The sequence below is a fragment of the Pimephales promelas genome, chromosome 19 (genome assembly GCF_988280905.1).
Source record: "Pimephales promelas chromosome 19, fPimPro1.hap1.1, whole genome shotgun sequence".
NCBI classification, from domain to species: domain Eukaryota; kingdom Metazoa; phylum Chordata; class Actinopteri; order Cypriniformes; family Leuciscidae; genus Pimephales; species Pimephales promelas.
Genome location: NC_142787.1, coordinates 4345751 through 4489929, shown reverse-complemented (window position 1 = coordinate 4489929; position 144179 = coordinate 4345751). Strand labels below are relative to the sequence as shown.

Below are 144179 nucleotides of genomic sequence, written 5' to 3'. Positions count from 1 at the left end.
TTGCACAACGCATTCTCATCCCAAGGCATATATAACATGCTTCGGTTATGGGTAGGTTTAGGTCTGGGGTAGTGTTAGGGTTAGACCACTAGGAGGCGCCTTCTGGCCCATATATATCTGCGTCTCATATTGACGCTGAAGGATGCCATGTGCGTTGGATGTACAGTATACGCATTGGCAAAAGCGGCAGTATATGACGCCTTGGGGATGAGAACGGGCTGAATTGCAAGATTAAAACTCGCAAAAGAGAGAAAAAAAGTCATTATTGAATGTTTGTATCGCGCATTCGTCACAGTCAGGTTCAAATGAGGATGATTAAAAAGGTTCAAACAAGTTTCCACAAACAAAAGTGATATACACACATAACTAGACAACAACTGAATAAAAAGGAGGAACTTAAATACACTGGGTGTTTGAAGAAAGAAGATCTTTTATGATCTTTTATTATAAAAATTTGACTTGTTCTTAGATCAGTAGATTTGCTTCGATGTTTAAGTGGATTTGATTCCCCTTCAAAGATGGATCCGTGTCCTGTTTGCAGAAAGGAATAATCAGGTACAAAGACATCTAATCTATTTGTTTACGAATGGATAAAGAACCGAGACACAATTAAGGTCTCTTCCAACACAGTGTTCATTACGGTCTGTTTATGTGCCGTGATAAGACGAGCACCACGAAGCCATTTGTGATGGTTTAGTAAGCAAACCTCACAAATCGTTTCTTATATAGCCTAGCGCTCTTTAATCGGCATCTAACTTTAACCTTGTTTGTCAGTCAACATTACATTTTGATGGTTTTCCATGTTTCGCCACAGCTCTTTAGGTCTGCTTTCTTCAGAAAAGCTAAATAGAGCCTTTCCAGAACAGGCTCCAAACACTTTCCTATTGCCTGTCCGCCATGCGTGAAGAAGTTCATGCGTAAACAACAATGGAACCGCGAGTTCTTGAGGTGGAAACACTTCTTTATGGGCTTATTTCAGACCACAAATGTAATTTAAAAAAAGAGCCATTTAGTTGTAATCACATTTGGTGTAAATTTTGTTTATACTGCTTACCTCAATGTAAATTGCGTGTTTATGTGGCATCGGTGCCGTTATTGGAACAAAGCTTGGAAATCAAAGATATGGCAAAATGATTAATACCGTGGTCATGTCAGAGCTGTAATTAAGTCAATTGTCTGTGATGAAAGCGATGGGCTCTTATGTAATTGGGAGAGGCCCTCTTGTTTGGAGTCTATCAGTAATGTGGATCCGGAGACGCGACCACAGAGGGACAGGCAAGAGTTTTCAGGAAAGAGAAAGCCTTTTAGACTACAACACGGAGAAATGAGAGCGGAGTTCAAAGATATATGTGTGGATCTCAGGAAAACATGTCCGGGTCATACACTGTAAAAATGAATACGCTATATATAATCAATATAATTGTGACAACAGATTACAAGCAATATTATAGAACTGAGTAATAATGAATCTAATCAATTCCTTAAAAGTTAACAATTTAAAATTAGTCAAATTTACTCAAAAAAATAAACAAAAAAATCTGAATAACAGATAGACGTCAAAGATGAATGAAGAACTCTTTATTTTATATTGCCAATATTGAAGACACCTGATGTTAACAAGTTGAATCTCTGAAGGAGAAAAACATAATTGTAAGTCACCATTATGGTGATCAGTGTTCGTTTTAGTTGGGCTCTTGACCCTTAAGTCATTCATTTTAAGGTTTGTTTGGCCGATATACCTGAGTTATAACAGTCAGATGAACAAATAGAAAAGGGTGTATGATGATGTTGGTTATGTTTTAACGTAATAACTTTTTCACAATCATTTGACTGGTTAACTCATTACTGGTTAACTTTGAAGGAATTCATTTGAGTAATTATTAATCAATTCTAATTTGTTAACAATTTTATAGCATATTCATTTGTACTTGTCATAAAGAAAACGTAACTTGCTGTGGATTTTAGCATTACTTCCATGACGGTTATGCACATGGCCGACATAATTTGACGTTTATCTCTAACAAGATATGATAAGTGTCGATTTTCATCTCGGCATGAGAATCCAAGCAATCATTCCTAATTATATTCTCATTATATCTATCAACACCGTGACAGCGATGTGTACACCTAGATCAAATATCAAAATGGAAGGACTCCAAGATGTCGATCTCATCTATGTCGTAAAAGAAGGGAACTGCCAGCGGAGCGGTTTCATTCACGAATCGCCATCCAAACGTCTCTCATTAGAATCTCTCATTATTCCTGAAGTCATAACTGCTCTTCTCAGTTTCAAAAGGACCAGTTTTGTGCTTTTGTGTGGCTGTCACCTAACCTCATTGCCCGTCTCCATTAGGGATCTCTCTTACGGCAATAGAGGGACTTTTAAATTCAAGACTGCTATTATTTTCATTGTGTTCCGCTTCAGCCCGAGGAAACACCTGATTGTGTAAATAGTTCTCGAGCACATCATCGTTGGGTCGGCTGTATGGTGTGCTGACAGGCCTGCTTATGAGCCTTTGAAAGGGGAGGGCCTTTAAAAACCTTTTTTTGACCTTCAATGGCTTGACTTAATCTGCGCTCTTCATATCCTGACAGATGTTCCAGATCATTCGAGGCGCACATTGTATATGATCACAAATGAGCTTAAGATAGAGTATGTTGAGTTGGAATTCCCATATATAAATAAATGGGGGGTAAAAGCAGTTGGTTAATCCTACAGATGAGTATTGTTGGGATTTCATCCCAGCTTCTGTCGAAAGAAAGATTGTGTGTGTAGTGTCCTCAATAAAGTTGGAAAATAGCTCCCTCTAGTGCACCACCTATCAAAGAACAGGATAGCTTTAAGGAGTCAGAAGCATTCTCCTGTTATTTTGGGTGTTTGCCATTGAGAAAGCAATCATCACTATTAATATTACTCATACTTCAGTTTATGGCACATAACTCGTCCCGCATTGCTTGTGATTCACCAACATGAATGATACCACAAATCATGCAGCTATGATTGTCTTCAGACGTTTGCTGGACAGATGATAAATCAGAAGAGACCCGATACATATCTATGGGTGGGTGTTGCTCCCAGTGAGACACAAATGGTGTCCACCTTTATACTTGATGCCGTACGCTGGCCACATACACATAAACGATATATTAAATGTACTGTGTGTGTCCATACACTCTGCTCAGTGCTGACAACACTACTAGGCCTCCACTTTGTGTATCTGTAGCGACTCGAGTGGTTAATGTACTTTTCTTTCAGCATGTGGCCAATAAAATTATCAGAGATAAACAGTTGGAAAGGTTTTGCCCACAGTAAAGATGCACTCTCAGTTCAATACACTTTCATTAAACCAGCCAGTCATCATCAAATTCAAATTTAAATTGATTTTGTAATTTCCAGAGCCGGACCAACGCATTCTCATCCTTTAGCGTCATATAGAACGCTATATGACAAAACGGCGCTATACTACGCACATGGCACCGTTATCGTTAATATAACACGCGCTGTGATGGTTAGGTTTAGGTGTGGGGTAGGATAGGGTAGTCTCATATTACGCTAAAGGATTTCTGACACCTTGGGTTCGCGTGAATATTAACGATAAAGGGTGCTATGTGTGTTTTGTCATATAGCGTTCTATGTGACGCTAAAGGATGAGAACGGGCTGGCCGGACAGTAACGGAGTACATTTACTTGAGTACAGTACTTAAGTAAAAATTTGAGGGATCTGTACTTTACTTGAGTATTATTTTTGGGGAGTACTCATGACTTTACTCAAGTACATTCGAGAAGGAAATATTGTACTCTTTACTCCACTACATTTCTATCTATAACCATGCGTAGCCGTTACTACATCTAAAAAAATAAAATAAAAAATCTCGGAAACCCTTAATTTGTTGTTTCCCTCTCAAACGGGATTGGATTGTGCAGGCGCCACTGATTGGCCTATCAGCCTATCAGCAATCACCTTCAGCTTTCCCCCAAAGTCAACTCCATGGTCAGTTTTAGATAAGAGATGAAACCATGGATGCAGGTCCATCCCGTAAATATACCAAACCGTGGCCCCACCTCGCCAGACTATTGAAATTGAATTATTGAATTAAAATTTTCTTAAATGTTAAATAATGCAACATGTTAAAAAGATGAAAATGACTTGATTTTACTTTCAATCAATTCCTTTTACATTCTCCAAGGTATTAACATTAACATTTTTTATAACTCCATATAGGACGTTTCTGTCCATAAATGTAAGCACTGTGGCAGTAATGCAATATTTAGAAAATGTACTCTTGTACTCTTGATACTCAAGTACTTTTAAAAACAAGTACTTCAGTACTTTTACTCAAGTAAACATCTGACTATAGTACTTGTACTTCAGTAAAATTTACTCTGTCTGCAGTGTGTGATCTACTGACGACGCACATATCAAAGAATACATTTCCATAATCTACCAATTAGCATCTGGTAGCATCTTAAAGGGATAGTTCACTTTGAAATTAATTTTTGATATGTTTTATCTTACCTCAAGGGCATCCAAGATGTAGGTGTCTTTGTTTCCACAGTATTTTCAATTTTGACATTTTTCAGTCAAACCGTTGTTGTCTATCAGTCATACACTGGAGGCTAAGGGGGTCCACCAAAAAGCATGCACTTTAATGACTCGTAAATGTAAGTACACATTGATGGCCTAAGGCACGAAACGAGCGGTTTGTGTGAGAAAACGAACAGTATTAATATAGTTTTTATCTCGTGTAATCATAGCCATGACAAAATGATTTGACGGCACGGACGCTTTGGTGTGCGCATGCGCCGGAAGTGATCGCTTGTGCGCCTACGTCACTCTTGGTTTATACAGAGATTTCGGAAGTTTTACCTTTCACTAAACATATTTAGATATACGGGAAACTGCAATGGAAGATGATTTCGGTATATTTATATATGTTTAGTAAAAGGTAAAACTTTCGAAATCTCTGTGTAAATATTGAGTGACGTCACACGCAAGCCATCGCTTCCGGCGTAACATTGAACTGATTCAGTTCGGTTCAGTTGGACATTGCACAACTGATTCAGATCACTGTGATTACAAGGTACGAGGTAAAAACTATATAAATACTGTTCGTTTTCTCACACAAACCGCTCGTTTCGTGTCTTAGGCCATCAATGTGTTCTTACATTTACGAGTCATTAAATCATGTTTAATTTTGACTTCTCTGTGCATGCTTTTTGGTGGACCCCCTTAGCCTCCAGTGTATGACTGATAGACAACAACGGTTTGACTGAAAAATGTCAAAATTGAAAATACTGTGGAAACAAAGACACCTACATCTTGGATGCCCTTGAGGTAAGCTAAAACATATCAAAAATTAATTTTAAAGTGAACTATCCCTTTAAGACATGCTTTTTTGTGAGGTAAATAATGGCACAAAGACCAGTAAATTGGGTAACACTTTGCGATAAGGTTAATTTGTTAACATTAGTTAATGTATTAATTAACATGAACTAACCACAATCAATACATTTGTTATTGTATTTATAAATCTTTGGTAACGTTAGTTAATAACACTGTTTATGTTAGTTTACAGTCCATTACCTAAAGTTAACTATAATTTTTGATTTTAATAATGTATTAGTAAATGTTGAAATTAGCCTTAATATTTACAGGTTAATACATGTTGTGTAAGAGCAATTCATTATTGAGCTTTCTCTCAAATTTTGGACACTCTTGGCAGTCAATGCTTTCTCCGACTTGCTGTCAATCCCACAATCCATTGTGTGGCCGTGAAGCTCAGCTCGAAGAGGAATTAATTAATGCTCAGTTAAATGCTCTGCTCTGTGCCAATGGACAAGCCGGTGCGTGTCAAATTCATTCATTTATTGTTTTTTGTTTTTTTGTGGGTGGAATTAGTCTTTGGGTTAGTCATTCCAATAGGAATCCGCATTATCAGGAGTTACGCTTGAGGGTGAGAAAGTTTCCCACACAGATTTCACTCATTTTAATTCATTAGTCTCTTGAATAAAAAATCATTTAAAAAACCTGCTTGGTTTAAAACTAAAGTGAGTTCTGTATATGAGCTGTGCTTTACACTTTGCTACACTATTGACAAGAGAGTTTATGGACTTTTGTTTACCTGCAAATTTTGCAGAGACCACAAAATTACCAATTTCAAAGCCAATTTCAAGTCACCTTTATTTATATAGCGCTTTTTACAATACAGAATGTATCAACGCAGCTTCACAGTGATAACATGAAAATAATACAACAAGTTTGTTTCTAGAAGAGAATTGTGTCATCGTCCACCTGAAGTAAGACAGATTAATGATATTGATGAATATGTCCCCAACTAAGCAAGCCAAAAGCCAAGGCAACACAGTGAAGGAACCCAAAATTCATCAGTGACAGAATGGAGAATGAAACCTTGGGAGAAACCTGACTTAGTCGGGGGCCAGTTCTCCTCTAGCCAATGAGCGAACAGTGTCAGGCAACATTACAGGTCAGAAGTCTGATTGGATCTGAACATTCTGAATATTTATTCGGTTCCATCTGGTTGTCATCACGCCGGTATGGAGACGAGTTTGTTGAGGTGTCCATGAGGCCTTCACAGGACTGATGAGGCTGGCACTTCAGGGATGCGTTGTGGCCGTGTCTAGGCTCAGGTCCACCGTCTGATCTGGATACGGCCCAGATCCGGCTGACTTCAGTAAACCTCGGAATAAATTGAAAGACTAACATTAGCGGAGATGCCATTCTTCTTATGATGTAACGGGTGTTTTAGGAAGTGTCCCTCGTTCCGACTGACCTAATCTATGCAGCCTAATAATCATTTAACTGATTTGAATTTCAATTCCTAATTTCAAAAGGAGTCTGTGCACTCAAAGGTTTTGAGTAAGGGCAAAAAAGTTCCCCTCACAGATTTAGCTCATGTTCAGGTTGGTCAAGCAAATTTCAGCATTGGCCAACAGAAATCTGCTTGGTAGATGTGTGAAGGCTACTTCATACACCGCCACTGTTGCTCACGTTAAACTAAAGGGTTAGTTCACCCAAATGAAAATTCTATCAGTATTTTCTCACCCTCATGTTGTTCCAAACCTCTACTGTATGTGTTTATTTGTTCTGCTATACACAAAGGAAGATATTTGGAAGAATGTTTTAATCAAACAGATCTCAATCCCCATTGACTAGTAGGAAAAAATACATACTATGGTAGTCAATGGGGAATGAGATCTGTTTGATTAAAACATTCTTCCAAATACCTTCCTTTGTGTTCAGCAGAACAAAAAAACACATAGATGTTTGGAACAACATGAGGGTGAGTAAATACTGACTTTTACTCACAAAAATTTTCATTTTTGGGTGAACTAACCCTTCAAGATAAAAAGAGCTAAAGCATGGAATATGTCATATTAGCATTCTGTCTGTAAGCCCTTTACATCTGTTGAGCATCAGTAAATTAGTCCCAAGGACAGATTCAAAAGCATTTCTGCTATTTTTGTGTCCTAAAGATTTCCCTAAAAATTATTTTAGGATTAAAAAAAAAAGAAGAAGAAAAGAGTTGAAACTGGATGTCATGGGGGTTAGACTTGATTTCAATCAGAATTGATTAAATCTTAAAAAAAATGCTGTCCAATACCAGAATGAAGCCAGGTGTTTGGATGAGAAGTGTGAAATAAAAGATGAAAATGAAGGTTGTTTTAGAGCATGTTATTGCATTTTAATACAAAATTAAGTCCAACATTTTTTACAGCTGAATTATCAATAAAATTGTTCACATGTTTATATTTTTTTCCATTGCTGTTTTCAGTAAACGTAACGAATAGGAAAAAAGGTAACAATAAAACTTTATAGGCCTATCCATATTGTTTCTGAGCAACTATAAAAATAGTAAAGTGAACACTTTGAGTTAATCTAGTAAACATGACTTTGGAAGCAAAAGCTGAGTTAATCAGCTTTTGCTTCCAAGCTATATTAAAATCCTCTCAACCGTTTACATGACACCGGTTTCAACTAAACACGGAAAACCATTTATGTTTTTTAGCCGTTCATTTACACAGCATGGTGTTTTGGGGGCTAAAAAACGGGTTTCAAACTGCTGTTTTTTGAAAATGATAAAGTGATTGTGTTTGTGTAAACTAACACAAATTTGTGGATTGATGTGCATGCGTATGAATCTTTTTTCCCCAAATGTGCCACTACCACAAACAGCAAATGCCCTAAAATTGCAATACATATTTACCCACGAATCAGGAGAATACTGAATTAAACAGATATTCAAATATTTTTTTCTTAATATAATTGTTGTTCTTAATAAGTATTTATTATTTTTATTTCTTAAAATTATCTTAAGTACCATCAATCAGGATTAATCTAATCTAAAACTTTTTTATTAGAGAATATATTCTGAATTTCATTCTTATTTTCTTTACCTTATTAGGATTTTATTTATTTATCTGACAATTTTAAAAAAGTATTTCTTCATTGGTTGTATTTTATCTTCAACCTCCAATTTCCTGATTCAGTCAATTCCCGAGGATGAAATCAAATCCCGTACTACATTTCTTTTTTCTCATTCCAAAAGCCTTTTCACTCAGATATATACGTCACAACAGGGAAGACAAAACTGTTGCACCTTATGTTTCATGCTGACTTTTAACAATCCTGAGATATTTTGCAATGAACAATAGTATAAAGAGATTGTTCACCAAAAATGTCCTTCATTAAAACACTATATTTGAAAGAACATAAGGTTTGAATAAAATTAGACATCACTGACTTTAATAGCATGGCGGAAGAACACTTCCAAAAGATCTCTTTGAGTTTGTTCATTAAATGAACCCTAACACAAAGCAGGCCTATGCATTTCTGTTCATTTTTAATTTGTCATTCATTGCAGTTCCCATCATATCCAGCAGATGTTGCTCTCGTTTTCCTTTTCATTTGGTCTTTGTCGTAACATCCCATATCTTTTATCCACATCAGATGACACTGCATTAAAGATCAGAAAAACACTGTGTACTGAAGGTAGCCAGTAAGGTTTCAGCGTATGTGAATATGTCATTGGTCTACCAAATGTTACACTGAGTGAATCAGGTTTTTCCACCACATTTCCAAAGCATTTTCTTTTACTGAAAAAGCAATATACCATACGACAAACTCTCTCACAACCACACGCTGAAAACATCTTTATAAAGTCCAGTCATTCATCTTTTTCTTCAAATTTGCCGTCATCTCCTTCACCCCACAAGCTCTCCAGCCATATACACACAGCTATCATACTCAATAAACCCATTTTAAACACATTGTTCAAGAACCAAGCTCCACATTAGTATTCAAAGGTTATTGATCCTGACATCCTCAGGCTTGAGGATGCAAAGACAGCTTATAAAAGTACCTGACATTTCGCCCTAACACAAGGAAAGAATTGTGTATATAGGGGGTTAACATTTCACATTAATATTTATCTTGGTACTCTTGCATGAAATGATATCAACGATATTGTTCCATCCGTTTGAATAGCGCAGTGTTATTTCCAACACAAACACATTATGCCTAAGCCTTCTTCTTGATCAGCCAGACCATGCAGAAACAAAGATCCATTTGCATTTTAATTGAATAAATCCTTTTATTATGATACAGTTTTGATTAAATTTTGGCTAAGATTAATAGGATTCGTTGCTGTGGAAAATGTCATTAGTTTTCAGACAGTATGGGACACATTGGTCAGGTAGAATTGTGTCCAACTTAAGTGAAGCAGATGCCTAATCAATTAGTATGTGTCGTTTAATCAATACTTTTAACCATTAATACGCAGGCACAAAAATATACAAACAACAATGTAAAACCACTGTAGCTGCTTAAAAATCACATTTTATGCCTTTTATTAGGCCTACCTCTGTTTCCTCAATACCTCATTTATAAAGCAAAAATGTGGCAAATCTCTGGCATTAGACAGACATTATCATAAAATGCCACCAAGTCAAATTTAATTTATCCTTTTACTTGACATGTGTTTGAAAATCGTCCTCTGTAACCAAAACTACCTTGATTCTAATGCACACATTTTTCAAATACATGGTCATATACCTACACAAAAATCACCATGCGGTTTAATCCCTCAAAATGGTACCAATCAACTCTCTGTCTCACGGCCTACCTTGCCAACGTGATCTCATGAGAATACGTATTTGTACGTAAAGTGTCGTTCTATCATATGTATATATAGGCTAATTACGTTTTATATGTGCAGAAACGTATAATACTGACGTATTTACAGTACTAAAACGTAAAATATTTACGTATTGACTGCACAAAAACGTAATTTATTCACGTATGAACAAATCCGTACCAACCCTGTATCACACGAAATACGTTCTGAGGAAACTATTTTGCAAATCGCAATTACGTTACATGCCAACATAAGCAGTGCTATTACGTTGGTCCTTAACGTAATATGTCTCATTGTTAATACGTAGATTTAATACGTTATTTTCAAAGATATGTAACGTACGTTTTTGTACGTTTGGATAGATGCTAAAACGTATAATATGGACGTATTTGCAACATTTAAACGTAACCTTATTACGTTTTTACAGCTACAAAACATTAACTATTTACATATGTTTCATATCATAACGATATCTGTATACTTTTACTTTTAAAGATAAATGTAACAAGACCCCTTAATCCTACTCCAAAAAACATATTTATTTTATACAGAATATAAAAAGGATAAAACGTAATGGACAGAGATGTGTAGTTAAATGAGTTTTAGCATTAAAATATATTTTGAGCCACTAATCCCACTCCTATCCCTAAACCTAACCATAACCATTCCTTAAAACTACGTAGGTAACACAATTAAGAAAAAAAACATAACAGACAGATACATTTCACAATAATTTATTTATTTATTATTAACATTACCAAAAGTCGTTCACATGATGATGCGTTGCAGTCGCAGTCCTCTGGCAGTATTATAGTAGTTGTGTATGAGGTACAGATCAGAATTAAAGTTATTAACGTTAATCCAAAATGTTAATCTGATTTCGGTTCGCTCTCTGTCTGAAGGCGCGCGCTCTTCTCCATTTCAAATGTGAAGGTACTACACCGACTGAAACACGGCATGTCGCAATCTGTGACGAAGCAGGCGAGAGCCAATGAGCGTTTGATATCACTGACGTAAAACATGTCGTAACGCTTCTTGAAGGCGCATTATTTGAATTTGAATTAATCACCAGCGCGGATTTGACGTTTGCGGTCGCTGCTGAGAAATGAAGATGAAGATCACTGGATAAAAGGCTGGATTTGGATCTGTTTCTTGCAAACAACGTATGGATTCTAGGATTTGGTTTACATCAAGCTAATAAAATGTATGTCTTTTGTGAATGTATCAGTATGTTGTGTTTTATTGGAGAAAATGCTTTTTATATATTTATGAGTAACGTTGGTCTATTATATTAGGGTGATTCTTCAATTAGGGGAACTTTTATGTCCCCAGGTTATACATTCATGTTAAAAATACAATATTATAAAATAAACAGTTTAGTTATTTAAAATTATATTTATTGTACCACGAAAAAATGTTATACACTAAAATCAGTATGATTTCCATTTTTAAAATTATTTTTATCACTAATATTTGGCTATTCAGGCCTTGTCCCCAACCCAGACTTCAAAACTTGTCTGCTCTGAAAATGTGATAAAATGTAATCAGTTCATTAAACAATAACAATATATGTTTAAACAGTAACTTTAAAAGGCACTTGATGCATAATTCGGGTTAATATCTGTGCAATTTGTGAATATTTTTAACAATTTAGTATTGTCCACAACAATACTGTCATTACCGCAACAGTCTATAATTACAACAAGGATATTTCTGAGGGTGAGACTTGTTTATGCCGTAACCATGGAAATGAAGACTAGAAGTGGAGCACATGTCAGCCATGAAAGAACAGTGAAATTTGATGTCTGAAAAAGTAAGTTATTTAATCTTGAATTCTTTCTGATCATGGAGTAGACTTATTCAGCGTCATTACCATAAATGTTGTAGCAGCAATATTTTGATACATTTATATATACATTCACGTGATTTATGTGTATTTAAAGTTTTTTGTACTAGCTGTTGAGTAATGTTAGCAAAACCATGACCTAGCATCTTTTTTTCCTGAAAAAAATTAAAAATATCATTACCGCAACACGTCATTACCAACACACAACTTGTTGTGATGGTAATGACAAGTGATGGTGGTAATGACATGTTCCGTGTCACTATCTATATCATATTGTGTGTTTATTAATTAAGTTAAAGAAGCATAATACTGTGGTTTTACAGTGAAACTTAAGTGATAGGTCTTACTTCATAAAACAATTTTTTCTTATTTTTTTAACCAGAATGGCTTCCAAGAAATCAACAGAAAGGTCTAAAAATATAGAAAAAAATTGAAGGGAGATCCTGTAAAATATCAGCAGTATGTTTACAGAGAAAAAGAAAGATACAAAAGAAGAAAAGAAACAGGAAAGCTTAAAGTAATCTCACACTTTAAGGCATTTTTCCACTACACAGTACCAGCTCGACGGTGTTAGGCCTACCACTCATAAGCAGTGTGGAACCTGTGTTAGGCTGGGTCCATACGTTGCGGTCCCTACAGTGACGGGAGTGTGTGATGCAAATCACGCACGCCAATTACATTGGCTCGTTCAATAGTACTCGAAGAACATAGGCTCCCTGGCGCGATCCCCATTCAGTCAACAGTCGACAACGTCCTCCGTTCCCTCCTTCAGGGAACGGTGGGTTGCATACGCAACCAGGGCGATTTCTTTTAACAACACTCACCAAAAGTCATTATTTTAAGCCTTTAAATTTGCTTTACGTATCAGTGCACTTTTCATTTATGTCATTACCAAAACACTATGTCATTACCAGAACAGTATGTCATTACCGCCACGTTGCTTAATTTACAGCAAATGTACCTTTAAAAATGTTTTATGTTCAATCCTGAGATGCTACATGAAAAGCCTAATAAAATACTCATTCACCTATTCAAAGAAAAAACATCTAAAATTAATTTTCCAGAAATTAAACAAAAGTGTGCTTTGACGAACACAGAAAAATACGTTTTTATGGTAAGAACAAGAAAATATCCGTAATTCGCTGAGTGGAAACATTTTGTTTTTTATACGCATTGTTAAAGGTTAAAACTATTTGCAAGATAAATGAGTTTAAATGATCTCCTTGATACATTCTGTGCATTATAAGACTTTTTGATGTTGTGATGGGAATGACATTTTGAAGTGCCAGTTGACAAATAGATATAAAATACTCAAATAATATTTAAGCTCAGTTGCGGCCATTATTATATCTTTACATCAAATCATGTAAACATTGTCTTGACATAATTCTAACAAAATTTAACCAAATTTCATTAATCAAAATCTAAGATGGCAAAATAGCCCCCAATTGAAGAATCACCCATTAATAAATGCGAAGGAAAACTTAATTGATATGACAGTTGAATGCAAAAGAGTCAAAATTGTAATGCCACGATTATGCATAAATAGTAAAGAAACCTGCTTGGATGTATTATGTTCAGGAAAAACGTAATAGCACTGCAATAGTATTACGTTAAGGACCAACGTAATAGCACTGCTTATATGTTGGCATGTAACGTAATTACGATTTGCAAAATAGTTTCCTCAGAACGTATTTCGTGTGATACACAGTTGTCCGTACGTATACGTATCACAATTTATGCATATTAATATCGTATTATGTTTTGACTCTATTGCATTCCACTGTCTTATTAATGAAGTTTTCAGTCGCATTTATTGATATAATACTCATAAATATTAACATTTTGCTTGTTTCGCCTGCATGGTGTTAAACAATACACTAAAACCTTAAAAATACATGCTTTAACGTTACTTGTTCAACCATTTTGTAATAGTTTATTTACCTTGAGACACATAAAGCGTTTTCTCCTATAAAACACAACAAAAATTCACAAAAGACATCAATTTTATTAGTTTGATGTAATCCAAATCTTTAGAATCCATAGTTGTTTGCAAGAAACAACTCCTAATTCAGCCTCTTATCCAGTCGTGATCTCTCCATTCTCAGCAGCGACCGTACATGTCAGACCCCGCGCTGGTGATGAATTCAAATTAAAAAATTCAAATTCAAAAAAAGCGATACGTCATCTTTTACGGCAGTGATATCAAACGTTCATTGGCTCTTCCCTGCTTCGTCACAGTTTGTGACATGAAGGACTGTGGCGGTTGGTTAGTTTAGTTCATTTGAAATGGAGAAGCGCGAAACGAAGCCGGATTAACATTTTCATTAGTAAGTTAATTTCTGCTCTGTACTTCGTTCATACAAAACTTTTACAATACTGCCAGAGAGAAGACTGGGACTGCAACGCTTCATCATGTGAACAGCTGTTTGACATTTTCGCAATAAATAAATTATTGTGATTTTACTTGTCTGTTATGTTTTTCTTCCTAATAATTTCTTCCAAAATATATTTTAATGCTAGCCTATATTGTTAATAAAACTGCCCTTTCACAACATATCTGTCCATTACGTTTTATCCTTTTTTTATAAAATGGGTATGTTTAGGTTTGGGATTAGGGTTACGGGATCTTACATTTATCTATAAAATAGTAAAAAGGGAAATTATACAGATATCTTTATGATATAGAATATACGTACACAGTTTACGTTTTGTAGCTGTAAAAACGTAACAATGTTACGTTTAAATGTTGCAGATACGTCTATATTATACGTTTCAGCATCTATCCAAACGTACTAAAGAGTTTGTTTTCTATTTTTGCAAAAACGTAAAATACCTACAGGTACGTATTAATAATGAGACCAGGCTGACCTTGCATGACATGGGTTCGAACTAGGGATGCTCATTTCGGTTAATTTTCCCAACTGATAACTGCCACTCGTTATCCAATGTCTATGGCCCGTTAAAAATACAAACAATATTTTTTCACAGGTTTATTTTAACGTGCAAACAGCAGAACCTGGATTCACATACAATTTTCATGCACTTGACCGTGACAACAGAGAAAAACAGAATAAAATCATGTAAATAAAAAAAACATAAATTTTAATAGGCCTACACTAAATATTTTTTTTGTTTTAACTTAAATAATTAACAAATTAAGACTGCAATTTTTTCTCCTAAGTTTTTTCGTCAAATAAAAATAGCAGGTCTGACTCAATCCACACATTGTCTATATATTTCTTTTTTTCTTTAAAGTAACATGTCTACATGATGTGGGGTTATTCTGGAGTGCAGCCAATTGAGTTCGACCCGTGGCAGAAAACGCCCTCTCCGATGGCACAGATGTCCCGGGAACACAGAGATAACGTCTCGCTCGAGTGGCCAGCTTCGGGAAGCGACTTTCATTTGCTTGTGGATGTTTGCTTCGCAAGTGATATTGCATTGTACATGTTCTGCTGCTGTATTTTAATTCCGCATAGCATATTTCTGTTGAAAATGGTCCCACACAGTACTTCTTTTTGCTCGCTTCATTTTGCTTGCTCAGTGAAATTTGTCTGTAGGCACGTGTGGTTGCGCGTCGACCCGCCCCTTGAGTTAATAATTATACAGTAGGCTATATAGTATTTTTTGTATTTTTTTAACCAACTGTTAAACCGTTAAACTGATATTAATCGGTCAAACTTTTAACTTTCGGTTAACGGTTAAACGGTCAATATGAGCATCCCTATTTTGAACTGTTTGTCCAGGCACCAGCTGGAAAACACTGACCATTTAGAAGCATACAAGCGCCTGCTAGAAGGGGCCATGGCTTCATTGATTGTGCTTAGGACCTTTCAGGAAGGTCCCCAGGTACCAGTTGAGGGGCCACACATAGAGAGCCCATTAATCGGGTGGGTCATGGATGCCATATTGTCCCTTCCGCCTGCGTGAGGAGATCTTTCCTTAACGGGACAGGCCAAGGGACTCCGTCAACCACCTGAACCAGCTCGGGAACCCCCGGTCTGGATTTCCAGGAGGACTGGGCATCTGCTCTCCCTGACCCGTTCAATAACCTCGGGTATCATTGAGACGGGGGGAAATGCATAGATGAGGAGGTTGGGTCAATGATGAACCAACATATCCCTTTCCTTTGAGAAGAACACTGCTGGTTGAGAAAGCTGGTTTTAGAACACGTAAAAATGAAGTTTATCAAAATACATTCACTAGACTGTTAGGAAATAGTCTAGTCTATTAAATACAGATACTTCAATTGCTGTGGTAAACATTAACATCACATCACGCCATACCTAAATTATTAAATGCAGAAAAGCACTCTCAAGAAGACAAGCAAATTGTTCATTCGAAAAGCGAGTTGTTGTCTGTTTCCAGACCCATCTTCTCATCTCACGTCCATGTTGAGAACCTGACGACTGCTCACACGTGCACACTGACCTTCCATCAAACCCTGACCTGAGTTACAAGAATTCATTATACACTACCTTCATTAAATGTATATGGAGTCAGGTGAGCATGCATTTTCATTTTCAAATATTAGATTTTTGTTCTTTTTTTCTTTCTGGAATATTAAGAGTTTGTTTCACCAAAGATGGATGATTCATTATTTAGTTGGGAGAGAGAATTTTTAAAAGCTCACTCAATCATAAAAAAAAATGATTAGGTTTTCTCAGTAAACAGGTCTTTCTGGAACCGTTTGGGTGCAGTTTTCCAGGAAGCACCATTATTAGTTCTGTGAGAAAGAGAGATGTCTTTAGATATAAATCTGCTTTAAGTAGTCTTCCACCCTGTTTCTGTGACAAAGAGTTTCTTTTTGCAGCATCAGGGCATTGTGGGAACCAATAAAAATGCATTACCTGACCTTTTAAAATGGTTAATAAAAATGACATGGCATTAAAAACTCGTAACATCATAAGAGCAATTCTGGTGACTTTTAAGAAACCCTATTTTTCCATTTCTTAACGGTGATGTGAATATTGTCTCCTTATTTAAGTTAAAATTCTATAATAATGTCCTAACTACTATGTTAAAATGATACTTTACCCAAAATGGAAATTGTGTCATCACGAATGCCATTTCTCGTGCCATTTATACGCCAAAACTAGTTTTTGCGTGTATCTGGTACGCGTTTTTCGCGTACATATGATACGCACTTTTTGGCGTATAACAAGTACAAACTCCCCACCCCTCTTCCCCCTAAACCTACCCAGGGGGTTTTCAGTATGCACGCAAAAACCAATTTTGACATATAAATGCCATGAGAAATGACAATCGTGGTATAGATACGCACTTTCATGAGACTGTGTTGCATCATTTACTCACCCTCATGTTTTTCTAATCCTGATTTTCTTTTTTTCTGCAGAACACAATTGTTTATATACAATTATTACGTTTTGCAATTATATATTTATTAATTATATGTTTAAAAAAATGTGATTAAAAGTCTAAATTCCATCAGTTCAGTTCATTATATAAAGTGATGTCTCTTCAGAAAATTTGTTCTAAACCATTCAATTCATGGATTAGTTTTACAATCTATTTATGAACTTTTTTAAAGACAAAAGACAGGAGTTCGATCGCCTACCCAATGGACCTCATACAGTCCTGTCTCCGTACATTAAGTAAAGAAAATAATGTTTAAACTTAAACCTTCCTTTTGTATGTATGACACTTTACCCCCTCGCTATCTGTGGAAATTATTTGATACTGTCGACCCCTTCTAAATAAATCTTTGTATGAAGGAGCTATACCCTCGAGTTTAAAAATGTTACACCTTTTACACCGGTTCTAAAAAAAACATCAATTGATGCCTTTATCTTATCTAACTATCGTCCTATATCCATTGTACCCTTTATTTCAAAGGTATTAGAGAAAAATGTATTTTTACAGTTTTCTTAGCTGTACAGACTTTCTTAAACGACAATTATATATTAAAGTTTCATGGTTTAAAGCACTGCATAGTCTTCTGATTTTGATACCGTTGACCAAACGATTCTCATTTCTCGACTTGAGTCTTATGTGGGACTAGGGGGCATGGTCCTGAGCTGGTTCAAATCTTTTTTTCTTTAACTAATAGACGTTTCTCTGTAAAAATTGGAGGTTTTTCCTCCTCACTCCGAAATCTATCTTGCGGTGTGCCTCAGGGCTCTATTTTAGCTCCCGTCTTATTCTCACTATATCTCCTTCCTCTGGGCTCTATTTTTAGGAAATACAATATCTCATTTCACTGTTATGCAGATTTATATGCCTTTGTCTAAGAAAAATACGAGTACTCTTGACAGTCTGACAACATGTCTTGAGGAGGTAAAAACATGGCTTGCTGGAAATTTCCTGTTCTTGAACTCAGACAAAACAGAAGTTATTGTTTTTTTAACCCCTCAGAAACTAGGCAAATCTATGATTTTGACCTGGGATCTTTAGATCGATCTATTGATGCCCAGGTACAGAACTTAGGTGTTATTTTAGATAGCTCCCTTAAATTTGATAAACAGTTTGATTCTTTGATTAGAAATTTGATTAGTGCTGTCGCCATATCTAGTTTTTTTTTTTTTATCTTCGTTCTATACCAAAAATTCTCCCTAAACAATCACTGAAATTGGCAATCCATGCTCTTATCAACTCGTGCCTGGACTATTGTCACCTTCTATATTTCAGTGCATCAAAGTCCCAAACGGCCCGCCAACAGATTGTTCAAAATGCTGCGGTGAGATTCCTTATGGGAAAAAGGAAATTTGACCATGTCACCCCCCTGCTAAGATCCCTTCACTGGCTACCGATACATTTTAAAATTGAATATAAAATTTTAATACTGGTATATAACTCTTTAAGTCATTTATCACCTGCTTATCTATCTGATTTACTTCACTACCACTCCCCCACAAGAAGTCTTAGATCTGAAACTAAACTTCTTCTTCAGATACCTAAAACCCAGCTAAAATCAAAGGGAGACCGTGCCTTTGAAGTGGCTGGTCCCACACTCTGGAACAAGCTCCCACTTTATATTAGAACAATTTCCTCTCTGTCTGAGTTCAAGTCTTATCTTAAAACCTATTTATTTTCTCTCGCTTTTAGCTTAGATTGAGTATTCTGCTCTGAACTGCTTTAACCCTTTACAAGATTTCCATCTCTATTCAAACACTGACGCAGTCTTATTCCTAAATTACAGCTGTTCTCCTGTGTCTGAACCGCACCGGAACATTTAAATCTGTGTTTGCGCTGCCGCTGCCCAGAGATTTTGGCCCACATACCGCATGGAATTACAGTCCAAGGTTGGCCCAAGTGCTGTTTGCCGAAAGTCAACCAGATCAATGCCGGAAGCAGACCAAACCTCGCCCAGAGCAATGGTACATAGATTACAATGTACACCAGCCCATTCTCACTCCCAAGGCGTCACCTAACTGACGCCTTGGGAAGCATTTGACCATGCTTCAATATCTGACGCTTTAGGCGCCCTTTAGCGTCAGTTAGATGACGCCCTAGGATCGCGTGTACCCTACCCCCACCCCACACCTAAACCTATACCGCGTCCTCTAACAGACGCTTTCCTTTAGCGTCAGTTAGATGACGCCGTAGGATCGCGTCATGTAAGTGACGCTAAAGGGCGCCTAAAACGTCAAATATTGAAGCATGGTCAAAGGTGACGCCTTGGGGTGAGAATGCGTTGTGTACACAGATATTGTCCAGAACTAGCCCAAAACAACGCCAAAATTCCCAGATGTCAGCCAGACAAGAGCCAACCTGCCACCACCTTTACCTGTATAAATTGTGCAAGGAATAATAATAGAATGATACTACATAAATGCAAAGTACAGTATTTTATTAAGAGGGGAAGAAAATCTCAGCCAGATAAAAGGAAAAATAAAAACAATAGAAAAAAATAGCCAATACTAGAATAAGGCAAAACAAAAGCAACAAATAGTCAGAATACAAGAATTATTAAAAGACAAATGTTCCAAAAAACAATTCAAATTATGCAATTTTAAAGGCACACCGTGGAACTTTTGGCCAGTAGAGGCGCTCAACCTGTAACTTTCACGTCCAGCGTCCCTAGAGGCCACAAGCTCCGCAGCACTGTCGCAAATTAAAGTCAACAAACAGTCAACCGGTCATCACGGGAGTCTTTAGATGTGTGTGCTTGCAGTGTTTGAGGTTCCCTTATAGTAGTCTGCTGAGAGCGAGTGGGGCAAGCCCCGTGGGGCTTATCGTGTCTGTGAGTGAATATGGAAGCGGGACAGCAGGCACATTCACTGCACTGAAAACACCGTCGGCCTGAGCTGACTGTATGTGTGTTGGTTTATTTTTACAGAAACCGTGGGACATGTGGTATGTAGTGTTTGTGGGTACTCAGCCGTGGGCACGTTCACTAAATTTAATTCATCATTGACATGAGTCAATTTTATTTGTGCGAGCCCTGCACTGTGGCGTGCTGTGTTTGTGTGTAGAAATGAACACTGGGCTGTGGACATTTTTATTACAGTCATAACACCATCGGCTGTGAATACCAGAAAATACACTGCTACATTTATCTGGGTCACCGTGGAAACGGCATTTGTGTGCAGCTTCGGTCGGGCAACCCTCCTCCTCCTTTAGCTCACGCCAGTGAGCTGGACCTCGTCCTGGCTTTTAATTTGCCACGCTCCCTTTTTCTTTTTTTAGTGTCCTCTGACAAAACCATTGCCTTCTTCCTTGTAGCTGTTGGTTCGGCCATGACGAAAACATACAGAAGGCAATCAAACGCGAATTGAACACTCACGTCAGAATCTGTGGAAGTTTGGGGTGGTGGGGGAAGTGACGTATGCCGTAAAGCGGTCAAATTTTGTAGTTCTTTTTGTGCCCAGGTTCCTACCCGAAACCCGAAGTTACATAGTGCTAGTAAGAACGATACAGATACTGTCAGGCTATGGCAGACGTGTCATTCAATCTAGTGTCATTCAACTTAGTCGATGTTTTGGTAGATCTCAAGGGTTTTGGTAATATATTATAAAGGTTAAAAATATACATACTTTTGTTTTTTTTAAAAGTGTATGTTGCATCCTTAAATAATGAGATACAGAAATGAACCAAAATACGGTGGTCGAGAGATCTCAACGCATTGAAACAGAAGAAAACATGCAAACAGTAAAAAACACTATCTGGGTAGTTATTATGTATAGACCACAAGATGTAAACAACACTGGTCCAGAAGCACTTCCTGTTTCAGTTTTTTAACACTACATAAAAGCTGGGATAAAATACAACCAACAGAACATTTAAAACTGAATCAAAAAGTTAAAAAAACATCTTTAAGATGTTTTCTTTACATGTGAAATAAAGAAAACAGTTACAAACTGAAACAGGAAGTGTTTCTGGACCAGTCCCAGATAGGAAACTGACATATCAACGTGGAAATATGACATTGAAACAACGTTGATCTGACATTGTTTTGCTCATCGAATTAACGTTGAACCAACGTCAGACGCGTCATTCTTTCAAAACTAACGGAAAATCAACTTGAAATCAACGCGTTGTTTCAACGTTATGAAAGCAAACCAATTTTCGATTTTCATTTAGCTTTGAAGAATGCCGCGTCTGACGTTGGTTCAACGTTAATTCGATGAGCAAAATCAACGTTGTTTCAATGTCATGAGAGACGTCGTTTCCACGTTGATTCAATGTCAGTTTGCTGTCTGGGGTGTTGTTTACATCTTGTGAAATGGTCTGTACGAAACACCACAGTCTCGTTATTTCTGTTACAAATATTCACTCCATCACAAAAGTAAGATAAAAGTTGACACTAATGTCTATGGTAGGTATTAAAATAGAGCAATTCACCATTTGAAAGTAATTGGTGCTCCAAAAAACAATTGCATCACATTGTTTCACCAGGGTGGAGACAACTGATTGTTAAAAAAATGTAATTGTCAATTAATCCATTCAAGAGATTTGTTCTTCCAGTAATGAAACAAGTATTTATGAATAAATATATGAATCATACATTTGAATCTATTTAAAAAAATAATAATAATTCATTCACATGAATCAAAGTTTTTTTTAAGCAGACTGCAGCAACGTTTTGTCAAAATCTCTAGTAAATGACTCATTTTGTTTTCTGTTCAGAATCGTGGGGGTAATTGTAATCTCTATTTGAAAGACAAAAAAAGTTATTCTACGGTCTACAAAGTTTGCAAGCACCACAAAAGCATCACCATGGGAAGCAAAGTGTCTGACTTGACAGCTCTGTTTTCAATTCCTCTCCCTCTTGCAAGCGGCAGATCTCGCCAATCAATTCAATTCAGTCAACATGTCCTACCGAGTCTGCTGTGCTATCAAAAGATTTCTCTATTTGTTCTCAACTTCAACTGGCATGACATAGCAACATTGGCTCAACCAATACCATGAGTTTAGGACAGAAATATCTGTTTTGATTGACCAATGGCAGACCAGGGGAGTTTTGGGAAACCTGTATGATAACAGTTCCCCGTAGTGACAGTACTGGTGCAGAAAATGCTTCAGCCTTGAAGATAGCAGACAGAGACATTTAGTTAATGCATAGCACGCAAATAAAAACCATACAGTTGTAAGATGCCATTTAGCTATGGGACCCACAATTGTCCATAGTCATTAAACCACAACCAATTTTTATTTTTTTTTTTTTTGGGGGGGGGGGGGTTAAAACTGCATCTTTGACTACAGTACACACTCAAATGATCCTGTGGCCCACCGGTTGAGAAACACGGCCACATAGTATCTAAAAGCATGAATCTTTTGCTATACTTGTGCAGATGGATTCAATCTGTGATAAAAGTGCTTACTGAGAACATTGGTTTTCTTTGCCCGGCAGCCATGAGACGAATCTTGTCAGCTTTTATAACAACCGACGAGCGAGTTGACCTTAATATCGGCTCTGCTCAGGGCTTTGATAACTGTCCATCTATTCAGAGGATAGAAGATTGACATCTTTCCCTAGATCAGCATAGATTCCTCTTTTTACATTCTCTCTCTCCACTGTCTGGCTGTGCTCGAACGCGAGTGTGTGTGCGCATCTGTTGCATGGAGGAGAAGATAAGGACAGCAGCAGCTCTTGTTATTAGATTAGAGTATTGGTATATATGGCTAGAGTAGTCTACGGTGGAAAATGAATAAGACTAGAATTTGTATGTACACCATGCTAGAAAAAAAAAAAACATTGAATCAGTTTGCAATCTGCAAAATTTTGCACAATACATAGATGTGTTATGGTGGATCTTAGATTTTCTTGATTTGTACTGGGTTTGACTCGGAGCTGAATAATTATGGTGACCATGGCAACCAATGGCCACCAGCTGGAGTGCTCTTGAGAGCCACCAGAGGGCACTGCCCATCAGACTATTGTCATCCCCTCACAAACTACATCTCCCATAACTCACTGCCTGGACTCATCATCCATTATCACATTCACCTGTCTCATTATCTTGTTTAGCTCATCCCATATAAGCCTGGTTTTCTCATTCATTATCTGCGAAGTCTTGTTTAGTGTTAAGCCTATTTCACACTAGATGATTTTAAGCCAGATTTGCAAATCGCTGAGCTCGCCGACAGGTCAGGGTGTTGTATCGTGTGCAAATCGCAGGGGATTAGCGGGCGATGAACGCTCGCCAGTCTGTTAGAATGGAAGGGCCAACAATGCATCAAAGATGCTCGCAGATGCCTCCCAGACGTGTCACCGAGCCCGGAAAAATATCTAGCATGCTAGATATCCAGAGCTGTCGCACGACTCAACCTCATGTGATGTCATGAGCTACAGCCAATCAGAGCACGTCATGGGTTGAGGTAAGCGGTTAAATCTTGTTTTTTTTTTTCTTGTTTTTTTTTTGCATTTTTTCTCAGAGCAAATCATCGGCCAAACAGTTTGCAGCACTAGTTTCTGTCTGACGTCCATATCCGTGTGTTGTGTTCTTCATCTTCTTTGCTGGGTATTGGCGCGTGTGCTGTTTCGCGTAATTTCTGGTTCATTTTATATCGCTTGTTTTTTGTGACAGAATGTGGTTTGTAGACTAGATAGAATCGTTGTAGTGCGTTACCTCCTGTTGCGAATCAATCACGTTGTGTCGTGTGATGTGAACAGCTCAACAACTTTAACACTCCTGATTTGACGGAGAGCAAGTCGTGTAGTGTGAACCGCACAGTTCAGCCTGACGTTTTAAAATCATGTAGTGTGAACTAGACTTTACCCTGCAATTGCGAGCATTCTTCCTGGTTTCTTGTCTCTTGGTTTTTGGATTTCTTGCCATCCGTAGTGATGGCAATTTCAAAACACTTCTTCATGAAGCTTCGAAGCCTTTACAAATCGTTTGTTCCGGATCAATGGTTCTGAGCGTGCATCAAACTGCCAGAGACCCGTGATTTCCGTAAACGAGGCTTCGTTACGTCATAACGGCTTCAAAACACTTCGGAACATCAATGGTCCACCATTGATGATCTCTGTCAACCCATGAATCATGAAGATTCACTGAGAACCATTGAACAAGTGTCTGTGGGTTTTACTTGATCTCTGATCAGTTTTATACATTTGTAGACTATTTAATTAGACATTAGTATAATTTAGGGCTGTGCAAAAGTTAATTGCGATTAATCGCATCCAAAATAAAAGTCCGTTTTACATAATATATTTGAGTGTGCTGTATATAATTATTTTGTATATATAAATACCTATGCATGCATGCATATATTTAAGAATTATTTGCTCTTAAATTCTGTATATATATATATATAAATACATAATCTATATTATATAAATATAAATATTTTATATAGGAATAACACATTTTCTTAAACATATACATGTATGTGTGTTTATTTATATATACAAAATAATTATATACAGCACACACAAATATATATGTAAACACAGACTTTTATTTTGGATGCGATTAATCGCAATTAACTTTTGCACGGCCCTAGTATAATTCAAATTAGGGATGCACCGATATGACATTTTGGCCGATACCGATAACCGGTAATTCTTTATATTTGAAAGCCGATAACCGATATATCGGCCGATAAATCTAAATCCAATTTTTATATAATTTTTGAAAGCCTGATTGCAAAAACAAAAGTCTCAGAATTAAAATCCGTCCCCTAACACAATTGTAATGTTCTCATTATAATTTCATGTATAGGTGATATGACAGCACATTTTTGCACTTAACTATATTTTCCTTTTTGATTCCAATCATATTTCAAGCAATTAAGATCAATCATGTTGAGCAGTGCGCATCTTAAGTGTCTCAGTTGTCAAATCATTATTTATCAGCTTTTATATATCAGCCAAATTTTATTATCGGGCCGATAACGATAACATAAAAATGAGCAAATATCGGCCGATACCAATATGGTGGCCGATATATCGTGCACCCCTAATTCAAATGAATAATGCTTGCCAAGTCAATAGTCTTGGCACTACAAAAAACAAACCCTGACAATTGATAAAAGTGCATGCACTTGATAATCTTATTAGATAATTACATTTAAAAGATTTTACTTTCAATAAAACATTTGCAATAGATTTGTAAAAGGGTTTTTTATGCATGTTTGGCCCGGGTTTTTGTTGCATTTACAGTGTTCTGACCACTAGGGGTCACCATGGAGACAGGTGTCGGATTGTTTTGACGCCTTGACGCAATATGGCACATGTGTTTCACAAAGCCTCAATCTGACCACCACCTCTACTGTTCCGTGTATTACTCTTTTACCGGTGTTCCCTGCCTCGTTGTGATTGTTTGTTTGTGTATGACCTTGCCTGGATTTGGATTACAATTGTGGATAACCCTTTAAATAAATACTGCATTTGAATCCTCAACCTTCGTGACAGAGATATTGGGGTGCGAACTCTTGCACAAAACAAACTTATAAAGCAGAACTGATGCATCCATTGGACAAAAGATGATAAAGACCTCATGGATAGATTTGCAAAATTAAGATAAACAAGCTTCCGCGAGAGATTAGATTGTCTGCAGTTACAGAAAATAGCAATGCAGTGTCTCCATGGTTCACTGATCCGATGGTAATGGCATGGTATTTTGATATATACAGTAGTACTGTTTATTTTCCATATTTATATGGAATATTAGACATCATTGGTGACCCAACACAACACAGGTTTACCATAAAAAAGTAAAGAAGTAAAGAAAAAAAAAATTAGAAGTGTAATTTACCCATCAAACACATGGAACAAACCCTGGGCTAATCCTGTATTAGTTTTAAGCAATATTACCAAGTAACAGGTGAATTGGATTCAAAATACCATAAAGGTTGAAGCATGGCCTTTAACGTTAACCACAAAAGAGAAGCATTTTCTCCTCTCTTTTAAATGTCATTGAGCCTATTTATTTTTTTCTCTCCTATCTCTTACCCAGATAGCAAACTGACATTGAATCAACGTGGAAACATGACATCGAAACAACGTTGATCTGACGTTGTTTTGCTCATCGAATTAACGTTGAACCAACGTCAGACGCGTCATTCTTTCAAAACTAACGGAAAATCAACTTGAAATCAACGCGTTGTTTTAACGTTATGAAAGCAAACCAATTTTCGATTTTCATTTAGCTTTGAAGAATGCCGCGTCTGACGTTGGTTCAACGTTAATTCGATGAGCAAAATCAACGTTGTTTCAATGTCATGAGAGACGTCGTTTCCACGTTGATTCAATGTCAGTTTGCTGTCTGGGTAATGATTATATGGCTAGATGCTTTTTAAAAATTGTGCATTAGCACTTTCCAAGGCAAAGACAAAGTGAGGCATAGATGCAAATACTAGAAGTCATTTTATTTACAACCAAAAAATGAACTCTGGAGAAACACTGTAACCAAAACTTCTAAAACACACAATGAATAAACAATCACTGACAAACTAGAATGAAACTCAGGGAAATGTATTCACTGGGGAACAATGAACTAAACATATAAAACACGTATACACAACCATGAGTTAGAAACTATGGAAACATAATTAGTAACTACGTAAACAAATACAAACACAGGAAAATAAAACAGAAGCAATGGAATAGAACTAGCCTATCTATCAAAATAAGAGTATTTCAACACGAACAGGATGTGATTTGTTCATATACTGGTTTATATAAGCTTACAAATGGGAAAAAAAAATAATCCACAATAATTTGTGATCAATCTCCCATCTACCAATATGGTCAATCTCCCATCTGCACTGGTTAGTGAAACCGATATCACAACCGCAAACATCAGTTTAGTCAGAGGTGCCAAGGTCCAGAGGTTCAAGGTCCAAATGAGAGTTTCAGTGCAGCTTCAAAGGGCTTTAAACGACACCAGACGATGAATAATAGTCTTATCTAGTGAAATGAGCAGTCTTTTCAAAAATAAATTAAAAAGTTAAGGTTTTATAAGCACAAATGCTCGTCTTGCCCTGTTCTGTGATGAGCGTTCGTGACTCTCCTGTTCAAACTCGTTCATCAAAATGAACAAATCTTTTTTCGAGTCATGACTCGAAGGGTCCTTGATAAGACCCTTATTCATCATCTGGTGTTGTTTAAAGCCCTTTGAAGCTGCACTAAAACTCTTATTTGGACCTTAAACCGTTTGGTTCCCAATGAAGTCCATTATATGGAGAAAAGAATGTTTTCATCAAAAACCTTAATTTCTTTTTTACTGAAGAAAGAAAGACATGGACACCTTGGATGACATGGGGGTGAGTAAATTATCAGCAAAAGTTGTTTTTTTTTAAAAGTGAACTAGTCCTTTAAGCTTTCCGCAACTGCACAACTGGGGTATAGTGGCCAGGTTGAGATGACAAACGGGTTGAAAATTGTATATGGTGTGTGGATTGTGTGAATATGTGACCCATCACAGAAACCATTGACAAAAGTCGTTAGCACGACTTACGAGCAAAATGAGAAAGCGTTTTTTTTTTTTTTTCAAAATTCCGAAAAAGTTTCAAAGATCAAAGTGGACGATAAATGTCTTCTACAAGAAATAAACGATTGAGCAATTCCAGTCATACTGTAAAAAATTGCATAAATTTTATAATCGGCATCTACATTTTGACCCATCCTCAAACACTGTAGTTGTAGCTGAGACCTGGAATAGTTTGGTTCGCATTGTCGACATGTTGAGAAGACGCTGTTTTCTGTGCTTCGAAAGCAAATCTACTTTGCATGCACTTCCAAAGGATGAGGACTTGGACTTTGGCTCAAATTGATATGGTAAACCTGATGCAATTGTTACCATTCGTATATGTGTACAGAAGCACTGAGTAAGACCCCGTTTACACCTGGTATTAAAATGCGATCTGTATCCAGATAAGTTATCCGGATAATAAAAAACGCATGTTAATGCAAGGTGTAAACGCATTGTGATCGGATCGTGATCGGATCTGCCTGACCACATCTGGAGGTAGTCTGGCTCGCATTGTGTCCGGATCTTTACTAGGTGTAAACGCAATCTGGTTGTTGAAACCACATATGTATATGTTACTCCTCCCAAAAATGCTAAAAAATAAACGAGTGAGAGCGTGTTATATAGGCTATATGTCATGTTATAGCCTAGTCAGATGCGACACGCATCACCGCAGATGAGCAGCTGAGCGTCTATTCAACGTGCAAACATCGCAAATAAAAGTGAAAGTAAGTCACAGACGCAGTTAACACATCTTCAAGTAAAGAAACGAAATTATCTTACCAGGCCTGTTGCCACTCTCTCTTATTGATGTCTCTGATTTGGAAATTAGCTGATGATCAATAAAATGCCGCTCAGATCTGTTGCTTTTGGTGGCGTGCAATCCAATAAATCTGCATATAACGCAGGAGGTGAAGATCGGATTTATATCCGTTTTGCAAAAACACATTTATGTGGCCAGGTGTAAATGGAATCAGTACTTATTATCCGGATAACTTATCTGGATACAGATCGCATTTTAATACCAGGTGTAAACGGGGTCTAAGAGCCTAAACTCAGACAGGGTAACAGGAGTTTTGTTTTCAACACATGCTTTAATAAGTAGACTGGTAATCTGACCAATCAGGGCTCTCAGAAAGGAGGGGTTTAGAGAGACCAAATCCTTGATCCAACCGTTTCAGACACTGTGAGCAAAGAGCTGATGCTGCAATGTATATTATGAGAAAAATGAAAGAGTATTTCACGTGGAATGCAAGTGAACGTATTTTAGGAAACCACCGAATCAAAATTAGGAACCTTTAAAACAGCAAAATATGGGCACTATTATGCTATTTAATGATTTTAGAAATCAGAATGACAAAGTGACTGTGGAAAACTACTAATCTGACATGTTTATGTTCCTCTGGAACATGTCAGATGCATTTTGGGGAGTGAACAGGGTCTTTGAGGAGAACTTGACAAGCGTATCTTGTCATGCTAGCTGTCAAATGTTTGTTAAAAAAAAACAAGATGTACTGTACCAGTACACCAACGAGGAGCCGAACGATGCGTGCAGTCTGTGCACCTATGCTTATTTGTGTGTGTGTGTGTGTGCGTTGTGAATCTTACTCACCTGTGATTACCTCCTAGACAGGAAATGTCACAAGAAGCAAAACCGCATATGAAATGAACTAGTGCATCAGCAAGGGATACGATGACACGGCATTAGTAAAATGCCAAATATCATAAGTCACCTATCTGCACACCCGCCACAAATTACTTTGGGGAATACACCGAACTTGATTCTCTTAAGCATGACAAGGGTAAATTAGGCGAATTGTAGTTGGTTGGCCTCCACTCTCAGTTGCCTAGCAGCATACTCTGATGCAAATTCAAAGTCAATTTGTTTCCCATTGTTAAGAGGCTCTGGGAAAAAATCCCTTCAAATCTTTCCATGAATACAAACAGAGGAGTGCAATACTCTGTCCTCCTACACAAATTGGGCTTTTAGATTTACATTTTGTATTGTAATCACAGACGGGTTTTTGAAATGGAGCGTACTGTAAGTGCCGTGTTTATCAGTAGGTGCACACACACACATGTGGAAGAGTGGGTGGATTAACATCACTATAGTGATCACATTATGACTGGTTTTTGCAGACCACACATCTTCAGAACAGGTGCTGCCATAAGAAGTGTTTTCTTTTGCTATTTCGTATCACTTGAGCACCTAGCTTTGTCGTTTGTGCATCATTACACATCACTGAACAATATGACAAAAGTTTTTCCCACATTTTGGCAAACTAAAGTCTGTTCAAGAGCCAAAGTTCAAATTCAGATCATGTGCTTAAAGGTACAATGTGTAGGATTTTTGCAGTGAAATATCCAAAAACCACTAGGCCAATGTTATATATTTTGTTTAGTTGATTACTTACAATATCGCAAATGTTTCCAACTATTTGACAATCGTGAGAAAATTGCGATTTTAACCAAGGAAACGGGACGTGTCAGCTGAAGTGACATCAGTCAATGACGTCAATGACGTTCGTTCAAACATAATGGACCTTAGCAGACTTTAAGACAAAAAGAGGACTAGAACAAAGATCAACATCTTTCGAGATGCCGAGAGGTCCGCGACTAACTTGACTTGACAGAGACACGAGGGTTGCATGTACTTTATTAGCAGGTGAGCAAATGTACATGAAACTAATCAATGTTATTTAGTTCAATATGATGAATTGTTAGAATATGATCTAAATGTTATTCTAATGTTGATCTAGTTTACTTAGTCTCATACAGCCGACAAACAACCTAACTAACAACATTCAACACACTCAAATGCCGTTTAGTGTGATATTGTAACTATTAAAGTAAGTGAAACAGCGCTGCGTAACCTCAAGTTTCATTCGTCTAATAAACTGCCCTGTGTGAGTATTAATTCAGCACATGCATGTAGTTCGGTAGAACTAAATGTCCTTATTCCTATATATCCACGGGACTCGAGTTGCGTGTGGCGCTGAAATCTGTCTCTCATTAGCACTCGCATCCTGCTTCATCACAGTCATGTTAAAAAAATCACATGTATTCACTCATACATAAAAGATCCAACAGCTTGACAATAAGATCCATAATTCCGCTTAATGCTTTGCATCAACAAAATACGCCTTTGTTATTGTAAGAGGTTAGCGACCCCAGGTGGCGAAAAATCCTACATATTGTACCATTAACATAGGCTGACTATGTCAGACTTCCTACTTCCGCTAATTTCATTTCGCTCCTGTAGTCAGTCTGAAATAGCAGCCTATCTTACAGTTTTCCCAGCGGCCTTCGGACAGCCGGCCAATCAACGCACAGAGGACGGGCTGAGAGCCGTGACGTAGACGCTAAGCGCCGAGTTTTAAATTGTAGGTTAGAGAAATCGAATGGGAAACAAGACACGGGATGCAATTCGCTCTGTTATGGAGAACATTCTGGCCGTTTTCAAACTGAAGCCAGAACAAGAAGAGTGTTTGATATACCTTTTAAATGGAGGTGATGTTGTGGCCGCACTCCTGACTGGTTTTGGGAAGTTTATTTTATCAATTGTTACCGTTAGTTACGTCTGTGTACGAAGCAAAGTGAAGTAACAGAGTCTGGTATTACCAGGCTAGAGGAACAAAGAGCTGTGTTTCAAAGATCTGTGTCGGCGCATAACGTACATCATAAATAATCTTATCTGATTGGCTTACAGGTAACCAATGATTTTGAACTTCAGACAAGCGCCCCCTAGGGAGAGAGAAAACAAGCAAAGTTAAGTAGCAGAGTCTGGTATTACCAGGTTACCTTTAACATACATTTGTTTAAAAATAGAAAACAACATTTCACTGCCTCTTTTCTTATGAGCTCTTATTATTTTATTTACCAAATGACACCCTGATTCTTTAAATTGACTTCCATAGTATTGACAAAAGGTCATGCAGGTTTAGAACAACATGACGGTGAGCAAATAAAGGCAATTTCCATTTTTGGGTGAATTGCTCTTTCAACAGTCCAATTTTGTATGGAAATAAATGGCATTAACATCCTCAAAATATCTCCTTTTGGTTAGAACAACATGGTAAGTAAATGATGACAGCATTTTCAAATTCGAGTGAACTCTCCTTTTTGCCTCATTTCTCTGTGAATTCTGTCATCAACACTTTTCCAAGCCATGAGGGAAGCCTGCACTTTGCAGGGATGTTGTTTGGCAATCTCCTGCTAAAGCTCAACGGTATCCCTTCTCCACTTTCCCACAGCTCTATGTGTCTCGGATCTGTCAAAGTGATGGGAATTAGTGACAGCGCTTATTCGTCTTGGATTATGTCATGCTAATGATGATAGTCTCTGTTCTTTCTCATTTCAGATCTGGTAGCATTATACGTAATTGTCCGTAAAATTCCTCAGGACTGGCAGGCTAATTACTATAAACAGAGAGGGGTCAGCAAATAGAGGTATTATTGTGGATTATGCGTTTGCCATGCAGATGAAATGAAAGTATTTTTACTGTGACAACTAAGGGTATTATTTTTGAAGAGACAGAACACTTTATGTTTTCATCTCCACTTTCTTCTCTGCTAAGATGCATAAGCCATGGTCCATTAACATGGTATTGAATGGGATTTTCGAGATTCTTCTCGCTTTGTGTGCAGTTCCACTTTTCTGCTTGGGGCGTTTGCGTGATTCTGAAATTGGACCATAAATTGTGGCGTATGCACACAGGAATCACATGGTTGAAGATTTGTTCTCACTTCTTGTTAAACAGCCAATAGAAAACAGTAAGAGTAATCGCAAGTTAAGGTTTAACATATTAGATTCAAATAATGTTAGCCATTTATCTAGCTATTTTAGTATGCCGTTAACTGACTAGCCTATCATATTAAATACTCAGGTTACTACACTATAATGTTTTGCCTATATATGCATGTGGTAAACATGACACCTTTTTTGAATGTCAATGAAGGAGAGTCTTCACTATTCTGAAGGAAATAGCTTATAAATTGACAGCCCATAGTCTAATCTTCAACATGTTTTCTCTTAAACATTCGTTTTGGATCGTTTTTGCAATGACGCCAAGGCTTTAAAGGGTTAGTTCACCCAAAAATGAAAATTATGTCATTAATGACTCCCCCTCATGTCGCCCCAAGCACCTAAAACCTCCATTCATCTGTAGAACACAAGATATTTTAGATTTAGTCTGAGAGCTTTCTGTCCCTCCATTGAAAATGTATGTACGGTATAGTGTCCTTGTCCAGAAAGGAAATAAAGACATCATCAAAGTAGTCCATGTGACATCAGTTAGTTAGTTACAATCTTTTGAAGCATCAAAAATACATTTTGGTCCAAAAATAACAAAAGCTACGACTTTATTCAGCATTGTATTGTCTTCCAGTTCTGTTGTGGATCCGCATTCATGGGTCCGCAGTGGCGATAACTAACCCGCTGATGTCACATGGACTACTTTGATGATGTCTTTATTTCCTTTCTGGAAAAGGACAGTATACCGTACATTTTCAATGGACGGACAGAAAGCTCTCAGACTAAATCTAAAATAACTTAAACTGTGTTCCGAAGATGAACGGAGGTCTTACGGGCTTGGAACGACATGAGGCTAAGTCAGACATCATTTTAATTTTTGGGTGAACTAACCCTTTAATATGATTGGTTACCAAGGCGCACATGATCCAAGTTACCCTCGTATCTCCCAATAATAACATCCATCTCTGACTGAACATATTGTAACATCCTCATCTGGGACTTTTCCTCCGAATCACAAGAGTGCGCCTTTTCCAGAATATTGAACTTTTGCCCATGTTCATGTTACATGCCCTGACTTCCTATTTATGCCACTTCATTCCTTTTGTACTTTTCAAAGTATTGTTTGCCCTTTCTGCAATTTCTGGGTTGCCCCATGATGCCAACATAATGATGTAGTTGTTAATATGTTTAGCTTCATTGTAAGTGTATGCCATTTGGTATAGAAATAAACAATGGTAATTAAGTGCTTTTCCTAAAAATGAGAAACAAAATAGAGGGTATTACAACAGAACTACAAATGAAATCACTATGTGAGGCTATATAGATGTGTTTTAGTCCGAATTAGGTAAATATGTGCTTCCCTTTTAGTTTCCACAAATCCCTTCCTTCACTAGATTGGGATGTTCTCTTGTGTTCTGGGCAGCAAGTGCAGTTACTGTAACATCAGGCATATTTTGTAGTATTAAACACATATTTATGCCGAAAATTCTTCACAAAGAACACAAAAAAATGGCCTTCTCAGCTGCCATATTTGCAACTCTTGCGTCATCAGAACAGTGCGTTCAATGCGTCACAGTTTCTGTTTAAAAAACGTTGTGCGGTATTTGATTGAATCAAATCTTGTGGTGGCAGGGATAGGGATTGCGATGCCAGTCTCGCTCACCAATGTCCATTGGCTTGTTTTGTTGACACTCGAAGGTGATTGACCTCTCAGGCGAGATCCCTATTCGGCAGTTCAGTTCTGACCTAACGTCTCCGTTCCCTCCTTCACTGAACAGGGGTTACATTAGTAACCTAGATGTTTCCCAATTATTGGCCATTTTCAAATGGGGATAGGTGTTTTCAACCTCTTTTTGATTTGCTCAAATCATGTAGTATCTTTTCCCCCATTAACCCCAAGATCTGTCGTGTAAAAATTAAGAAAATAGAAAGCTTTTGATTTTAATATTACATGAATATTAAATGTTGAAATTAACATTTAAATAAGATTAATAAATGCTTTAGAAGTACAGTATTTTCCAATGTTTTACTGTTTGTATAAAGGTTAATTATATGGTATAGTGCAGTGTTCAGTCAGGGAGATGGAAACTGTTGGGGGGGGGGGGTGGTAATTTTCACAAATCACCGATGGAGGTATGACAGACAGGGTGAATGGGCTGGCAGATGTGTAATGAGTCTGGAAGACTGGCTGACACCTGGAAAATAGAGGTCAATTTGTCAATCTCTGGCGAAAAGCTGATAGTCTTCTTATATCTAGCAGACACTTAGTTGAAAGATGAATGTAATATCCTTTCAGAGATCAGAGATTTTATTTGACTCAGTATAAGGGAAGCAGTGGGTGTCTCCAGGAGTAGCATACAATAACTCATTCACAAAGTGTGCGTATAATTTGATGTAGGCCTGCTAAACTGTAATAAGTGGATGATCAGTCATTAGGAAAACATTTTTAATAGTAGTTTGATATAGTAACTGCTAGACTGACAGGTGAAAAATGTTGAAAGACTTGAGTAATTCACCTAAAAAAATGTGAAAAAGGTGCATCTCATTCCAAACCTGTAAGCAGTTACTTTTGTGTGAAAACTGCATAAAGATTAATCAAAGTGTCTCCATTTGTGTTCCATGGAAACATAGCAACTACAGATTTTGAAAAATGACAATTTTATTTTTTTAAATGTTCAGGTATTCCTTTACAGACTGACTTCTGTAGCTATTTTCTTTTTGTTTTTATCATTATTTGGCAGGAAAAAACTATCCACTGAAATGTGGGTTTAAAAAACTGTAAAGACATATCAATGAAGAATGATGGCCTTCTCTATGTTGTTCATTCTCCAGAGATTTGATGGTTGTGGCCTCCCTGGTTCTTGGGAGCTGTGAGGTTGACAAATGATACCTTCACAAATCTGTCTCAGAGGATAATATTGGCTCATAAAGTCAAAACTGAGATCAGCTAAAAATATGAGTGCTTCACATTTTGAGTATATGTGCTTTTTGAAAATTTGAAAAGCTTTAGTTTGAAGTTAAAGGCTTTTTCAGAGTCCAACACTAATTAAGTTTAATTAACAATATCTGGGGAATAATGTTGAATACCACAGGGGGGGTTTTAGTTTCTTTGTTTTTTTTTATGTAACCTTTTAAAGTAATTATTTACTATCACTCTCTGCTAAAAATGGTATACAACATAAAATTAAAAGTCTTTTATACATTCACAACTAATGAGGGGTTGTGTCTTGACTATTGAGCAACAGAGAAAAAAATCCATTCCAGTAGAATAATTCTACAAGACATCTTCTTGAGTCCTTTCCCAGAAAAGCTGCTGTCATTTTTCCCACAACCAAATCATTTAATTGTGCCTTTAAATCACAGGTCTCAAGCTACACAAGCTTGGGGGTTGAATAAGCATGTGATTGGCTCAGCACCTCTCTATGAATAGAGACATTGCTAATTGGATCACAGAGTGAAAGAGAACAGTCTCGAGTCTTGAATATCGCCAGTTATTTAGCATTTTGGGCGAATTGGTCAGTAGCACCTCATTGCAGTACACGAGATCCAGGGGGCGGAGTTGGATCCAGATCTAAGGGGTGGAGATGGGTAGGATTAGGGGTGGGGTTAGGGATCAGTGGGTGGAGATGGTATTAGGGTGGGATTAGGGATCAGGGGGTGGAGATGGGTATTAGGGGTGGGGTTTGGGATCAGGGGGCGGACATGGGTAGGTTTAGGGGTGGGGTTAGGGATCAGGGGGTGGAGATGTGTATTAGGGGTGGGGTTTTGGATCAGGGGGCAGAGATGGGTAGGTTTAGGGGTGGGGTTAGGGGTAGGGTTAGGGATCAGCAGGTGGAGATGGGTAGGATAAGGAGTGGGGTTAGGGATCAGGGGGCGTAGATGGTATTAGGGGTGGGGTTTGGGATCAGGGGGTGGAGATGGGTAGGATAAGGGGTGGGGTTAGGGATCAGGGGGCGTAGATGGTATTAGGGGTGGGGTTTGGGATCAGGGGGTGGAGATGGGTATTAGGGGTGGGGTTAGGGATCAGGGGGCAGCCGGATTTCTCGGTTTCCAGCAGCCAATAGGGTATCTAGTCTCAATATGATATCTATGGTTTAAATGCCACGGCCTACCTGACCATGTCCATCCCTTTATGGCCACCATGTACCCATCCTCTGATGGCTACTTCCAGTAGGATAATGCACCATGTCACAAAGCACAAATCATTTCAAATTCATTTAATTGGTTTCTTGAAAATGACAATGAGTTCACTGAACTAAAATGGCCCCCAGAGTCACCAGATCTCAACCCAATAGAGCATCTTTGGGATGTGGTGGAATGGGAGCTTCGTGCCCTGGATGTGCATCCCACAAATCTCCATCAACTGCAAGATGCTATCCTATCAATATGGGCCAACATTTCTAAAGAATGCTTTCAGCATCTTGTTGAATCAATGCCACGTAGAATTAAGGCAGTTCTGAAGGCGAAAGGGTGTTCCTAATAATCCTTCCTAAAAAAAGGTGAGTGTAAGTGTAGTATGCTATACCTTTCACTCACACTTTACCATGTTTAAATTCATTCTGAAGATTCAAAATCAGAGTGGAAAGTTCATACTCTGTCTTGGCCTGCTAATAAATGAACTAATACAGGTCTATGGAGCAATATTAATATCCAAATTGTACTGTGACAGGTCAGTGTGCTCCAGAGGTAATCGATAAAAAAAGTCAATGTGCTGCATTGCCAACAAGTCTTTCAAAATGTGCCTTGGAAAGAGTTTTTTTGTCTTTAGAAGGGTAAAGACAGAAAATCTATGTGTGTCTTTGTTGGGTCTACAAAGATTTTTTTTTTCTTCATGAAAGGAGTACACGGTTTTGGATTTATGGCAGGGAGTTTGTCTTATTTCATTATAAACAAACTTGAGAACTTTTTATTTTAAGAGCTGATGTTATGTAACACCTGTAATGTTTTAGTCCAATGATGTTCCAAAATGGTTTAAATAACAAAATTATTTATTTACATTTAGCTGACGCTTTTATCCAAAGTGACTTGATGTTAGAGGAGCAACTAGGGGCTAAGTGTCTTGCTCAGGGACACATTGGTGTCACACAGTGGATTCGAACCCAGGTCTCTCACACCAAAGGCATGTGTCTTGTCCACTGCGCCATCTCCACCCCAGAATGGAGTTGTGTCAGAATGGGAAAGAAAGGTGATTTAAGCAATTGTCAGCGTGGCATGGTTGTTGGTGCCAGACGGGCCGGTCTGAGTATTTCACAATCTGCTCAGTTACTGGGATTTTCACACTCAACCATTTCTAGGGTTTACAAAGAATGGTGTGAAAAGGGAAAAACATCCAGTATGCGGCAGTCCTGTGGGCGAACGAGACTGCATGCATAACTCAACACATGAACAGTGAACAATAAACTGCCTTTCTTTCTTCAGTTGAAAATAAATTATGGTTTTTGATGAAAACAAGGATTTTTCTCCATAATGGACTTCACTGGGCACCAAACGGTTCAAGGTCCAAATGAGAGTTTCAGTGCAGCTTCAAAGGGCTTTAAATGACATCAGACGATGAATAAGGGTCCTATCTAGCAACACGATCGGTCATTTAAAAATTAAATAAAAACGTGTTATAAGCACAAATGCTCTCCTTGCTCTGTTCTGTGATGGGCATTCGCAGTGTTGGGGAAGCTACTCTGAAACTGTAGTTTGACAAGCTACAATCTACTCATAAGTTAAAGTAGTTAAACTACAGTCAAGCTACCCTTTTGGAAAAGTAGTTAGCTACACTACAAGTTACTATCAAATAGTAGCTAGCTACATTGAAACTACTTTTGTTTTTTGAACAACGTATATTATAAATAACTGAGTAAGTGTCTGAGGAATGTTTTAAGTAAAATATTTAGTGTTTAAAATAATGCAATACAATTATAATTTCAAAGAGTTTTATTTCACACAACACTCAAATATCTCAGACTGTTTGTCAAAAGTACAAAATTGCAACAAATAGCCTACAACATTGCAAGAACAAAATATACATCCAACGTAAATTGCATGTAGAACATTTTCTCAAAAATACCAATTGAACTTGGACAAATAAGGCCATGGGTAATTAAAGTTAGTTGTTTCTCCATCCTCCAAATCTGCCGTCACGTCTTGCTCCATCATGTATAATCATAATATGGGTGTGTCAACACACTTCTGTACGTCAGTGAACCGTTAGCCGCAAGACGCGTGATTAAACAACAGGAGGTGGTAATGGCAAAAAATTAGTTTGTAATCTAAAAAGAAGAAGAATATCCTTGTATCGCGCTGATTCACGCAGGCTCGAGAAACGCAATGTAGCTTTTGCTCGAGCTACACCGCTACTTGATGCAAAAAGTAGTTAGCTACTGGAAAAGCTACACTGTTTAAAAAGCAACTGAGCTACTGCCAAGCTACTTAAAAATGTAGTTAAGTTAGTAGTGTCGCTACTTGTAGTTAACTACTCCCCAACACTGGGCATTCGTAAGTCTCCTGTTCGAACTCGTTCATCAAAATGAACAAATCTTTTTTCGAAAAAGATTTGTCCATTTTGATTGAAGATTCATTCAAGTGATCTACTTCTTTAATGAATGTCCATGTCAACTAATGTCTTGTGGGGAAACTATAACAAAGGAAACAGGTAACTGATGAAAGACAAAAACAGAAGTTCATGAAAATCAAACTAAACAGAGCATAACCGTGACAGAACGCCTCCTTCGGGAAGGCACAGGCTCATGCCATAAAGTTCAGGAGGCGGATGAGGGGCTGGTGAAGGGCTGAAGACTGGGGGCTCGAGGGACTGTCTGGATCAGGGTGAGAAAGCACCCTTCTTCACAAATAAAGTACATACTTTTAGAGTGGAGTATTAGTAGGCCCGTTGATGATGAGGTATTTTTAGTGACTCTTTATGCAAGTTACATTGAAACACCAGTTTATTTTGAGTGTCTAGCAACAGCTTCGGGACATACTGTCACGTCATACAATTGAGCCTATAACGGTTGCTCTCTGTCACATCCTGTCACAGTAAACTGCCCTGTCAATCATCCTGTCACAGTTAAAATCCTCCACATTTTATTGAATTTAATTTCCTATCGTATCGGAGACAAATGTAGTGACACATTGATCTGCAGTCGGCGGGTCTGTCATGCAGAGACTCTCCTCATATTAATGCATAATGATGCATTTAAAAGTTAATGGCCAAACAGATCTTTATAAAAGTGTACATTGTCACTGCAGATGAAATATATCAGGATAAACTTTGATTAGTCGCTCAAATCTTTATTTAAACCTCTCACCGTCGGTCACGGAAATCTGCCATGTTTTGTAGTTTTTTACAAGTGTTTGTATAGTTCCGAACCGAATCCTCCTCCAAGGCTCAATGGGTGGTGGGAAATACGAGCCTTTATAGTGTGTATGGATCCAGACTTTGAAAATTTCCTGGAAATAGTAGACCATCGGGGGACTTTTGGCATCTTTAACATATGCTCTGGGACACTCATTGTAATCTCACACACTATTTAGGATCCTGACAACATGTTTATGAAACATTTTCAGTTCAACAGCAATGCAAGCAACTCCCTTCACTTTATAACTGAAGCCCAACATTAAGCTGTATTCACCGAAAGGTTTCATTTTCAAATTTACAGGGTTTGAGAACACGAGTAAAAAAGGAGAGCTGTTCCTTTTGTTCCACAGAGAGGCTTAATGCAATCTTTATGAGTCAAACCCATTATGAGGAGCCTCGCTGAGGCTCTGAGGTAATTATGGCCACCTCTCCTTCTTATTTTCACTTTGTCTTTCCCTCAGTCGGTAAATGGCTCTGCTAGCATGTATCCCACTGTGTATGTCATTTACAGCTTTGAAAGCAGCTTCCTGCTGAAATCTCTGGCGAACCAATCTTTGGAGAGCGTGCGTTCAATGCAAAGCATTGTAATTCACACGCATGCTCTGCTAAACAAAAGACAAAATTCCCATTCAATACATCTCATATCCAAAGCCTGAGGCATCCATCTAAGTGTCTGCCATCATTTCAGTCTTTTCTCTATTATCAAAGAGGTGCCATTCATCCTCTTGTCATTCACCGCATATCAGTGGGTATAGAGCTATATCATACTGACAGCAGAAGAGTATGAGTCCTACTCCAGATATTCTGTCCTGATGGGAACTTGTTATTATTAAATAAAGTGGAAGTGTTTGTAGAAGGTGATGTTCCCTATTATGGAAATGATGGATGTTCTTCATCTATGTTCATCTATTTACACCCTTCATCGCAGGGTTCCCCTCAATAACGGTTAATGGTTTACATATTCGGATGAACTATAACTCCTTTAATATTGCTTGCATTGCTTTTTATTGATTCTGTTATTTTTGGACATTTTAATGCCAATATTGCATGTAAAATACTGTATTATAAGTGTAGATTTTTATCCAAGAGAATTTGTCCAAGAGAATTTGAGAATTTATCCAAGAGAATTTGTATAAAATGCACATCTAATTCAGCTTGCAAATGAAGAAATGCATTAAGTGAAAACTGAGAAAATGTCAAGTGAATGGGATTCAAGATACAGTCTAAAAAAAAACTTGATTTCCATTTAGAATCACCTCTTGTCTCCAACAAGTATCATTGAAATGGGCCTTAAAGTAACACTAAAGAACTTTTCCTCTGTGGTCACCCTACAGGTTGGAAGCGGAATTGTCTATTACCGCTGTTGTAAATAACTTAGCCTACTGCGGCTAATAACTTGTTACCTGATTATTGGTTTATTTATGTCACCTATCCTTCCTCATTACCTACTTTGTTTGCTCTCCAGTTTATCCTCATTGTGTTTGTTGTCTTGTGCCAGTTCATCATCCAATGTTCCCGTTGTGCCCTGCCAGTCATGTTTTCCCACACAGGGTAGTTTTGTTAAATAAAGGCCATAACTCATAACTGCGTCTTGAGTCCTCACCTCATCCTTCATGAAACCTGATAGACTTGTGTATCACAGGACTCCAGCCCATTCTCACCCCCAAGGCGTCACTTAACTGACGCCTTGGGAAGCATTTGGACATGCTTCAATATCTGACGCTTTAGGCGCCCTTTAGCGTCAGTAAGATGACGCCCTAGGATCGCGTGTACCCTTCCCCCACCCCACACCTAAACCTAACCGTGTCCTCTAACAGACGCTTTCCTTTAGCGTCAGTTAGATGACGCCGTAGGATCGCGTCATGTAAGTGACGCTAAAGGGCGCCTAAAACGTCAAATATTGAAGCATGGTCAAAGGTGACGCCTTGGGGTGAGAATGCGTTGAGGACTCGCACCTAAGCACATCATAAGTGAAATGCTATATCAGGTGAGCTTCTGAGAAAGTTTACTATATCAGAAAAGCCACATGGAGCTGGCTATGTTATAAAAACAGCAAAATGTATTAGTTTACAAATCACGCTGTATGGTGGTAAAAGTGTTTTGAGGCATTGCATCGTATCGCACAAAAATAGTGTTTATTATTTTCGCTAATCTGCCCCTGTAATCATAATTTGAATAGAAAAGAATACAAAAGAAGATTTTTTAAAAGTCAGTGGGTTCCAAACAACATTGGACACCATTGACTTTCATTGAATGGACAAAACACTAAGAAATTAAAAAAAATTAATCATGCTAGTCTTTTTGTCATGATGTCGTGAGCATCAAAGACGCGACGTAGGTTGTCGCCCACTATGACACACTATACGAGATGATATGATCGAATCTTGTGTCCAGACGCCCGTTGTCGTTTACGAATCCCCACGACACACTACGTCAAACGGATTGTGCCAAAATCGGGCTAAAATCGTGTAATCTGAACCAGGCATTATTCTTCCGTATATAGGTAAAAAAAAACTGTATGCAAAAGACCTCAGGTTACCTACCGTACTACTTCTGGGCCCCTGTGAACTCAAACTCTGTTACAAGCTCTGACGTCACATAGCACACGAAACCATACAAAACAACAATGGTTTGTTTACATCTAGCTACCACAATTCCTTGCACCCAGGTAGCATCAAAATGAACAAATGAAGAGTTCAGATGCAAAAGCCTCTAAATGCCATTTGAAATTTTCTTCTAAAATGACCATTTTTATCAATCTTGTATATTTAAGTTCAGTAATTTCACTTAAATGACAATTAATAGGTAATCTTCATTGCCATTTAAGTGAAATTACTGAACTTAAATATACAAGCTTGATAAAAATGATCATTTTAGAAGAAAATTTCAAATGGCACTTAGAGGCTTTTGCATCTGAACTCTTCAAATCTTTTTTCTGAGTCAATTCATTCGTTTCGATCGTTGAATGAACCAAATGACTCGGAAAAAGATTAGTTTATTTTGATGAACGAGTTCGAACAGGAGAGTCACAAATGTGCGTCACAGGACAGAGTAAGGCGAGCATTTGAGCTTATAAAACATAAACTTCGCTTGATAAGACCCTTATTCATCGTCTGGAATCGTTTAAAGCCCTTTGAACAGTTTGCAGTTTGTACTGAAAGTGTCTTTTGGACCTTGAACTGTTTGGTTCCCGTTGAAGTGCATTATATGGAGAAAAAACCTGGAATGTTTTCATCAAAAACCTTAATTTCTTTTCGACTGAAGAAAGAATGACATGGGTGACATGGGTGTGAGTAAATTATCAGCAAAAGTTTTTTTAAAGTGAACTACTCCTTTAAAGACCGCTACCCGCAAAAGAGCGCCATCCGTGCAAGGAAAGTTGAATAGCTGAGATCTGAGTTGAACACCCAGCAATCACTTTTTACAAAATCTTCTGATCAAAATAAGGCAGCTACTGAAGCATCGTTTTGTGTAAGTCACTTTCTGGCTAAAGTTTCTGGCCACTCCTTTTACAGATGGCGGATTATTCAAGGATCCAATGGCCATTACTGCAGAGACTATTTTCAAGGATTTCAAAAACAAAGACGACATAAAACAGCCCATTCTCACTCCCAAGGCGTCACCTAACTGACGCCTTGGGAAGCATTTGACCATGCTTCAATATCTGACGCTTTAGGCGCCCTTTAGCGTCAATTCGATGACGCCCTAGGATCGCGTGCACCCTACCACCCTATACCTAAACCTAACCGCGTCCTCTAACTGACGCTTTCCTTTAGCGTCAGTAAGATGACGCCGTAGGATCGCGTCATGTAAGTGACGCTTAAGGGCACCTAAAACGTCAAATATTGAAGCATGGTCAAAGGTGACGCCTTGGGGTGAGAATGCGTTGCATAAAAGCCTCACTCCATGCTGTTGCTCTTGGCCCTGCATCAGTGACAATGAGGGTCGAGTCACTGTCAGAAGACGTGGATCAGGTGTTAAAGGACTTATCACTCTGTGAATATTTTTAAATGGAGGGACAGAAATCTCTCGGACTAAATCTAAAATATCTTAAACTGTGTTCTGGAGATTAACAGAGGTCTTACGGGCTTGGAACGTCATGAGAGTGAGTCATTAATGACATAACGGCATTTTTGGGTGAACTAACCCTTTAAAGGAGACAACGCGAGGTGAGGATATTTACTATGAGTTTAAAAAATATGTAAGAGAAAATGATGCGTGATGTGCGCCTTAGCACTGTGCCGTACATGCCCCTGATTTTCCCGACTTCAACGATCATTGTGTCATTCATCAGCAGGCCTTGGCAGGGAAAGTCGTGGACTTTTCTTACGTAATGTCATTGGTGGTTAAACTGATGAACTCGATACGAGCAAAAACACTTCAGTGTCGCTTATTCAAGGCATTACTGGATGAGCTCGACGTCGCGTACTGATGTGCGGTGGTTGAGCCGTGGGAAAGTGCTGCAGTGGTTTGTTGACTTAAAGACATTTCTGTCTGCAAGAAACGAGGAGCACAAGGAACTGTCAAATGATGTGTGGCTGTGTGACGTGGGGTTTCTGAAAGACTTGACCACAAAACTGAATACACTCAACAACGAGCTCTAGGGAAAAGACCGACTCCTGCCCCACATGATCAGTGAAGAAAATGCTTTTATGTCTAAGCTCTGTGTTTGGATCATACATCTTAAAAACAGGAGGCGAACAAACTTTCCCAACCTGGAAAAAATGTCACGAGCATTAGACAAGGATGTTTTTCACCCTGTGCTCACCTGGACAAAGTTGCAATATGCAATATGAGTTCAATATGCGTTTTGGTGAGTTAAACGAAATGGAATGGATTGCTGCATTTGTCTCAAACCCATTCATACTCATTGATATAAAACAGGTTGCAGCCAAATTCCAGAAAGCATTTTCTTTGTCAAGTGGATTTGACATGGAGATGTTTGATTTGCAAAATGACATTGAGCTGAAAGCCAGATCAAGGGACAGTGACTTTTGGGGACTTGTCAAGGGGTTGTTGGGGGTGCACAGTACCAGAAAAAAAAAAAAAAACATTTCTGGACTTAATAAGATAAATACATAAAAATTAATAGAAATACATAAATAAACAAATAATCTGGCACCATAGGGTCATCATGTCCACCAAGCCATGTTTTATCAGCCTTCAAAAATCTGTATGGTTTTAAACCCAATACATATTCATATTTGATATAATATTCATATTCCCATTCGTAAAATCAACGTTTGGGGGTTTGCGTCGTGCGCGTGCAAACTCTCTGTCATCATGCGCGTGCTGCATCTATAATTCTATTATAGGCTATATATATATTAACTGTTGGCAAACTAAGATTGTTTGTAGAATTTGTAAAATTCTTATTTTTACCTGGGTGCGCTTTCCCATACTGTTTCCTTGTGTAAGCAGCTGGAACATTTATTAAACATGTAGAATACTTTCCAGAGCATTACATATAGTATTATAAATTCAGACGTTTGTGATATATAAAAAAAATAAAAAATAAGATTATCTTTTTTAAATTAGATTGAACACGGAACAGTTTTTTTTTCCTGTGAGTGAGACTGGAAACCCGGTAGTGGATTAGAGCGGGGTGATAACAGAACGTGTAAGGATGATAAAATTGATGTAGTAATGATACATTGAATGGATTGATGCAAGTTAAAAGATAATTAATATTGTTTATAAAAAGGTGCAAGTTAAAAATCTTTATTTTATATCTTAAGGTTAAAAAGTTAAAATGTTTGGGTCATTGCATTGTTGCACTATATTTAATTAATTTCTTTATAAAACGAGAGGGAAAGTACATATGATCGGTAGATCAGTGATCCATTGCTTTGTGAGTCAAGGAGCTAAATAGGATAAAAAAAGACAATATGTGTTTAAAATGCTTATTTAAGTTCTATAACATTTTTGGGTAGTGTACTTTAATTCACAATATGCTGTGTTTGCTTGTTTATACGTTTCACTTTCTTTTGCTGTAAGTTTAAGTTCCGGTTTGTGATCAGAGGATCTGTGAACAATTGCTTATGCCTTGTTCAGCCTGTGTACGGAACGCGCGGCTACATTCATTCATCCATTACAACATTGGACTTGACTGAAGCCACATCGTGTCCGTGTCATATCTTTCTATTTCCCTTTTAACAGGTAAGAAAGTGGGCTGTAATATGTTTGAACGATTTATATAAGTGTCTAATACCATAGGGAACATGTAGGGAGTACATTTATAGTTTATAGTAATTGATATATGCACATTTAGCAGGCTAACCGTGAAGTGTTGATCCAGTGTTGCCTGTATGCTAACTATGTCACATGGCCCGAGATTAAAAGCTTGGTGCTAATGTAAAAGTGCAGGCGCCGCCATTTTCTCTGTGTATTTGTTTTATATTGTAGAAAAAAGGTAAAAGTATTATTGTTAAAGTTTATACAAAAATAGTGTTTAATGTGAAGAGGCAATATACTTTCTGTGTTAAGTGCAACGTTACTACTGATGTTAAAGTGTGTATTCTGAATGAATGACTATAAAACAGTAGTATTTAGCATTACAGAATATTCTATTGTGCTCTTTGTATTTTCCAAGTAATTTACAGGGTTAAGTTAAATCTCTTGTTTAAACAGTCTGTTTTATTAATGTACTTTTTCAAGGTAATTTGCCAATGTTGTTTTAAGATGCTGTAAAGATGCTTTGAGATATTTTTGGGTAACTAACTTTAAAGATTGACTCAGATATTTTGTAATAAGGAGTCATTACTGACCAGCTGATGTTTTTCTTTATTGTGTAATTCTTAGAGGGACATTATTATGTCGTGTAAAGAGAAAATTACATGGTTAAATGTGATACTGAGTGAATATATATTATGCTATTCATGGTAAATGCATTACAACATTGGACTTGACTGAAGCCACATCGTGTCCGTGTCATATCTTTCTATTTCCCTTTTAACAGGGGCACAACAAACGCTTAGAGTGCAGAGAGGAACGGGCTTTTGCTCCAGTCCTGGCTTTGCGTCCGCGCCGTTAGGAGCTAAGCTCTAGATTAGTGTATTTTTTAACTAATTTGCGGTAAAACTAGTCGATCACGAGTGGCTCATCAGGTAGATCTATAGATAAACTCATCTTTCAGGGATTTGACCGGCCGGGTTCACACTTCAGCGTGAGAAATCGGGTGTGTGTGTGACGTGAGAGCGTGAGAATTGGCTCAATTTTGCGTGAAACTCGCGCTCAATGCATGAGAGTTGGCAACCCTGGATTCAATCATGTGTTTGACTAGAGATCTTACGGCATTAGACGCTATGCTGCTGCGTCTCAATAAAGATTCTAGAGCGTTTTTTTTTTTTGTGTGTGGCCGATTCAGATAAACTCCAAAAAGGAGGACAGAATGAGTGTGCGGCTTGAGGCTACGCCGGACGCCAGACACGGAGCTTAAAATGCGGACTGTCCGGCCAAAATCCGGACGTATGGCCACCCTACATCCAGCTGCAGTTAGCTTATTTGAGATTGTTGAAAATTTTGTTAGTTCATTTACCTTCAGAAACTTCAGTGAATAAACATTTTTTTGCTGACAATGGAAATGTTTTTAGTTCGATGCCACTTCATCTGATCATTTGATGTTTTCATCCAGTTTAAAGTATTAAAAGAAAGAGAGAGAGAGAAGAACATTTAATGAATATGAAATTCAAATCCAATTAAAATACTAAATAAAAGACAAGTTGGAAGTACAATCTGGGATGTCTTTCTCTGTCTATTCATCGATAGGTAGATCTTGTCTTTCTTTAAAGGAGTAGTTCACTTTTAAAAAAAAAAAACTTTGCTGATAATTGACTCACCCCCATGTCATTCAAGATGTCCATGTCTTTCTTTCTTCAGTCGAAAAGAAATTAAGGTTTTTGATGAAAACATTACAGGATTTTTCTCCATATAATGGACTTAACTGTTCAAGGTCCAAAAGACCGTTTCAGTGCAAACTGCAAACTGTTCAAAGGGCTTTAAATGAAAATACAAAATACATTAACATTCATTTTACAAGGAAAGTAATACAAATAATAAATAATACATTTCTACATACTATCAAAATAAACACAATAAAACAATTAAACAATAACCCGCTGCTCACACTGGGAAATGGACTATGCCTAGACTATCCAGAATTCCTTGGGAGGGAATAAAATGAGGAATGAGGAACAGGGTGAGGAAAATGAGGAACAGGATGCTGATGACATGAACCTCTAATTTACATTTTATTTATTTATTTGTTTTATTTGAGCTGTAACCATTCAGCTCAAAAGGAGAGAGCCGAAGCAACAGAGCTTATTAGCGCCCCCCTCCCAAATTTCATACAAGACAATTTCACATTTCACAATCGTTCAAAGGAACAAAGTGCAAAACAACAACAAAAAGACAACAAATATCTGGTCATGATTAAACAACAAAGCGACAACAAGAATCTGGTCATTGTAAAAGTACCCCTACTGACAACATTTCTTCGTCTCTATACTTTGCAAAGATCTTTTGTTTATATTTGTATTTAAAAAGATTGATGTTTGAACTTCTTTTTATAACTATCTCCAAATTATTCCATAATTGTACCCCCTTGACTGTAAGGCTAAAACTTTTCAAAGTTGTACAATGTTTCTGCGTCCTAAAGTTTAGTTCATCACGTAATTCATAACAACCAGTACGTTCATGGAACCTTTTTTGTATTTGGCTTGGTAATAATTTGTGCCTTGCTTTGAATAACATCTGTACTGATTGGAACTCAACAATGTCATAAAACTTCATGATCTTAGATTTTAAAAATAGTGGGTTTGTGTGGGCCAAAAACCCCACTTTATGGATTAAGCGAATAACTCTTTTTTGCAACATTACTATTGGTCTTAGTGTGCTTTTATAAGTGTTTCCCCATATCATAGAACAATAATATAAATAAGGCAAGATCAAAGAATTATATAACGTATGCAGTGGTTTAATATTTAAAATGTGCTTTACTTTTGCAATTACAGAAATACTTCTTGATATTTTAGTAGCAAATAGCAATATATTTAATGTGAGAGTTCCAAGAAATTCTATCATCTATAATAACTCCAAGAAATTTGATTTCATGCACCCGCTCTATAACAACACCCTCTATCTGGATTGCTTCCTGAGCCTCAGTGTTACTGTTGCCAAATATCATCATTTTACTTTTACTCAAATTTAGTGATAATTTGTTTTGTTTAAACCACATATTAACATGTTTAGGTTCCAAGGTAACTATTTGACACAGTTGTTGTAAATCATTACCCGATGCAAAAATATTTGTATCGTCTGCAAACAAGATAAATCTCAGTATTTTTGATGTTTTACAAATATCGTTTATATACATATTAAATAATTTTGGACCCAGAATGGAACCTTGAGGTAAGCCACACACAATTTCTTGACAACTTGACTGATGATCTCCTATTGTCACACATTGTTTTCTATTTTTTTAATAACTGGTAACCCACTGTAATGCTACCCCTCTAATCCCATACTTTTCCAATTTATTAATCAATATGTCATAATTTATTGTGTCGAATGCTTTACTTAGGTCAATAAATAACCCTATTGCATATTTCTTGTTATCAACCGCATTCGTTATTTCATCAATTACATCAAGGAGAGCATATGAAGTTGAACAATTTTTCCTAAAACCAAACTGATTGTCTGAGAGTAAATTATTTTTTTCAATAAAACTATCAAGTCTAGAATTAAAAACCTCCTCTAAAATTTTTGAAAATTGTGATAAAAGGGAAACAGGCCTGTAATTAGTAAAGAGATACTTTTCTCCTGCCTTAAACATAGGAATCACTTTTGCTACTTTCATACTCTCAGGAAATTGGCCAGTTTGCAACGACAAGTTACAGATGTACACTGTAAACCCTAATGTTGTCTTTACTTAAACAATCAAGTGTACTTGACTAAACATTACTTAAAATGTTGCATTTTGGCTCTGTCACTCAAAAATATAAGTTCAAATAACTTATTTACCTTCAAAATACGAAAACTTAAGATTTCAAGTGCTGTGAACTCAAAATAATGATTAAACCTTACAAAAGGTCATTTTCAAAAATGTCTTAACTGTGAAATGATGATACATTCATTCATGCTTTCTTTCAAGTGCAAGGTGTCATTCTATTTTACCAGTAAACAAATGGCTTTCATTTTACAATTATTGATCGTAATGGAAATAAACTGATGTTTATTTAAAAAAAGAACTGATACTTTAAACTTGACAAATAAACTTTATTACCCATATTCAAGTGCTTTTGTAATACTGGGGGTTGCACAATTTTCATACATTTCACGTGCACATATTTGCCACGTGCCAAAATGCATGAAAGAGTTCCTCACATCAGCCAACAACCAAGTCTCAATAAAAAAAATAATAAAAAAAATAACAGAAATACAGCGACGACACATTATGTTGAACGTTAAATCAAATTCATTTCAAAGGTTTAAAGATGAACTGAACTGAAATTTGAAAAAAGGTGACATAACAGATGTATTTTATTAATTATCATTGGTACAATTTTTAAAATGGCATAATTTGTTAAAAGGGATAAAATGGTACATTGAAAGTGTTGTTTTCGTTACACGGGCGCCGCCATGTTGGATTTCAACGTTCGATTACGTCACTGGCATGGTAAGCCACTCCGCTGCCTACCCGCACCAGCAGAACAGCCGTAGCTTGTAAACAGTCTGAGGCTAGCTGACATGGCTGAAGAAACAGAATTTTTAGCGACACACTATCTAGAGATATGTACTTTCGTCAATGAGTACATGAAACGTCTGACAATGTCTGCATTAAATGTTTTATTTACACAAGTTACAAGTTCAACATATCACGTTAACGTTACACGAATCCTTGATATTCGGCTGAGGGGAAAAGATCCCTGATGTATAGTTCACTGTAAAGGATGGGAAAATGCACCCTCGCCCATAGAGTGAACTGCCAGTACACTGTTAATCTAATGTTAATCTAGTACACTGTTAATCGCTGTTTTCTCAGTCTGAAAAAAGTATAACAAGTTAGCCCAGCCTAGTCGCCTATTCGTAAAATACCCTGCTACTGATGGGGCGCTCGCGTCTCAGCTCGGACATCCATAGACAGCGTAGCCTCCTCCAACACGTTTCTCTCACCGAACAGCATCCGAAATGAACGGTGCATGGTGATGCATTTTTCGCCGATCAATAAATGTTCCAGGTTGACCTCTCTGCAACAGATCGACTCCTGTGCAGTATGCATACTCCACAGCGCTCGCGCCCACAATCACTTCTCCCCAAACGATCCTGTACAGTAAGTGAAGCCTAAAACTGATCGTCCTCCATGTGGTGGTAGTCAGACACCACCGGCATGTCCCTCGCGGGCTCAAATGCGTAATCCATGCCGTTAAAAGTGCTCATTTTCGTCCGTGTATATAGGACCTGCAGCTGTTGTTTATGGTGCTCCGCGGGTCCTACCATGCCAGTGACGTCATCGAAATTGCCAGCGCTAACAAGCGCAATTTTGCGTTGCTTATAAAAAGCTATATTAATATTTTTTATTAAAATGTTTAGTGTAATTTACTTTTAATTGTCATAAACAACACGTTTTCATCGTCGATTTTTTTCAGTTCAGTTCATCTTTAAAACGTCTCTCTCTGATCTTCCTCTGATGCGATTTGTCACGCAAGCAGTTCTGCATGGCAACAAGAGAACTAATGCGCTGATTGGTGGATTACAAAATTGGTGATTTTCGCATCGTCTCGTCAGTTGCTGACACCAGTTCAAATGTGAAGACGGGACGGGAGTTATTCTTTGTGTAACATTCTCGGTAAGTACAATTATTAAGATATAAAGTTATTTTGTATGACTTTTTAACTCAGAAATATGTTTATTTAAATCCTTGCACGGTTAATAAAAGAGAACGCAGCCATAACGTTAATTAGTTCCTGGTCAAACGTTTCCAACACGTTTTATGTGATGATATGATAACTGCGATATCAAACGATTCTTTAATTTATTAGTTTAATTGTGTAATCGTGTATTTCTCGGAAAAAGAACATAGTTAACTAACGTTAACGTTATTTGAGACCAGTCAACTTTGTGATGTTTTTTTCTGGTCAATCTTTTGACAATCTCGACATTAATTAACAGTATTTTTTTTTGTGTTCACTTTGTGATAGTATGCTTATTGAAATGTCAACTGCTTATTTTCTTATTTTACTAGTGAGATAGCTACATATTCGACGATCTTTTTTTCTGTGCAAGAAAGAACATGGCAGCTATGCACAGACCATGTGGGTTATTTTTCCCGGGCAAAGGTCAGTTTTACCAGTAACTTGCAAATATTTTCATGATACATTTCTGATTTTGACTTGTAAAACGTAAAGTATCTATCACAAGTTGTAAGAACATTTGTTACTATAGCAACGAGTCTAGAACGAATAGTTCGTAGATTGTAAAATTAACGTCACGCTTGTCACCAATAATTACAGCGATTTAGTCATATGGAAAATACTATAGAAATCAATGCGAACTAGCAACTTTTGGTTACAAACATTAAAAATTTTACTTTTCGTTTTCAGCAGAACAAAGAAAGCCGTGCACACAACTGTTTGAGCATGAGTAGGCTATGATCATTTTTACTTTTGAGTGGTCTATTCCTTTAACGTGTTAAAAATATTTCTTAGCCTCTACATTTGTTTCCTAATTATTATTTCAATGTGCACGCTAATGTGATTATGTGATCTGCTCTTATCTCCCCAGTTCAACAGAATTGCTGGCAAAAAACCTAAAGCAGGATTTCTACGAGAACCTTGATAGACATAGTCCACGGTTCATGGACCTTTTTTGAGCCAAAAGGGGGACTCCTGGTCAGTAACGGTTACTTGGCTAACTTTTTGAATCAAATAAAGGTTAGTAATGGTTAATAATAATAAACAAGGTTTTGTCTTATTTAAGATAACTTAAAGGATAACTTTTACTCACCCTCAAGTTGTTCCAAACCTGTATACATTTCTTTGTTAACGCTGAACACAAAGGAAGATATTTTGAAGAATGTTTGTAATTGAACAATTTTGGGTACAATTGGTATTGTTATTTTTGCAATGTTGGCCCAAAACTGCTTGGTTACAAACATTCTTCAAAATGTATTCTTCCTTTGTATTCAACTGAGCAAAGAAATGTACAGGTTTGGAATAACTTGAGGGCGACTAAATGATGACAGAAATTTCATTTTGGGGGAACTATATCTATATATTTAAGAGCATTCATTTAATCGTATATTCTTACAAAAGTTCTTCAAATATATTGATTAGTTGTTGGCATTAATGGAATTTTGTGTTTTCCTCCAAAGTTAGCCCAGCCAACGGAGGTCCTAACCCTTGTGATTCAAGGACTACCTATCATGCTTGGAGATGATGGTGACTCTTTCTTCAAGTCATGTTTAGTAAGTGCATCTGTTCTTCACGTGTTAACATTAAAACAACCACATGTGCTCCCATTAGTCTAAGCATTTGTCAAGCATTTGAAAATCATGTTGATTTTAAAGCAATAGTTTCCCGAAAAAATTAAATTTGCAGGAAATGTTCTCACCTTCAGATTATTCAAGATGAAGAAGAGTTTGTTTCTTCATCTGAAAAGATTTGGAGAACTTCAGCATTACATCACCAGCTCACAAATTGATCCTCTTTAGCAAACAGATGCTCAAACTTGTTCAAACAGCTGATAAAAACATCACAATAATCCACAATTAATCCACACGTTTGCTCTTTCGACTCTTACTTACAACACCCATTCGCTACAGAGGATCAATTTGGGAGCAAGTGATGTGATGCTACAGTTCTCCAAATCTTTTCAGATGAAAAAACAAAACAACAACTCTATGGCCTGAGATTGAGTGCATTATCATGTTTGGGTGAACTATTAATTTAAAATACAAAGTAGCCAGTTCTATTCCTTTAAAATACAAATGTAGCCAGTTCTTCAAATTAATAAATGTAATTTATACTGCATACTTAAAAAAAAAAAGTATTGTCTTTGCTGGAAACATGTACATTTTCATAAAGTCAAATGCGTACTTGTCCATATAATTTGGGATTAAGGTTAGTGCTATGTGTGTTTTTAATAAATCTAGTGCACGTTCTGATAAACATCAATTTATAAACATTTGATTCCTGATCGTAATACTCTATTTATGTCTGTTTTTACACTAGGTGTCTGATCATCGCAACTCCATCCTTAATGTGCCAGTGGGCATCTTATTTGAGGACACTGACCTTCAGCCCCCCAATTCCTTGTATTTAACTTCTACAATTGGAATAATAAAATGCAGGACCTCCCACAGGCTATGTGTCTCCTCTTCGGTCTGATCTACGAACTTGAACTGAATTACCCCAAATCACTTGGCAACACGTTTGATTTCATCCAGCGTGTGTTAATGTCAATGGGACAATATTCTCTCAAGCCTAAATTGCAGTCTCTGGCAAACCAGCTTTTTGTAAAAAAAAAAACAAAAAAACTTCACTTTGAGACTTTAACACCACTCTGAGAATAATCTACAAATGATTTGCAGGATATATGTATTGGTACCATTTTTACTACCTCTTCAGTTTTGTGACCCAGAAAATATTTGTTTAAAAAAAAAATGCCACTTTGAGACTTTAATATTTCTGACAATGTTTTGTGAGGGAAAATGGTTTAAATTGTGAAATGCTCTATAATTAATGTGCATTAGTCAGTTTAGTACAGTACCATTGTTGGTAACAATACCTCTACAGTGTGTTCAATTACAGTATAGTTTGTACTGTAATATTGTGCAAATATTTAGTCAAATACAGTGACTATGGTCAGTATGCTTTACTTATTTTGCTGTGATTGCATAAAGCTTAAACCAGTAAAATGTTAAAAGAATGTACATTACGTGTAAATGTTCAGTACATTTACAAAAATCTGAGACTTAAGTGTATTTTGTAAGTGATCAGAGTTGTACAATTGATATTGCACTACTTAATGTTAGATACTGTTGCCACATTTAAAGTTATGTACAGTGTGAGACTCATTTCCATTTGAAATTTTGGTCAATAAAGACTCAAAAGATCAATATGTTGTTCATTGTTTTATGTAAGTGCAGTGTGCATACAGCTTACAGTCAAAAATAATAGCTTTAATATTTTAAAATAATATTACAGTAACATTTTCATGTTGAGTTTACTTAAATATACAAGTACAATTGATATTAACACTAAGTTAAGTGAACTTTATTGTTTAAGTGTATTAAATAATCGTCAAGTTTGGTGAACTAAACAATTTAAGTCAAGTCTACATAACTACCAAGTTAAGTAAACTTAAATATGCAAGTTTTGGGAGACCCCATTACTCAATTAAATTGAGGGAACGAGTTTACTCAAATCAATTGAGTTAAATCAACTTATTAGGTTTTTCAGTGTATGTTAACGGCTTACAGATACTTTCAATAACACCTTTTAAGGTCTTCATATCCATATCATAGAGGTCTGTCGAGATTTTATTTTTACACCTTCCAACAATGTCCAATATCTCATTTTCCTCAACAGGATTAAGAAACAATGTCTTGGGATTTGTGTCTATTAGCTCACAATTATAGGACTCAACATTTGCAATTTTTGCAGCAAGATTCGGGCCAACATCTACAAAGAATTTATTAAATTTATTGACTATTGTGTTCTTATTATTGATAATGTCATCCTCTTCTCTAAAATATTGTGGATAGTTGTTTATTCTAGATTTGTTTGTTATTAAACTATATAAAATGTTCCATAAACCTTTAGTATTATTCTTATTACTATCTAACAATTTATTGTAATAATCCTGTTTACATTTTCTAATAATGCCTGTCAATTTGTTTTTATATTTCTTATATTTAACCTCCGCTTCTTTTGTTCGATACTTTAAAAAAATGTGTAAAGTGAATTTTTTTTCTTGCATGCATTCAGCAATCCTTTTGACATCCATGGGTTTTCTCTGCCCTTTCTATTTTTACAATATTTTTTTTATTGGACAATTTTTATCATATACTTTTTGAAATACTCGTACAAACTCATCATATGCCTTATTAGTGTCATTCTCTCTGTATATAAAACTCCAATCTTGCATTAATAGTTCCTTTCTAAATGCTTCAATTTACCCTTCTAGACCAATACATGGTTTCCTCTTCATTTTTTTGATGAGCATTTTTATGTAACACAAAAACTGGAAGGTGATCACTAATATCATTTATCATTAGTCCGCTGACTGTATTACTTTCGAGTTCATTGGAAAAAATATTATCTATTAAAGTAGCACTATGGTTTGTAATTCTATGTTACATTTTGAAAAATGGGCATATAAACTAATATAGTTGCTGTAAATTCTGAATAAAGAAAATAAAGAAATACAAATAGGCCTAATGTGCACCATAGAGTAGAAAAAGTTACCAAACTCATATTTAACCAAACATTGAAAAACAAAACATTTATGCAAAAAACATTAACCAAACAAACACAAAGCATACACCACAATCAGGGGTCACAGTGCTTTTTTTGTAAGGCTTTCTCAAAAGTAATCGCAGATAACTATGTATTCAACCCGAGCATGTTTTCGAATTCAAAGTTGACTTCAGACTTAATACAGAAAATTGCACCAATAGCCTAACATTTACTGAGCTGAACAGGCTTCTGTTTAATAGATTGCAAAGGTCAGCTGTGGTTGTGTTATATCAAACACACTGAGCTGCTCTGCTGATACGGCATGAAAAGTGCAACTGCTCCGACTGCATCAACAATAGCCTTAATCCCACACCATGTGCCATGGCGAAAGGATTTGTTAAGCCTGACCTCAATATTACAGGGTTATACAGGGTGCAAAAGACTTTTCATAGTATTTTTTTTTTTTTTTTGTATTGGATTGTCATGCAGTCAAATCAGGTAAAATGTTGTACTACTCATTGCTACTATACACTCACCTAAAGGATTATTAGGAACACCATACTAATACTGTTTGACCCCCTTTCGCCTTCAGAACTGCCTTAATTCTTTGTGGCATTGATTCACCAAGGTGCTGAAAGCATTCTTTAGAAATGTTGGGCCATATTGATAGGATAGTATCTTGCAGTTGATGGAGATTTGTGGGATGCACTATTGGGTTGAGATCTGGTGACTGTGGGGGCCATTTTAGTACAGTGAGCTCATTGTCATGTTCAAGAAACCAATTTGAAATTATTCAAGCTTTATGACATGATGCATTATCCTGCTGGAAGTAGCCATCAGAGGATGGGTAAAGGTGGCCATAAAGGGATGGGCATGGTCAGAAACAATGCTCAGGTAGGCCGTGGCATTTAACCGATGCCCAATTGGCACTAAGGGGCCTAAAGTGTGCCAAGAAAACATCCCCCACACCATTACACCACCACCACCAGCCTGCACAGTGGTAACAAGGCATGATGGATCCATGCTCTCATTCTGTTTACGCCAAATTCTGACTCTACCATCTGAATGTCTCAACAGAAATCGAGACTCATCAGACCAGGCGACATTTTTCCAGTCTTCAACTGTCCAATTTTGGTGAGCTCTTGTAAATTGTAGCCTCTTTTTCCTATTTGTAGTGTAGATGAGTGGTACCCGGTGAGGTCTTCTGCTGTTGTAGCCCATCCGCCTCAAGGTTGAGCATGTTGTGGCTTCACGAATGCTTTGCTGCATACCTCGGTTGTAACAAGTGGTTATTTCAGTCAAAGTTGCTCTTCTATCAGCTTGAATCAGTCGGCCCATTTTCCTCTGACCTCTAGCATCAACAAGGCATTTTCGCCCACAGGACTGCCACATACTGGATGTTTTTCCCTTTTCACACCATTCTTTGTAAACCCTAGAAATGGTTGAGTGTGAAAATCCCAGTAACTGAGCAGATTGTGAAATACTCAGACCGGCCCGTCTGGCACCAACAACCATGCCACGCTCAAAATTGCTCAAATCACCTTTCTTTCCCATCCTGACATTCAGTTTGGAGTTCAGGAGATTGTCTTGACCAGGACCACACCCCTAAATGCATTGAAGAAACTGTCATGTGATTGGTTGATTAGAAATTTACATTAATGAGAAATTGAACAGGTGTTCCTAATCATCCTTTAGGAGAATGTATATTATATGTACATTTCTTTCTACATGTTTGGAGGCCCAGACTTCACCATTAACACATTTAATTTGTCAATCACTCCTATGTTGCTCTGAAATCATACAGCTATCATTTATAACATCCAATAATTCCCTGTTAGACAGGTGAACAAATGAGAGAGATGTCTCATGAACTCTTCGCTTGTTCAGGCCAAGGATCTTCTGGCCTGCGTTAGTTACACAAGGCTGACATTTTGCCAAGGTCTAACTGTTGACCTTTTCATGAGGCGGGAGCTCTTACCATTTTAATGTCCTCTAATTGAGTTCTCTTGCATAGCCAAGAAAACATTGCCCTGGGACTTGCTTCCCTGAAGAGGATGCTATTCACTTCACTTCACATTCATCAAAAGCTACCTGCAATAAATAGAGGCCAGAGCAACACTGTATTTCATAAAACAATATATTTATATATTAAAAGGAGTAAAGGCTCAATAACTTAGGCCAGACACTTAGTTTACGCAGTGCATGTTGCTAGCACATACCCTTACACATACAGTGCTTGTGTTTCTCTGGATTTTAGATAACTTATATTATGACATATCTGGTAAATGCGGGGTCTTCTGTACATTGTGTACACAAGCACACAGAGAAAGGTCTTGACGTCAAATAAATTAGTACAGAAGGAGAGTATTTCAAACCCATGCCCATGTTTTTTTTTACTGTATATCCATAAAATATCCAAAATAATCAAAGACTTGATTTGACATCTGATAACATCAGCAGGTTACATCAACAACGCACAAGGAAACATGGCAAACATCAGGGTTTAAATACATGGACAAGGGGAAACACACACTAACAGCAACTGATGACAAAGTGGAACTGATGAGCATGAACCAATAAAAAGACTGAACTAATAATAAGATAAGACAATGAACCATTGAGAAAAATAACACAAACTAAGGAATCACATGAGGGGCTTGGTAATCACATTTCATGGAACCAAGAAACATGACTATGACAAAATTCAAAATAAAAGAAGAAAACATGAAACCAAAGGAAGGACCCAAAATGACATACTTTTGTCTTTTGATACAAATGTGTACTTATCTTAAAAACTATTGATTATAGAGAGAGGACAGCATTGCTTAGAAAATTTTAAACATTCCTAAGAAAAACGCCTGGGACTATTTGTAAATAAAGTTAGATTTTTCATTGTTATTCGTCAGGGTCATCGTCTGTCAAGCAAAGGCATTGAAAAATATAGTTTTTGTTCAAAAACTGTTCACTATTGTTGTGTGATTTCAAAATTTCCGTTTTTGAAATTCTCTATTAAATTGTAAATTTGTCTTTCATACTTCGTTTAAAAACACATTACATGCATGCTTATGTTAGCTTAGGGTCTTCTGAATCCATGGATACCAAACATAGTCTTCCATCTCCATTATGTATAGTTTATAAGCCCAAATGTAAAAATGGAGAAAACGGACCAAAAAGGGCTTAGTCCCCAAAGGGTTAAAGAAAAAACAAAAAAAAAAACAAATGTGATGATTATCTAAAGTCATTTTTTCTTATTTGTATAGACACAAACATTGGTTGATAAAATGAGATTAAATACATAAAGTATATTTGTGTATACTTTACATTAAAGAGGCTATATGCAGCTTTTTCCCCAAAATAAACGTAACAATACCCTTTTTATTTTACCATTTATGACTAAAACATCTCCTGATGAGCATACTGACAGCTTAACCACTCACAGTGGGTGCACTTATAAGCCTGTATCCTATTTTTCCTATTTTCTGTCGGGTCGGACTTTTCCCGCGCTGTCTGCGGATGTGACGTCAAGCGCGTTCATGTTAAACGTTTCAGATCACTCTGCCACCACCGCTAGTCAGCAAGTAGCCTACACTCGCACACAGAACACTTTATCTCAAACAATGTTCTTACCTCTGTAAACATAATGTTGACCTCCTTGCAGCAGATGACTAGTGAAGTGTGCACGTAAAAGCGCGTGTTGCGAGAGCAGTTCTGTTTTTTGGCCACAGGTGTCAGTCGCGAGTTTAAATTTCAGGAAACGCATGTAGCCTCTTTAATGCAAATTTGCTAAGTATTCTGAGTTTGTATTTCACTGTTGCATTCATTTTGAGGAATTCTGAATCTATTTGGTGCAGTAAATGCATGTTCACATTTAGTCTAGAACTGCAATGACCATCAGGTTCACACACACAACGCCTCTGCTCTTACCCATGATTCTCTCAACATGGGGAGAGGAGAGCTGTCAGTCAATCAAGAGTAAAGTAAAAACAAAGTAACTTGCATTAGTTGTTTGAAAAATGCAACTCCGATATTTTGTAGTAAATGTAAAAGTAATGCGTTACTTTCCTAGTTACTTTAGAAAAACAAATCTGATTAAGTAACTTACGTTACTTGTAATGCGTTCCCACTGATCATGAAACTAGATGGCACAGATTGGTCGGTCATTTACATAGTTAATATGCAAGCTTCATTGGCGACTCGTGAACACTTTGAGATGCGAATTTGTACGATCTGTCTAAACCCATGTGATGGGTAGGTTTAGGGGCGGGGTCAGGGGTAGGTCATTTGTACGAATTGGGCAACTCGTAAAATATGTATAGTTTAGCAAAAATCTTACTAATTCGAACGAATCTTACTGAGTCTCCTCGTAAAATTCCTACGGATTGCCGTGAGATCGGGTTGGAATGACACTTGACATAAACATGCAAACAAGGTGTCATGACAGTCTGATGCACACCCCTTCAAGTAAAGTGTTACCAATTTTCTTTTTTATTACCATCTTACTGTTCGTATAACCGTGTATCAAGTGCCGAGGAAGCTACTGAGCTGAAATTTAGATATGGATGTTTGGTTTCTGACGTGCAACAAAACAACTGACCAGTTAGAGCTCATTAGACTCGTAAAAAGGTGGGTTTAGACAGACTTAATCTTCAAACAAACCATTTTCAGACTCTTTCATTGATAAGGTGCAATGTATATTATGAGAAAATGAAAGTGTTTTTGGCCTCTGATGCGTGTACATTTATTGTAGGAGACCTCCAAAACAAAGTTAGGAACCTTGAGCACATTAGAGGCACGTTAAGATGCTGACATGTGAGTTGTCAGAAATAAACTATATGGATACAATTATTTTCTATTTTAAATATCAACATCTAAATTTTTGATTAGTCAAGCAAGCCCATTAACAACAATAGACAGAACACACGGATAAAATTAATCTCAACATCATTGCGCCGAACAGAAGGCAGGAATCCAGAGCCGTCTGACTCTTCTTCCCCAGCGTCGGTGGGATATATAAAGACTGCAGTGTGAGTGTGTGAAGTACACATGGAGGTGAGATGCACTGCTGAAGAGTGTTAGGTGATGAGCAGTAGGTGACAACTTGTGATGAGGTTTTGTTCATGAATAGCTGCAGATTTCACAGTATGCATATACATTTACACGTGGTTTTATTGTATCATGCTCATCGCAGGTACACAGACTTGCAGAAACCAATTAGATACTATACACAAGTTCATCTTTATAAATCTTAGATATAATGAGCGCTTTTTTGAATGCATGTGACACTGCGCGGATGAGATAAAAGTAGGTGTAGACTTCAGCCGGGTTTAACAGTCGAGGAGGAGATGACAAGAAGACGTGAAGTCGGACACTTCTGCTTACTGTAGCGAAGCTAATGCTGTGTGTGTGTGTGTGTGGGTGCTTTATCACAGGTAAACCAGATTAGATTAACTATTTTAAAATAGAAATAGAAACGCTATTCATTCAATACTTAATATTGCTTAATACAATGCATCATGGTCAACGTAAGCCTATACTATACTAGAACCAGTATTTTCTTTTTTTTAGGGCAGAAGCTGAAGGTCAAATTCTCCTTGATCTGAGAAATGAATATGAAGAATTAAATAAAAAATGTTTAATAATAATAATAAATGTCTAAATTAAAATGTCTACAAAAAATAGGCTACACTCTAAACAATACTGGGTTGTTTTAACCCAATTTTGGGTCAAATATAGACAAACCCAGCCATTGGGTTAATTTTTTTGATTACATTTTTAAATCAAATTTTGGGTTTGTCTATGGGTTAAAACAACCAAGCATTTTTAGAGTGTATATATAAACTGAAAAATAGCAAAACTCGGGGGGGAAAAAAACAAAACAATATTGCTTAATACAATGCCTCATGGTCAACATAACCCTATACTATACTGGAACCAGTATTTTCTTCTTTTTTTTTTAGGGCATAGAAGCTGAAGGTCAAATTCTCCTTTAACAAAGAAATGAATATGAAAAATTTAATTAAAAATGTATAATAATAATAATAATAAATGTTTCATTAAAATGTCTACAAAAATACACTCTAAACAATGCTGGGTTGTTGCTGGGTTGTTTTAACCCAACTTTGGGTAAAATATAGACAAACCCAGCCATTGGGTTAATTTTTTTATTAGCCTACAATTTTTAACCCAAATTTTGGGTTTGTCCATATTTGACCCAAAGTTGGGTTAAAACAACCCAGCATTTTTAGAGTGTATATATAAACTGAAAAATAGCAAAACTCAGAAAAAAGTAACAACAGAAAAATGTTCCCAAGTGAACATACAGTTAAATTAAGATAATTGATATTCATAACATTCTTAAAGATTAACATTACTTATTAAAGGTGCACTACGTAATTTTTGGCCATCTATCAGTGAAAGGTGAGTTATTCGCTGAGGAAAATTGGTAAATACGTGTTGGTTTGGCTTCTGCTCAGTTCAGCGGAGATGAATATAATGCGTTAATACCTGTGTAATAATGAATATAATACCTGTGTATGTATGCTCACATGCAATTATATTATCATCGCACATGTCATGTCTGAGAAGCCTAAATCCGAATTCGGAAAGGTACAGAAAATGAGTAATGCATTCTGTGGCAATCCGATTACACTAAATGCGTCTTTATAGCACGCATGTGTATTGTCATGTAATTTATCCGCTAAAGTAAGTTTTTACGTGCATATGATATGCATTGGTTGGTTAGGGTAGGTTTAGGTGTGGTGTGGGGAGCGTGTGTATTATATGTTTGGGTAGAATTAGTGGTGTGGGGTGCGTGTGTATTACACACAAATGAACTGCATATCAAATAAACGCGGAAAAACTGCGTCTCATATGCACGTAAAAACTCATTTTCGCGTATAAATTAGACGACAATACACAATGCGTGTTATAGAGACACATTTCCGTGAGAACAGGCTGTCTGCGGAGTCCCTAAAGGAACATGGTTAGGCTAGCTGTATTAGTTTGCTACATTACAGTACATTATGATTTCACTTATCACATGGAGGTGGGGAGATGGAGAGATGACTGACAGGACGATGGCATATGGTTTGGTGGGCAACAGATCCTCATTATGTGTCCATTATGCACATTTTGGGATATCGCATCATATCCTTTCTGAACATAGTATTGCAACGCGTTCTCATCCTAGGGTGTCATATAGTGACGCTTTTGACATTGCGTCTAAATCCAACACACATGGCACCCTTTAGCGTCAATATAACACGCTTCGGTTATGGGTAGATTTAGGTCTGGGGTAGGGTTAGGGTTAGACCACTAGGATGCGCCTTCTGGCCCATATATATCTGCGTCTCATATTGATGCTAAAGGGCGCCCGAAGAAACATAAAAGCTTGCCTCTTCCAAAAGAAAGTCAACGGGAAAAAAAAGACTAATATTTGTAAATAATAACTTTTGAGCGGGGGACTGTCTTCCACTGTTAATATATAATATTTAGGCAAAACTAACATCTGTCAGGCCATTGGTTTTTGATACTTTGTTGCCATCTCTACAAAAGCATGCCTGATGTTGGTACGACGCTGATATTATGGGCTCTCACGCTTTCCCTTATAATTGTAAACTGAACAAAGTTTCCCATTAATGTAGCTTGTTAGTTATAATTACAAAATGTCAGATGTATTCAGACACCTCGCAGTGCATCATAAATGCCCTAATAGCTGGATCTTCTTCTCTTCATTAATGGATGTGATGTAACCACACAAAGATGAATGACCTGAACTAAGATCTGCCCTGATACCTCAAATTATATATCATTCATTTAAGCATTGTGAAACAGTTTTGAGCACATTTCTTTTTCATGTACTTACTCAAAAAAAAAAAAAAAGATTTGTATTAACAAATCTTCCACAGTGCCCTTTTAAATTATCAGTAGGTATTTATAATAAATAAGATCATATGTGTTCAGCTGCTATGCAGTATGGCAACCATTGTTAATTAGTATTAACAACCTTTATCATATTCAAGGCCTCTTGAATGACTCCTTTTTCCACATGCTCTTCCAGCCATGTCTTCTTTCCTCCGCGTTAGATAAAAGTGACAGACATGCCAGATGTTCCTGTGCTGGAGAAGAAAAAGGTGTTAAAAGAGAATTCGTGCATAAGTGAATGTTTGAGGACTTGACGTGTCACAGAAGACTAAAGAAACAGGAAGAAATCGAGACATAAAAGTGTTTTCTTTAATTCTAATACTCACGCCGGAGGAACAACATTAACAGATGGACAAGGGAGAGTGTTGTTCCTCAAGCTCATTAACCCTGCTGGATCAGTGACACTTCTTAACCAATCCATCAGCCGGAAGTTGAAGCCTCGCGGGAGCCGTCATTGTAGCAGAACTTCACCTGCTGTTAGCACTCCATTGACTCCCATTCATTTTGGCGTCACTTTGACAGCGAATAACTTTATATCCGAGGCGTCCAAAGACTTAATTTATCCATTATTTATTTCTAAAGAAACATGAGTTTCATTTTATATAGCATATATAAGCATATATAGCACACCGAGGACAGTGTGTCTGTTCGTGTGTCTGTTAAGAGTGAGCGCTCGTGAGCGGGCACGTGATTTACAAACATAACCTGATTTATACAAGGTTGAACTGACCGTGTGACAAACTTGTAACCACGTCCAAGTGATCTGAGGGCGCGGGCGCTTCGTGGCTGTGGTAACAAGAGGTAAAAATGAAATAAATACTGTTCTTTTTCTCATACAAACCGCTCGTTTCGTGTCTCAGGCCATACTTACATTTACGAGTCATTAAATCATGTTTAATTTGGACTTCTCTGTGCATGCTCTTTGAGGTGGTGACCAAAGACCTGCATTATATGACTGACAGACAAGAACGGTTTGACCTAAAAATATCAAAATTGAAACTACTGCGGAAACAAAGACACTTACATCTTGGATGCCCTTGAGGTAAGCTAAAAGATACCAAAAATTAATTTAAAAATGAACTATCCCTTTAAAGAGCGTCAAAACGTATTTTGTGAAAATGTAAAAAACGTGAAATCTGAGATTTTGTTTTCTTCATATTAAAGGTAACAAAGCACAAAGCTTATTGCGATTTACTGGACAAACATTTACGATGAATCCGGAAAAGTGACCCACAGTCTCTGTTCAACTTTCTCTTCATAAATACCGTATTGTTCCGAATATATGACGACACCCCCTTTTCAAGATGTACCTTTTGGGGAAAAAGGCTTTTTGAAGACCAAATCGTGTCTTTTAAAGAAAATACTTTTTATATAGCATATTCTTCATATTTGAATTTAGATTTTTTTGTAGTTAAAATATGGTAGGCCTAAATACTGGTACCAACAACAATCACATTCAAAAATAAACAAATTATGGCATATAGCTACCACATAACAGGTTATAGCTACCGAATAACCTAACACGGTCTCATCCCAAGAAGTCATATACCTGACGTCTCGGGACGTCTTTTGACCATACGTCAACATCCGCCTTTTTAGGGTTCCCTTAAACGTCGGTTACATGACGATCACAGGCCGTCATACAACTGTCGCTTTACCTTTAACGTCAGTTAGGTGACGGGGTAGGTTTAGGTCTGGGGTAGGGTTAGGATCTGATAACGTCATCTAACCGATGTTTAAGGGTACCCTAAAAAGGCGGATGTTGGCGTATGGCCAAAAGACGTCCCAAGACGTCAGTTACATGACGTCTTGGGATGAGACTGCGCTAAGTTTTTTTTTAGTAGATTTCACTATGACTGATAACTCACTTTTTTATGTAGTGACAAATGGTGGCAGGTCAAAAAACACAGCTGTTTGATTCGCATTGTCTAATCCGCTTTGATTAGTGTGTCCGTAAGTGGCCGAAATAAGCAATGGCCTCGGTGAGTAAGTTCAGGTCATTGGCGATCTCCCCTTCAGCGGGAGGATGGCTATGGTTATGGGCAGGGCAGCGCTCATTTCTTTTTTCGGCTAGACTGACACACTAGCTTGACTGTGTCTTTGAAGCGGGCCGCTATAAGCTTTTCTTTGACTGTTAAGACGGTCTTTTTGGGCTAGCCATCTTCTAACATTACAGAACACTCGTTTTACACGTATTTGCCACTCCCTATTGTTGCGGGTGTTTTATTGACGTAAAAGTCTAGAATATAAGACGACCCCATCTTTGCAGAATTATTTGCAAGAAAAAAAAAACACTGTCTTATAAATGGAAAAATGCATAATCTATCTAGCGTACATCCTAGGTTCATGAATAAATCTGAAAATGAAAACAGAGGATAATAAATGGCTTATTATCATTAAAATGACAGGTAATAATAGAAATTTTAGTCAACTTTAAGTCTAACACAACCTCTGATATACATATTAATCTCTCATTGACATTGAGATTTCAAATTTAAAAGTGTGCACTATATAACACTGACTCATACCTTGCCAGTTTCCATTATTAAATCAGCTCTTTGATCACATCTCATTGAAAGTCTTCAATAGCTCACTCTCCACCATCTCTATTGAATTTGTCAGGAGTGTTGAACAGTTCTCCCAACTCTTGAAGTGCCCATGGGAGAAAAGGAGAAGGGTTCATTAGCAGCCGTTTTAATTGCTAATTGACTATGCTAATTAATGAGAGTGGAGCAGGACTATGAAGAGCTGACACAAAGACAACTGCTGCAGTTCAGACACTAAAATAAACCGGTGTCTCAGAGTGTAAAGAGCTGTACTGGTGATTGTTCTCCCACTAGATTTGGTATAACAGCTCCTAGGCTCTGATAAAGCAATAGAGGTTGGAAAAGTACAAAGTCTAATGAGCTGCATTGGCGTCTGTTGTCTACATAAGCCACTTTCACACATTAAACCTACTAAATTTCAATAATATGCACTTTTCTAGTATTTACATATGCAGTGGCTTTCTGTTTTTGAACAATAAATTCACAAAGGTTTATCTGCAGCGTTGATGGAGACACATGAATGTGCAGTTGTTTAAAGGTACAATGTGTAAAAAATGTGAGTATCCATTAACACAAATGCAAAATGACATCCAATTGTTCATGACATCCAACATCCAACACCGCCCTGTTTTCAGTGGTGTATAAAGAACATGCTTAATAAACCATACTGTTTTTATTACCTTAGAATGATACATTTATATCTACATAACCACACTATGAAGGTCGACATATTGCGACGTCATGTTTCTACCGTAGCCGAACGCGAGCAAACAGCGTTACAGAACGTATTTCGTCACTACCTTGAAAGAGAAGCAGCAGAAAGCTGGAAGCCATAAACACCGTGAGTAGTGACTTTTTCCCTTCTGAGTGATGTAAAATATATAGTTGGTTTGTTTAATGTAACTTAGTTCTTCTCCCTCGCTGTGTTATGGCTGGATAAATGTGCTGTTACGTTTGTGAGAAAGCTAATTAGTATTCTTGTCACCATAAAACAGTAACGTTACAGGAATCACCAACCCTTCGATCACGGTCGACAAGTCGATCTTGGAAGCATTTTAAGTCGATCGCGAAGAGTTGAGAGAGATGGTGTCTAGGGGATGCGTAGGCATGCGTGCTGTCAAAATCATGTAATTTTTGCCGCGCGCACCTTTGGGCTCATGCGGACGCGTCGAGTTTAAACAAGCCTTTACGCTTTAACCAGCTCAGCCACAGTAACAGCTCATGTTTAGCCAGCTAAACTTTTACTACCCTGTTAGAAAAAATATAGAGCTGCATAGTTTCATGTGGTTCTTCTCCCTCGCTGTATTATGGGTTTCCTACGTGGAAAGAAATGTGCTGGTTATGTTTGTGAGTCAATCAGCTGATTACTATTATCATATTGTATATTAAGACCCTTGATCCGCATCGGACTATGGCTTTGTATACTTTATCCATGATGTGATTTATGTGATTTATAATGGACTGGGGTACAGAAACAATGACAATGTAACACACTCTTGGCTTACACTGGCTATTCTCTGCTGTCTCAGACGACGAGATGTTTGTCCCGTCTTAGGCACCGTAGCTTCTTCGAAAGGGAGGGGTGAGCAGTGGGCTGAACCGAACCGCTAGATGTCGCTAAAAATCGCACACTGCACCTTTAATAAAATTAAACCGTTTAATTATAGACTGTAAATAAATATAGTCACCCGTAGGTTCTGAAGAGCACCGTTTAGGCCCAAAGTGGGCGGAGCCGGCCATCGCCATCTTGGCCGAGTGTCACTCATAGACAACTGAATCAGCGCAGTCTCATCCCAAGACGTCATATGACTGACGTTTTGGGACGTCTTTTGACCATACGTCAATATCCGCCTTTTTAGGGCCCCCTTAAACGTCGGTAAATGAGGTTATCGGATCCTAACTCTACCCCTGACCTAAACCTACCCCGTCACCTAACTGACGTTAAAGGTAAAGCGTCAGTTGTATGACGGCCCGGGATCGCCATCTACCAACGTTTAAGGGAGCCCTAAAAAGGCGGATATTGGCGTGTGGTCAAAAGACGTCCCAAAAAGTCAGTTATATGACGACTTGGGATGAGACTGTGTTGACTGAAAATGTGCAAAGATTAGCTAAGATGATGTGATGCTAACAGACAGCAGACAAACGGCTAGTAGTGACGATCGACGGCAATCCAGCTGTCGCTCAAATGGCCACGCCCTAAATTATGCAGAACGTTAAGGTTTAATATAATTGAAATGGATGAGTTATTAAAAAAAAAGCTATAAAAGGCTATTAAAAAAAAAAAAAACACTTTTTGTACCATGCTGTAATTTTTAGTTTCTGCTGTAAAGTTGGGCATTTTAACATGGGTATCGATGGGATTGACTCTCTTTTGGAGCCTATTTCTAGTGGCCAGTCGATGAATTGCTGTTTAAGTCTCAAGGTTGTGCCTTGAGTTTAATATAATTTTTTTTATTTTCATCAAATAATGCTCTTGCCAGAGCTCCACAAGTTTGTCTTCCATTGCACATGTCCAAACACAGAGAACTGGCCCTATTCTGCCTTGTAGACATTGTATGTTGAACTTTACCGGCTTTATAGTTTACTTTATAGTTAAAGCTGCAGTCCGCAGATTTTCCTCTTTGTCGCCATCTCTGTTCAAAATCTGCAATTGCAGTTATTTGTGGAATTAGCAACTTTACATGAGTTGTGCCTCGGCACGGCACAGCGTGGATGAACACAATGTTTGAAGAGAGTGTGTGTCTGTCAGTCGCCGCCGGTGTGGATACTGGCATTCAGAATGACAGATTATTATTTTTGGAAGTATGACCAACATAATAATTTCTGGAAAATGTGATCTGAACAAGTAAATAACAACCACTTTTGTTCTGGTTCTGACATTGCAGTAAACATCGCGACTTTGCCCTGATTAAATCTGAAAATCTCTTTTCATATCACGCAAAACCGTGCAAATTATACTTTGTTCTCAAATTGTTAATGTTGACAATGTCAGCATTGCATGACTACATGTAATGTCCTTCTGACATATCCTTGTTTTTTGCATGGGTCCGGTTGCAGTCTCTTTGAACCCTCGGTTTAAACAGGCCTTTAGACTGCTTAGAAACTACATGAGATATTTTTTTTTAAATAATGCAGTTCTTTTATTTAGCCGTATTTAACAAACAAACCTTAAAACCTTTTACATTTGAAACACTGCCCCTTTTCAAAAGAACTCAATTCAGACTTCAGGCCTTAAAAACAACCCATTCTAAAAAAGCAAGCATAAGTATATATCCTCTGATTCTGAATAATGCATGCATGAAAACTAAATGATAGTTCCAAATGCTACCGGTGAATACAATGCCTATGGGGAAGAAGGCGGACAGACGAGCAATTAAACATCCCTAGAAAAGTAGGGCATGCCGAAATTACACACAAGCCATGAGTGTGCCCTGCTGGGATCCCTAAAGGCAAAACAGGGAACCAAGAATTACTCAAAAGGTGGGAGGAACCAGGCACATTTGAAAATTCTGTCTAGGGCAAGTACTGTGAGATGAATCTCAGCTAGTGTGTTTTAATATTAACCAAAAGTTTATAAAGCTTTATTAGTGTGTATAATTGGCAGACCTTAATAAGTAATTGATGAAGATTTGCGGGATGCACATCCAGGGCACGAAGCTCCCGTTCCACCACATCCCAAAGATGCTCTATTGGGTTGAAATCTGGTAACTGTGGGGGCCATTTTAGTACAGTGAACTCGTTGTCATGTTCAAGAAACCAATTTGAAATTATTGGAGCTTTGTGACATGGTGCATTATCCTGCTGGAAGTAGCTATCAGAGGATGGGTACATGGTGGCCATTAAGGGATGGACATGGTCAGAAACAATGCTCAGGTAGGCCATGGCATTTAAACGATGCCCAATTGGCACTAAGGGGACTAAAGTGTGCCAAAAAAACATCCCCCACACCATTACACCACCACCACCAGCCTGCACAGTGGTAACAAGGCATGATGGATCCATGTTCTCATTCTGTTTACGCCAAATTCTGACTCTACCATCTGAATGTCTCAGAAATCGAGACTCATCAGACCAGGCAACATTTTTCCAGTCTTCAACTGTCCAATTTTGGTGAGCTCTTGCAAATTGTAGCCTCTTTTTATCAAAATTAAATCACCTTTCTTTCCCATTCTGACATTCAGTTTGGAGTTCAGGAGATTGTCTTGACCAGGACCACACCCCTAAATGCATTGAAGCAACTGCCATGTGATTGGTTGATTAGATAATTGCATTAATGAGAAATTCCTAATAATCCTTTAGGTGAGTGTAGTTCTTCATTGCATAATATTAGCATATTATTTGCCTATCTTGCATAAAATGTATTACTTATTTTATATACTATTCGTCATTACTCAAGTAGGACTTATTGTATTGTCTTTAAAATACAATTAAAGTGTACTGTCCAGTGGAATTAGCAGGTATGCTTAAACTAAATTTTACTTTAATTTAATTTCTATTGAAAGTTACTCAAGACATTGGCTTAACCATAGGCTTTGGTTAAGGTTAGTTGCATGTAAAAATGCACAAGTTTTTAGTAATTACATGGATTTACAATTGGCATGTGTAACAAGGACACTGTGAAATGTGTTAATGTGTTAATGTATATAAATATATTTGTAACTACACATTTGTAATCAGTGTTGGTGGTAACACTTTACAAGTAACACTAGTTAAGTAATAAGTAATAAGTCTCGATAAGTCGGTTCCCGAACGCCGTTCATACAGTTCAGATCACTCAGCACGACGTTCGTGGTTCGACTTGTCGAGACTGTTTTCCAAAGATGGCGCTGCCTGTATACAAAAAGTGAACTGTCTTCATAAAATATCTTATTATTAAACAGTCTGTACACTTACAAAGTTCTCAATTCTTCGTTTTGCATGTAGGGACCCTCATTATGTTACTGTGTTAGTGTGGGGCTAGCGACGTGCGATTATTTTTACTTAGTTAATGCCCCCAGTACTAGCATTATAAGCTAAACAGTTTTTAGAGATAAAACTCTTTACATTCGATTATCATGAACACAAATCTCAGAGAACGGTTGACTAGATACCGAAGTTTTATTAGACCAAAGGTTCATTTTGCGCGGAGTTCTCCTTTAAGAAACAGTCATAAAAGTGTACTCTCTATCAGTACTCTTAAATGGCCTTTTATTCCATTATTATTACATTATTGAGTGCAGTTTCAAAAAAATTTAATATATATACAATACTATTAAGGTTTAAATACACATCAAGTGCACTCAATTCAATTAAGTCTGCCACATTTTTTTCCTCATTGAATTCCTCATCAATTGTAATGTGTGTCATCTCCTGTAGACTTTAATTACTGTAGCATTTGTCAAGTTTTGGCTATATAAAATGAAACATCTCGTGCTACATCTAAACAGCTAACTACAGTCTCGCCTAAAATGAGTTGACAGATGTCACAATCAGAAATCTGTTGGGACCCTGTTGGAGGGGGTCTGCATCGGCACAGTGCGGGCGCTTCCTGTAGAGATGAGTCATCTGTGTAAAAACTAAACGTTTTGGCACTTCGCTTTCAGTAAGTTTGTGGTGTTCTGTGATTTTGTTTGACCTTGCTTACTTTAGTTAGTCGTGACAGGTGACCTGCCGTCCACCTTGTGGCCAAGCAACAGCTTTTGGGTGACAGGAGCACAGCAGGACACATACGCACACACACACACACACACACAAATTTGCTGTAACCTCATGATTGCCAATCCGTTTCTAAAGCCATGGGCTCTGCCAACATAAAAAAGTTAGATTCATCTTCTTATGCAGATGAAAAAAACATTTATCATGACATGCATGTTTGTAAGGCTCAATCTGACTAGAAGATTGAATAGATCCAACAGGATTTGTCACAGTACTTAAGTATGCATGAAAACGAGAGATACAAACATTACTCCCATTTCTTGACACTAAAAATGACAAGCACCACTGTGAAATATTTAACCTACAGTTATTATTATAATAACTGGTGAGAATCTATCAGTGATAACGATCCAATCACCGCTTTTAAATCCATTAGACTGATTTACACCGAGGCACTTTGATTACATTCGTGTTCGTCACTTAGAGTTCAAACAAATACTGACGTGTTGTTTTCCACTGTGCTTTTCAGCACATGCGTCACGAGTGCACTGCTACAGGTTGTGGTGAGACACGAACGCGTGATGCTTCAGCTGCCACCATAGCAACAGTAAAACATCACAATTTGCTAAACCTTAATTTAACAAGACCTGCTTCTCCCAGGCAATGTCATGCTCTTGTGTTTTCTCCGAATGTGATTATTGTGTTCTGTTGAAGGGTTTTGAATGCTGTAGACTGCAAATGTTTACACTTTTCCAACACAAAATATGTGTTTTGAACCTTTTGAAAATGTACAATACAAATGTGCATATATTTTATGATTTATTGTTATTAAAAGTTTATTTCTACTATGTATGTTACTGAAGACCTATGTGCTAGTAAATCTGCGTTGTTGTTTTTTATGAAAATGATGCCTACACCGAAAGCCAGCTTCAACCAGCCTATCGGTTTAGCTAAGCTAAACTAGCCAACCACCCAACCCAATCCAACACAGTCTCATCCCAAAAAGTCATATAACTGACGTCTTGGGGCGTATTTTGACCATACGTCAATATCCGCCTTTTTAGGGCCCCCTTAAACGTCGGTAGATGGCGATCCCGGGCCGTCATACAACTGACGCTTTACCTTTAACGTCAGTTAGGTGACGGGTTAGGTTTAGGGTTAGGTTTAGGTATGGGGTAGAGTTAGGATCCCATAACCTCATCTTCCGATGTTTAAGGGGGCCCTAAAAAGGCGAATATTGACGTATGGTCAAAAGACGTCCCAAAACGTCAGTTATATGACGTCTTGGGATGAGACCGGGTTGCCCAATCACACTAAATGCGTCTTTATAGCACGCATGTGTATTGTTGTGTAATTTATTCGCTAAAGTGAGTTTTTACGTGCATATCAGTGATGCGCGGGTCAATGTATAAACAACCCGTAACCGACCGACGTTTTCAGCTACCCGCCCGCAACTCGGACCGCAAAAAAAAGTAAAAAAATATTGTACCCGACCCGCTTCCTGACCGCATTTTTTTAAAGTAGTAAATGCTCATCGGAGCGTTATTGGGCCATAGACTTGTAACAACACAGCATCGCAAGAAGACGTAGGCCTACACATAACAAAGGCAAAGCCAGCACTTTGGTCATCATCTTTCATTATTTCAGCAAATGTCTCCCACACTTTTACTCTTTCTATTTGTGTATTTGCGGAGCTTCCACTCCCCAGTCTTCACCTTTTCTCTTGCCGCCTCCATCTCTCTGCAGACTGTAGCGATCATAGACATGGCCAGTTCGTGAACGAATCGTTCTTTTGAACCGGTTCTTTTTAGTGAACCGGTCGAACCAGTACACTAAATCGAAATGAATCGTTCGAAACAGTGCTGATCCACAAGTTACTAAAGTTACTTACTTTCAGACATGCCTGAGAGTCGCCTACGAATCGAAATAAATCAATATCCTGAATTATATTTTACTCCAGTAACTCCAACAGTTCGCTGAACCGAGACATGTTGGTGCCACTGCTGAGAGAAGAGATGAGCACGAGCAGCTGATACTGCGTATACCGAACACACAGGGACAGCGGTTCTCGAATCACCAGTATAGAACCGAGAACTGTTAGACTGAGCTTGTGTGTTACCTTCGTGCCAGTTATTCAGCCAATAATGTGTAGGGCTGTATATTATTTAATCAAAAATTGTGTCTAGTACTATATACAAATGTTTAATTGGCATCTTTTTTCAAACGACCCGACCGACCGCGGCCAGAATATCATTAAAAACATTTTTGGATGACCCGTAACTGCGGGTAACCGCGGGTGACCGCAGGCACCCGCTAATTTCGGATCAACCCGCGCATCACTGGTGCATACGATACGCATTGGTTGGTTAGGGTAGGTTTAGGTGTGATGTGGGGAGCATGTGTATTATACGTTTGGGTAGAATTAGTGGTGTGGGGTGCGTGTGTATTACAAGCAAATGAACTGCGTATCGAATGCAAGCGAAAAACTGTCTCATATGCACGTAAAAACTCATTTTCGCATACAAATTAAAATTACACAACAATATTACGTGAGAACAGGCTGAACCACCTCAGGCTGTTTCTAGACAGGGTGTGTGATCCCATAATCCCATTGCTCTTTGTGGGGTTTTTGTCTCTTGGACTGATTTTTTTCCCACTAGCCCAGATGTGGCTTGATCTACCTTATACTCAGAGAAAATCCTCTTAAATCTAAAACCTCATAAGCATTTGCAAATATCCTTAAGTCCCATTGTACTGGCCACAAGTTGAGCTAAATAGGTAATCCAACAGACGATGGATAGCCAATGGCAATATAGTGACTTGGAGATGGCGATGCCTCTGGCTCATCTTTTATAGCTGGCTCAGGCTCTTCCGCTACAGGCATGGCTGAAGGTTGACTGGGCTCTGGGTCTGGACGGAGTGGGGCTAGATGACAAAATGGTCGCACTGCACCAGCACCCACTCCAAATACTCAGCAAAGCTCCCTCGAGGGCTTTCCATGGGCAGGTGTGCCTTCGACCACTCGTTGAGGTCAGTGTTGTAGGAGACACATAGCGAGTGGTCGGGATAGTGGGTTAGGCACGCCAGATTTTGAAGACTCTCATGTGATTGGAGCGATGCCCCTGCTCCAGCATGAGACAAACAGCAGTAATGTCCATTTTTCCTTTTGCTGTGTCTTGTTCCAACATGACATCATGACTTTTGCATAAACATACACGCCAGTTTCAAGTCAAGTGGCGTGTTATCTATACGCCTTTTGAGCTATCGTCTGCGCCGTTAAATGTCAGAGTGATTCCGCGTGTATATACACGCCGTTAAATGTCCAAGCGAAATGTAGATCTACATCTGGGGATCGATATTTTTTTCCTCGGATGGTAGGGGAAGACTCATAAATGGTATTAACCCCAGTGACGGGTAGGTTTAGGGACGGGGTTAGGGTAGGTCATATATTTATACAGTAATGTAACGTTAAGTCAAAAGCGTTCATAAACACGCTGAAAAGCGATTATGCGTGTTGATAGCACTGCAAAAATGGAAATACGAATTGGCGTGTCATATGCCATTTCATGAGATCAGTATGCTTGTTCCTGTAAAAGTTGAGCTGTATTGATGATCCAACAGATCCATGCGTGCCACAGAATGAATAACCAAGAATAACTTGGCCGTTTCTGTTTTGAAGTCCAAAAAAGAGCATCTAGCCATCAAAAAAGTGCCCCACACGGCTCCGGAGCGAGGGTTAATATACTGTAGGCCTTCTGAAGTGAAGCAATGTATTTGTCTAAGAAACATATCCATATTTAAAAACATTATAAAGTAAAATAACTAGCATCCGGCCAAACAAACTTATGGATTCACCACAAGTCTAAGGGGCTGTTTACACCTGGCCACTTCATGCGTTTTCTGTGATCAGATAGCTATCCGATCGTGTGTAAATGCCCTCCGAAACGTATTTGAGACGGACTTGAATCCGATCGCTCAAACCACTTCAGGAGGTGGTCTGGGCCGCATTCCAGAAGAAACTGGACAAGTGTAAATGCATCTGGTTGTTAAAACCACATATGTAAATTTTACTACTCCCAAAAATGCTTAAAAAATAAACGTATGAGAGCGTGTTATATGCTATATGTCATGTTATTTTAGTCAGATATGACGACGCTACTGCGACGCGCATCACCTCAGATGAGCATCCAAGTGCCTATTCACCAAGCCTACGCGCCGCAATCTATTGAAAATCAATGTAAAAGTAAGTCGCAGACGCTTAACACTACCATCTTCATTAAAGTAAAAGAAATGATCTTATCAGTTCTGTTAACACTCTCTCTTAATGCCGTCTTTGATTTTGAAATTAGCGAATGATCAGTAAAATGCAGCAATATCTGTTGCTTTCGGTGACGTGACTCCATTAAATCCGCATATAGCGCGGGAATTGAAGATTGGATTTATATCCGTTTTGCAAAAACACATTTATGCCTAGTTCAGATTACACGATTTTGTTTGTTTGTTACAATAGTCACTGTGTCAGATTACGCGATTTTGACTCCTAAAATCTTGTCGTGTCGTGGTCAAGACACGTCAGACTACACGTTGCTCCCTGACCAGTCATCGCATGCCGTCTTTAACGGCGCACGTGATGTCATCGCAAAGGCGAAACTAGTAGTGAGTGACTTCCGGAAACGAACGTAAACAAACAATGGATGAAGCGGTGAGTGTTGTATTGGCTGTCCTGTGTTCAGAAAAAAAAAGTAAAAAAAGAAAGAAACCCGACAATGGACACGTTCCTGGATTGCTCGAAGAGGACAGTTTGGGCTGTCAATCCTCCAAAGAGAACTTGAGGTAAAATATTGTTTTCTTATATATTTTTGCTTTTAGTTTTAACGTTAGTACCATCGTCTCTCGTTCGTTTCGCCATTTTTGAAAGTTGTGAACGGAAAAGCTTCTGTGCTCCTATTGGTCAAACTCATACATGTGACGGAACCCGTCGTGGACGACCGTTAAAAAAATTAAACATGCTAGTCTTTTTGTCGTGAAGCATCGCAGACGCGACGTTAGTTGTCGCCCACTATGACACACTATACGAGATGATACGATCGAATCTTGCGTCCCGACGGCCGTTGTCATTTACGAATCCCCACGACACCCTACGTCAAACGGATCGCGCCAAAATCGGGCTAAAATCGTGTAATCTGAAGCAGGCATTATGTCACCAGATGTAAATGGAATCGTTTTGATAAATCAGAGAGCTAACCGATCTGAGAAAACGCATGAAGAGGCCAGGTGTAAACAGCCCCTATGCGTTTTGGTTTCTTGTATGTCCTTTCTGTGTAGTGTTTTCATTACCGTTCTTATTTATCTTGGCCACTCATGAGTTAATTGTTATGTTCACCTGTCTCCCATTTAGTTTTCTTCTTAACAATGTGTATATATGATCCCTGTTCTGTTCAGTTCTCGTTCTTACGTTTTGTGGTAATAAAAGTGTTTATTTAAGTATATTTGCTTGTTAATTCCACATCATGCATCTCATTGAGTGCATGATATATGTGACCGTAAGAATAATTCGAGAAGCTCAGGAGACTTAAATTAGAAGTTCTTAATCATTAATTTAATCCTCAACTTCATCTGAAATGTTTCTTTTAAATCTGCTTAGGGGATTTGAAGTAAACAAAATTAAATTTAAAATTGATCTAAAGGTGATGATAGATGAGGATACTTTAGATGAGGTCGTGGGCCCTGTGTCCACATTGCTCAAAAAGTTCAGTGCATGTTAATTTAAAGGGGAAAAATGTTTGTCTTGTAACATTTAATCAATAACTTGCTAATTTGCCTCAACTAACTTTCCTCTTTAAATGACATGACCTATAAATAATGACCAATAGCCAACCTTTTAAGGATCTCACCCATTCCTGTTTTTGATTGTTTAATAATCCATTTTTCTTAAATGTTGTTTCATGTTGACTACACTCATTTCGCATCTATAGCCAGTTGATTTAATCACTATATCCATGGCAGTTGTTTTTCGATCTGTATCTTGGCATTCAGGATGTGGCTCAGTCTTCTCAGCGTGAGAGAATATGAGGTGGAGAAGAATCTGAGCAGACAAGATGAACAGGGCTGCTAATTAGCCAAGCAGAAATAAACCAGCTGTCAGTCTAATGTGCGACTGCTGTGCTTCACTCATACGAGACTCCCACCCACTAAGAAGAGCATATTGAGTCAGCGGAATGATTTCAAGTCATTGGACGTGGTTTTAAGCAGTTAAGTATTGTATTTTTGAAACGTAGTTTACGAGGCTATTGGTGTGTTGCTATTACACAAATATTAATTACCAAGGTATCAATTATAATAAAGGAACATTCGATTGCAATTTTAAAGCTCAGAAGACTCTGAATGGATAGGCCACACAAAACGGAAAATTATGTCATCAACTTTCAATCATTAAATCCTTAATGATCTGTGGAAGACAAATGGAGATATTTAGATAAATGTGCATGTTGTTCCTTTCCATGGATGAATGTGAAAATAAACATTACGATTTGTACAAAAATGACAATGAAACTATCCTAATAGATGATGTGTAAGAAAGAACAGATCGAATTTAAGTCAGTGATGATGGATTAGTACATGATATCAGGCTTTTATTTATGTATTTATTTAGCTTTAATTAATAGCATCCCCTGAGATTTCAGTTGTTTCATTTAGTAGCAGTTTTTCCTAATATTATTTTGGTGAGATTACTTCCCTTTGTAAAAAAAAAATAATAATAAGTACACAGTATAAATAAGTACTTACAAGTAATATGCTTTAAAAAATTATATAAATTTTTTTAGACACTTAATTGCATGCCAATTGCAATTAAATAAAAATATATAATATATAAAATACAATTAGCTGAACTTAACAGTGTTTTTTAAATGGCTTTTATTGTGTTGGAAATATTTTTTTTTTTAAATTCTGCATTTAAGGTAAATGAAAATACACTTTAATGATATTTCTATTAAAACTTCAAAATATAAAATGTCATTATTGAAATATATTTGTAATTACATTGTTAATGATGAAGTTGCAATTTAGTCTATGTAAAATATTTTAAGTTTAAATATTGAATAACGTGCTACAGTTAAATCTACAGTATATTCATGTTCTTTACATGTATGTTAGTCAACACATCAAAATAAGTGCAAATATTGTTCAAATTTTTAATTTTCATTATTACAAAGTTACTTATAAAAGTGTATTTATAGTTAAAACGTTCTTACTTAAGTACCCTTAAGTGACCTTACCTAAGTAATACGTTGAAGATTTGAAGTTACACTACACATGCAAATCCATTACCCAGCAAGAACCAAAAGACACAAACAAGAGCAAAAAGACACAATTGAACACCGTGTATATCTTTATTATTTTCAACCTAAAGGATACACAATCAAAAATACTCAAGGCTTGCTACATCTCAACTAACAACAGCACAAGATTTTAAAAATCCCTTTTTTTTCTGACAACGGATATAAAAATGGAAAAAAGAGCAGACTTGTGACCAAACATAGCAGAAAATCAAGCTTTGGCAGGAATTCAGATGAGACATTTCACCATATCATCTCGGAATCCAAGGTTTCGCCCTTGGTTATATGCAAGCATAGACACCGGCTAAAGCAAGTCGCAAAGCTCTAGACACCTCCATCCATTGAGAAACAGTGGGAATATTACAATGTATCACACCATGGCAATTGTTCTCATGAGTATTTACACTGAGGTTCAAAGTAGGAACCATAACATTCTGTACATTTGCAATATGTATTTTTTTTTTTTGCCAATTTATTTTTGGCCTAAATCAATGTTTCATTAATATGCTGTGATGGGTCGTCGTACTCTTACATAAAAATGAGTCTAGCGAGTTGGTTTTGTGTTTTCATATTCTAACGTGTATGTGTGTTTTCTGCTGTTTCAGAAATAAAAGCACAAAACTCCCTGTTTTATCATGCCATTCAAGATTGTTGTTACCTAACTACATACTGTAAGGGGCTTATGGGTATTCTGCTTCCATAATGGGTCATTGACACTCACAGACATTGTGGGGAAAACAGCTTGACAAGATTTCAGAGTCATGCCTTTGTACAAACAATAGTTGAATATTACAACAAGAATGACAACAAAAATAAATATGAATAATAAAAAAAAAACAAGCATATGATTAAAATTACGCAGCTAAAAAAAAATCAACAATGGAAGTATGAGAAACAAAAGGGCCTGTAGAAATATTAGGGGAGTAGGGAATGGCATTGATGCAGGTGGATGTGATGAAAACCCTTTAAAAAGTAGTGTGTGAGATCTCATTGGCTGTCTGTGTTGGGAGGCTTGGCATCATGTTGGGCACTGCCGGCCGGGAGCCATGGAGACACCGAGCGGGAGGTGGTCTGCTTGGCCATGCTGTAGTGGCTGATGACGGTGTAGAAGCGCCCGCGGCTGTTGGCGTCCTGGGCCGTGTAGTAGGCCTCCAGAGAGGCAGGGATGCAGCGCTTGTGCTTTTGAGAAAGGTGTGAATGTGTAATGTTACAACTTTTACAATTCAGACACCTGCATTTGTTGAACAAGCAGTATTTGATATTTTTAGGTCAAACCGTTTTTGTCTATCAGTCATATAATGCAAGTCTATGGTCACCACCTTAAAGAGCATGCACAGAGAAGTATAAATTAAACATGATTTAATGACTTATAAATGTAAGTGTAAGACACGAAACGAGCTGTTTGTGTAAGAAAAGGAACAGTATTTATATCGTTTTTACCTCTTGTATTCACAGTCACGTCCAAGTGATCTGAGGGCTCGGGCGCTTCGGTCTGCACAAGCGCCGGGAGTGATCTCTTGCGCGGTTGCGAAAAAATTCATGTTGTCTGTTGATATATGTCGAAATCATCTTTCATTGCGATTTCCAGCATATCTAAATTTTAGATCTTCACAGTGAGGGGCAACACTTCTGAAATCTCTGTGTAAACAATGAGTGGCGTACACGCGCGAGAGATCACTTCCGGGGCTTTCCGCCGCTTTCACAGACCGAAGCGACCGTGCCTTCAGATGACTTGGACGTGACTGTGAATACAAGAGGTAAAAACGATATAAATACTGTTCGTTTTCTCACACAAACCGCTCGTTTCGTGTCTTAGTCCATCAATGTGTACTTACATTTACGAGTCATTAAATCGTGTTTAATTTGGACTTCTCTGTGCATGCTCTTTGAGGTGGTGACCATAGACCTGCATTATATGACTGACAGACAAGAACGGTTTGACCTAAAAATATCAAAATTGAAACTACTGCGGAAACAGACACCTACATCTTGGATGCCCTTGAGGTAAGCTAAAACATATAAAGACCTATTATGCCCCTTTCTAAAGTCTTGATTTTGGGTCTACTAATGGTTGAATGTTCAAAAACATTTTTTGCAGCAGCTTTCTTACAGGTCTGTCTGCAACGCTCTGTTTAGTTCTTGTCCCTATGAAGCCCCTCCTTCGAAATGCACACTGTTGCTCTGATTGGTTGGCTGGACCAGTGTGTTGTGATTGGTCAATTGCTTAAATTTGGTTTGGGAAATTTCCAACCCGATCTCACGGCAATTCGTACAAATTTTACGAGGTGGCTTATTCGCAACTATTCGTACGACCTCACTCGTACGAATTAGTACGATTTTTGCTAAATTGTACATATTTTACGAATTGGCCAATTCGTATGAATTCATACGAATGACCTACCCCTGACCCCGCTCCTAAACCTACCCATCACGTGAGTTTAGACAAATCGTATGAATTTGTACAAGTGAGGTTGTGTGAATTAATACGAATTTACCACTTCTTAATCACTCGAACGAATTCGTATGAATTGGTTAGGGTTAGACCAACACACTACCAATGCAACTCAACCAGGCCGCGCCCCTTCATTTTGCATATGAAAAAACTTTTGCAGATAATTTACTCACCCCCATGTCATCCAAGATGTCCATGTCTTTCTTTCTTCAGTCAAAAAGAAATTAAGGTTTTTGATGAAAACATTCCAGCATTTTCTCCATATAATGGACTTCAGTGGTAACCAAACGGTTCAAGGTCCAAAAGACAGTTTCAGTGCAAACTGTTCAAAGGGCTTTAAACGACACCAGACGATGAATAAGAGTCTTATCAAGCGAAACGATCACTCATTTAATAAATAAATAACAAAGTTAAAGTTTTATAAACTCAAATGCTCGCCTTGCTCTGTTCTGTGATGCGCGTTCATGACTCTCCAGTTCGAACTCGTTCATCAAAATGAACAAATTTTTTCCGAATAATTTAGTCCATTCAATGAACGAAACGAACGAATTGACTCGGAAAAACATTAGTTCATTTTGATGAACTAGATCAAACAGGAGAGTCATGAACGCGCATCACAGAAGAGAGCAAGGCGACCATTTGAGCTTATAAAACTTAAACTTTGTTATTTATTTATTAAATGAGCGATCGTTTCGCTTGATAAGACTCTTATTCATCGTCTGGAACAGTTTGAACAGTTTGCAGTTTGTACTGAAAGTGTCTTTTGAACCTTGAACCGTTTGGTTCCCAGTGTAGTCCATTATATGGGTTTTTTTGAAAAGTGAACTAATCCTTTAAAGCTGTTAAGTACAGTCATGTACCTCTTACTTTTGTCTAATTTTTACATATTGTTTTGTTCAAATCGAAGTTTGTAATGATTCACCTTGCAGCTGGTTGGCTTCGTTTCATATAGCGTTACACTTGGTATAACACTTAAACAAAGACTTTTTTAAAATCCCTACGGGAGAAATGAATGGAAAATAAACTTCAGGAACCAACAGGCAGAATTATTCTTGCACTCTATATTGTGACGTGTTCGTTCCCGAAAAACTCAAGACTACAATGGAGGCGTTTCAGGGAGTTCAGAGACAGTGACAGAGATATAGAGAATAACTCCCACTGTCTTTTTCATGATTAAACAGCAATACTGCACACTAAAGAAAGCTGAAAAAATCTAAAAAAGGCATAATAGGATCCCTTTAAAGAAATATATTGTGGAATTTTGTCCACAAACAGCGTGGGCTTGAGTATCACTTTTAACAACTATTTGCAGTGACGTGAGTGACATTTGAAATAATATTCATCACTAAACATTTGACAGTTATAAATTATATTAGAATGGAAATAAAAAATGTTTTTCAAAGGTTTTGAGATATTTGCACACAAGCGTTTTATTTAGCGCTGGCGAGTTATGTTTTGTAAAAGAAGAACATTGGTTTTGTGTGTATCCTCTTACCTTATACACAAAGCCATCGGGGCAGGTGTGGTCATAGGTGAAGGCTTTATACACCACCAGGAACACTATGCAGGCCAGAAAAGCCAAGGCCAGTACGATGAGGATGGTCACCTGTATGTGAAAAAAGACATTTCATCACAATACTTATACCAGCAGTGCTGTGTGCGGAAGGTCATAACACTTTAAAAGTGATTTATTTTTAGTGTTTCAATGTGGATGCATGTTACAAATTTATGAAAGATATACATTTATGTTGTTCTCACATATTATAATAAATGCATTCAAATGTGCACTTTACAACAAACACTGTATGAATGGCAATCAGGGCCTGAAATTAACTTTTTCGGCCACCGGCCACTGTGGCAGGTGGATTTAAAAATTCAACTGCCACAGAGACTTTTTACCAGCCACTTTTTTTTTTGCCTCAGCCAAAAAATGGTAAAAAAGAACAATATTGTGAAATTTCTGTTTTTTTTGGGTTTTTTTTTTTCACGTTTATATAAAGGTGAAAAAAAAAACGGGAATTTCACAACATTGTTCTTTCACTTGTAAGAATACACATTTAAGTGCGGTCAAGTAATAATAATATCTCTTGAACATACATTTTTTTAAATCTTTTTATTCATTGATTTTGTCACTCACACAACATATACAGTATATAGTATATACTCAACAGATAGACCTACCGCAGCTCGTATGTAAACAAATCACACGCGGCTGGGTTGATGGCTGATTTAGTCACGTAGACAGATCCTGACAGCTTTTAGTTACAGCGTTCAGGAACCGTTAACTATGAACTAAATTAATATTGTTATTATTGGTAAAGGTACCGGATATTTTCTCACTGGTTCCCAACTCCCAACATGCACAGTTGCACATGCACACACATCTGTGCAACTGTCATTGTACTGTAGGCTACGTCAGCGTTACATTATCTCATCCCATCTCACCAACAGTTTAATACTCGCACATCCAAACGTATCCAATGGCGTCCAATGGCGGACTTAGTTGAAATGTAAAAATCCTAATGAATCACTCAATTCTCATTGGCTACCTGCCAATGTGGCAGGTAGATTGACAGTGTTACCCGCCAATAGGAAAATTCACCCGCATTTGGCAGGTGGTCGGGTGTTAATTTCAGGCCCTGATGGCAATAATCAAACAAATGCGAAACAATACCCAACATCAAGCCGTGTGTTTTCTCTAAACCTCTGCAAAGACAGAACTGGGGCTAAAAGGTCCGGTGGAGACAATAGTGTAATCGCATTTCGGTTGTCTTTTTTTTCCCCAGCAGCGCAAATTTTTTCACATCACTGTCATCTTCAAGTACATTCACCTCACAAGATGCAGTTCAATCTGTCACACCACATTTGTCTCAACAAAGCAGCTTATAAAATAAATCTATGTGGCCCAAACAAAACAAAAAAAAGCCGAGGCAATTCTGGACCAGACCAGATTCATTTGTCAGGGGTGATTAGTTCTGTATGTAAAAAGGAGGCCACTTTCAGTGTTTTAGTCCCAGACACCGCAAATGGATGTTTTTGAGGACTGACTAATTCGAATTGCCAAAGAAAATGAAAGATAAATGAGAGAAAGCCAGTTGACATCCAGCCCGATCTCATGAAAGTTCGTATCTATGGCACGAATGTAATTTCTCGTGGCATTTATACGCCAAAAACAGTTTTTGCGTGTATATGGCACGTGATTTTCGCGTACATATGATACGCACTTTTTTGCGTATAATACACACAAACTCCCCACCCCCCTCCCCCCTAAACCTAACCCAGGGTTTTTTAGTGCGTACCATATACACGAAAAAACACTTTTGCCGTATAAATGCCACGAGAAATGACACTCGTGGTATAGATACGCATCTTCATGAGACTGTGTTGGAATATTTCATAGCACTTGCAGATATTGAGAAACGTCTGTGCTGTCAAAGTGCGGCAAACCTTCCGCTGAGAGTCCATTTACAAGACTCTTTTACTACTTTTAATGCATTTTAGCTGATTTGGGGTCAGTAACGTTATCGCCTCATTTTTGTAAACTACAAAAATGATATCATGTGGACCATGCATATTACGTGTCTATAGAGTCCCGAAGTTATGATGTCACTTTGTAGGCCAATACGCGGAAGTGAGTTAGTAGCACTTCCGGTTCCCTCGCCCTAAAGTCTATGGGATTTTTGAATGGGTTTTTGATAAATCGCCTGAAATAAGGTCTGTGGTTAACTCTAAATATTTTCACATTTTGATCTATGACATAAAATACACCAGTTATGACCTGCTTGGGTTTTTTTAAAAACTTTATTGTGTATGCTTGTGATTTTTTAAACTTTATATAGGCTTCGAAATATATACATTTTGGATTAACTTGTAAAGATTATCTTGATAGACAAAACGTGTAAGGGTCACAACTCTTTGTTGAACACAGATCTTATTTTTTTAGATTTTCCAAAAGTCTATGGGGAAGATGCATAGCTTTTCGATCGAGGGAACCCATGCCTCGCTATCTTCCGAGTTGTCCTACAAAGTGACGTCATAACTTCGGCTCTCTATAGGCGTATCGTTTTTCTTTACAAAGTGACATCGCCAACTACTGGCCTGGCAGCAGAATACAGCACTTTTAGTCGTTTTTCGCCGATCCATGTGAAAACGTTTTAACAATATATTTGTCTGTACGTGAAAACATCATTGCTGTGTAAATGTACCCTAAAACCAATCAAAAACTGCAAACATTGTATCAAAATTACGACAAGAGTAACTGATTTTGAGAATACAGTGTGTGTATAACTGAAATAGAAGTTTGTGAGTAAATATCAGATGATTGAAAATGTTTTGATTATGCTGCAAAAACCAGTGAACTGCCTACCCAGACAGCATCATCATAAGTGTGCACCAAATAAGAAGATGGTTCCATAATAGACAGTATTATTATTAAGATACCTTGTTTGTCAGAATTCTTGTATCAGGATTATATATGTGTCCATGTACTGCTGCTTAGAGCCAAAATCTAAGCAGCAGTACATGAACACATATATAATCCTGATACATTCGACTGAACAGCAAAACTGCTTGAAAAGCAAAATTTGTCTTCGACACTGGCGGATTAGTTTTTCACTACTTTCAAGCATAAATAAAATAAAAACGTGAGAAAAAAATCTACCATTGCTACAAGACAAAATACATATTCGAGTGTTTGGGAAATGGGATCCAAGCCAAAGATAATAGGATATTGTTAAGAAGCAGGGTGATCCATCTTGATAAACATTGGAAGAATTTTTTTTCATTCAGTAAAGAAAACCATAGATAAAAAATAGTTATAATCTAATTACAATTAAACTGTTGTTGTTCTGAGTTCTGCGGGGACAACGTATTTTTAGGCTAAAACCCGGAAACGACTTGGCATTTCAGCACTTTTCAGTGCATTTCAGGCTTTCAAGTTAAAAGACCTGAAATAAGGGCTGTCATAAACACAAGATCAAGATATTTTCACGTTTTATTCTATGACACAAAATATATACTATCAGTAATAACCCCTTGTGATTGTTTTAACACTAGTGAAAAATAAATATACGGCAAATAAATTTACATATACTTAATACAAACACCCTGTAATTGTACTGTTAGTATATTAAATTGTTAACCTCAAAGTCTGCTACATTGTAACAACAAATTGTGTACTAAATATATCTTTAGTTGGACCTCCGCACTATTTCTGGATAGCCTAAGTATATTTGATTGTGCTAAAGTGGATCTATAAGAATACACTTTAAATATCTTGCATTGAAAGGCAGATATTATACAGAGATCATACTAGCCATACTAATAGTGATATTAAAACACATTTTAGGATTAAGAAATGTGCATAACCTATTGTACATATCCTATCTAAATATCCTATTTAGAGCATATCAGGTTTGTAACTTAGGGTCCCCATTCCAGTTTTAGATATGTCAGCACACGGTTAAGCAGACCCCCGGGGTTTGGAACAGGGCCATTTTGTTGTCTTCCTTGTGGTTGGGCAGTTTTGTAGGAAAGAATGACATTATTAGAGATGCCTGATGGGAACAAATAGTGATGAAGAGGCAAAATGAAAAATATGAACTGGTTTGATTTTAATATCACATGACAATGATCTGTTTTTCTCTCTCTCCATTTATTCATCCTCTCAGCACAGATTAAACAAGTGTACAGCCTGATGTCCTTGGCCAAAATTGGCCCCATTTGTACCATGTTGCTAAGCGGTGGGACTAGCGCCAAAATGGCTGGGTGCCTTTCACGCTCTGGATTTAATCCACTAAAGTGTTTTAAATCACCCCCTGATGAGACATTTTCAGTTATGTTTTTATTGGTGGGATCCTGCATGAAATTTGGTTATGGTTTGCAGGTGAACGTCTGTTAATGCCTTGAAACCGTCTTCATATACATTCAAATACTTTTTTTTTTCCATTACCGTCCCCAACAAAAGAAATATAGAGAGTCTCAAAAGATTCATTCTGGCAAATCAAATCCAGACTGAGGACAGAATCGGCATAAAATGAGGTCATTCCACCTCAAATGTCAATGTGTTTGTGGCACATAAGACATGCCACCATCTGCTTGTTTTTTCATCACCCCAACAAAGTGTATTATTGTGCCCTACTGATGAGGCTCAAGGTTGCAGAGCATTTTGTTGTTGTTTTTCTTGCCTAGTGTTGTTGTTGTTTTTTAGGCTGGTGGTGGTGGTGGTGGACTGGGGGGATTGGGGTTAGATTAATCTATGTTCAGAAAACTATAATCCCCACGGTGGATTTATTCAATAGCATATCTTCTCTGGAGTGCTAGGAGTATTAATGATGTATGCTGATTCTGTATGTGTCTATAGACCTATTTAAATATTTAAAACATTTACTATATATATATATATATATATATATATATAACTATATATATATATACATAGTTCCCACAGGCAAAAAAATTGTCACGTGACCTCCCCGGAGACGCCATCTTTGAGGGCAAAACCACTGTGTTTACCATAGGCGTTTACAACGTTTTATCAGAGAATGTCGTTTTACAAACAAATATTTATGTCTGTTTATATTGTTATGTAAATCATGAAAAGACAAAGTGTAATAGATTATAAAGAGACTATTAAAACAAGACATAGAGAGGTACAATGCGAAAATTTCATTCATAAATGGTGTGTATCCTTATGCAACAAAAGAAGCACTGAGCACCGATTATGCAACTTTGCCTCAGATACAGTATTTTCATGTGTACAATTATCTGGTATTGGTGAGGAGTTTTTACACATGTGAGCAATTCCAAGCCTGGAAATCACTGGAGGTGTACGATCAGATTGACGTGGGATTGGTTTGGTGACGTTTGCTCAAGTGCAATCAATGGAAAAGTAACTTAAGTCATCATAGCGAAGTAGCATGATGCTAATCTGTCTATTAAAAAGCCATAGCCTGCACAACTTAATTCCTATGTTCCCCAGTCACCGGTGATTTCTGTAATATGCATGTACTTGCGGGCGTCATGGTTCGGTGCATGAATATTAAAATAAATAACTCGCGTGCAATTTAATTAATGTAATGAGGAACTACATTATACGCGGGATCTTTAGGGACATAATCTGAGATTGCAATGCTGGAATGTGAGATCAAACAGTGGAAACAATGTTGTTTTGTATGTTTTTAATACCTCGTCATTTTATTCATACAGGACATTATTCAAACTGCAACGTGTTAACTTATATTTATTTACACTCGCAATAAAACACAACATTGTGCTTTTGTCAAACAAATTCTTGCGTGTTTTGAGTGAGTTTCTTTCCTGTTTATGCTCGCCAGCCATAATCTCCGTCGTTGTTCGGACAAAAGCTTAGTCTTCTCACATCCATATGGAGTCTGACGGGTATAGTGTAAAATCCCGATTTAACTGAACCTCCGGCACGATTTTATCATCCATTGACTCAGCAGGAGATGACCATTTTCACTTTATAGCACGAAACTCATTTCACTTCGTTCAACTCGTATTGCTTCTTCTTATGTTTTGCCCTAAGCAATGGCGCCGGGTCGGCAAATGCCCGTATGTTGTGACGTCATGTGGGAACTATGTATACACACACTTTCCCCTCTTTCAACTTGCCTCACTCCAAATTAATGTCACATCCATACTGCACACAACTTACAAGTACTTTATCTGTCTTGAAAGCCTTAATCTGATTGACTACAATTTATTTTTTTGTCTGCCTGAAAGCAATTTGTGTGCTAAAGGTTTACATGCCCTCAGTTTCTCTTTATGCTTGGTTCTGTCAGGTAGATGTAGATGTCAGGCCACTCAACTGAGGTAGTGTTAACGTTAATCCTGTCAGATTGTCCATCCATTGAGTGAGCGTGTCTTTGTTTAAGTGTCGGCAAATCTGGTTCCATCCATTAAAATTAAAGGGTTAGTTCACCCAAAAATGAAAATTAAGTCATTAATTACTCACCCCCATGCTGTACCAACCCCGTAAGACCTTAAAGATATTTTTGATTAAATTTGAGAGCTGTATAACTACCACATTGGCTCCTAAGGGACTGCCTCTTGACGGCCCAGAAAGTCAATGAAGAAAATGTTTAAATATTCCAAGTGACTACCGTGGCTCAACTATATGTTTATCAAGCGACGAGAATACTTTTTGTGCGAAAAAACAAACAAAAATAACGAGTTTATTCGACTATTCCTTTTCTTCCTTGTAGGCCAGAAACGAGACTTCCTTAGATTTCCATGACGCATGTGCGAGAACTGAACTGAAGTAGTGTAAGGAGATCGCAATTCTCGCGCATGCGTCGTGGAAATCTAAGGAAGTCTCGTTTCTGTAGTGTTCATAGATAAGTCCAAATTAAACATGATTTAATGACTCGTAATTGTAAGTACACACTGATGGCCTAAGACACGAAACGAGCGGTTTGTGTGAGAAAACGAACAGTATTTATATAGTTTTTACCTCTTGTTAACGGCTACGTGCACTGATCTGAATCAGATGTCCAACTGAACTGAACTGAACCGTGTCCAAACGTTACGCCGGAAGTGATCTCTTGCGCGTCTACGTCACACATTGTTTACACGGAGATTTCAGAAGTTTTACCTTTCACTAAACATATTTAGATATATCGAAATCGTCTTCCATTGCGATTTCCCGTATATCTAAATATGTTTAGTGAAAGGTAAAACTTGAATTTGGACTTCTCTATGCATGCTCTTTGAAGTGGACCCCCTAAAACTCCATTATATGACTGACAGACAACAACGGTTTGACCGAAAAATGTCAAAATTGAAAATACTGTGGAAACAAAGACACCTACATCTTGGATGCCCTTGAGGTAAGCTAAAATATATCAAAAATTAATTTCAAAGTGAACTATCCCTTTAAGATAAAATCTGACTTTTTTACTAGTCAACAAGCTAACAAAACTTGCAAACTAGCGCTAGTCAAGCGGCCAGGGGAATCGTTCTGCCTCCACCTAAGCTCCGCCCACAAAAAACTTCACTATGTTTACTAACTGAAAAGGAGTCTATAAGAGGGTGCCCAAGATACACGTCATCAGCTTCTTTGTCTGAACGAGATGCGCAAGCAGGCCTAAGGCATGGCAACAAGACGCAGTGTCTCATTCCCCTTCTCAGGCAAACCATAGTTACAGATGTAGCTGTAATACATTCCCTTTTGAAGTGGAACTGAACACTGCATTTTGGATTGATGCTATGGGGAACAAATATCCACTCTGTCTCATATATCTCACATATGTCCACAACCGACTGAAGGAGGATTCGGGTCAGAAATACAAACACGAGAAAAAGTGTTCAAAAAGTAAAAAACATGGCGGATATGCACGGCCGATGGTGAGAGTTTTAGATAAACCTTTAAGTGTCTAATCATTTAGAAATAATCTATTTATTTAATGCTATCCGTGTTATATTCCATCTGCAATAACAATGTGGACTTTTATAAAGATCTGTTTGGCCATTAACTTTTAAATGCATTATTATGCATTATGAGGAGAGTCTCTGCAGTGCAGATCGCGGGTTATTGTGGTTTTCATCTTCATGTAAACCACAATGATTTCCCTCATGTGTTAATATTTTTCCTTGTTATAATGTATGATTTGCAAAAATAAAAACTACTGCATCTGTGTTGATGATAGAATCAGTTTATGCGCGTTGTGTACCCGCTACATTATGGGCAAGCATGCACGCATAAAATAGCATTATGAACAACGCGCAACGCGCCACTGACTTTAGACCAGGTTTTTTCTGGTCAGTGGTGCAATTGTTTTCTGGAAGTGTAAAATAGCACCAGGGAATGTTTGCGCCGAAACATGCCTCCTTTTTGCGCCGATCCGCCCAGGGAGCGCAAGTTCATTCCCTAGTTTACTGACGTGCGTCTGTGGAGGGGAAAATCCCGCTTTGCGCGCGTGCAAAATAGGAATGAGACATGCGTTTGTGTATGAAGTCATTTGCGCCTTGGGTGCAAGATAGGGCCCCTGGTATTAAATTCATTTGAAGCCACAGTTTGTCAAAGGCAAAAGGTGAACATCTTTATCTTAGGACCATGCTGAATGGACTTTTTTCCTTGATCATGAGTTTATATCAAAGGAAATTTTACCAAATAGATTTGACTTGAACTTATTTATAATTATATGTAAAAACAACAGCAAAAAAAAAAAAAACAGACTGCACAAAATATACAATTTATACAATGAAGTAAACTAAATCAGTCACTCGTGGTCACATTACTTTTTTTCTGAAGTCTCACTAAGTACCAGGTACATCTTTTTAACAATATCCACCATCTCTCTAGACAATTGCTTGTTTGTCCAGTATTCATAAATATGAAACCACTCCCAATCATTTCCAGAATGACTGACTAATGGCTGACACCTTCTCGGATGCTGAATAAATGAATGTTTTGGATATTTTGAGCTGAACACTCCAATTATGTCTCATTTACTAGACTACAAGCAAATGGCTTTCACCACAAAAACATCTGAAGTGGGAACAGTCTTAACATAGCTCAGACATAAAAATGTATCCATCTTATTTGACAACTATCCACTTACATATACTGTATACACAATGAAACACAGATATGATACCTGGTTAAGAATTTTTAAACAGCCACGGCATTTATCTTTTACTCAAGGGTCAGCGCAATGCATTCTGTTTCTGAACGTTTGCTTCCTTAACTCTTTCCTCGCCATCGACAGAATTTTCTGCCTTTCTGTGTTTTCACTGTTATGATCAATACTGTTATGATGAGTACTGAATGATCAAAACACAGGCGAAGAAGCAGAAACAAGTTATATCATATGTAATAATATGCATATGTAAAATAACGTGATCATCAACGTTAAACAGCATTTAAATCAAAACTGCCTGAATGAATGTTACTGAATGAAATGTCGACCAGGACGAGCTTCAGGACTGTGAAGCTTTATTCAAATTCAAATTCAAAGCACCTTGTTTGTCCCCAGGGGGAAATTTGAAGGGCACATTACAGTAGCTTACACACTGCACACTGCACAAACACACACTACATACCACATATCACATATTTAGAGGTGTTGATGTGGACTCGATGTACTCCATCTGTGTTTTGATCATTGTTCTGAATCTGATCTGGATGTAGTATTTGAAAAAAAATTTGATTTTCTTAGCTTTTTGCTCAATATGTTGATTTTCTTTTTAATGAAACTTAACCAGATTCAACTGTTGATAAAAAAATAAATAAATAAAAATAAAAACTATGTATGAAACTAGAATGGTGCAGCATGGTGCAATAATTGGTATTGGTATAATTCTTTTATCATTTCTTGATACAAATTTTATAATTTCAATTTAATTATTGTGGTTTTATTCCGATCTTGATTCAATTTGAATACATATTATACATACAGGCATAACGTTCATTCACTTTCACTCCTACATTAGTAAGACTATATAGACTACTGAGATTTGTTCTATACTGATCTGTAAAACCAAAAAGATGAATCGAGTGTCTGAGTGTGTGAACGAATGAACACACAGATGCATAGCCTACTGTTACAGACAAAATAGATTGTAAAGTTTTTACTATAAAATAGACATCAAATACTGTAAGCTTTAGGCAGCTTCTGCTCATATGTTAAATATATAGTATGTTTTGTCAAAAATAAACTAATCAACTGTTATCCAATGCAACCTAATGCAATGCACTGCACATGTCAAAATAATGAATCCTTAACTTTCCTTAACTTTATATGGAAAAATAATTGTCTTTTCAAGATGTTTCCAACTCTAACTTTGAACTAATTCTACACAATGGCCCATATAACCTATTTTACCAGGATTTGTTTCCATGTATGACTAAAAATGGGTTTTTGACTTTCATTTATATTTTGATTATTAAGTAAATATGTATGTATGTTGTCCTTTACATTTTTTTCTTGTCTGACTCACCTGAATGAAAGGCTCATTATTATGCGTGTCTTTGTCTCTCTCAGGTGAGAATCACCTAATTATACATGATGAGGGCTGGCCTGTTTACACCCATTCGCATATTGACAAAAAAAAAAAAATGTTTTTCACAATATAACCCAATTCACAGTTTTATGTGAAAGATGAGACAGGATGATTTTCAGATCATTGTGAAGAAAAAAAAAACTCTAGGCCACAACATCCATTAGTCAAAATTCTTGTGGATGCATATTCTGTGTGTTTTGAGGCCTTTTTTCAGAAACTTTCATTTTTTGTTTTTTTCAATAACCTCGCATACACAATATTCTCTCAAAAATACAAACATGTACATACATGTTGCTCACATATTATGGTTGCCCTGTTTGTGCTAAATATAGTGTAATTTCACCTGTGCCATTAATAGGTTTATAAGTAACTGAAAAAAAAGCACAGATGTCAGGGCATGTCAGAACATCCCAAGGACCCCAAATACACCTTGGTCCCCAGGGGGTTAATAAAATACTGATACTAATACTAAATATATTATAAATACTATTTTTTTCTAGCCACCTTATGTGCTATGGTCATTAAATGGCTTTCCTGAGGTAAATGTAACATTATGTGACATTATTTACTCCAGCTATTTTATTGACCTCTTTCCGCAGTTGAAAAACACTGATTGGTTGATATTACAGTATGTATGAGGCATATTCGGTAAGTTACTGTATCTTTCAAAACACACCTATTGATCATTTGGGTTTATTTACTATTAACTAGGCTAGTGAAGAGAGATGATCAGTTCACGTGCCATTTGAACTGAGGCGCTACACCGATCTGTCACATTTAAAAGCGCCAAAACGGTATTTATTGTTAGAGTTTCATAATCTAAGAGCTGTGAATTTGTTTCATATCAAAAGTAACCTTCTCTGTCTAGTCTGTCTGTGTCAGTGTCCTCTTTGCTTTGTGATTTTTCTTAGCGTGAGAAAATGGCGTGAGCGTGTGTGAAAAGGGTCAATTGTGTGAGTCTCACGGTCAATGCGTGAGTGTTGGCAGTTTTGCAATAACCCAGTTGTTCTGAACTCTCTTTTAAAACAATGCCCTTGTAGAGCGAATATTTGGTTTACTTTACTTTCAGATAGTATCAAGGTCAGCGTTTCATTATTCAAATCACCTGCAATATTATCAGATTGTGAATATTTTTAAAACTATGTGGGTCATCATCATACAGTTGAACCCGTTTCCGTCGTCTGCCCATCATGGTGTTTATGGTCTCTAGCATTACCGGTTTTTAATTTCTTCTCAGCTTCCTCTTTATACTGTACTTGCACCTCATTTATCTTACATCAGGGGTCATTAACGTTATGCAGGAGGACAAGGACCCTTTAGGTGATAGAGACACAATGTGTCGAACAGAGACACATGTTAAGCATACAGCCTTTGATATTAATAGAAACGAACCATTTTATGATAGTTATATTGTCAAGACAGTAGATTATGCACGCTATTGTTATTGCACATGCATCACTGTCAGTATATTACTTAAAATTGAGATGTATGCATGTTATAATCACAATTACTTTAATGGATTTGCAGCCTTCTCATACATCTAGCAATTTATCTGAACTTTAACTTCAAGTTTAAAGGTAATAAAGGTAATAAACATTGCTTCTGAAGCGAAGCGATGGGTTTTTGTAAGAAAAATGCCCATATTTATAACTTTATAATCTAAAATAAATAGCTTCCGCCATACGACGCAAGTAGGGTGACCACCCGTCCCGCTTTGCATTGTACCGCACAGCATTTTCAGCCCTTGTCCCGCTCATCGCATATTGAGAAAATGTCCCGCATTTTCATCAGTCTGTTGGTTTTTAATTATCATATTAAGAAAACGTGCATGTGTACATTTGCCTTTTTAAGAAAGCATTTTATTTATTATTTTTGCGGCCAGACTGATCTCATGAAGTAGTGTGTGTATGACACGCCAATTAGCATTTCCATTTTTGGCGTGCTATCAAGACACATAATCGCTTTTCAGCGTGTTTATGAACGCCGTTGACTTATTACTGCATATATAAATATATGACTTACCTCAACCCCGTCCCTAAACCTAACCGTTACTGGGGTTAAAGACATTTATGACTGTTCCCTTACCATCCTAGGAAAGAAAAAAGATCGCTCCCCAGATGTAGATCTACATTTTGCTTCGTTTCGCGCTGACATTTGGCGGCGTGTACAGACACGTGGAATCACTCGGACGTTAATGGCGTAGACATACACGCGGATACACGCGGATAGCTCAAAATGCGTAGAGATAACACGCCACTTGACTCGAAAGTGGCGTGTATGTTTACGCAAAAGTCATGATGTCATGCTGTTGCGGCATAGTTTATCACCAATATACAGAGCTTCGTCATAAGTACAAATACAGCAGCTGTTTTTTAAATCCTATCCAATGGTTGAAAAGAAAGGAGTAAACACAGTCACTAGTAGGTTGTGACGGCTGTCTATCAAAATGAAGAGCGGTGATTCATTCCATGTGTTCCCTGTCGGAAAACTAATGGATAATTCAGTAAATTAAAATTGTATTCAGAATAGAATAATGTGAGCCTCCAGCCTGACATATAATTTTAATATTTGGTTGGTATGGTGCTGGAGGAAAACAGAATTCATCAACTTGTTGGCTGCTGTGGTTGTTTTAATTCACATCCTTTCTAAATATATGAGTTTTTCATGTTTTATATTTTTATTTGTTCATTATTTATTTTGTTGGATTTAAGTTGGACTGAAAATAAAATGGACAAATTATCAATAGTTATCTGCATGATGCCTGCTACCTTTGGGCCCGCAGTGATGTTAAATTTAAATGACGTAATTGTGACATTGTGATGTAATGGTGTTATCTGAAAGGGACTAAAGAACGTTTCGATTACGTATGTAACCCTCGTTCCCCGAGTGGGGAACGGAGACGTTACGTCTCCCTGCCACTTCCGCTATACCGCTGGGTAGACGCCTGAGTTCTCGGCTCCTCAGCGAAGACATGACTGCCTTTGCGTCCACATCCTCCTGAAATACCCATGCGGTGGGGCGGAGATACGCTATGCAAATACCGCATACCCATGGCATTTCATCGCCATTGGCTCCTTTTATAATACTCGAAGTTGATTGGCTTTATAAGCGAAACCCCATTCTCGTCATCCGACGTAACTCGGTGTGACTACAAAAGGGAACAAAGTATTTTTATCAGCTGAAAGGCAGAATACATATTTTTTTATTAAGTTAGATAGACATTATATAACAGTTATAGGGCATGTTTTAGTGTTGGTAACGTCATCATGGGCTAATTTACATTTTTGAGTGAACTATACCGATAAGTGTTTTTTCCTTGAAAAAAATATCATGCCTTAAAATAGCTTGAATGTAACTCTACACCCTTGCCTCATGTAGTAATACGCAGTTCTATAAATATATGCAATTGAGCCCTGCCTCCACTCACTCACAGCAGTTCAGAGATCCACTCGCTGACCTCGGGTGCATTTCCCATACAAACGATGTAGCTCGCTGCCCATAGTACGATGCATCGTTGGAGAAATCAACTAGTCTCGACTGTTTCCCGAAACCCATTGTTCCGTTCAACCACGTTTGTTTCGCACGTGGTGGAGTAATACCTACTTGGTAACACTTTATTTGAAGGGGTGTGCATAAGACTGACATGACACTGTCATAAACATGACATAACACCTGTCATGAACATGAAGGAGTCTTTATGAATGTTTATGACTGTTGTCATTAAGTGTCATACAGTAAATTGACACTTTTAATGCAAAGTTGACATTGTTTAAAATGTCTTTGTTATGACAACTTGACATTAACAAAGAAATCATAACTAGTCCAACGTGTTCCACTTTACTTGAGGTAAGGGGAAATATTATATATATATATATATATATATATATATATATATGACACTGTTGTTAAAGCATTTGACAGTTTAATAACCCTTAATGACATCTTTATAACTAGTACAATGTGTTCCACTTTACTTGAGGACAAGTAAAATATTTATGTCACAGTTACAATGGTGTCATGACAACCAAAGATAAAACAAAACATAACATATGACAGGGTAATGTAACGTTAACACAAAGCTAAATAACTTCTTTAAGTTTGATAATTAGACCTGTTATGACATATTTGTGACAGGTTGACAGGTTATAATTTCTTGGTTTATTTCAAGTTGTCATAACAAAGACATTTAAACAATGTCATCTTTGCATTAAAAGTGTCATAATTTACCGCATGACACTTGTTATAAACATTCATAAAGAAATATTTCATGTTTATGACAGTGTCATGTCAGTCTTATGCACACCTTCAAATAAAGTGTTACCAATTACTTTTAATGAAACTGTTTGAGATCCAATTAACGCTAGTTTTTTAAATATAAATTACAGACATGTCATCTGAGGACTATTTCTAATTGTTATTTTGCTTTATTACCAGACTCAATATTTGGCTCGTTCTTACATAGTAGAGCACGTTCGCACATGCGCACTCTTCAAACACGGTACTTTAAATCTTTTGACAAACTAAAAGAGGTAAATTACATTTGAATGTATTCATGATAAAAGGCACTGGTTGAATAAAATGTTAGCTTGCTTGCTTATTTTGCTCAAGATAAGGATTTATTACGTCACACGTCATGCAATCTAGGAACTATGCTTCTAACCACAGGTCGAGAGCTGTCGTTCAAACCACACAAAATTGCGATGCTGTTTGCGAATCAGTGTTGTTTTTGGCAGCCCTTTTAGTTTTAGTCGTAGTCTTTTGGACGAAAATGCTTTTAAGTTTTAGTCACATTTTAGTCAGTTATAAACTTAATAGTTTTAGTCAAGTTTTAGTCGACGAAAACACAAAAAGGTTTTGGTCAAGTTTAGTAAATTTTAATAAAAGAAAAAAAGTAGTCCATTTTTGTTTGAATCACCGCCTTCACACAGAAAATATAACAGTGCCATTCAATAATTCAATAATTCCTGATTACTGCAACAATTAAAATCGTTAAAATAGATACCAGCCAATGCTCTCAAAACAGTCTCTTAGAGGTGTTCAACTGAGTCATTGGTCCATACCTCCTGGTTTATAGCATCTGTTAGAAGGAGATGGGTGACGTTATAATCCGAACATCCTAATGGAGAATGTAACCTTTCTGGGATCCTGTAGATTTGGTTCAATAAGACTCTCTTGTTCCTGGCCTTGTGCTGCCTCTGCAACTGCAACAATCACCTACAAACACAGCCAGACCACTTTCCACTCCATATGTGTGAGCAGCCCATCTGTCACAATTTCCTCGGGGGTTCTGGGATTCTCAGTTTCATCTACTCTTGCCACATAACAGCGGTTCCCACAAAGCAGAGATGCCAGTCAATAACTAAATCAATGCATCCCTGAGTTTGAGATGTCGGAGGACTCATTTTCCCCAGAGTAACTCTGTTATGAGATGTGAACTAAGGCTAACCACAGAGAGCATTAAAAAAAGATATCCAGATTTTAGTTTTATTAGATAAATAATACCTTAGACATCTGCTTTCAAAATGACCTCAGCTCCAGCTTAGTACAGAGGAAAACAGCAAAGACATTTTGAGCAAAAAAAAAAAAACAGTTGTAGGATTAGTCATCTTAAACTTCATCTGTTCCTACGCATTTGCTACAGACACACAGCGGTGAAACAGGGTGAGGAGAGGCTTGGGAAAATCACAGTGACGCATTAGATGTCAAGGGACCAGAAAAGACTAGGGTGTTTATTCGATATCTGTGAAGAGTCAATGCCAGTCTGTTTTCTCAGACGTAAATACGGCCTCGCTCAGCCCGCTGCCTGAGACAGCAGCTTAAAGAATCGTAGGCACATAAAAATGTTGATGCGTGATGCCAATGTTGTCCAGCAGTTAGACCGCATAAGATATTTTGTTTTAGAAATTTCCAGTCCTTTCCAGAGAAGGCAATCCCAGAATGTAGGGCAAAAATTAAATCCAAGATGGCAAGGCAAGTTTGTTTATATAGCACATTTCATACACTATTGCAATTCAAAAGTGCTTTACACAGTAAGGAATTGAAATAATCGCAAAATAAAAGCGAGGGAAATTAAAACAGTTATAAAAGGAATTAGAGTGAAGAGTGAAGATTTAAATGTCAGTTACAAATACACACAATTTAATTCTGAGAAGCATCGATAAAACCGATCTGTGTAATTAAATATTGATTATTGTAAGCAATATTTTCGTGTGCAATATTTTTTGCTTTATTACAGCAAACTCTATTGGTATTGAGTTAAGGTTTCGGTTTAAGTAGAATGTCTATAATTCATGAGGTTGGTGTCGAACAGACAATTCACACAGAACATGTTTTGGCATGCCATTGTGCTACTTTATAACATTATTTCATACTTTACGGATGGAAATGTGTTTTTGACCGTTGCGATGTGTCTTGCTTGAATGCCATGTTTCAACCTGATCTCACGGCAATTCGTACGAATTTTACGAGGTAGCTAATTCGTACGAATTCACACGACCTCACTCGTACAAATTCGTTAGATTTTTTTTTTGCTAATTCATACATATTTTACGAGTTACTAAATTCGTATGAAGTTGTACGAATGGCCTACCCCTGACCTCATCCATAAAGGGGTTTAGACAAATCGTACAAATTCGTACGAATAAGGTCATATGAATTAGTACGAATTAGCCACTTTTTAATCACTCGTACGAATTCGTACGAATTGGTCGTGAGACAGCGTAGCATGTTTTTAGGACGACATGTGAAGTTAAAAAGTTTAGGTAGCACACCGCATCCCTTTCAAAACAGTGGACCAATCAGAGGAAAGGGGGTGTGTTTACCAATTAATTACTGATTATTTTAATAATTGCAAAACATTCTCATGATTAATTAATATTTTAAAGGGTTAGTTCACCCAAAAATGAAAAAGATCCCATCACCCTCAAGCCATTCTGTTTCTATGTGTACTGTATATGACTTTCTTCGATCAGCGAAAAACACAGAGTTATATTAAAAAATATCCTGGCTCTTCCTAACTTTATAATGGGAGTGAATGGTACCTGAGATTTCGAGGTCACTCTTCCGCCTGAACTAGACTCAAGTAAAGACATTACTGGAAGCCAGTGATTATAGTTTAGTTGTAAATATAGGTATTTTTCTTACAAAACATATGGCCTCACTTCAGAAGGCCTTTATTAACACCCTGGAGCCGTATGGATTTATTTTACGATGGATGAATGCACTTTTTTGGGCTTCAAAATCTAAGGTACTATTCACTCCCCTCATAAAGCTTGGAAGAGCCTGGATATTTTTTAATATAACTCTGATCAGGTAGCCAAATGCTGATACTGTGAAAGAACAAATATGAGATGTTTGTCCCATTCGATGCATTTTCATGTTTCTTAGAGTTGTTCCTCAGTCACAGTTAAACCGTGAAATGTCTTGAGAACTCTCCGATAAAAGACGAGTTCAGATGGCTCTAGGTTACATTTTTTTTATCAGCTCTCTTTTCTTTAGGGCTAAAACATTTTGAAGAATTCTCAGATGAATAGTTTTGTCCTTTAGATTGTTCTTTTGTTCGTTCAGGTATCTCCAAATACACCTATCCAAATTGACTCATATTAAGACAGTAATTGGAGCTGAACTTGACATGTCTGTCCTATCCCTGAGGAGAATTCTTTCATTCGCGTCACTTCTCCTTCTCACTTTTTATGAAATGGACAGGGATTTCTATTTGTGTTGAGAAAATGAGGAGAAAGGCCACACTATGCATTTGTTCTTTTTATTTTAATTTTAATTTGCACAGACGTGTTTCAGAGCGTGCAATCTTCAGTGTGCAACAAGATCACAATGTAGGCTATCTTATTCACCCACACCCATTGATAGACCCCTATTAACACCATCCAGGCCAGCACTCTTAAAGTGTATTATAGTTGGTTGGTTTTGGCTGATTCAAAACATTTATTACGAATATGGTATGCTCATGGTAATTAGGCCATAATCAGGTTGAAAAATTAGCAGCCCAAAGCCTATGTTTTAATATGCATAAGATTCATTGCATCTTAAAGAAAATGCTGAAATTCACAGTTTCTGCATGAAACACCAGAGGATGACTGATAGTGGATTTTGCGGATGCTGTTTTCTAAAATGGGGAAATATGGCCGATCACCAATTAATCACATAATATGAACTTTCCATTTACTGTCAAATAGTGCTGACCCTTTATTCGAAAATGATCAATATACATTGACAAAAATGACTTAAGCATGCTCAATGCAATAATTGTTAACACATTTACCCAATGTGATATTATAATGGTTTACACTTTCTAAATGGAAATTGTGAGATTAAAGCCACAATATGTATTTTTTCTGCTTTAAAAATAGCAAAAATAACTGTATCTATGTTATATATTTCTATTAGATGTGTACTTACATTTTCCCGACAGTTTCCACCAACTTTCAAATACGGAGAAATTTATAGTTTAATTCGAAGACACGGGACGTTTCTTTATTTCCGTTTCGTCGCCCGTCTATGCCGTCATATAACCTTTGACTCCTCTATTTTCTTTAACTTCCTTGCGGAACCCGGCGAAACCGTCAAACACAAAGGGGAACACTGGACTACCGTCAATAAAGCAAAGAAAATGACGAAGGAAAAAAAAGCAGTACGTATTTTTATGTGTGTAAATCACGTGCCCGCTCACGAGCGCTCACTCTTAACAGACACACTGTCCCCGGTGCTGCTCGCGCATAAAGCGCTCCCCGTTCACAGTAACCGGTTCGTCTCATTCAAATCAGCCAACTGTTGCTGTTAGCGAGCCGCGCACATTGAATACTCTTATGAGTCAGGTTGCGAATGTACGTGCCCGCTTCAGCTCTCTCATGCTTACTAAATAAACGCCTCACCTCCGGCGCCGCGCACTCACTATATTCCCTTTAGCCTTTAGCACATAGTGGATGCATAACGCAAACCCAGTCAAACGTTTGACTGCAGTATCTTTATAGTATCTAAGCAGTATGTGCTTTATAATCCGGTGCGCCCTATAAATGAAAAATGTTCTAAAATAGGTCATTCATTGAAGGAGCGTAATATAAATATTTATATTCGTCTACTGCGGTCTGTATTATAGTTATGGACCACGATTACGCTTTGCCCGCACGTTCTGCTGCTACAGCCAGCTCAGTAAAGCTCAAACGTACGGGTGAAAAATATGACCCGAGAAGGGTTTGGGACAGGAGAAGCATGACACAGGTAAACATTGGGGTTGCATTTAAAGCTTCTCGACAAGCTAAATCTACAGAGAGATGCCGTATATCCGTATATTTGGTGAAACGATGATGTCATGCCATGAGCTGAGCTGGTTGTCATTGACAGCGACAACAACTCCCGTGAGCCCACGCTGTTTCCCGACGTCATCAAAGTACGTCTTTTGTTATTATTTTAAATGAGTGACCCCTGGTGGCCAAAAATTTCATACTGTACGTTTAAATGTGATCGTTAAAAAATAGGGCTGTCAAAAATTGTCTAATTTTATTAACAGCAAGTAAGACAAAAAATGGTACACAAAACTGATGGTTTCGTTTAATTAGTAAAAATATTTTGCCTTAATAACATCACAATTAATATGTTTCCACATTGTATAAATGGATCTTCACCCATTAAAAAAAAACTGGCTGCCTTTTTATTTTAGGGAAAATTTGGAGATGGTCCTCACTGCAGAACATGATCCATAACTCCACCCCTAAACCTACCCATCTCCACCTCCTGATCCCTAACCCCACCCCTAATCCTACCCATCTCCACCTCCTGATCCCTAACCCCACCCCTAATCCTACCCATCTCCACCCACTGATCCATCACTCCACCCCTAAACCTACCCATCTCCACCCCCTGATCCCTAACCCTACCCCTAATCCAACCCATCTCCACCCCCTGATCCATAACTCCACCCCTAAACCTACCCATCTCCACCCCCTGATCCCTAACCCCACCCCTAAATAGGGATGGGTATCGTTAAGGTTTTATAGGTATTACTACTCTTACCGATACCGCTTATCGATCCGGTACTTTAACGGTATTCTTATCGGTTCTTTTTGGTGTTTTTTTTTTTTTTTTAAAGAATTAAGAACATAATTAAACTCTATATTTTGAAATGTAAAATAGAAAAAGCAAAACGAAGAAAAATATATTTTTGTTGTGCAGCAATGTGCAGGCTTTTTTGTTTTATATACAAAAAGGACACATAAGAAGAAAAAAAAAACAAGTAAACACAAGAATAAAATCAATCAAAGACACAAATTATATACAAAAGTGCTTTAATTTCAGGAAGGTGTACTAACATATCTTTTCAGGTAATTGTTTCTGTCTGAAAAGAAACCTAATTTAGTAATCAAATATAAAATAGCACTGTATAGTTTATCATAGATAGATTAATGCTTATTAAATCTAAAGTTACTTATTCAAAAGCTGTGAGTGATTTTCTCTGCCTTTTGTTGTTTGATTTGCATTAATGGCTGAATCGTCAGCAGGTTTAGGCTATTACTGCTGCCCCTTTAAGACCGAGAGCAAATCTAATCGGTAACCGGTAACTGAAGCACCATCAATTTCTCCCTATTATTTACGTTTAAGACATAATTGTGTTTAAGTGAATAAACTGTGTTTAAGCGAATCTCAGAGCTGGTCATTTTGACATTTGTATGTATATTTGATAGTTAAGGAGGACACACGAAGCCCAAAGTATAGGCTACTTTTCTTGTCTCGTTGCAGTCCGTTTCGGAGCGCGCACCGCCTTGTGAACAGGCTCTTGCGCAGGCTTTTGTGTTTTTAATAGCCATTTTTTGATCTTGCAACAGCAGAAGACAGCATTTTGCAACAATCGCCGATCGTGCTGATTCTGACGGTACGTTTGGGTACAGTGCTGTGAAGTAAAGGAAGTTAAGCTGGACAGATCATGCGTCTTGTTTTTTAACGGTTTTATCTCAAATATCTTCTTTTTATAATCTTTGGAAGCCGAAATACAAAATATATAATAATAATAATAATAATAATAATATCCCACATCTAAAGTGTAAGCACGTTGAATGTTTAGTTCTGTCCTCATTGTCACTCATTAAGCAGGGCTGTCGTGTTGCGCGTGCTGTCTTTGCGTGAGAGATCGCTCTCTCTCTTCTCTCTCTCTGCTGAACTGCGAATTTCAAATTTGCATCACAGACAAATGGTTTAATTAAAATATAGTTTATATATAGAAAAGGCTGGCGATATAAACATGTTCAAGATAACGTCTTTATAGGAATGATAAATAATTTCTCCAGTACCGACAGCAGAACCGATAACGTCCGAGCTTATCGATACAGCGGTCTTTCAAAATTCAGCACCGGGGCCCGTTTAATACCGGGTTTCGGTACCCATCCCTACCCCTAAACCTACCCATCTCCACCCCCTGATCCATAACTCCACCCCTAAACCTACCCATCTCCACCCACTTATCCATAACTCCACCCCTAAACCTACGCCACCTTATCCCTAACCCCAGTTTCCCAATAGCACAATCATAATATTTGGGTGCCCTGTGTAGTGTAGTCTAGACTTTTTTTTTTCTCTGAAAAGGGAAAATGTCTCTGTCAGTAATCCTGCAGTGTTACTCTGACTTCCTCTCAAATCTATTCTCCTAGCGATGTGCAAACTGCTTCTCAGATCCACCACAGAGCTAGAAGGCTTCTGTGGGGGGTAATCAACAATACGGCAGAACAACAAGCCTGCCTCTCCAGGGCCGTGTCTCTCACACCAGTGAGCCTGTGGGCATTCTGGCCATTAGCCCTGCTAACAGACCGAGAGATAGAGAGAGAGAGGAGCAGTGCAGGAGGGAGAAATGCTCCATGATATTAATTGCTCCCCCAGCACCCCATCGGTGCAGAGGTAAGAGACTTCTGCTCAAGAGAGGCAACAGTATCATAGAATAACCTCAACTCATTTTGCTGTGTAGTCAGATACAGGGAAATGTGTGTTTTGCCACTTTGCAGGGATTTTGTTTTTACCAGCATTGGCAAATTTTTCTGACATGTCCTGTAAGGTTGTATCAAAACGGGAATAAAACGAAGGCTCTCAAAATGTATGATGTCATATGGCTTGAAAGAATATGGCATACGGAAACATTCGGAAAAATTACAGAAAAGTAGCTTACATGAATAATCTAATTAAAATCTAATTTAAAACAAAATCTAATTAAAAATACTTTTGCAGTTAAAAATGCTATATTTTATTTCCAGCAAAATTTTATTTATTATTTACAGCTGCAGTCCATAGATTTTTTGGGGTTATAAATAATCCAATAATCCAAAATTCATATTTTGCCAGTGTTCAAAACTCTCTGCTTGCCTTAGCTCGATTCAAAGGGGTACGCTTGTAATAATGTTTTTAATTCCAGTGGTACTGGTGGATTTACATGAGACATTTGAACATGTCTTTGCATCATTACATCACATCTGTACACACACATCTGTACACATAAAGAAGAGTTGTGTGTGAGGATGTTGGAGGTGGAGATTTATAGACTTTTCTCACAGCACTTGAGTTGATATAATTAAACTTATCAATTTGATGCAGATCCAGAAAGGTTCAAACGACAATCACCAGTTACAACAGATTCACCCGCTGTAAAATGCAAAAGAATTCGTTCAGACTTCGGAGCGGCTACAGAAAAAAGAGACAGCACCCGGACCCATGCGAAAACAAGGATAATATCGGAAGGACATTACATGTAGTCACGCAATGCTGACGTTGTTAACATGAACAGTTTGAGATAGGGCTGAACGATTTTGGAAAATAATCTAATTGCGATTTTTTTAACCAATATTGCGATTGCAATTTAATATGCGATTTAAAAAAAAAGTTATTTACCTTCTGTATTAGTCGACAAAGGCAAACAATAAATCATTGTACAGTAGGGATGGGAATCTTTAGATAGCTCATGATCCGATCTACTTTTTTTCTTATTAATTAATCTTAATAACTCTTAAAATATGTATTTAATTACATGTGTAAAAACACATATTTTAAAAAATAAATATAAAAAACATTTAATTAAACCAATTACATGTTAAGAATTTTAAATAGGCTATATAAAATAATATAGCTTCAAAATATAAAGGCTAGTAAATAAAGAGAAACAACAACAAAAAAAAAACATTACAAGCAATAAACAAAGAGTGCTCTCAGTATTTAAAAGTAGGCTGTCTGAATGTTTTTCATTCAAGAGCTGGAGTGATTTCCCCTCAGTTTAGATACGATAAGCTGCATTCACACTAATGCATATATCGCTTTTGAAATTGTAAATGTGGTTTGTCCTGTTGGTTTAAGATATAACTGACCGTGTTTACATTAATTTCGCTTCATAAAAGCATTTTGACATGCAAGTACATTTACCAATGAGTCGCTCACGGCCGCATGCACGAGCGCTCTTCACAAAGCACGCGTTACTATTTTAAAATGAAATCAGCCTTCTCAGTGATTTTCATAGTTTTAATATATAAGCCAACTGCATTCCAAAAGACATAAATAATGCCTCTGTGAAGCATTTGTAAAGAAAATTCCCGCGGGAGAGAACGCGCACTGCAGGTGTAACGTTATAACATCAAGCAAAGCCGCAAAACCTGTTCAATGAAGCCCGCGAATGTCCTTGTAATTCGGTTCAATCCCGAACTTTATGAAATAACGTTACTATGTTTTGGAAGGTTCGAGCGGTGTCGTGTGTGTGAGTGAGGAAGAGAGAGAGCGAGAGAGGCTCGTTTATAAAGCACGCGCAGCGTCATCATGCATCTGTGTTTAAAAACTAAGCTCAGACTCGATTCTGAAATTCTCTGAATCGATCCAGAATTGTTGAGGAGAGAATAAATAACACAATATCACATACATTCAAAATAAACTGTTCTTTTCTGAACGCCAGACCGCGTAGCGTGGCAAGTTGATGCTTTATCTTGCAGACTGCTTTTCTCTCGCGTACGTGACCAGTGTAATCGCAGCTCTTGCGATTACAAAATCGCGTTTCATCATATCGCGATTTTATCGCAAATGCAATTAATCGTTCAGCCCTAGTTTGAGAACAAAGTATAATTTGCATGGTTTTGAGTGATATGATAACATGTAAGCGATTGTTAGATTTAATCAACGCGATTTACTGCAATGTCAGAACCAGAACAAAAGTGGATGCTCCTTACTTGTTCAGATTACATTTTCCAGTGAAAATTATGTTGGTCATACTTCCAAAAAGAAAAATCTGTGATTGTGAATGCTAGTATCCACACCAGCGCGGCAACTGACTGACACACACTCTCCTCAAACATTGTGTCAAATTGGTGTCGAAGTACAACTCACGTAAAGTTGATAATTCCGTGAATGACTGCAATTGCAGATTTCGAACAGAGATGGCGACAAAGAAGAAAAACTATGGGCTGCAGCTTTAATTATTTTCAATGTTTTACTGTAATACAATGATTATTATTTACATCAGTATAAAGACATTGGATAAACATGGCATGTAAATATTTTACTACTTTAAAGGGATACTCCACTTTTTTTTTTTGGAAATAGGCTCATTTTACAACTCCCCCAGAGTAAAACTGTTGAGTTTCACCTTTTTCGAATCCATTCAGATGGTTTTCTGATATTTAGAAGAATAACAGTAACCAGACAGTGTCTGGTCTCATTGACTTCCATAGTAGGAAAAAAAAATATACTATGGAAGTAATTTTTGTAATGGAAGTAAAATTTAATTTAAAGAAATTAAAGGAGTAAAAAGATGATCCATAGATAAACTTCTCATCTGGCAAAACACCAATGTGTCATATTTTTCACAACTCCCAGTATTACTGTGATTTTCCCATGGTGATTACATTGTTTGTCTGTGGTTAATAATTTTTGGTATTAAAATGCATCTTTTATCAAATAGGAAATGTGTGACTCAAGAGAATGAGATTTGCATTGTGAATTACACACACTCCAGATTGATTTCTTTTGGGCAGGGACCCTTGCCACCCTTTACCTCACCACTGACACCAGGCACTTATGGGCCAAAGAAACACATTTTCCCTAGAGCTTGTATGCAAAATACACTGATGACTGTCAAAAATCAGGGGCCGGATACATGAAAATCTTTATTTAAAGTTTTATTAAACAATTTCTGAGAAACGGTGTTGATACAAACACGTCGCTACCCAAAAGCACCACACCCCTATCTTGATAGCTCCGCCCCTAATTTCACGAATTGCTCTCAAAAGCAAAACCATCAGTAAATGTGTTTACATGGTCAATGAAATCAGGACAGAAAATCTAGCTGTATCAAATATTTTTGTGGTGTAGACATGACCTTATAGCGTGATAAAAGAAAAGCCTTCGAACACGTGATCTTAGGCCGAGCGTGTAAACGTGCAAACTGTCTTCGTCAATAACGGGGTGATATTTCTATCTACAAAGCCAGACAAAAGAGATGAATGTGACTCTAGCAGCGGTGGAAGGTGAGATTAATCAGGGTTCAAACAAAGGAAAAGCCATCTGGTGTCATAAATCATCTCTGTCGCTGTGAACAGAGAACAGGACGTCCCGCGGCAGATCAAATACACTGTCGCATTTAACGTGACAAATGACTCCAGGCAATTGCCTAAGCTTTTCATTCACCTCAAATAAAGCACAGCGGAGATACACAAGTGTGATGCAACACTGACCGTTTTATGACAGTGAATTACGGACAAAGTGAAAAAAGTTTGCGATGTTGATAGGAAAGTACAATACACTGCTAAATGATTTTTCCAAGTTGCAAGAGGAGGTTATTGGAGAATGTTTCATAAAAATACAGTGTTTCAGCTTATGTCACTTGATGCTTCTTTCATCAATACAGATTTTGATCTACAAGAAGTCTTAAATGGATAGTTCACCTAGAAATGAGAAAATTCTGTCGACTTTCTTTCTTCGGCACCACACAAAATAAAATATTTGAAGAATCTTTCAGTTGCTTTCAGCAGTTTGAAACGTTTTGATCCCACTGACTAATACGGACCATTTTTGGAATAAGATCAAAGATAATTGGAATGACTTGAAGGTGTGTAAATGGCCACAAAATGGCGACTATATGTACCGTTCTACATGTTTTTGGTTGGTAGCCGAGAGAACGTAAAAACTGGAGTGTTTTCCAGCTTGTCTTTGGAGAATATAATCACCATCACTCAACACGATCAATCGCTCTGACAGCGACTGCCCCCCTACATTACCCGGGGTCAGCGCTTGACAACATATGCTTTTGCCCAAGCAAACGATTTGTCAAATCCAATGAACGGCCGTCATCTGTAGGGGGACGCTAGGGGCAATTCAGCATAGCATGGTCTCCTGACTTCAGGGTGGGAGACAATCGTCTCTGTTTCCTGGCACTCCCACATGATTGGGTACTTTATTTTGTCATCGAGCGAACGCCCAGTGACAATTTACTGCATGACTAGGAAGAATGTATTGGCAGCGTTATACAAAATTGGATTGTGTGCCCTCAAATGCATCTCTGTGCATGGCGGTCTCCTTTCTGTCAATGACAGTATGAGTTACGTTGGCCCAACAAAGGCATTTCAGCTTGAATGCTTGCAGACTTTCAAATAAAGATTTGTCCTTTAAAGGGACAGAATGCATTTGCTCAATGCTCTTCAAGGGAAGCATTGATTTCAATAATTTTTCCAATAAACATCATACACATGTGTGGTATAAATATGGTAAATATGGTAATATACATACAGGTATACTACATAAATATGGTAATCAACAGGCCTCACACTAACCAAACGTAATCAAAAACACCATGATATTATCATTAATGGCATGTCCCATGGTAAATAGTATGATATTATATGTTTATTTTTTAACGTAAATATGGCCCCACAAGCAAACACAGAACTAGGGCTGGGCGATATATCGAATATGTACGATGTATCGTTATATTTTTTGAAACGATATGGAATGAGGCAATACCGTTTATATCGATACAGTTTGATATGAGCACATCTGAAAAATAGCGGAGGTTGCAGTGTGAGCTGCTGCAGTGAAAGTAGCTAGGCTACGTACAATTTGTCCTAAACATGACACAAGCTTATATTAATTGCGTCAAAATCACTTTGATATAGTTAACAAGTTTAAGGCAGCTTGCCGCCCTGTCAAATGCTCTGACAGACACTGTTGCTGACTGACAGATATACTTGCGCTGTTTAATGCGTTTGAGATGTGGTGCTTTCCTCAGTGCTCAACTTACATTTCACATATTCTCCATCTGTAAATGTTAGAAAGTAAAGCAAATATGTCCATTTCACAACAAATATGTCCATGTCAGAAGAGGACGAGCTTCTGCAAGTGAATCTCCGCTAAAATTCATGCTTCCTTGAACGAGCGCCGGCGCGCGCATGCGCGTGAATAGTACTACGTAGTACGCAATAATTCTGACTAAAATAAACATATTGCTAAAATATTTGTTGTTGGAGAAAATAAATGTGCCATATGTGGAATTTTAAACCTACAAGTATATATTTTTAATGAAAGTGAAAGTGATTATAATGGGGTAATCAAATGCAGGCTAATATAATTAGTTTGTGCTTTTGTTTTTGTTTTTATTTTCATTTTTAGTTTAGCTTTTAGTCAATATAAAAACAAAAGCTTTTTGCACATAATATATTGCATAGCCTATATTATATTTGTTTCCATATCCTTCAATATCAACATTGTTTGTAGGATATCATTGGGCCGAATGTGAATATACTGTATATATATATATATATATATATATATATATATATATATATTTTTTTTTTTTTAATATAAAGATTTTCTTTATCTAAATAGAAAACGTAGAAAGTACCGAGATATATATCGTATATCGCCATTTGACCAAAAAATATCGAGATATGATTTTTTGGCCATATCGCCCAGCCCTACACAGAACGTTCCCCTAATGTTCCCGAATGGTCCCATGAGGTTATTTTTTTGGGAACCAAACAAGAACGTTATAGGAACATTCCATGTAGGTTATTTTTAGGTTCCATTTTTATAACATAAGGAGAATGTTCCGGGAACGTTCCCTTAACCTTAAGGGTATGTGGTAATCAATTGGCCAAATTGGTAAAACAGTAACAAAATTACCAATGACTTTTGGACAAAAAACACATTATTTAAAGTTTCTTGGAGTACCATGCAAATATCATGAATATGAATATGCCAATCAGCTGGCCTCACATTAATAAAAAAGTAACAAAACATGCCATTATGTTACATATTTTGGTTATGTGCCATGGCGGGACAAGGGTACCCTTTAAAGTAACTTGGAAATACACTGAATATGGCCTCAGACAAGAACACAGCTGTTGTTAAAACGGCAAGGAATATGACATACACCTTTGATTAAAATGTGTAGTCTACAGCACACAGTGGAAAATGCACAATTTCAAATACGCCCACTCTATTTCTGGTCTCATAACTTAACTGTGCATTAAAGGTGCCTTTCCTTTCTCTCTCTGTCTGACTAGCTAGCTCTGGTGTAGCAGTCCTTTTTTATTTCTTGTTCTCATTTTTTTCTCCAGAGATGTTAAAATGGTAGACCAAACAAGAGCCGATGGGCCTAGGCAGAGCAGTGTGGGTGTTAGTGGTCCTTCAAGCGAGCACGTCTCCTTCATTCTTATTCTGAGCCGAGGCTGACGGGACAGCATTTCAGCTCAATGTCCTCTCTCTCTCTCTCTCTCTCTCTCTCTCTATCATCCCGTCCCTCATGTCTACTGTCAGCTTGACATCCATTCAGCTATGGGATGTGTGTCTGAACTGAGGATTGTGCAGCTACGTCTAAGGATTAGCTGGGTATCTGTTTTGCACTGCGCATTAGAATTTGTGCGTCTTTGTGTGTGCAGACGCTCTCCATTAGGAAGCGTTATTATTTTTCTGGCAGAATATTAATTGGTTTGCGGTAGGGTTGTGCCGATAGACGATAGTATCGTGTATCGACGGTAGTCTGACATATCGCCGATGGCAGATGCCTTTGACGATATCAATACGATAATTGGCTCGTTTTACCATAATGTATTAAATTATTATTATTAGGCCTATTATTATTATTATAAAGCTAGTATTGTTATTAAATGAATATTAGGAACTACAATCAATTTGCCTTGCCTAAATTTACAACGACATCACCTCATAACAATTGCAACACACACACTAATGAGGACTCCTCTAAGAGAATGTTTTTAAAACAGACTAAAAAACATCCCACATCAAAATTCAATTGCAAGGTGATCCATTCACAAATTATCAAGTGTGCTCGTTTTAACAGACGCAAAATTCAATTTCCTACAGATCCAAGATGAAAACGGCATCGTTGTTCGTCAGTATTTGTTTCCGTAACACATTAACAAAACGTTTAATGACACTAACACTAAAAACAATATAATTACTAAATAGTGTTAATAATAATATCACTAAAATAGTATTATAGTTACCGTTATCATCGTCGTCTCTGAGGGAACGCGGCGTTAATGCAGATGGCGAAAGCAGTCCGTTTTTACTTTCACTTTCAGAGATTGAGCGCGTTTACATGCGACGACGTTCTTAACCTGATTATGTTGAATAAACTTGACAATGCATGTGGTCATGTAAACGTTTCCTTTATCAGAGTCAAGTCATAAGTATAAGTATAAACCGATCGACTCAGCTAGACGTTTGGCCCTTGCTCTTGTTTCTCCCGGCATTTAAAACACATTAACCCGCGTACTTCGTGCTTACTGAAGTGCGCATGTGAAGTGCGCAGAGAGCGCACTGCTAGGGGGGCACATATCGCAAACTCCGACTTTTTCTGACCCAAGAAATGATTAAAACGTGTTTTCATCTCGTGCAGAAATAGGCCCTAGTCAAAATGCTGCATGTAACGGCATGAGGATAGGCTAATGTGTCCGTAAAATGCTGCATGTAACGGCATGAGGATAGGCTAATGTGTCCGTAAATTTCCCGTTGACAAACAAAAGGATTAGGATCTCTTTTTTTTACCTCACTATACCAGGAAATAACCTGATCCTATTAATAAACACTCCACCTTTGCTAGCAAAATAGAAAAAAGATTCTCGTATATAAATCGAAGTAGGCTAATAAAACAAGCAAATTAATGAGTAGGCTAATAATCAAGTTAATAATCAAATGTTAGCCCCGCCCCCTCACGATACTATCGTGTATCGCCGATCTCACAGGCTGACGATAGGACGATATGAAAATGGAGCATATCGCCCAACACTAGTTTGCGGCACTACCCGGAGGATCTGCAGGGGTGTATTCCTGAATTGAGAAGTTATCTCTTGTGTACACATGACTATACAACTATTAAAAGCGGTGTATTCTGCTGCCAGACTGCGTTTGCAATGTGACTTTGTAAAAAAAAACTATGCGTCTATAGACAACACGCAATATTCATGCACGACTATACCGTTTTCACAAATTAAGCTTTTGTACTTTAAACAGAGACAATACCGCTATCGTTTTAAAAAACTTGCAGCTGAACAAAAGTTGAACGCCGTAGAATTGCCAAAACGCATAAAAAGTTTTCCATTTTTAATTGAAAACAGTGCCTCAAAATACTCAGCCCGTTCTCATCCCAAGGCGTCATATACTGACGCTTTTGACATTTCGTCTACATCCAACGCACATGGCACCTTTTAGCGTCAATAATATGAGATGCAGATATATATAGGCCAGAAGGCGCCTCCTAGTGGTCCTACCCCAGCACTAAACCTACCCATAACCGAGGCGTGTTATATTGATGCTCAAGGGTGCCATGTGTGTTGGATTTAGACGAAATTTCAAAAGTGTCACTATATGATGCCCTAGGGTGAGAACACAAAATATGTGTGTGTCCTTTAAAAGTCCTTTAAAATCTTATTGAGCTCAATTCATCAGCAAACATTATTCTGAAGAAAGAAAAGCATAATTTTTAACCTGATCTGAACGCAAAAACATTCAGTCTTTGAAACAACAATTCTGATTTTGCAATCACACAGACAGGGTAAAATAAAATTAACTGGTTCAACTAATGCAAAAGTCTCTGACCTGGTAACTACAGTGTTGTGGGTGGTTGACAATGCATTGCAATTACAATTCGATTTGATAGTATTTTCAGCAGTTTTATCATCCAACATATCAAAATCAAAAAGTGTTAAAGAGATAGTTCAGCGCCCGCGCCCTCAGAGTACTTGGACGTGACTGTGATTACAAGAGGTAAAAATTATAGAAATACTGTTCGTTTTCTCACACAAACTGCTCGTTTCGTGTCTTAGGCCATCAATGTGTACTTACACTTACGAGTCATTAAATCATGTTTAAATTGGACTTCTTTAGTTAGATGGTGACCATAGACCTGCATTATATGACTGACAGACAAGAACGGTTTGACCCAAAAATATCAAAATTGAAAATACATGGAAACAAAGACACATACATCTTGGATGCCCTTGAGGTAAGCTAAAACATGTGAAAGATTAATTTCAAAGTGAACTATCCCTTTAACTTAAATGCATAGGATTAGGGATTTCACTTAGCAAGCGCTAGTACGAATTATCACAACCTATTTCCCAAGATTTAATCAAACCCTAATGGATAAAAAAGTCTGTCTTGCACTATTTCCCACTGAATACTCTTTATCGCAATGTAACACTGATATAATGTAAAACTAACAGTACATCAAATCCAACATAAGTAGTGTTGTTGTTTCTTTACAAGAATAAAATACATAGTAATGTGTTGGGACATCAAAGCCAAAAATCACCCTTTCCCCACACTTGATCTGCCAAACCTCCTACCCAAATGCACCAAGAACAAACATAAATTACAAGACCAACTCCCTGCTTAATTAAGTTGTCTTAATAGTACATTTATTTTAACATGATATGTTAATACGTTCCACTTGGCAGCATACGACACCAAGAGACCACAATTCTCTTTTGTTTTGAACATTTAATGAGGGGGAACATTCCTTCTTTACTTGCTAGTGGAACGACGACAGGGAATATGATAAAAATCCAACTGGGAGTCTCCACAGCAGAGATCCCCCTGAAGTTAGCTTTCCGTAGTCGCAATGACTCCTTCTAGACAACAACCTCCAGAAGAGTTTCCTACAACAAGCTCATAAGAGAAAGCTCCGGGATTTGTTCTTCAGTACCTCAAGAAATAACGAGGAGGACCTCGGACAAGAACATCTTGATTGTGTCTGTGGAAATACTCTGTATATGTCAAAGTAAATGTTTCATAGCGCATTGTGATTCCAAGACTGCTGACAGTTTCATTCAGTGTTATTTAACAAAGAAAGTCAGTCTTTATACCAATGTTTGCTGCCGTCTTTATCTGCCTCTCCAACGACCTTCACTGCTACAGTAAAACGTGCCTCCACACTCTCCAGTTCTGCATTAAGTTCACACTGTCGACAACTCTCTTTCACCCAACAGCCTCTCAAACGGCTTCCGGGATTCATTGCAAACATTTGAAGCAAAAAATGTTGAAACAAAGAATGCATTTTTTTATTTACAGCATGAAAGGGATAGTTCAATGTCATTAATCACTCAGCCTCATGTAGTTCCTAACTAACTTTAAGACCTTTGTTCATCTCTGGAAAACAAAAGAATATATTTTTAATGAAACCTGAGCGATTTCTATAACTTCATTGACAATTATCACTTTGACGCTTCATAAAGAGATCCTAAAACTAATTCATATGAACTGAGCGGTTTAGTCCAAATTTTTTGAAGAGACTCGATCGCTTTATGACAAACATATTGAATGTAGGGTTTTTATACACATATAACATTGATCAGGGAATACAAACAGAAGCTTAACCGAACCTGTTGATACATGAGAACAAACCTCTTGCTGAAAGCTCAAACTGCTGCGTAACAAGAGAATGAACCTCATTCGTTCTCGCACGTTAAATGAACATATGATGAACCTTTATATGTGAATAAAAGCCTAAATTCAATCTGTTCAGTAGATCCAGACCGATTTATCGGCAGGTCAATATTATCGGCCGATATTAGGCATTTTCCAAACTATCGGTATCGTCAGTTCTAATGGCCGATAAATTAATATTTCAAAAATGAAAATAAAAACGGACGAAACATGCCGTCCCTGTTGGCAACACTCGTGTATAACTTGCCACACATCCTGTGCATAAAAGTTAGCTTTTCTTTTACGCGTGTATGAAATCCAATGATGCCAAGTGTGCGTTGCAGACATGTTTCTGTTTCATAAGAAAAGTTTCTTTTTAAAATGCATTATCATATTATTTTAGTTAAAACTCACAAATAACTACAAATAACTAATGTTAGGGAAATCTGTTAATGTTTTGTTGCGTGTTTATGAAATAAATAAAAAAATCGGCCGATATATCGGAATATCGGATTTTAAACAAATATTTGTATCGGTACCTTCAAAATCCTTTATCGGTCGGGCTCTACTGTTCAGCATATAAAGTGATCGTGTCTCTTCAGAAAATTTGGACTAAACCGCTCAATTCGTATGGATTAGTTTTACGATCTTACGAACTTTCTTAAAGTGGTAGTTGCGTTAGCTGTAAACGGAGGGACAGAAATTGCTCTGATTTTATTTAAACAATCTTCAATTGTGTTCTGAGGATGAATGAAAATCTTACGGGTTTGAAGTAATATGATGGTAAATAATTAATAGGGTTTTATCCGATACCAATATCTACTTGGTATTTTAAACAGTTCCGGTGCTTAAACGGTTCGTAAACACACTTTGTCAAAAAATAATGCCCCTTTATTTACAGGGCCAAACTGGACACAATATTAACTTATATCTTTAAACTATATAAATAAAAGTAACATATGGTAATAATAAATAAACCAATATAAAAATTCACATTTACATACAAAATTGTATCAAACGATGTAATAACACTGGAGATTAATAGAGATTACAACCAGGGTAATCTAATATCGACAGGTTCCCATGTTTTGTCTGCTTGAACCTGTCATGTAAGTAATCTGGTCATTGTACTAGTTATGCAGCGCTTAGCTTGGCGAGTTTAGTATTTCGTTCCCACAGCGTCTTAGCCACGCAACTTTGGGTAAACCTATGAAAGAGATTGTCTCTGGTTACTGGTGTAACCCATGTTCTCTGAATAGGGAACGAGACGCTGCGTTCGCTTCCAAACTCCTCACGCTGCCGACAAGCTTCCTTTTTCTTCAGAGAAATCTGAGGAGCAGATGATACGCGCACTAATATAATGTGATGACATGAGTGTCATGGCAGCGCAAACAATTGTTCTGACGCGTAATTTTAAACGTGAAATGCAGACAATCTTGGAACGTTTTGTCTTCGGCATCTTTATTAATTCCCTCACTATCAGCAGACGTTCCGGGAGTCTCCCGCATAATGATAACGGCTCCCCGATGCCCGCAAATTAGCTAAAATCTCCCAGAATCTAGAGCGAGCGAGCAAGAGCGTGCATGCGAGACAGATCAGACCGTGCTTCAATAAACCGTATAGTCTGCGCACTACGGAGAGGGAGTGAGCGAGAGACTTGCGTTTGTGCGCCTCATGACACCGAGACTCAGGCACCGAAATCAGGCACCGAAATTTTCGTTCTTATTCAGTCTGATTACTACTGTTTACGTCAGAACCGGTTCCCTATTGGTACAGAGGTTGGGTGCCCCACCCTAGTAATTAATGACAGAATTTTCTTCTTTTTTTTTTGGTAACTATCCCTTTAATGACACTTGAAACAATCAATCTTCAGAACATCTGGATTTCAAATGAATCCAAGTGCTGACCAGCCAGCATGCTTTTTTTATTCCCCAAATGAGTGAAAAAAGCCACCGGAGGCAATTTTAACTGACGGAGCATATAACTGTACACTGCTGGGTCAATGTTTTTATTGGTCTATGCATAATGATAAACATGTTCAGCTGTACCTTCAGCCTTTCAGAAACTCCATCAGTCACACTGATGGTGAACTCCTCCACCTTTGGCACCTTCAGCTTGGCCTTGTTCTTCTGTTCTGTCTGATACTCAGTTCGTGTCTTCACCACCACCTGCGAAGAGAGAGTTAAACCATCAGAACCACTCAATGCAAACAGTAAATTCCCTTAAGATCAAAGTTTGACAACTGCACCACGAAGCCAGTACCTACCAATCAATAATACCCATAATCATGTTAGGCCTCCCTCATGATAAAACTACATGCTGGTTCTTAAATCGCTCCTAATCACTGATCCTATAGACACTTGAAGATAACAATGACTTCGCAATTGGCCTGTTCAAAATCAAAGTCTATTCCCACAACAGCACTCAATCGTGAGTCAAATCAGATTGGGTGGAAAAAACAAACCTGATCTGATTTAAAACCACATATGGTTGGAATATGTGTCTAACTGGGTTGGATTTCAAGCGTTTTCAAGCCTTGGCTATGCATATTTTTTAATTGCAGTTCTGTGAATTCCTCATTCATTCTTCCAATTTAAATTCCAACTAATGAATGGAGGCAACCCTGTCTGAGGTGAGATGACAGATGGAGGAATAGCGCTGACCTGCCACCTCACTTTCTAGAAACCCAGAAGTTGATGAAGTCGAATGTCCACTGGATGAAGCTCAACCACTTGTCATGAACTCTGCAATTACTGCTTATCGGTCTCCTTCCCAAACCCTCTGACATTTCATTTTCCCCCTGAATAACCATCTTGTCTGCTTCCATTTCTCTCTCTTTCTCCTGATCTATGCGAGGCATTCTGTTATCGCTAGGATTGTTATTCGGTTTTTGCACTCCCCCAGAATGCAACCTTTGCCTCCAGGCAAGATTGTGCATTGTCTTTTTAGCTGCTGATTCAAGCCATCGATAGTGTCAACACCAGGGACCACTGCGGATCCGAATGGATTGATCTTTGCCAATATGGGTGCTGTACTGGTATGCTGATATGACTTGGAATGAAAAATGCTTTGAATAATGATGAGATGCTGATGACATGCAGCTTGTGATTTTGTGATTTATGCAGTAATGGTTTCGAGATTCTGGATAACAAGAAGTCAAATGTTTCCATACGTAAGTCCCCTTGGGAAATATTTCTTGAAAAAAATATGAAAAGAAAGAAAAAAAGCATCAACTAAATGCGTGGATTACTTTATACTCGAAACATCCTAAATTAAATATATGAAAATTAAATCCATGTTTTTAGTTCCTCACTTATGGTGCCCAAAAACTCACGATTGTATTAATTTAAAGGAACTCCGGTGCAAAATGAACCTTTGGTCCATTAAATATTGGTACCTAGTCAACCGTTCTCTGAGATTTGTTTTCATGATAATCGAATGTAAAGAGTTTTATCTTTAAAAACTGTTTAGCATATAATGATAGTACTGGGGGCATTTAATAAGTAAAAAGAAATCGCTAGTTTATACGACTAACAAGACTCAAAATAGCCCCACACTAACACAGTAACACAATGAGGGTCCCTACATGCAAACCGAAGCATTGAGAACTTTGTAAGAGTACAGACCGTTTAATAAGAAGATATTTTATAAAGACAGTTCACTTCATGTATACAGGCAGGAGCCATCTTAGAAAATAGTCTTGATAAGTCGATCGTTCTTACAGTTCAGAAGTTTGCTGAACTTCATACAGTTCAGATCACTCAGCGCGACGTTCATGGTTTTTAACAAGGCTCAAAAATACTGTGTTAGTGTGGGGCTATTTTGAGCCTTGTTAGTGGTATAAACTTGCGATTTCTTTTTACTTAGTAAATGCCCCCAGTACTAGCATTATACGCTGAACAGTTTTTAGAGATAAAACTCTTTACATTCGATTATCATGAAAACAAATCTCAGAGAACGGTTGACTAGGTACCAATGTTTTATTAGACCAAAGGTTCATTTTGCACCGGAGTTCTCCTTCAATGAATCTACACACCTCATTATAGTAAATAGATGTAATTCTTTAAAGAGTGTGTCCTTAACTTAGCTCATTTAAAATAAATAATGCTAAAACAGCTTTCAAATAATTTGCAGTCATTACTGCCCGATTGCTATCTGCAGACCTCTAGAGAAAGATAATGATTTCCCGCAGGGCTGATCCTTGTCCTGCTTTAAGACTTTAATGTCAGCATGAAAAATTAATGATTTTTACATTGTACAAGTTTATGTGACAGAATGTTGCATCAAGTTTATAGATTACAGCAAATTCGCTTACGATGCTTATAACTTGCTGAACAAATTATTCCACGCCTTTTTCCCCCCATTTTTACCAATCGAGTGATCTTACGATCTCAGCGGTATTATTTTGGTCATTTAATTAACATATTGACTCCATATATAATATATACATATACAGGAGACTATGGTTATTAGTTAATGATCTTCTTTTCGAAAAAATATATATATATATATATATATATATATATATATACTGTATATATTATTGGGAGTTGATTAAATGCTTCGTAAAATGTGTAGAAGACAAAATCAGGCATCTTTCCGCCTGAGGCTAAGGGGCGTTATTTGGTTAAATTACCCTTCTCGTTCCTCTTATTTATTAGAAAATTTCATAATTTAAATCTCAATTTTGTTAATTACACATGAATTATATTGAAATATGATCATTGTCCTACAAGGCCCCAAAGCCCACGTATTTGGATATAAACATAGAACATTAAACTTTCAGCAGCCTTTACAAATATGGTGGTTTAGAAAAAAATTATTAAAACTAGGGTTGTCAAACGATTAATCGTGATTAATCGCAACCAAAATAAAAGTTTGTGTTTACATAATATATGTGGGTGCACTGTGTATAATTATTTTATATATATATATATATATAAATACACCCACATGCATGTATATTTAAGAAAAAAATATTATTTATATATAAAATAATTATATTTATATATAATATAAATTACATATAAATATTTTAAAGTATATATATGAAATTATTTCTTAAATATATACAAGCATGTGTGTGTATTTATACATATAAAATAATTATAGTATATTATATGTAAACACAAACTTTTATTTTGGATGCGATTAATCGTAATTAATCGTTTGACAGCCCTAATTAAAACCATTATTTGTTTTTTCATATAGTAATTCATTTCAGTGCCTAACATTCCCAACTGTACCTAAAAATGAAGCTTCATCAAAATAATATACTTACAAGAGAAAAATTCATTTTGCATGACATTTTTGTCCACAATAATGATCTACTGTAAATACACAATTTTCGGCCTGTTTTCCAATGCATAGTCTCTCTGACAGCCACTAGCTTCCACAAGGAGAAAAGGAAAGGCTCACCAGGTGGCATAGACATGTTTGTAATCCAACACATCCTCTTCACCTCTAAGCCGGCATTAAACAGACCCGCCATATGACAGCCGAGATAAAAGATAAAATGGCTTTTTCTTTGTAATGTGGGCCAATAAACCACCCAAAGGGGTTAGGGTTGGCATGGGGTGCAATTCCTAAAATATAACAGCCTGTGCTTTTGTGATTGCCTGTGCACAGGTTTTGGGCAGAGTGACAGGACACTTCATTTAGCAGGTGCAAAGGATGATTGTGCCGTCCTCAGCAGAATCCCAAATGAGGGCCGAAGCGCCACTCACAGAAAGTGTCACATCTCGAGCCCTGATGCACACCGGTTGGCAACCCAACCAGAAAAGCAGAGGATTGTACCAGCATGTTTGGAGAAAACAGTGAAACTTTAAATATTGAGTAAAACGCACACACAATCGGGATTTTAAATGATAAAATTGTGTTGTACATACTCAAAAGATACAAATTAAACAACAGCATAATAAAAAAAAAATCAGCACATTGGGTCAATACATCATTATTTGTTCTTTGCATTTTGGATTAGGTGAATGATATGACCGGATGAAAGGCAAGGTCTGATGACCTATAATACCTAAAAAAAAAGAAAGAAAATATCCTTACCTTGTCTGGGGCTTGGTACTGAAGATTAGTAACATCCAAGGGCGTGATGAGGGGGACGTTTTGAAAGCCGTCCTCAACACTAACAGCTTTCGCTCCTTTGTCTTGTAGATTACTCCCCAGTTTAACCATCTTTAAAGGATTATTGCACTTTCACCAACCTATAAACGCAGAGGATTTTGAAAACACTTGTGAAATACCAATTTAGAACATCCCAGCCTTGGCTCTAAATCGACCACCTTTAATAATAAAACAACAAAAAAAATCTATACACCTCTGGCTTATATATCAAAGCGATTGGTAAACACCTCACGCGTGTCTGTCTGACGGCAGCCCGCACGCCAATGCTTTAAAACACACAAACCTCGCGCTTAAAGAGAAGTAAACGATTGAGCATTGATCTTTGAGATTAAACGGGAAAACACAGCACCGTTTAACAATATTGTCTAAAATCCAGGTGCCGAAACATCAGCCACAGCGCGAATAAAGCCTCCGCGCCCCTTTTATGGCTGGTTTACCAGTCACAACAATTTATCTCGCACCCAAACACACACGCGCCCGATGAAAAGATGTTTTATAAACGCGTACTCACCGAAAGCGGTCGACTTTCACGCTTTTTGGGGGGCTCAAAGACAGTTCAAATACGGGTCGTTGATGAGAGCAGGTGAAGCGTCGAGATGGAGATGCTGTATATGTGTGAGTGTGTGTGTGTGTGTGTGTGTGTGTGGCGCTGATGCGAGAGATGCAGATACTGACGGCCTCGCGCAGCATCCAAACCCTCGCTTACACTCAAGCCACTAGGGGGGATCTAAAAGAAACCCTACATTTGTTTTGCCCGACCCTTACCAAAATAAAGTATACTTCAAGTTTATTTAACTAAGTATACTTAAGTAAAGTACAAGTATTTCTCCCAAGTATACTGGACATACCAAGTATACTAAGATCATAGTACTAGTAGTATACTTGTAAGTATACTAATTTAATACTTCTTGGGACTAAATTGGCCCACTTTTTAGTATATAAAAGTATACTTTTAAGTATACTTAAAGTGTAAGAGTGGTAAACTTTGAGTTCACAACTAGTTTACTTCAAAGTTTTATTTTGTACTGCAGTTATACTACAAGTGAACTTATAGATATACTTCTAGTTTACTAGTTATATACTTCTAGCCTGGATTTTTAGTTTATGAAAGTACACTTTTAAGTATACTACTCAGTAAACTACTAGTTCAATAGTTTTTATACTATAAGTGTACTTGTAAGTTTTCTTTCAGTGAACTTAACATCATACTTATAGTTTACTATTTATATATTATTTTTTACGCTGTGTTATATGAAAAAAAAAACCCAGCATGGTTCATATACAGCAACCATATATCTTTCTTACTTAAATTGGCCAGAATTACCTTATGTGTTTCATGTAAGACCAATACATGTCCTATAGAAAATCAGACCGATTATGGCCCCTTTCATACTAAATAGCACACATACAACTTATAGGGGAATTTTGTGTCGTATACGAATACTGTAAAAGTCTTATATGAGTTGTACATGACAAAAGTATCGAATGGTGTATGGTACTTGTAGAAAACACACAATATTCATATACAAATCATTTAAAGTTCTTATATCGAATCAAATGAGTTTTACATGACAAACATATGCAATGGTATATGGTTTTATTACAAAACAACTTAAATTCATATACAAATCATTTAAAGTTCTTATATTGAATCATATGCTAGTCAAATTAAAGTAATATACGATTTATACACATTTTGTGTAATTTTTTTATACTTGTTATAAAAAAGTGTCATACAGATTTCATGTTTAGATGACCAACATGACTTATACAAAGTTTGCAAATTTGGAAATTGTACAGTACAGAATTCTGTTCATTGTAAAGTTTAAAAAAGGCAAAATTCAAACAGTGGTTTTAACAAACTATTTATTTTATTAACAAACAAGCCCCTTTACATCATAGGTTAACCTTTAAAATAAACAATGAATGCAAAATATAGGTATTTCTGTCAAATGGTCTGTGATACTTCAAATCCTGAACAGTGAATGTAAGTCCAGTGTCAGTGAAGTTGATTCAGTACCTTCGACCTGCAACAGTACAGCAGTGCTCGAGTCAACAACATTCAGCAGAAGAACAGTTCTAGGATACGAGCGGATCAGTCGCAGGGTACGAGTGGATCAGTTGTGTCCAGTTGCTAACAGTAGAGTTTCATAGAGCAGGAACGGCTGTGCAGATCCAACTTTCTCGAAAAATCCTGGAGTGCTGGTTCTCTAGATAACACAACACAAAACCAGATCGATCACAATTAATACAATTTGTGTCACACAAGAAACTATTTTGGTTAGATTAAGAATAGAATTTACTGATTTCCAAGTAAATTAAAGACTTCATTCATCCAAAAATGTTAATTCTGTCATTAATTATTATTATATGTTGTTCCAAACCAGAGTTTTGTTCATCTTCGGAACACTTAACGAAGTTAAGCCTATACAACTACTATTTCCAAAGCCACGGAAAGGAAATCAAAAGTCAAAACCATGTCCTTTGGTAAACTTGAGGAACACCCATCAAAGTACAAATGTGGGGAGGCGTTGCGACAGTTGTGTTGCAAAAGTGGATCTCTACCGTCAATCAATGCAAAGACATGTTACGCACAGAAAAAAATCCTGTTGAAAATTTTTAACTTTGCCGTCAATTTGCCGCAACGCTAAAAAAAATGAGCCTGCCTGCGACGCACGAATGGATTCAAAGTGTTCAAGCGTATACATGTGAACACAGCATAATGATGTACCTTTATACCAGTGATCTCAAACTCAATTCCTGGAGGGCCACAACTCTGCACAGTTTAGCTCCAACTCACACGTGTAAGGAAGTTTCTAGCAATCCTGAAGGCCTTGATTAGCTCAATGGATCATTTGTGTGCTTAGGTTTGGAGCAAAACCGTGTAGTCCTGTGGCTCTCCAGGAATTGAGTTTGAGATCACTGCTTTATACCTTTCTGGGGCTTGAAAGCGGTAGTTGCATAGACTGTCAATGGAGGGCAGGAAGCTCTCAGATCTCATTAAAAATATCTTAATTTGTGTTGTGAAGATGAAAGAAATTCTTACATGTTTGGAACAACATGAGGGTGAGTAATTAATGACAGACATAAATTTAGACACCCACCTTAAGAAATCTCCCTAATAGTCAGCCGCCGGAAGAATCTGTGTTCCCTTCTTGTGGCTGTGATGTTGGACAGGTGATAGGCAGACATTTCCCAGTCAGTGGAGTCTAAAATTAAACAGCAAGAAAACATATACCTGTCAAGTCATGAAAACAATTGGTTTGAAAACTAATTTTAAGTCAAAAATAAAAATTACTTTTGTAAAGTTATTTGACTGGACAAAATCAAAATGAGTGTTATGAAACACAGAAAATCATAGTTATACGAAATAGCAACAAAGCTATGATTATTGTTTTTGTTTGTGCCCATGATTCTCTCATGTTATCTGTTAAATCTTACCATCACCAAGTTCTAGTCTGTACAGTCTTTAAACACCAAGCCTGGTTAGCATTAGCCACTCGGTGCATCATAGAAATGCTCCTAGAAAAGACAAATAGCTAAATCAATAACTTACATTTAAACATAAAAGCATAACCACCAAACATCAAAAGTTATTCTGATAAGTACATTTTGCATAAATATTTAATCTGAAAGAATTAATTACCCATTCTAAGAAAATTGGTCGTCCAAAAAAGGAAATTTCACGTGCATTGTTGGTCTGCAGTCTGTGAGTTGTAAAAGATAGTTTGAGGAGGATAAATACTTTTACTATTTGCACGTCACAAATATTGTCATAAACAATATAAAACACGTAATGTAAGGAGTTAAAACACTTACTATTTGTTTTTACTGTTAAAAGCACATCACATATATTGTTAAAAAAACAATATAATGCCATGAAATACATATTGTAGATTAGATTAAAAACACTTACTTTCTGTGTTTTTCCTGTTAACGTTACAAGCAAACCTCCCTCGTCGTCAGCTCAGTTTTGAGTCAAAGAAGATAGTCGCCTTGGCTTAGAGAAAATATTCGGCTCGTTTAAGCGCACAAAGCATTTAAATATCGCTGAAAATAAATATATTATAAAATACATATTGTAAATTAGATAAAACACTTACCTTCGCCGTTTCCCTGTTAAAAAACAAACGAATCCTGGTCAGCTCTGCATCGGAATCGGGCGTCGACGGAAGTGCCCCCCTGAGAGCGGTTTAGCCACGCACAGCAAACAATAAGACGTTATACAATGCATAAATAAATGCGATAAAACACTTAATCCATGCGCTTTCCCTCGTCGTCATCGAATGCCTTGCATCGCGAATCATTGAAAATGGCGTCTATGTAAAATGTCTCTGCATGTTTCGTCGCGCTCAACAAGTAAAAGTCCCGGATGTAATTCATCATCGAGTTTTATTTAAATCTTTTTTTTTTTTTTATTGAATATGTATCAAATAACAAGCAAGTACAGAGCACAAAAACACATAGAATTCCGACATGTTATATCAAGTATATTAAACTTCACACATGGAAAGAAATAAAAAAAATAAAAAAATAATAAAATAAAAAAAAATAATAAAAAAATAAAAATAATAATAAAAAAAATAAAAAAATAAAAAAATAATAAAATAAAAGACATACACAGAGGAAGTTTTATTTAAATCATGGGGTGCACCGATTTAACAAAGTTGCGTCAAACATGTTTCTAGAACAGTGAATAAAATGTTGAAAATTGGCGAGAATATATTTTTGTATATGTGATAAACTCTGGTGGTGATATGCATAAGAATACCTTAAGGAAAGTTTTATGTTTGTACAGGTTAAGAATAGTATTTTATTTTATTTTATTTTTTTATTCAGAAAACTTTAAAGGGAAATACAAAGACATTTGAAAACCCCAATTCTGATAATTTACTCTGATGAAGATATACATGTCTTTCTTTCTTCAGTCAAAAATAAATTAAGGTTTTTGAGGAAAAAATTCTAGGATTTTTCTACACAGACTTCAATGGTAACCAAAAATTAAAATTTTCTAAGAAGGTTCAAATGTCCATCTCAATGTAGCTTCAAAGTCTCGACATGATCCCAGTCAAGAAGTAAAGGTCTAATCTAGCGAAACGATCGATCATTAAAAATAATAATAATAATAATAATAATAATAATTAAAAAAATACTAAAAATAATAATAATAATATTATACTTTTGAAACTTCTTTGAACATTTGAATAGTTGGTTGCCATTGAAGTCCATTCTGTGTATAAAAAAAATTAAGTGATACATGGATATCTTGGATGACATCAGGGTGAGTTTGAAAGTCAACTTAATACTTTAAGATATATGCTGGACATGAATATTAAATTAGCATTATTTTCCTATGTTTTTACATAAAGAAAATCTATATGGCTTTTGTGTAGGACATGCAGTATATGACATGTATGATTAAAATATATATTAATATTATGCAATTTATATATGTTGATTTTTCAGCATATATGTCTCTTACAATATTCTGTTGGAACATATAAGAATCACAGGTGTTTTTATTTTAGCAAACCTTTTCCATATGGATAGGTTACTACTTGCATATTATACTTGAAATATACCTTTTACTGTACTTTATGTACACTTGATGTTAACTCACTCTACCAGTGGACTACAAATATAAATATTCACAAGACAAACAGGAGTCAAAATCAAAAAGTCATTTACTTTATAAATTTTCATAGTTTTCAAACAAATATTGTTTTGGATGCCCAGTTCAAACAAAGGACAACACAGTACGAACACATACATAACTACCCACAAACAGGTTGTACTTCTTTAGTTTCTGCATTTAAAGTATACTACTAAGTTTCCAATTAGCTTATAGTATTTATGCTTGAAATAAACCATTAACTGTACTTTAAGCATGCAGACTTGATGTTAACTTGCATGTTAACTTGCATGTGAAAATTATTTAATAAAAGAGTAAACACAAGTACAAGCCAAGTACACTTAAACTTTCAGTATTCAGAAAGAATACTTTTCTTAAGTATATCTTGATCAAATGATTAAGTACAAGTATACTTAGACTTTTCTGTATACTTGTCAGTATAAGCCAAGTATACTTAAGTATACTTTTGTTAAGTATATATCTGAAAAGTATATTGAAAGTAGACTGAAAGTACACTCTCTTATTTTTAGTTTAAAACAAGTATTCTAATAGTACACTTGAATAAACTTATTTTTCGTAAGGGGACCCTTAGAAACCCTGAAGCTCAATGCCGACACACATTAGCTGACTTTGCCATCTAGTGAAAAACCGAGAGAAGTGCAGAAGCATTTTCACTTAGTGTTCAAATAGGCTAATACATTTTGTTTGTCAAAAAGAAGACCAAGGACACAAACGGTCTTTATAATAATAGCCAAACTAAATAGGCTAAAACTTTGGTAAGTTGAATCCTGTCAATTTCTCACCATCATGTCGTTCCAAACCCGTAAGCTTTCGTTCATCTTCAGAACACAAATGAAGATTTTTTTTTTTTAAGAAATCTGAGAGCTTTCTCCATTGACAGTTCCGCAACTACCACTTTGACGTTTCAAAAAGTTCATAAAGAGATCGTAAAACGAATCCATGTAAATTGAGCGGTTTGGTTCAATTGTCTGAAGAGATTGGATCGTTTTGTAAAATGAATTTAGGCTCAGCGAATATAAACAGAAGCTCAATTGAACCTACAGTAGCCTATTTGACGTGCGAGAACAAACCTCTTGCAAACATGATTGAGCTTGTTTACCACAATTAAAGTGTGTTGACGAATGTTTAGATGTGAACAAAAGCCTGAATGAAATCTTATAAAGAGATCGAGTCTCTTCAGAAAATTTGGACTAAACCGCTCATTTCTATGGGATTAAATCCTGCCATGATTCAAAACTGAAAATAAAGTTCTGAAAGGTTGAAACTAAATGTTCAAAACTTCAAAATCCTACAAAAAAATGTTTTGCAAGATCGAAAAATAAGATTTGCAAGCTTGCAAAATATAAAAACAATTAAAAAATATCTGCAAACATTATGTTGTTTTTGAGATTTCCTTCTTCAGAACTTCAAAAAAAAATTTACGGTGTTGCACATTCATTTTTTCAGAGTTTCAAATTTGTCAGTGTTCTCCCACTGTAGTTTGTTTTCCAGATTTGAAACCTTGCAAATGGTGATCTGAAAACTGGTGTGCGAATGAGTGAAAAACAGGTTTGTAACTCTGAAAACATAGTTTTGCAGGCTTGAAAAGTGATTAAAAAAATAAAATCTCTGCAAACATAATTTTATTTTTGAGTTTTCCCTCTTCACAAGTGCAACACTCTTTTTTTACGGTGTTGCACATTCATTTTTTCAGAGTTTCAAATTTGTCAGTGTTCTCCCACTGTATTTTAGTTTGTTTTCCAGATTTGAAACCTTGAAAAATGTTGATCTGAAAACTGGTGTGCGAATAGGTGAAAAAAGTTTTGAAACTCTGAAAACTGAGGGTCGACAGGGCGAGACTTATTACATTAGGCTACATTACATTTGCACTCATTTGCAGAATATTTTTCAGAGCTGAGTTTACACAACAACAACAAACAAACTAAAATACAGTGGGAGAACACTGACAAATTTGAAACTCTGAAAAAATGAATGTGCAAGACCGTAAAAAAAGAGTGTTGCACTTGTGAAGAGGGAAAACTCAAAAATAAAATTATGTTTGCAGAGATTTTATTTTTTTAATCACTTTTCAAGCCTGCAAAACTATGTTTTCAGAGTTACAAACCTGTTTTTCACTCATTCGCACACCAGTTTTCAGATCACCATTTGCAAGGTTTCAAATCTGGAAAACAAACTAATACAGTGGGAGAACACTGACAAATTTGAAACTCTGAAAAAATGAATGTGCAACACCGTAAAAAAATGTTGAAGTTCTGAAGAAGGAAATCTCAAAAACAACATAATGTTTGCAGATATTTTTTAATTGTTTTTATATTTTGCAAGCTTGCAAATCTTATTTTTCAATCTTGCAAAACATTTTTTTGTAAGATTTTGAAGTTTTGAACATTTAGTTTCAACCTTTCAGAACTTTATTTTCAGTTTTGAATCATGGCAGGATTTTAATCCCATAATTTCATAGATTAGTTTTATGATCTCTTTATGAACTTTTAGAATTAAGCATCAAAGTGGTAGTTGCGTATATAGCTGTCAATGGAGAAAGCTCTCAGATTTCATCAAAACTATCTTAATGTGTGTTCTGAAGATGAACAAATGCTTACGGGTTTGGAACAACATGACAGTGGGTGAGTAATAACTGAATTTTAATTTTTGGGTGAACTATCCCTTTAAATGTGTTTTTTTTTTTTTTGGCCAATATGCCGCGTTGCTTGGTGGGATTATGAATTTTATTTGACTATTATTTGGCAGATCTTGTTCATTAATTGTTAACTAAATTCAAATCATTGTTATTATTACTTCAAGATTTCTTCAAGAATCCCTTCAAGCATGCAAGGCAGCTGCTGGAGGATAGGAGGAGTGGGAAGCTGGAGACAACAAAGGAGGAGCTGGAAAGGCATTTCAGTCAGCAGCTCAGTGATGCTGATAGACTGATTCCTCTGGGTTCCCCGGGGTATGTTCCTCGCCCAGCCCCCCCAGCTGTGCCCTTTAATACTGCACCCCCGAAACTCAGTGAGGTCGCAGATATCATTCGGAAGGCTAGAGCCGCCTCAGCACCAGGCCCCAATGGAATACCCTACAAACTGTACAAGCATTGTCCCGGTGTGCAGAGGATCCTGTGGAAACTCCTAGGAGCAGCATGGAAAAAAGAAGTTGTCCCCGTAGAGTGGCGGAGAGCCCTGTCTGTCCTCATTCCCAAGGAGCAAGACTCAAAGGATATCGACCAGTTTAGGAACATAGCCCTTCTAAACGTAGAAGGAAAGATATTCTTTTCCATCATGGCCAAGAGGATGACCTCGTTTCTTACGCGTAACGGATTTATAGACACCAGCTGTCAGAAGGCGGGCATACCAGGCTTTCCAGGGTGTGTTGAACATTCCTCGGTGATATGGGAACAGATTCAGAGGGCGAAGAGGGAGAAGGGCGATCTGCATGTCGTCTGGTTAGATCTTGCCAACGCCTACGGGTCTGTTCCCCACCAACTTATTACATACGCCCTGGACTTCTTCTATATCCCTGATCCCTGTAAAGGATTGATATCCAGATACTTTGAGGACATCCAGATATGCTGCACACACGAAGACTTCACCACAAAGTGGCAACGACTTGAAGTTGGCATTGCCATGGGGTGCTCAATCTCCCCAATTTTGTTTGTAGCAGCATTTGAGATCATCCTCATTGGGGCAAGGCAGGTGGTTGGAGGAGTGAAGTTGCCATCAGGCCAAAGGCTACCCCCACTGAGAGGGTACATGGATGACGTTACCACCATTCTCCAGACAGCTCCATGCACTGTGAGACTGCTCAAGAGGTTTGACGAACTTGTGGAGTGGGCAAGAATGAGAATCAAACCCTCAAAGTCACGAAGCTTGTCCCTTCAGAAAGGGGTCAGGAGTGACCGCACCATCTTTAGCGCTGGCGGTGAGGAAATCCCCTTGTTGTCAAGCCAGCCTGTTCGGAGCCTCGGCCGAACTTACTCTGCAGACCTTACGGATAAACAGATGGGGAACGCCGTGAAGAAGCAGTTGGCAGATGGCCTTGCCAGGATCAACCTCAGTCAGCTCCCAGGCAAATACAAGGTGTGGTGTTACCAATTCACACTGTACCAAAGAATAATGTGGCCACTCAAGATGAGTGAAGTTCCCTCCTCCACAGTGTGCAAGTTGGATAGTTTGGCAAACTCGTACATAAGGAAATGGCTCGGGCTACCAAGATGCCTTTCTGATGTAGGTCTCTTTGGCAAGACCAAGCTTCAGCTGCCCCTACGTTCCATCAGCGGGGGATATAAACAGGAGAAGGTGCGGTTGATCATGGAACTAAGAGAGTCCACTGACCCTCTGGTGAGAGCTGCGGATGCCCAGGTTCTAACCGGGAGGAAATGGAGGGCCAAGGAGGAAGTGGACCTGGCAATAAGTAGGCTGCAACACAGGGAAGTGCTTGGCAGAGTACAGGACGGCCGGGCAGGCGTCGGGTGGGGACAGGCCCCCCTCTTTTGGTCGAATGCATCCAAAGAAGAGAGGAAGGCAATGGTGGCAGCAGAGGTGATGAGAGCTGAACACGAGAGGCTTACCATCAAAGCAGTGTCCCAGGGCCAACAGGGAGGCTGGCTGTCGTGGGAAGGCGTTCTAGACAGGCAGCTGGCTTGGTCTGATGTATGGAAGATTCCTCAGGCCAGGCTAAGTTTTCTTGTCAGAGCAGCATATGACACCTTACCTTGCCCCCGCAACCTCCACCGATGGTTCGGCAATGAGGAATCTTGCCTCCTGTGCAGCACTGCTAATGCGAGCTTCCAACACATCATGTCTGGCTGCAAAACAGCGTTGGCACAGGGGCGCTACAGGTGGAGGCACGACCTGGTGCTGAAGAAGCTCGCTGAGGTAGTGGAAACATGTAGGCAGGAAGCGAATAGCAGGCCCCCGGCCCTAATCGCACATTCCATCCAGTTCGCGAGGGCTGGGGAGAGGGGTAACACCCACCACCGGAAGGACACAGGAAGACTCCTTACACCGGGCAAGGGGTGGACACTAGCAGTCGACCTTGGGAAGCAGCTCCAGTTTCCCAGGGAGATAGTGGAAACGTCGTTGCGTCCAGATCTGGTGCTGTGGTCTGCTGCTTGCAAGGTGGTCCTGATGGTGGAGCTCACAGTCCCATGGGAAGGAGGACTTGAAGCTGCCCATGAGCGGAAGCGGGCCAAATACTCTGATCTGGCTGCAGAGTGCAGGGAGGCTGGTTGGAGGGCAGTCACATACCCTGTGGAGGTGGGGTGCCGGGGGTTCGTGGGCTCCTCAACCTCTCGTCTGCTCCGCGACATGGGTGCAACAGGTATAAGGCACCGGAAAGCCATGAAAGAGCTGGCAGAAGAAGCTGAAAGAGGAAGTTACTGGCTGTGGCTGAGAAGGAAGGCAAAGAATTGGGGTCCAGTCTCCATCTAGGGCATCAGCAGGGGGTGGCAGGGAGAAATCCCTGCCATCGCTCCGCCACCATGAGATGTACTGGGGTTAAAGGAGCGAAACATCCGTGACTGGTGGTCCCCAGCTGATGACCCATTAATGCCCTTTGTAGTGTTCCACAGCATGTACACCTGCAGTACACCTCAATCTCTTAGGCACCGGTGGAGGTGCGACAGGCAGAAATGCCCTGCAGGTTTCACCATCTACCTGTATGTTAAACTAATATCTGGTTTCCAGTGACTGCTGTGAAAGTGCAGTTGGCGGCCAGGAAAGACTGGCGGACGGCAGGAAAGTCTGCACTGGGAGTGGAAGGCTAGTCACCCAATCCACTTGTCCCCGTGGGGACACCCTTAACCTGACTACGAAAACGAATAAAGGAAAACAACCCGGCGGCCCTCCGAGAGGCGGGATGGAAGAAGGGCCAAATCGGACGGATTTCTCGGCAACGACTGGATCGAATATAGACAACGAGACTAAGAGGTTGAGGAAATGCAGGTGTGGGTGGGAGAAGAAGACCACGTTCAGAGGATTACGGATCCATCAGGGAAAGATGAAGTGTGTAGAAGAGAGTCTCCAGCAGCATTGCACCGCCGCACAAGCTGCAGGTAAGACAAGTGGCCTCCAGAGCCGGGTTACACACCACAGTGCTGAGGGATCCACAGCTGAGGAGAGGGAGCAGGAAGTAGAGGGAGGAGATCTAATTGTGGAGAGTGATCCTGTTGAGGGTGGTCTAGCGGAGAGCACATCATTTGGGCCTGATAACCAAGGGCCAGGTTGTAGAGGGGAAAGAAGAGAGCCAGGGCGGAGACAAGCGATCAAGTGGCCAAAAGCCAAGGAAGTGGCAGTGTGGCAAAATCTGGATGTGGATCTTAGTACCATTCTAGATCACTCACTTCGTGGCAACGTCGAGGCCAAGCTCAATCTCATCGGAGACATCTTGTATGAAGAGTGTAGAGGCAGGTTCGGAATAATCTCGGGGAAGAAATGCGCAGGCCCAAGGCCGAAAGGAAGGAGGGAACAACAGATTGAGCAGTTGGTGAAGAGGCGGCGCCAGCTGCGAAAGCAGTGGAGGAAAGCTGAGGAAGAGGAGAAAGAAGGTCTGAAATCACTGTGGAAAGACGTGAAGGAGAGCCTGGCTGGCTTGCGAAGGGCTGAGCGCATTCGTAAGCGCAGGAAACGAAAGGAGAAAGAGAGGAGTGATTTCTTCAAGAATCCCTTCAAGCATGCAAGGCAGCTGCTGGAGGATAGGAGGAGTGGGAAGCTGGAGACAACAAAGGAGGAGCTGGAAAGGCATTTCAGTCAGCAGCTCAGTGATGCTGATAGACTGATTCCTCTGGGTTCCCCGGGGTATGTTCCTCGCCCAGCCCCCCCAGCTGTGCCCTTTAATACTGCACCCCCGAAACTCAGTGAGGTCGCAGATATCATTCGGAAGGCTAGAGCCGCCTCAGCACCAGGCCCCAATGGAATACCCTACAAACTGTACAAGCATTGTCCCGGTGTGCAGAGGATCCTGTGGAAACTCCTAGGAGCAGCATGGAAAAAAGAAGTTGTCCCCGTAGAGTGGCGGAGAGCCCTGTCTGTCCTCATTCCCAAGGAGCAAGACTCAAAGGATATCGACCAGTTTAGGAACATAGCCCTTCTAAACGTAGAAGGAAAGATATTCTTTTCCATCATGGCCAAGAGGATGACCTCGTTTCTTACGCGTAACGGATTTATAGACACCAGCTGTCAGAAGGCGGGCATACCAGGCTTTCCAGGGTGTGTTGAACATTCCTCGGTGATATGGGAACAGATTCAGAGGGCGAAGAGGGAGAAGGGCGATCTGCATGTCGTCTGGTTAGATCTTGCCAACGCCTACGGGTCTGTTCCCCACCAACTTATTACATACGCCCTGGACTTCTTCTATATCCCTGATCCCTGTAAAGGATTGATATCCAGATACTTTGAGGACATCCAGATATGCTGCACACACGAAGACTTCACCACAAAGTGGCAACGACTTGAAGTTGGCATTGCCATGGGGTGCTCAATCTCCCCAATTTTGTTTGTAGCAGCATTTGAGATCATCCTCATTGGGGCAAGGCAGGTGGTTGGAGGAGTGAAGTTGCCATCAGGCCAAAGGCTACCCCCACTGAGAGGGTACATGGATGACGTTACCACCATTCTCCAGACAGCTCCATGCACTGTGAGACTGCTCAAGAGGTTTGACGAACTTGTGGAGTGGGCAAGAATGAGAATCAAACCCTCAAAGTCACGAAGCTTGTCCCTTCAGAAAGGGGTCAGGAGTGACCGCACCATCTTTAGCACTGGCGGTGAGGAAATCCCCTTGTTGTCAAGCCAGCCTGTTCGGAGCCTCGGCCGAACTTACTCTGCAGACCTTACGGATAAACAGATGGGGAACGCCGTGAAGAAGCAGTTGGCAGATGGCCTTGCCAGGATCAACCTCAGTCAGCTCCCAGGCAAATACAAGGTGTGGTGTTACCAATTCACACTGTACCAAAGAATAATGTGGCCACTCAAGATGAGTGAAGTTCCCTCCTCCACAGTGTGCAAGTTGGATAGTTTGGCAAACTCGTACATAAGGAAATGGCTCGGGCTACCAAGATGCCTTTCTGATGTAGGTCTCTTTGGCAAGACCAAGCTTCAGCTGCCCCTACGTTCCATCAGCGGGGGATATAAACAGGAGAAGGTGCGGTTGATCATGGAACTAAGAGAGTCCACTGACCCTCTGGTGAGAGCTGCGGATGCCCAGGTTCTAACCGGGAGGAAATGGAGGGCCAAGGAGGAAGTGGACCTGGCAATAAGTAGGCTGCAACACAGGGAAGTGCTTGGCAGAGTACAGGACGGCCGGGCAGGCGTCGGGTGGGGACAGGCCCCCCTCTTTTGGTCGAATGCATCCAAAGAAGAGAGGAAGGCAATGGTGGCAGCAGAGGTGATGAGAGCTGAACACGAGAGGCTTACCATCAAAGCAGTGTCCCAGGGCCAACAGAGAGGCTGGCTGTCGTGGGAAGGCGTTCTAGACAGGCAGCTGGCTTGGTCTGATGTATGGAAGATTCCTCAGGCCAGGCTAAGTTTTCTTGTCAGAGCAGCATATGACACCTTACCTTGCCCCCGCAACCTCCACCGATGGTTCGGCAATGAGGAATCTTGCCTCCTGTGCAGCACTGCTAATGCGAGCTTCCAACACATCATGTCTGGCTGCAAAACAGCGTTGGCACAGGGGCGCTACAGGTGGAGGCACGACCTGGTGCTGAAGAAGCTCGCTGAGGTAGTGGAAACATGTAGGCAGGAAGCGAATAGCAGGCCCCCGGCCCTAATCGCACATTCCATCCAGTTCGCGAGGGCTGGGGAGAGGGGTAACACCCACCACCGGAAGGACACAGGAAGACTCCTTACACCGGGCAAGGGGTGGACACTAGCAGTCGACCTTGGGAAGCAGCTCCAGTTTCCCAGGGAGATAGTGGAAACGTCGTTGCGTCCAGATCTGGTGCTGTGGTCTGCTGCTTGCAAGGTGGTCCTGATGGTGGAGCTCACAGTCCCATGGGAAGGAGGACTTGAAGCTGCCCATGAGCGGAAGCGGGCCAAATACTCTGATCTGGCTGCAGAGTGCAGGGAGGCTGGTTGGAGGGCAGTCACATACCCTGTGGAGGTGGGGTGCCGGGGGTTCGTGGGCTCCTCAACCTCTCGTCTGCTCCGCGACATGGGTGCAACAGGTATAAGGCACCGGAAAGCCATGAAAGAGCTGGCAGAAGAAGCTGAAAGAGGAAGTTACTGGCTGTGGCTGAGAAGGAAGGCAAAGAATTGGGGTCCAGTCTCCATCTAGGGCATCAGCAGGGGGTGGCAGGGAGAAATCCCTGCCATCGCTCCGCCACCATGAGATGTACTGGGGTTAAAGGAGCGAAACATCCGTGACTGGTGGTCCCCAGCTGATGACCCATTAATGCCCTTTGTAGTGTTCCACAGCATGTACACCTGCAGTACACCTCAATCTCTTAGGCACCGGTGGAGGTGCGACAGGCAGAAATGCCCTGCAGGTTTCACCATCTACCTGTATGTTAAACTAATTACCATTTCTTTTTTTATTGAATTTTAATTAAATAAATTAATTTATTTAATTTATTACGATAAAAGACACAACTACTCATTAAACAATTACGTGTATTACTTAACAATTATATTTATCATAATAAATTCAAACTAATTTAGTTTATTTGCCTACTGTAAATAGGTCATTTACTGTTGCCGAGCAAAACTGGCACATTAATAGGCTACAGAATTGAACTGATATGCAGACACAGGTGGGCATATAATCATCTATTCAGATTTTAGAGACAGAACCAATTGTCTTGTACCAATTAGAAAATACCCTTAAGAAAAACCTGCTTTTCACTACTCCCATAGTGTTGCAGTGGTGATAATAATATTATGTGTGTGTGTGTGTGTGTGTGTGTGTGTGTGTGTGTGTGTGTGTGCACGCTTGTGCTGTTGTTATATCAAATTAAACAAGAAAACATGCTGATTCAGATTATACCAATCATTAATTAACATGATCAGAAATCAAATGAATAAACCACACATGACAGTTTGTTTCCATTCCTCTAAATTAGCCTATTATTATTCTCCTGTAAACCTTTTAAACTTAAACCGAGACTTATAAGTTCTCCTGCCACATCCGGAGGGTGTTCGTTGTACGATTACATTATTCCACCCCTGTGGAAGTGGTTAAACCTCGAGTTACAGCTCATCCCAAGCTCCTATAGATCATCAGAAACTATGGTTACCATGGTACATTTTGAAAGGGTGATTATTTCAAGGATATTTGAAGGAGCATCCTAAAATGATTACTGTTGATGAAGATAGATTCATTGTGAAAATTAAGTGGAATCATGAGAGACTATCGCATATTATTTCAACTGAAATGATCCCATTGTGTAATTGGATGATTTGAAGTCACGTCTTTGATGTTTGCTTCAATTGCAGGATGAAACGGTTGCCAAGCAACACCAGAGAGGAACCATGGTGACACTGATGAGGGGAAGTGTAACAAATATGTCCCCCGTGGCCCCTCATTAGTGGATGACCATGTGTCTATATCACTCACAATATTAACAGTGTTAATAGACACCGGTTTATAACACTTGGAGCACATCTACGATTCATTTCAAAATATAAAGAGTTGCATTCTGAACCTATGGGGAACCACCATTTAGATATGGTGTAAACAAGTGAGTAACATTATCTTTGATATCCATCTATTGAGTCAATTTCCCAATGGATCCATAAATATGCCCATTGGCACGTATTTGGCAAGGACACACCATAAAACTCATAGAAATTTAGCTAATAATTGCCAAGACGTGCAATGAAGTGGAAATATGTTTTGTTGTCCCCATCAGTTTTTGGTTATCTGAGATTAACAACTGTTTACCTTTATAAAAATAACATACTGGTTAAGAAATAAAAATCAAGTGTTTTATAAAATTTGGCAACCCTTTTCAGTGACATGAGGAAGATACAGAGCCGTAAAGGGAGATGGTGAACGAGATGGTAGGAAAGATTATTGGTCAAAACCTTTGCATTCTCTCTCAAAAACTTTGTGTGTTTTGTGCAAACTTTTTGTGCAAAAGTATATTATTATTATATTTTAGAAAATATTTTTTTTTCCGAAAAAGTCCACACCACAACTATAACGCTAATGGCACAGAGAAACAATATCATTGGAATCACTTTCAGAATGATTTTATTGAGCTGAACGATAAAAACATTGATAGCCAATCACAATCCATCCTGCTGACACAAGCTTCAGCTTGAGGCCTTTTCAATCCAAGAACGATAACTATAAATAAAACTATAACGATAACGCTCCAGTAACTAACATAACCTCCCAGAGATACAGTACAGGAATTAGCATTGTGTCAGTCTCTGACACATAGACCTTTCTCACAACTTCTGTATTTGTGACCGGAAATACGCAATTGTCGTGGTAATCTTCCGCTCCATTCATAACAGATAGCGCCGAAGGCAACTAGTGAGAGTTGTTGCGTACCGATCTTTATGGTTATTCCCAAAAGCAGCCATACCTGTTGTTTTCATTCCTTCCCTCGTCAGTTCCCTGTCGATGAAGTTCGAAGGAACTGGATTCAGGCAATCTGGCGGGATGTTATTGATCCTGTGATCTTCTGTACTTCTCATGTCACCATTCACTAATAAGCCGTCATTGTTTGTTTATTTTTTATGTTTTGTGTATTTTTGAAGTAACGTTAGTTCATGTTCAACTTTATTAAGATATTTGTATCCAGCGGAATAAGCACATACAAATATAGACCACAATATAAAACAAGATAAATAAGAGCACACAACATGGGCTACATATAAATTTAAAATATATACCATTCTGAGTATTTAACAATCTGAGTGTACAAGGGATAAATTAATATTTGTATAATTTTTCTTCATCTTTGATCGTTCTATAGCAAGAGCAGTGCAAAAAATTCATTACCCCTAGAGGATACTGTTGAATAAAACTGACAGACTTCTTTCTGGTATTCACATCAAAATGCAGTTTATTGTAAATAATACTCCCTAAATATGAATAACTTTTCACACACTCCACCTTCTTACCTTTAATGAACGTATATTGGGAAGAATGAGCTTCAGTTCTGAAATCAATAGTCATATCTTTGGTCTTAGATACATCCGCTGCAGACAAGCATCACCACAGCATTTTACAAAGTCATCAACAACTGGACCATAACAAGTTTACATTTTTTCGAAGTTTTGAAGACTCTCTGATCAATTTTCTCCTCCCAGAGTAGGTTTTTCTAATGTGTCGACAGTTGACGGGAACTCCGTTTCCACAACGATTACGTATTTCCGGTTTTTGTGAAAAACCATGGGGAAACTCCGTTTTCTCCAAATACTGAATCCTGATTGGTTCACGTCTGTGCACTTGCCAGAAGGGGTGGGGCCGACTGCCTAAAAAAAAAAAAGCGCCGGAGGAGGCGCGGCAAACGGGGAAGCTTCGCTGTTCATCAAAGAGCTGTATCGGCTTGGGAGAATAGTGCAAGGTGCCAATTCTACTCGTTGGGAGGCCAGGTCCATGGACACGTTGCAGGATGGCGTTTTTCCGAGGCTCAGCTCCAGCAGCCTCGCGCGATTATCCCTGTTATTATTTCCACGCGTCATCAGAGGACGAAACATCGTCTCCACCGTGGCGGATCTAATCTCCGCGACCTTCGACCACTGTGCCGAGCAACGCAAGCGGTAAGTGACTCATCTGTACTGAAGACGGCCCTTGTCAACACACGGTCGCTGATAAACAAAACTTTCATTTTAAACGACCTTTTTACTGCACAAGCTCTGAACTTCCTTTGTGTCACTGAGACATGGATTAAACCTGGCGAATCAAGCTCGCTTGCTGAACTTTTACCACAGGATTGTAACTTTTTAAATACCCCGCGCTCATCTGGCCGCGGCGGGGCGCTTGCGACTGTCTTCAAAAACACTTTTCCATGCCGATCCTTATCCACAGACTCATATAACAGCTTTGAGGTGCAACTCTTTCAAATACTACTAGCTAACCCTGTCACTGTTGCTTTGTTATATCGTCCTCCTAAACATAATTCAGAATTTATTAATGAATTTGCTGCATTTCTGGGGGATATTGCTATTGCTCATGATAAAATACTACTGATTGGTGATTTTAATATTCATGTCTGTTGTACAACTTTAACTTTGTCCAGGGAGTTTTTAAATCTTATTGAGTCTTTTGACCTTGTTCAGTGGGTAACTGGCCCTACGCATCAACAAGGTCATACTTTGGACTTGATTTTAACCCATGGACTATCTGTTTCAGATATCACTATTAGCAATGCCAATTTTTCTGATCATATGCCTGTACTTTTCTCTGTTCCATATTCTGGTCAAACTCTAAACAATCAATCCATGGGGCGTATGTCTCGTAACTTTACAACACGTTCCAGTGAGGAGTTCAAGGTAGCATTTGGCGAGGTATGGAACTCTTCGGAAACAGAATCTACTCTACATAACTTGGATGCGGACGAACATCTCAGTTATTTTAACTCTACTTGTGCTTCCATCTTGAACAGTATTGCTCCATTAAAGCTTAAATTTCGTAAATCAGTACCAATTCCTTGGCTTAATGAATCAGTGCGCTCTCTCAGACAGGCCTGCCGACAGACCGAGCGCAAGTGGAAAAAGGACAAATTACAGGTCTCTTATGAAATTATGAGAGATTCACTTTTTACGTTTCAGAGGGCAGCCAAAGCTGCTAAGTGTATATCTCTCTGATCTGATTAAGAAAAATAGGCATAACTCTCGTGTCCTCTTCTCCACTATTGACTCTGTTCTAAATCCACCTGTTACTTTTTTCCCTGAGCCTTCTGTCTCGCTTTGTGAAAGTTTTGGAAACTTCTTCACAAACAAGGTTTTGGATATTAGATCTCAAATGGCTCAGACTGGATACACACTGTTAGAGATTCCGTTATACTCCTCCACATGGTCTGAGTTTGAGCCACTCAACTTGCACTCCTGTAAGGAAATTGTGGACTGCCTTAAGCCCACTTCATGTCCACATGATATTGTTCCTTCACATTTCATCAAACAAACTATGGATGCAATTGGTCCAGGTCTATTATCAGTCATTAATAAATGCTTATATATGGGCACTGTTCCAGTCTGCCTTAAACATGCTGCGATAACACCATATATTAAAAAACCTAATCTTGAACCTTCATCTCTTTCCAGTTTTCGACCCATTTCAAATCTTCCTTTTATATCAAAGATTATCGAGAAAGTTGTATTGGCTCAATTACAATCTTTCATGTTGAATAATTCTATCAATGAAGTTTTTCAATCAGGTTTTAAAGCACTACATAGCACTGAATCTGCTCTTTTAAGAGTCTTAAATGATATTTATCTCACCACTGATTCACGAAAACAAATGGCTTTGGTCCTGCTAGACCTAAGTGCTGCTTTTGATTTAGTCGACCACAACATTCTTCTGTCACGCTTGGAGTCTTGTGTAGGACTTCGCGGTTCTGTTTTACAGTGGTTTCACTCTTACCTGTCAGATAGATGTTTTACTGTTCACTTGGGACATTACTCATCCACTAAAAAGCACCTTGGTTGTGGTGTTCCTCAGGGTTCAATCCTTGGGCCTGTGTTGTTTTCTTAGTATCTGCTCCCTGTGGCTGCTATTTTTAAAAAACATGGTGTTTCTTTTCATCTATATGCCGATGATACACAGCTCTACCTGCCCTTGCAACGTAACAACAAATATACTCTTCAGCCGCTGCTAGATTGTCTAAATGAACTGAAGTCATGGCTTTCAAGTAATTTCTTAAACTTAAATGAAAATAAATCTGAGTTTATTATTTTCGGCCCCAAAGAAAACTGTGTTTTCGATTTTGACCAGGGTTGTCTCTCCCCTTATAACACAAAGTGTGCCAGAAATTTGGGCTTCCTTTTTAACTCCAGTTTAAACTTTGATAAACAGATCTCCTCGGTTGTCAAATCATGTTTTTATCAACTACGCCTTCTCAGTAAAGTGAAGCCCGTCTTATCCAGGAGAAATTTGGAAACAGCTGTTCATGCATTTATTACATCGAGGCTTGATTACTGTAATTCTCTGTATTATGGTATTTCTCAGGCTTCCATCTCGCG

The 144179-nt window shown here is 38.0% G+C and overlaps 1 protein-coding gene and 2 long non-coding RNA genes across 6 annotated transcripts; 1 reads left to right on the top strand and 2 right to left on the bottom strand.

Moving 5' to 3' along the window:
- The first annotated feature begins 51669 nt into the window (after positions 1–51669).
- On the top strand, positions 51670–55152 carry LOC148970708 (uncharacterized). 2 transcript variants are annotated; one of them, XR_016147726.1, is made up of 5 exons: positions 51670–51830; positions 52227–52320; positions 52766–52914; positions 53355–53447; positions 54214–55152. It is a non-coding gene; the product is annotated as an uncharacterized LOC148970708 (long non-coding RNA). The 2 variants fall into 2 exon arrangements; XR_016147727.1 differs by lacking the exon at positions 52227–52320 and having other exon boundaries at positions 51674–51830; positions 54214–55151.
- Positions 55153–80410: 25258 nt separating this feature from the next.
- Positions 80411–124096, bottom strand: nsg2 (neuronal vesicle trafficking associated 2). The gene is made up of 5 exons (XM_039688368.2): positions 123913–124096; positions 123324–123481; positions 119315–119434; positions 83830–83940; positions 80411–81061 (listed from the first exon to the last, which is right to left on the bottom strand). The coding sequence occupies exons 2-5, from the start codon at positions 123450–123452 to the stop codon at positions 80870–80872; spliced, it is 552 nt and encodes a 183-aa protein (XP_039544302.1). The 5' UTR covers positions 123453–123481; positions 123913–124096; the 3' UTR covers positions 80411–80869.
- Positions 124097–124660: 564 nt separating this feature from the next.
- Positions 124661–129610, bottom strand: LOC148970707 (uncharacterized). Of its 3 annotated transcripts, none has more exons than XR_016147753.1 (5): positions 127221–129610; positions 127048–127108; positions 126843–126923; positions 126506–126610; positions 124661–125611 (listed from the first exon to the last, which is right to left on the bottom strand). It is a non-coding gene; the product is annotated as an uncharacterized LOC148970707 (long non-coding RNA). The 3 variants fall into 3 exon arrangements; XR_016147754.1 differs by having other exon boundaries at positions 127318–129610; XR_016147752.1 differs by having other exon boundaries at positions 127048–129607.
- Positions 129611–144179: the final 14569 nt, after the last annotated feature.

Bases quoted from the DNA above. Each gene is read 5' to 3' on its own strand.
- nsg2 (XM_039688368.2), bottom strand. From the start codon at position 123,452: ATGGTTAAACTGGGGAGTAATCTACAAGACAAAGGAGCGAAAGCTGTT. The intron at 119,435-123,323 runs GTAAGGATATTT...CTCTCTTCGCAG, and splicing joins AGTACCAAGCCCCAGACAAG to GTGGTGGTGAAGACACGAAC. The intron at 83,941-119,314 runs GTACAGCTGAAC...TTTCACATACAG, and splicing joins GAGTTTCTGAAAGGCTGAAG to GTGACCATCCTCATCGTACT.